The sequence below is a fragment of the Cetorhinus maximus genome, chromosome 16 (assembly GCF_964194155.1).
Source record: "Cetorhinus maximus chromosome 16, sCetMax3.hap1.1, whole genome shotgun sequence".
NCBI lineage: Eukaryota > Metazoa > Chordata > Chondrichthyes > Lamniformes > Cetorhinidae > Cetorhinus > Cetorhinus maximus.
Window position 1 is genome coordinate 19,457,963 of NC_135894.1, and position 135,879 is coordinate 19,593,841.

The 135,879-nt window shown below is 47.2% G+C and overlaps 1 protein-coding gene across 2 annotated transcripts; it reads right to left on the reverse strand.

Moving 5' to 3' along the window:
* Window positions 1–49,626: 49,626 nt before the first annotated feature.
* Window positions 49,627–110,853, reverse strand: LOC144691926 (cysteinyl leukotriene receptor 1-like). Of its 2 annotated transcripts, none has more exons than XM_078560496.1 (2): window positions 110,775–110,853; window positions 49,627–51,661 (listed from the first exon to the last, which is right to left on the reverse strand). In XM_078560496.1, the coding sequence occupies exons 1-2, from the start codon at window positions 110,847–110,849 to the stop codon at window positions 50,666–50,668; spliced, it is 1,071 nt and encodes a 356-aa protein (XP_078416622.1). In that variant the 5' UTR covers window positions 110,850–110,853; the 3' UTR covers window positions 49,627–50,665. The 2 variants fall into 2 exon arrangements, with proteins under 2 accessions (XP_078416622.1, XP_078416623.1); XM_078560497.1 differs by lacking the exon at window positions 110,775–110,853 and adding an exon at window positions 76,975–77,208.
* Between the last annotated feature and the right edge of the window lie 25,026 nt (window positions 110,854–135,879).

A 135,879-nucleotide genomic window follows, 5' to 3' on the forward strand; every position in this document is an offset into this window, starting at 1 on the left:
GCTATCTTTTGAAACCATTTGAAACTATTGTAATTGCCCAAGTTTCTGTCACGAACCTTTTGCTATATCTATGTGTGTAAAGAGGTGTTAGTCAGAGACTGGTTCGCTCTGTTGTATGCGACTAGGCTCTCCGTGATATCATGACTTTAATAAAGACTTCCTAGACAAACCTCCAGGTTCTGAGTGTTCACTCCGTTTTTCCGCGACAGGTAGCTGGGAAATCCTCGTTCTTCTTTAACAGTACTTTGTTGGTTTGGATGCCCCTTTGGCTTCATCATTGGATTGGTGATGTCTTGGAGAACTTGTGAGATGCACAAACCTATAGTTATCAGTGAAGTGGTGTGAAGCAGTCGTTGGAAAACTGTGGACCATTATTGGAGACAACCTGGTCCGGAATGCCATGTGTTGCAAAGATTTTGTTTAAAGCTTGAATGACTGCCTCAGTGGTCGTAGTGTAAAGACGTTTGACCTCAATCCACCTGAAGAAGTAATCAATGACAATGAGGAAGGATTTTCCATTAAGCGTATTTAGATCCATCCCCAGACATTCCCATGGTCTGGATGGGAATTGAGTTGAGATAAGGGGTTCCCTTTACTCTGGCCTGTGCACTGTGCAAACCTGGCACTGAGAAATCATTTCCTCTTTAGGTCTCGAAATCCTCGGCCACCACACAGAAGACTGAACCCGTGCTCTGCATTTCGTGATACCCCCATGGTCCTGGTGTATTCTTTCCAAGACCTCTGGTCGGAGTGAGACCAGAATCACCAGTCTCTTGTCGTATACCGACAAATCATCCACCATAGTAAAGTGCTTCCTTTGCTCAAAGTAGGTTTTCATCACCTTACCACTGGACGCTGCTGTGGCCAACCTTGTGTACAGTGTTGGTGAACGCGGATGCATTCCTCACCCTGCATTTACGTGTGAAGCATTTCTTGCAGCTTTTTTGAGCTTGCCATCAATTGTGCTGCAACTAACTGAGACATGGCTCAATCTCATTCATGAGGTTGACACCCAGTTGTGTAGAATGGTCAACGGTGGCTCTGGACAATATGTCCGCTGTCGTTTGCAGCTTGACCTGGGCAAATCCCGTTTCATAGGTGAAGTGCATTAATCTCAGCTGGAATCTCTGGATTCTTGGGGGCATTCTGGCGAATTCCTTTTCATCAACTAAGGAAACTAGGTCTGCCTCTATGGCGACCTTTAAGTCAATGATACAATTTGAGAATTTATCACAAGCCCGGGTGACTGTGAGAGCCTCTTTCTCTACAACCACGTACCTCCTCTCAGTGTCAAATAATGCCTGAGATGCATAATAACCCGGTCTGCAACACCCATCTGGTTGTTCTTGTAAAAGAAACTGCCCCCAGGCCTGTAGATGAGCTGTCGGCTCCAATTATGGTTGGTTTTGACGGGTCATAATGACCCGGTGAAAGCAGCATTTCCTTAATTTTGTGAAATGCCTGCTCCTGATGTGCATCCCAACACAGTGCTTGGACTTTCTTTAGTAGCTCTCTGAAGGGTCCAGTAACTAGTGCTAGTTTAGGCAGGAATTTCGGCAGCTGATTAACCATTCCAAGGGATCGTTGAAGATCTGGGATGGAAGTAGGGATTGGGAATTTGCTAATGGCTGTTGTATTTTACTGGTAAGCCATTGCTAACTAACAATGTGCCCTACGACATGACTAGACATTTTTGAGAGACTTTTTATTAAGTGTCAGGTCTTCTTCTTGCAGGCTCTTTAAAAACGCTTTAAATCTCAGGTCATATTCTTTGGCGGATTCACCATGGACTAAAATGTCATCCATATTACTCCTTTGGGATCCTGTAAAATGTTAGACATGGTTCTTTGGAAAATTTCCAGTGCTGACATTATACCAAATGGTAAACGATTAAAACAAAATCTCCCAAATGGAGAAATGAAGATCATTAGTAATTTTGACTTCTCATTCAAAGGCACCTGCCAAAAGTTGCTGTTGGCATCCAATTTTGTGAACATGGCACCATTGGGCAGTTTCACCAAGCTTTCATGCACCAAGGACATTGGATGAATTTCCCTCAATATGGCCTTATTGAGTTGAGTTGAGTCTGTACAAATGCAAAGGGATCCATTGGGTTTAGGAGGTGGAACCATTCCGGAGCACCACTCTATAGGCTCAGTGACAGGAGAGACGACTCCCATCCTGGTCATCTCTACCAGCTGCAGGAGGACCTGTTTCATTAGTGGGTGTGGTAGCTTCCTAGGTGTGAAAAGAGACACAGGTTTAACATCTCTTTGCAAAGTAATGCTCTATTCGCTCTTAAGTCTTCCCAAATCAGTAAATAATTTCGGCAAGCCTTTTCTGAAGTCACACCTAGACTCTTGCTGATTGGCTTTTTCCATTTTCCTGATAAGATTGAGGTTTACAAAAGTTCTCCTTCTTAAAAGAGAGAATTCCTGATTCTGTAGAACGTACATTGGCCGGGATTTTCCCTGAAATGCGCAAAGTCCATTAGCTGGTGGTAAGAACGAAGTTCCACCCGCCAGCCGCAATGGCGGCTTTTCGCGGTGAACTGACCGCATCGCAGTCGATTAATTATTCATCCACGGGGAACATGCTGTTCCAGCGGTGGGAGGCATCTGGTTCACCCTCCCTGCTGTGACCTTAGTGCTCCCTAACTCTGGGCACCATATTTAAACGGCGTCCCTGCACAGGGTTCACACTCTCTGCAGCAGCGCCAGTGAAGACATGCCTCCCAAAGGCAGAAAGCATGCTGCACCCAAACTCAGTGACGCCTCACTGGAGCACATGTTGAACGCAGTTGAGGCCTGCTCTGGCCACAGGCCTTCCACCAAGGTGACCAATCCAGCTTGGGAGGCGGTCACAGCAATGGTCAGTGCAAATGCCCTGCAGGACAGGTCGGCCACCCAGTGCAGGAAAAAGATGAATGATCCCCTCTGTTTTGCCAAGGTAAGTCAACCATCTCATCGCTTTCAACTCACACACTCATAAGCCCCTCGCACATTCACAAGGACTTCACTCGCTGCCATCTCAGGGGACATCACCACTCACTCTCACACATCCTTGCATCTCCACCTGGCCTCATCTCCTCTGGAGTTTGCATTCCTAATCCTGTCCAGGGCTCCATCTTCCACCCACACATGCCAGGCATCCTTATTATCTGCCCTTGTGTGTGTCTTGCTCACACACTCTGCCTCTGTCATCATGCAGGACAAGATGGCTCACAGTGAGGAGAGGTCCCAGACCAGCGGAGGGGTGGGGGGCAGAGTTCCCTAGATCAGGGTTCTCACAGACTTCGGGAACAGAGCCATAGAGCTGGCCACAGAGGACGTAGACCGTGCCTGTGCTGATGGTCAAGTTGGCGGTGCACACCCAAGTGAGGATCCTGCACTAGAACATTCATCAGATAACCATACTGGGAGTAATTCTCCTGTTCCAGAGTTACCTGTAATGCACTAATTGTCTCTTTCTTTCGTAGGCACCTTGGGAAGCTGCCAAGGGCATCCACGAGCCAGGCCCTCAACTCCAGCTCCGACGATACCTCAGATGAGGAACTTGGACAGCACCTTTGAAGTCCCATCACAGCTCTCACCCACAGCCTCCACCAGCTCAGAGGCACACACCTTGGTGGGACCCAGTTCAAGAGTAGCCTTGGGGTCAAAATCTGGCAAGCACAGCGCACAGAATGCGGAGACAGGGACATCTGAGGTTACTGGCACTCGGAGGACTGATGGAGGCTACAGTTCTGCTGAGTCCGAGTCCGATGATGAACCTCTGGACTTGGTCCTAAATCAGTTGCTGGAGCTGCAGCGACAACATCAGGACTGGGATGTCCGCTGCACTCCTCAGATTGCAAGGCATGATGGAGGAGTCTCTCTGCCTGCAGACTGAGGTGATAGTGCTGGCTTGCCAACACACCGAGGTCAACACTGGTAGGTTAGCGGTCGCTGTTGAGACCTTGGACCAGGACATTAGTCCTGCACTGCTGCAGGAGCTGCACTCCATCGCTGTAGCCATTGGTGGCATCTATCAGTGTCAATGGAAGAGGGCTGCAGGGCACCTCGATCTCACTCCAGCTGCTCCTTCTCCTCAAGGAGTCAGCCAGGGGCCCTCCACCACCCATACGGAGGAGGACCAGCAGCTGAACACCCCAGGGCCATCCACCCAGGTGACTCCGGGAGCGTCCAGCTGATCCAAATCCCGTTTTCCTGTGACCCCATCTTCTCTGGCTCCACAGGCCGAGGAGAGTGCACCCAGCCCACAGCAGGACACCCAAAGCAGGCTGGGTCCCATCACGTCTCGGCCTTCCAGACGATGCCTGCCAAGACCATCACAGACAACAGGGAGTAGTCAGTCAGCAGGCTGCCTCCACCTCCGCTGTGGGTGTCGGGAGAGCACCAAGACAGAACGGCAGGGTTAAGAAAGTGTAGAGGATGTATTGCTCAACATTGGCACGGGTGTTAACCACATGTATATAATATTCACAAATGTAAATAGACTTGCAATCATTTCACATCTTCTCTTGTCTATGCCTCCTTCTTATGAGGAGCAGCGTTACTGTCAATCACATGTGATACCTTGGTTTCTGCACCCACTTATGGTAACTGTCTGTATCCTGGACCCCTCTTTTGTGCAGTGTGCTACCATCTCACCACAGTGAGTGTCCCTTTCAAAGTAATGCTCCATATCAGTAATACCTGCATCTTCATGTTAAGTGTGCTTATGGAATGAACCTTGTTCCCATGCCTCGTCGGGTCCCATCATTTGCATTCTTGGCTCTGAAGGATTGAGGCAGGGGTGTGCCTCTATCTTGTCTGCATTCTTGACAGGTGAAGGTGTGATGTTTAAGCAGAGATGTGCTAATGCACGGAGAAGGCTTATGTACCATCCAACTCCATCTGCCTGCTGTCTCTCAGCAGGGTTATAATGATATGAGCCTATACACACAGCTTGTGTGCACTGCCCTCAGCCAAACAGATTTCCGACCTTCTCAGTGTCAGTCTGCTGAGCTCAGCAAAAAATGGGAGCATCTTGCCACCTCAAGGTGACAAAACAATGGCACGTTTGTGTGCAGGTGCTGAGATGTCCAACTTTAAGTGCTTCTCACCCTGTAGTTGTGACTATTGAAGGAGAAGAGTGCAGTCGCAAAGTTGGTAGACAGCGGTGTGCGTCACATTGCCTTTACATTCCAAGGGGTTACTGATGCTACTTCCAAATGGTGATTTCTGGAGGCCAAAACAGCCTTTAAGCATGCTCTGAGTCACACATTCTTCCAGACAAGGTGGAGGGGAGCAAAGGGATAGGAGTGAATATGTGCTGAAGCAGAACAGTGCTCCTGATTAGCAATGGCACATGCGCTTGAAAGCTTCATGCTGCCTCATCATGTTGAATTTCGCTAGGGCCAGGGCTGGCCAAGAGGGCACACTGTTTGTGTGTAAGAGGAGGCATCTCAATATCAGGCAGCCAAGTGTCTGACCTCGCCATACTCAGGTTCTCCGCCTCCATAGTAGGGTTAGGAGAAATGCAGCTCAGTATCCCTAACTTTAACCGCTGGATATCACTGTCATTTCGGGGAATGTATCACAGTCAGCTGAGTCATCTCTAAGGGCAGTCACAGCAGCGGTATTTCATCGGCTGCCTTGTCCCAAGTGTCATGTTTCTGTGTCACCATCGATGTAACACATCATGCATGGCTGCATTGGTTCTGATGGATCTCCATGAGGAGCCTTGCCAGACTGAAGGCACACAGGCACTAGGCCATTGAGGGTCATGCAAGTGCCCCTGTGTCTTGTAGGGTGCTTTTGAAAAAAATTATTCATTCATGGGATGTGGGCTTCGCTGGCTGGGCCAGCATTTATTGCCCATCCCTAATTGCCCTTGAGAAGGTGGTGGTGAGCTGCCTACTTGAACCGCTGCAGTCCATGTGGTGTAGGTACACCCACAGTGCTGTTAGGAAGGGAGTTCCAGGATTTTGACCCAGCGACAGTGAAGGAACGCCGATATATTTCCAAGCCAGGATGGTGAGTGGCTTGGAGGGGAAATACCAGGTGGTGGTGTTCCCATGTATCTGCTGCCCTTGTCCTTCTAGATGGTAGTGGTCGTGGGTTTGGAAGGTGCCGCCTAAAGAGCCTTGGTGAGTTGCTGCAGTGCACTTTGTGGATGGTACACACTGCTGCCACTGTTAGTCAGTGGTGGAGGGAGTGAATGTTTGAGGATGTGGTGCCAATCAAGCGGGCTGCTTTGTCCTGGATGGCCTGAGTGTTGTGGAAGCTGCACTCATCCAGTCAAGGGATTCTGGATGGACATGCGAAGAGGCAGCACTTTCTGATGCCTGATGTGGAATGCCCTCCTTTAGGTAACACCTCATCCTAGCAGGGACACTTGCCTTCGAGGCTTCCTCATCCTTCACAGCATGAGGGCTATGTGAGCATTCTGTGCAATGGTGCACTGTCATCTGGGTGTTCGTGGGTGAAATGAGGGGAGTAGCTATGCTAGTGGTTGTGCTGGCCCATGATGAAGGAGAGTTGTCCAGGAGGATCCTCAGTGCATGCTGTCATCCTCCTCCTGAAATTTGCTGGCAATGAGGGCCTCATGAGCACGCTTACCTCGCTTGGCCCTTGCAATGGCCTCTTCGCCTACGTCCTTAGCTTCTAAGACCTCATCAGCATCATGCCCTTTGAGGTCCTCCTCATCAGAGGAGACGTGCAGCTCCTCCAAATTATCATCTGCCAAGCCCTCCCCTCATTGTAGTGCCAGGTTATGTAGCGTACAGCAAGCTTCGATGATCCGTGAGATCCCCTGGGGAGTGTGCAGGAGCACTCCGCCAGATCTGTCCAGGCATCGGAATTGCATTTTCAGGATCCCTATGGTGTCTTCCACCAATGTCCCGGTTGTGGCATGAGCCTCCTTGTACCTTCTCTCTGCAGGAGTCTGAGGCCGCAGCACGGGTGTCATTAGCCACATCCTTTGTGAGTAGCCCTTGTCCCTGAGGAGCCAACCCTGTATCCCGTGTGGTCCCTCGAAGATGTCTGGGATTTGAGACCTACTCAAGATGTATAAGTCACGGACGCTACCTGGGAATCTGGAGCACACCTGCATGATAATTCTGTTATGGTTGCACACCAGCTGCACATAGAGCGAGTGGTAGCCTTTCCGGTTGGTGTGCTGGACCACCTATCGCCAGGAAGCTTTTATAGCCACATAAGTGCAGCCGCATCCTGCACCTGTGGGAAACTGAAATGCTCTGCAAAGCCCAGTGCTCTTGCGTCCTGGCTTCCCTGATCTCTGTCGAAGTGGAAAAAAATTGTGGGTCTTTGCGATACAAAGTGCGCAAACTCACCTCGGGGTCAGGAGCGAAGAGAGGTTGCCAGCTGCATGTCAGTTAAATCCTGTTGTGAAACACGTTGTTCTAATTGCACTCTGACATGGGCTCTTAATCCAGTGGGAAGGGATGATTCTGGTGAATAGGCATCATAATGAGATGCTGATTTATGCTAATGAAGTTCGTGACGTTCGGAGGCAGGAAACGCAGCCTGCCATTGACTGCTGAAGGGCACAATCGTTCCCCCATTTTACGTTGTCGTAAAAGCGGTTTAGGGCCTTCTCGCAAGATTTAGCTCTTGCGCCTGCCATGACACGCACCGTGATCAGGAGAAGAACATCCCGGCCAATGTTTCCAATATCTGCTTACGCTTTGTAGTAATTATGGTTTTATTTATTGTGCAATGTACCTCTAAGAATAATACTTGTTAAGGAAGGTCGCATGATCTGTAGTAACCAATAGGAGAATAGCGTGGGCTACCTCAGGAGTCAGAGTAGAGTTGGAGTTGAAAGCACACGTGTAGTTGCTGTTGAGTATATTGTAAATAAACTTAATGTTTCCACCCAAGAAGTGCCTGCTGATCAACTCTATCATTAATAGTACAACTTGACCGTCCTACAACAAACTGGCGATGAGGATAAAACAGGATTGAACAGAAGAAATCAAGTTAAAAAGAAATCGGCACTGTACCTCACCCAGTGATTGTAAGTAGCAAGCTCCGTTAGAATTAAAGAAGTTATCCCCTCTCAAAATACCACAATTTGGGAGAATTGATCCTTTTGAACCTACAGTTTGATTCGAAGTTTGATGGCACCCAATGCCCCAGATTCTAAGAATTCCGATGAATTGGTGGACCTCATGAAGGGTAATTTTCAACCAAAGCCCTCAGTCATGATGCAGAGGTTCAAGTTTAATTCGCGAAATAGAGACCTGGGTGAGATAATTGCACACTATGTGGCAAATTTGAAGCAGCTAACGGAACATTGTGAGTTCAGTACGACTCTGAACAACATGTTCAGAGATGGTTTAGTGTGTGGTGTGAAAGGGGACACTATTCAGTAAAGATTATTGTCCGAAGTGAATCTGGATTTCAAGAAGGTGCTAGAGATAGCGCTGGCCATGGAAAGCGCAGTAACAGATTCAACAGCAATACAGGGTGCACAAAATGGCGCCGTCCTCCACATTGGGTGGGAAACCTTAACCGAAAGAGGCAACAAAAAGCGAGAATCTGCCAAGAGGCGGGAAACAACCCCTGCCAGCCAATAAATAAAGAAAAATAACCTAGCAGTGAAATTGAAGAATAATTTTAATTGCGATGGAAACAATCAGTCTTTTAGCAATTGGCAGCTTAAAAAAATCGAATGCTACTATTGTCATGGAAATGGACATATGGTGAGGCAGTGCAAGGAAAGATTCAGGCAGGCTTGTAAACAAAAGAAGAAGCCCAATGAAACCTACAATGTAGAAGAGCCTGAAACAACAAATTCAGAAGTTTCATCGTTGTTTAATCTGAAAGTTGGAAAGACAGAACCAATATTTGTCACAGTGAAAGTAAATGACAAAACTGTTAGAATGGAAGTGGACATGGGAGCTTCTACTTGGGGAACATACCTTCAGATATTGGAATAATGGTGAAGATCATTTAAATTTAGAAGAAACAGATGCCAAACTCAAAACATATACAGGTGAAGACATTCAAGTAAAAGGCATAAGCAGAGTAACTGTCCATTATGGAAGCCAATCGGCAAAGCTACCCTTGATGGTGGTGAAGGGCCAAGGCTCCTGGGGTGAAATTGGTTAAAGGAGATTAAGTTAGAATGGGCTGAAATTTTCCAGTTGAGAGCAAGTGGGCTGGCAGAGTTACTTAGAAAGTACACCACTGTCTTCAAGGACAAACTGGGGAAAATCCAGGGCCTGCAGGCCAAGATTCACATGGACCTGGAAGCAACCCCTCACTTTATGAAGTTGAGACCGGTGCCATATGCCCTGTGAGAAAAAGTCAACATTGAACTGAATGGACTATAGAAACTGGGCGTTATACAACCTGTTCAGTTCTCAGAATGGGCAGCACTCATAGGCCCCATCCTTAAACCTGACCAAAGCATCTGAATTTGCGGAGACTACAAATTGACAGTTAATAAAAAAGCTAAGCTAGACAGGCACCCCATTCTAAAAATCGAAGGCCTGTATGCCAAGCTGGCAGGAGGGATAACATACACAAAGCTTGACATGAGTCATGCTTATCAACAATTACAGTTGGATAATGCCTCCCAGAAATTTGTCACAATTAATACCCACAAAGGGTTGTACCAATTTACATGATTACCTTTCAGTGTCTCCTCCGCTTGTGCCATCTCTCAGAGAACAATGGAAAGCTTACTGCAGGGACTGCCCAGGTTGTAGCCTATTTAGATGATGTATTGGTGACAGGATTCACTGAAAAAGAGCATTTGGTAAACTTAGAAAAAGTCTTAAAACATTTCTTGCAAGCTGGAGTGTGTCTAAAAAAAGAAAAATGCGTGTTCCAAGTGAGGGAGGTAATCTATTTGGGTCACTGGGTAGATTCACAGAGTCTCCAACAAAAAGCTAAAAGCTACTGCGGATGCTGGAAATCCAAAACAAAAACAGATTTACCTGGATGCTGCCAGACCTGCTGAGTTTTTCCAGGTAATTCTGTTTTTGTCACAGAGCCTCCAACCGGTTGAGGAGAAAGTGAGAGCCATAAGAGAGGCACCTGCGTCAAAGAACGCCTCAGAGCTCAAATCATTCCTCAGAATGATCAACTATTATGGGTGGCTCTTACCCAATTTGTCTACAGTGCTGGCCCCCCGCATTCTCTACTCAAAAAGAACCAATGTTGGACTTGGGAGACGCCCCAGAAAGAAGCTTTCATGAAGGTAGAACAATTGTTGCACTCATCCAATCTATTAGTGCATTATGACAAGACGAAAGAATTGGTGCTGACATGAGACGCATCTCACTATGGAGCTGGAGCAGTGCTCTCTCATTGGATGGATGATGGCACAGAACAGCCAATAGGTTACATATCAGGAATGCTCATCACAGAGGAAAAGGGATACTCACAGATAGAAAAAGAAGACCTGTCCATCATCTTTGGTGTCAAGAAATTTCACCAGTACGTACACGGCCACCATTTTACAATTGTTTCAAACCACAAACCATTGCTAGGATTGTTTAGTGAGGACAAGGCTATAACACCCATAGCCTCAGCAAGAATACAATGATGGGCCTTAATTCTGGCAGCATACGAATATACTTTCGTACATAGGCCTGGCAATCAAATCACAAATGCCGACACCCTTAGTTGTTTGTCTTTACAAGAAATGAATGGAGAACGTCCCAGTTCCACAGGAATTTGTTTCACTGTTAAATTTCTTAGATTCCTGGCCAGTATGTGATCAGAGACTGGACAAGCTGGGACCCAGTCCTATCTCAAGCATGAGAACAAGTGCTACATGGTTGGTTACAGGAGCCCGTATCTGATTAAATAAAATCGTACTTCAACAGGAGACATGAAATAACCAGTCAGGATGGCGTCTTATTGTGGGGAGCACAAGTGATAGTTCCTCCAAAGGGAAGGGAGCCACTTTTAATTGAACTACACAGTGCCCATCCAGGAATTTCCCGAATGAAGACCATAGCATGCAGCTATCTATGGAGGCCTGGGATGAATGGTGAAATAGAGAGTTTAGTAAAGCACTGTGTGCAATGTCAGCAACTGCAAAAGTTTCCAGTAACAGTTCCATTACACCCATGAAAGGAGCTAGGTAGACCCTGGATACGGTTACACATTGACAATGTTAGAACTTTCCTGGGAACAATGTTTCTGCTCATTGTCGATGCCCATTCAAAATGGTTGGACGTATATGAGGTGAAGTCACCAACGTCGGCTGCTACAATTGAGAAACTATGTCAAAGTTTTGCCATTCACGGACTATCAGAAGTAGTTGTTTCTAATAACTGCATAGCATTTACGAGTGTTGAGTTTCAATGGTTTATCAGCCTCAATGGTATCACTCATGTGAAAACTGCAACTTACCAGCCTTCCTCAAACAGACTGGCTGAAACGGCAGTTCAAACGTTCAAGGCAGGTATGAAAAAGCTAACTGGTGAGGCCTTGGCAACCAAAATAGCACGCTTCCTTTTCATTACAGAACTACCCCTCACACAACAACAGGTGTCATACCTAAGGAATTATTGTTGAAACACCGTCTCAGGGTGAGATTGAGCTTAATAATGCTGAATTTAGAAGGGAAGGTGGAAAGGAGTCAGGGAAGCCAGAAAACTAGACACGACTGGCATAGTTGCGAGAGGAAATTTACTGTAGGAGAGCCGGAAAACGTGAAAAACTTCGGGGAAGGGTCAAAGTGGTTACCAGGCCAAATACACTGGACCTCTATCTTACCATGTAGAGGCGGAAGGCAGATCATCTGTAAACATGTGGACGAGAGAGACAAATCGCCAAGATTTGTTTCCACCAGTGATCATGACCGAGTCTGTGCTTCCTGTTGAGGATACTCAGCCCAGGACAGACATGTCTGATGTTCCTGTAAGAGTTGAGGATACAGAACTGCAAGTGCCCACCAAAGCAACTGATGTTGAGGCAACTCTGGGAAAGGAGATTCCTGACAAAGAGTCTGAAGTTGTGGAGCTGCAACGTTCCACACGTACCAGGAAACCACCTGAAAGACTGAACTTATAAATTCCTTACCCAGTGTAAATATTATGTTGTCTTGAAAAATATGTACCTGTAAATATTATATGTATAGCCGAGTTAAAGGGGGAGGGATGTAGAAATTATGGTGGTATTTAGTGTGTAATGTATCTTTAAGAATAATACGTGTTAAGGAAGATCACATGATCTGTAGTAACCCAATAGGAGAGTAGTGTGGGCTACCTCAGGAGTCAGTGTAGAGATAGAGTTGGAGTTGAAAGCTCACGTGTAGTTGCTGCTGAGTATATTGTAAATAAACTTAATTTTTCCACCCAAGAAGTATCTGCTAATCAACTCTATCATTAATAGTACAACTCAGCCACCTTACAACACCCTTGCACTTGAGTGTTGCCTGTAACTTTCCCTTGACTTTTAGTTCGATCCATCCTGGGCCATATAGCCGGGTTTCTGTTGGCTACAGGCAACATGTTGGTAACCACAGTTCGTTTCCTGATAAAACCTTTACACTTGTTCCAGTATCTAGTTTAAAATTGGTAATATGTTAGTTGATATATATATCTGCATTCCAGAATGCATGATTGGGGTAAGAAATTAGGGCCTTTAAAAGCTGGCCTTTTCTGCATAGCATAGAACTCTCATTAGCTAACACAGCATTGACTATCTCTCGCTGGAAAGGCGATTTCTAAACAGGCAACAATGCTAAACAGTCCATGGACATGGCAAGGTCACTTGGCTCAGGCTGACACATTGACATTTTAAGTTGGTAGGGTGGCATCTTGCACACCCACTTAGCTATGCACAGAGATAAAAACAAAAAACTACTGCGGATGCTGGAAATCCAAAACAAAAACAGAATTACCTGGAAAGGGTCATGAGGACTCGACACATCAACTCTTTTCTTCTCCGCCAATGCTGCCAGACCTGCTGAGTTTTTCCAGGTAATTCTGTTTTTGTTTCACTTAGCTATGCAAGTGTTTAGAAAGGGCCAGCATGACAGAAACCAAAAAGCTGACCTTGGGTAAGGTGACGAGCTGGGGAGGAGGTAATCACCCAGACATTTCGGGTACCTGCCCTGTATTTATTGGTCAGAAGGGTTTGAATAGTTGATTGACACTGGGTAAGCTACTAGCCCCCAGAAAAAAGTGTATTAACAAGTGCTGGGGAACAGGGGGCCGTCCTGGTGAGGTGGCAGTGCTCATTGGGTAGCCACCTTCATCAGGTGGAAGAGGAGGAGGAAGAAGACTAAGGGAAGAGTTTCCTAATGCTTCAAATAGAGAGCAGAATGCTGCTATCACAAGCTACTGAGACCAACAAACTCTTGCTGACCGTCCGTTCGTCTGCTGGGATCAGTAAACCACTCTCAACTATTGTGGGTTGTATACATTTTCTGTCTAATTAATTAAAGCATCGTACATAAACTGTTGCTTCTTAATAAACTATCTCAAAATTGCTTATGAATAGTTGACTGCCTATCTTAGGTATTTGTGGCCCCGAATCCAAAAATCTTGCAGATTGATGTCAGAAGTGGGATCCACAGAAGTCAAGGTCTCATTGGCTTGAAATTTGAGAAGCAACAGTCTTAGGTTGTAGTTAAATACATGGAGTAGTTATTAAGTGAAGCCAGGAGTCACAAAGGCATTAGCATCTGCTGGGGAATGAATGATAGTGAGTTTCACTGAGAAAACAAGTGAGCCTGGAGTGAGAGAGATACTGGGAGGTGTAAAAGAGTGCAATAGAGATGACAAGGCCTTCTAAAGAGGTTCAGAATGGAACCAGTGAGTTGGAGAAAAGCTGGAATAAGTGAGCCTATAGTGCACACGGGTGTGCTTTACAGCTGAATAAAAAAGTACAAGGATTTAAAGGTACTGGTAGATAAGTTGCAAAAGGGAAGTGATGCACGGTGTCCTGAACAATCAGTATCGCTGGGAATAGGAGGCACATGGTGGAGTGTGTTACACAAAGTAAAAGCTGCCGCTACACCAAACAGTGAAACAAAATATTGACTTACAGTCAGAAAATACCAGATTAAGTAAGGAATTAGAAGATGCAGGGGAGGCTTTGAGGAAGTTAATTAGGCCACAAAGTGTTGCCTCCCCTGAAACAGACCAGTCCCAGTGCTTAGCTAAAATCAAACGGCTCCAGACACAGAGCGACTGTGGCTGCTGTCTCCTGAACCAGGACAGGTGATCCTGAGCTTTGCTGGGATAATACAGTTGAAAGCACTTCCCCTTCTCTTCTGCCTCTCCTCTGTGATAAACGAGTGCTGGTATGCGGGGTTGGCCAAGCCATGGTAAGGACAGAGATGGAAGGGAATGGAACCAGTGGGATAGAACCACCCACTGTGGCCAGAGAAGAGGTCGCATCCTTACACCTTCCCCCTGGTGAGGATAAAGCCCTAAGGAAAGAGAACATTGATTATCACGAGGTCCAAGTTAGCATCAAACAGGTTCCCACCGAAAGCCCGAGTGTATTCGCAAGATCTGACCCCTCCACAGTCATCATCCACAATCCTTACCCTGACCCTATGAAGGAGGACCTTGACCCAGCTGAGAGTATACCTCATATTCGAGTCAAGTCATTGTTAGAGCAGGGTGTTGTTTGCACACATCAAAGATTTTTAAAAATCAATTTGAGGAAGAAGCTAAAAAGTTTGGAAACAATTGGCATTTGCTTAAAATGCTGTGAGTTTCTGTGCTGAGAAAATAATTTTTTTTTAAAAAAGCAGAGTTTTAAATGTATTTGTACAGCTGCAAGAAGGCATGTTTGTTCCCAGAATATAAACATTAGCCTGAAGACTTTGGGCAGAGTTTTGCCCTTGGCATGCAGGCTTGGCAGGGGGTGGGCAGGGACGGTTGGGAAGCTGACTGCCACCTGCAATCGGGCACACAAGGCAATTTAAGGCCTGCCCAGCAGGAAATGCGAGTGGCAGTGCTGAGCGCAGCCTGTGTGGAGGGACGGTGAGCGTGCCGTGCGCAATCTCCATACATGCGGGCGACTGCGCACTGTATAACCTCCCTGAGGCACAGAGCTGCCTCAGGGAGATGAAGATATATGAAAAAAAGTAAAAAAATAAAAATATAATGAAACATGTCCCTTCGGGAGCGCGCCCACCCGCTGAGCTAAAAATTTTACCCTTGAAGATGTTTGGCAGCAATCCAATTTGAAGTTTTCAACACTTTTGCACCAGAGTGAACAAAGAGCTGCTAAAATTCAAATTAAAGAAGGCATATGGGATACTTGCCTTTATTAGCCGAGGCATAGAATATAAGAGCAGGAAGGTTATGCTGGAACTGTATAAAACACTGGTTAGGCCACAGCTGGAGTATTGCGTGCAGTTCTGGAACCTGCATTATAGGAAGGATGTGATTGCACTAGAGAGAGTGCAGAGGAGATTTACCAGGATGTTGCCTGGGCTGGAGAGTTTTAGTTATGAGGAGAGATTGGATAGACTGGGGTTATTTTCCTTGCAGCAGAGGAGATTGAGGGGGGACATGATTGAGGTGTATAAAACTATGAGGGGCATAGATAGGGTAGACAGGAAGGAACTTTTCCCCTTGGTGGAGGGACCAGGGGGCACAGATTTAAGGTAAGGGGCAGGAGGTTTACAGCGGATGTGAGGATGAATTTTTTCACCCAGACGGTGGTGGGAATCTGGAACTCACTGCCTGAAAGGGTGGTAGAGGCAGAAACCCTCATAACATTTAAGAAGTACTTGGATGTGCACTTGCGATGCCATACAAGGCTGGAAAATTGGATTGGAATAAATAGGTCCTTGTTTGACTGGTGCAGACTCAATGGGCCGAAGGGCCTTTTTCTGTGCTGTAGACCTCTGTGACTTGATGAGTTCAAAGGCACGGTTACTATTTCTTTCAAATTTGGTTAAGTAGCAAACATCAGAACTTGAAAATTGTTTTAAAGGAGAAAAAGATAAACACAAAAGATATTGGGTGAGAAACATACAAAATGCTAAAAGGTTTAACAATTGGAATTTAATCTAATATTTGGGTTAATTTGAAGCAAAGTTAACAAAAGTATTTAATAAAACAAGTTTAAAATGGAATAAAAACAGAAAATGCTGGAAAAATTCAGCAGCATCTGTGGAGAGAGAAACAGAGTTAGCTTTAGGAGAGTCATACAGACGTGAAACATTAACTCTGGCCAGAAATTTCCCCCTGTCGGAGGCGGGGGGGGTGGTGGTTGTGCAGGGTTGGGGGTTGCTGGTGCAAACCCGGTCGGCGCCCCCATTTAATGTGGGCGGGCCAACTAAGGCCTGCCCATCATGACACTCGCCCAGAAGCGCTGAGCGCTCCCTGTGCGGGCGGGGAGGGGGAATTCCCTAAGAGGTTCCCTGACCTCTCACACGCATGTGCTCGAAAGAGTGCAGAGATCTCCCCAAGGCATGGAGGTGCCTCAGGGAGATTTGTTTCGGTGCTAAAGTATTAAATAAAGGCTTTTAACACTTTTAAAACATGTCCCCTCACGTGACACATGTCAAAGAATAAAAGTATAATTTTATTAGATTTTAAAACACTTCATGAAACCACATCCCGCCCGTGGATGAGGTTCCATGAAAAACACGAGGGCCGCCTGGGCTCTTCGCCTGCCCCCCGCCAACCTTAAGGCTGGACGGGCAGCTCATTACATTGAATTAATTAGGCTTTAAATGGCCTTAATAGGCCTTTGACAGTTTGGTGGGTTCGCAGCCGAGTCGACTGTGTGCCCGCCGAACTGAAAATCTAAATGACGTGCGGTGACATCGGGGACGCCCGCCTGACATCACCGCCCGTCATTTTACGCGTCGGCGAGCAGGCCCCGCCCCCCGCTCGCCAATGGGAAAATTCTTCCCTCTGTTCCTCTCTCCACAGAAGCTGCCAAACCTGCTGGGTTCGTCCAGCATTTTCAGTTTTTATTTCAGATTTCCAGCATCCGCAGTAGTTTTTTCTTTGATTATAGGGAAATTTAACCAGATGTTCAAGGGGAAAAACAAATTCCAACTTTCAAAGGAAAGGTTACTGGACAAACAGTCTAGGTGGTTTCTCGGTATCAAAAAAAAGTTCGCTTTCGGAAGAAATCAATTGAACACCAACAAAACCTATCAGTGCAACAACATTATTATTTGAATTTAGGATCGTTTTAAAATGAAAAATGTCAGGCACTATCTAGCGGGATCCTTTTGAGAAAATAAATGTTTGAGGGAAAGAACAAACAAGCAAACTATGTTAATACCCAGAATCAAGTGAGAATGTTTAATTCCTGTTTTAAAGATATTATGAAGCTATGTTATTGGACTGTAAAGTTTCTCCGGGGCTCATGAATGAGATAAGATGGTAACTATTGCATGTGTAAAACTGTATGAGGAAGTGATTGAGGGTAGGAGATAGAGTTAAGGAAAAAGGGCACAACACCAAATGGGAATTGGAATAACTCACCTTGGGTGTAGTTCAATGAGATATATCAATTTGGTATTGGTGTATATTCGAGTGAAAGGAAAGTGTAGATGAGATGGATAAGGTGACAGTTTTCTCTTGGAGATATTTGTGCCTTTGCCTACAAATGTTTTAAGAGAATTGATTGTGATAACCTAGCCGCCACCTGAGAAATTGGGACCACACAGAGGGAGATAAGCAAAGATGTTGAGGCAGAGACCCCCTTTGATCTTTTGAGATTACCTGAAAGTCAGGAGGAATTATTAAATGGTGCATCCTTTTAAGGACAGTGAAATCCTGGTTGATGAAGTTGATTGACATAGCATGATCCCTGTGGACCTGATAAACCTTCAACAAATGCAAAACAAGAATTTGTGGGAAAGGGCAGGGAGATCACCACAAAGCGTGATGAAGTGACATGTGGCAGAAGCAACACTGCCCACATAGAACATTCGGGGAAAAAAATCACTGAAGACCACATCCAACAGATAGGAAAATGTGTGAAGTAACTAACACACGGAAGTGCATGATGAAGCTGCACTGAGGAATGGATCCCAGAAATACTCAGCTACTGAACAGCTTGACATGACATGAATTGGTTAATATGGCCTGAAGAATAAGAAAACATTTTTGAACGGTCGAGCACTGACACATACTCCATAGAGAAACTGACTTTAAGGCCAAGGTTGTTCCCTTGTAGGGTGGGCTCAGTGGAGGCGGGCAGGAGCAGTCAGGGAGCCGAATCACATGAGCAGGGACAGGTTAGAGAAATTAGAATGAATTTAAAAATTTTTTATTTAATGACGGGTCGAAACCTCACCCTGCCCGCAGATGAGATTTCGCAGAACTTTCAATGAATTCTTTAGTGGCATTTCCTTTTGGTACTGCACCAGGATCTGTCAGCATTGCTCGAGAGTGAGAAGCCAAATCAAGGAAAGCCAATGTATTGAAGATAATCCCATTAATGATACTGTACGACAGGTTTTTCGCCTGCCCGCCAACCGAATGGTTGGATGGGCAGCGGAAAAATGTAATTCAATTACATTGTTAATAGATCTTAATAGGCCATTGAACTGTCGGCAGGCCCGCTGCCAACTCCCGCGGGCACCCGCCGACCCAAGTGTCGCACGAGGGCGCGATGATGTCGGGATGCTAGCCCGACATCATCGCGCATCATCTAACGCTCCAGCAGGTCAGCCATGCGCCCGCCTGCTCAGTGAAAACTCCTGCCCTAAGAGATACTTAAAATGGTAACGGTCACAGGAATTAAATGGTCAAAGTAAAAGGAATTTTGGGTTGGGATGATTGAAGGCTAAGGAGAAATAACACTTAAAAATAATTATCCACAAGATTGGTACAGATGAAGAGAGAGCTGGAGAATCTTTTAAGTCCATGCATTATCTATTTCATTCATTGTATGTACTTATATGCTAATAGCCCAGAAATCAACAGCACTGCTGCAAAAGATTATGGAATATCATCGAGTGAAGTCTTCTTCAGGTGGGGAGTGTTAAACCAAGTCAAGCATAATTAAATAATTCCAGTAGCTTTACTATGTGATCAACGATATGTAATCAAGAGATTAGGGGAAGGGTTTGTATGTTAGAAATAACCACGTTAGCTAAAAATTAGTTGTGAGAAGTCAATAAGGATATTTCATTCTCAACGTGGGGGGGTTGTAAGAAATTAGGATCTTTAAAAAGCTGACCTTTTCTGCATAGGGTAGAACTCTCATTCCAAGGAAATGCACAAAGACCCTTTACATCCCGAAGGCAGATCTCCGGCCAATGGAGACGAAATGTCTGCGAGGACAAAGGGGGCCTGAAACCGCTGCAACTTATTAATGGATACAGCATTAACCATCACAAGGATCCAAACCAGGAATATACGTCCTTCACCCAAACCAGGAGGAAGAGGTGGCCAGAATTTTACCTTCGGTGTGCGGGCACACGCCTGACAGGTCGGAATGTGAAATGACGTGTGGTGACGTCGGGCGTGCGTCCCGATATCACCGTGCACCCTCACAATATTTCACTAGGCAGGCTTGCGATGAGCATGGATGCATGCCCGCAACTAACTAACAGGCTAGTTAAGGCCCTTGAGGCAGCAATTGATTTCAATTTTTTGCAGCCCGTGCAATTTTCAGGGCATCACATGGGTGCAACGGGCAGGCGGGTAGGAGACATTTTCAAAAACCTCATCCACGGGCGGAATAAGAGGGATGAGTGGGCTCACTATTGCGAGTTGTTAGTACATTAGATTATAACTTACTGCTATTTGCTTGTGTGAACAGGACAACTTCATTTCGCTTCAGAGCTGCTTTTACAGAAATAACTGGAATCCGGAAGAGTCATAACACTTGGGGCCTTTCAGGTATCAGACCTTCCCTTACCCTGGGAATGGGGATTGTGGTCTCTGTTAGAGGCACCTCCTCTGAGGTGTAAGAGAGGGCCAGAAAGGGGAGGAGGCCACGAGTCCCTATTCAGCCTCCAGGGTAGCGACCTGTGGGAGGACAGGCGCAGGCACAAGGGGCGCAGGGCCAACAGGAAGTCCAAGGTGGAAGGGGCCACAGAAGACACCACTATCCTGCTGCCAGGGTTTACAGGCGGTGAAGCAGCCACCTCAATATATCTGAGGTGCAATGCCGAAGGAGGCTCCATCTCTCAAGGGAGTCAGTGACCTCCATCTGTCAGATGATCGGCCCTGAGATCAGCTCCGACTGTGTGGGTGGACACTCCATGCCAGTGGCTCTGAAGGTCACAGTGGCCTTCAACTTCTAGGCCTTCAGCTCTTTCCAGGGGTCAGTGGGTGATCTTTGTGGAGTCTCCCAGTCAGCTGTCTACAGTTGTGTTAAGCTGGTGGCAGACGCTCTGTTCAGACGTGTATTGACTTTCATTCACTACCGCTGGGACAAGGCCAGCCAGACTGAGCGAGCCAGAGGCTTCGTGGCCATTGCTGGCTTCCCCTGTGTCCAGGGTGCTATAGACTGTACACATGTGGCCATCAAGACGCCAGCAGGTCAGCCCGGTGCCTTCGTCAACAGGAAGGGCTTCCACTCCATGAACGTGCAGATAGTGTGTGATCACAGGATGCAGATTCTGCAAGTTTGTGCAAGGTACCCAGGCAGCTCCCACAACGCCTACATCCTCAGACACTCCCAGGTGCCGGGGCTCTTCAGTGCTCCAGCCCGGCTGGATGGATGGCTGCTGGGTGACAAGGGCTATCCTCTCAGAAGGTGGCTCATGACGCCTCTCCGCCATCCAAGAACAGAAGCTGAGCAGCGCTACAATAGGAGCCACGGCACCACAAGGGCTGTGGTGGAGAGAGCCATCGGTCTTCTCAAGATGAACTTTCGATGCCTGAACCGCTCAGGGGGCGCACTCCAGTACCCCCAGCTCGTGTGTCACTGATAGTGGTTACATGCTGCACTCTCCACAATCTGGCGCTGGAAAGGGAGGACACACTGGAGGAGGAAGATGTTGACACAGCTGCTCTGGCAGCAGACAATGAGTCCAATAGTGAGTCTGAGGACAAGTACGCTCAGGAGAACGCTGAGCGGATAGACGCTGACCTGGGCAACCCGCAGGGAGGCAGGGACACCTGGGATGCTTTGGTCCAACACTCCTTCAGCTAGCCTACCAAAGATGAACCACCACCACATGCCAGGGCTGCAGGCTCCATACTCGATACCTGACCGGGATATTTGCTTGGTGAACAACATGCACTATGTCCCATTTCAATAAAGCTCAATGACAAACACGTCACTCATAACATATGGGTTCCCCTTCACCTGTAGAACCAATGAAGAACCCAGAGGCTTGTTGAATACAAACATATTTAATGCTGTGGTGCCTGGCACACATAAAACAAATTAAAGTGAAAGGTGTTCTCTGTCACACCAAATAGTATTTAACATAAAAGTGGGGGATAAAATTATCACCAGTGATCAGGCCATGTTGTGATTAAGGTGATTTACATTTTTGTTTGCGGTGCTATGTCTAGGTGCTCCCCCCTCTCTGGCACCAGCATTGGAGACAGCCAGCTCACCCTGCTGTCCTGTTGGCCTCGCTGACCTTGGCGGGCGTCCTCTAGCCCATGGAGCCTGTGCTGGCCCTGCCTGGAAGGGAGCGGCCAGTGGCACGGCTGGCATCTCCCCAGTCGCCGCAGCCTCATCAGATGCCACAGTCACTGGCAGAGGGGTGGAGGAGCTGCTGCCCTCATCTGGAGCGCCCTGAGAGGAGCCAGCAGAGACAACAAGCAGCTCTTGCACCAACGTGAGGTCACTTTGGACCTCCCTGCTCACCATTGATGGATGGGCACCTAGCTGGGATATTGGGTGCCCAATCCATCTCCCACACTGGCACTGACCAGCTGAGGTCAATGCCAGTGTGTGGGCTTGCAGGTCCGAGCGCATCCTTAGGAAGCCCTGATTGTTCTCCTGGAGCAGCCTCTCCATGAGAGTCGCCACTCTCTCTATGGAGGAGGCAGTGCGCTCGGCCATGAGGGTCATTGCATTGCTCGTGCTCCGCATGGACTCCTCCACAACAGAGACCATGGCACGCATTCCCTCATGTATCTCCGCCAGATCCTCCCGCACACCCTGCTGGACTTCCAGCATCTGCTGTCTCAGAGACAACTCCAGAGGCCCATCATCAGCCATCGACTGAGCATGTTCCTGGTCCCCAGCAGTCCTCCAACTGCCGGCACCCTGGGCACTCTCTGCCTCCGTCTGCACCTCATGAGAGTGTGAAGTGCCCTCACCAATGTGCACGGAGATACTATACACCAATCTAATGCCCACCGAGGTGCTGGTATCTGCGCTGGTGCCTGCTTGGCAGAGAGGGAGTGACGCAGGTGCATTGTGATGGTTGCTGTCCTCTGGGGTCAGTGGTGGGCCCTCAGGCTCCTCTCCCCAATGGGCTGCTGGTGAGGCTGAAAGGAAGAACAAGGACATGTCATTAGTTGAAGTCATTACACTGTTACTGTGCAGGCCTGGCACCCGGATTGGGGGGCCCTCGTCTTTCCATTATCAATGGGGATTCCGTGTTTGAGGCTCACATCAATATAGAGATAACAGTGGAATGGTTGCTGTGACAGACATTCTGACCTCAGTGCACTGCACTCTTATCTCCCTCTGGCACCCCAACCTCACCGCGGCCGCTTGACCGAGGTGCCTGGTGCCTCTCCAGCTCCAGGGCTTCCTGCTCATATCTAGTTAGGATTAGAAGGTGGGACGGTCCTCCACCAGTCCGCAACACCTCTGCATTGTTATGGGATGTCTTCTCCTGAAAGGACAGAAGAGCATTGATTAGTCCACCCTGTACCTGCAGCGCCATTGCAGCCTGGCCAATCCCACCTGAGGAACACCTCACAGGGCTCAGCCAATCTGTGACCCTGGAGCCACAAGACACTTGGTCCAAGCAGCCAGGGGTCACCCCATTGGCCAGATGCTGCCTCATTGACATTTGCCACTCATTCACACTCTAAGGCCTCTGAGGTCCGGGGAGTGGTGGTGGTGGGGAGCTCCTAACTGCTGTGCTAAGTGACCCATGCCAACATGGTACTCACCCTTCCCGATCGCAGGAGGTCTTTGAAGCACTTACGGCACTGCACCCACATACGCCTCACCACTTCATGGTTGACGCTGGATGCCACCTCCTCCCAGGCATTTTTGGTGAGGTGAGGGGGCCTCTTCTTCATGTCCCTGGGGACAAGGATCTCTCTGCGCTGCTGCCACCTCCTCTAGGAAGGCCGAGATTCTCATTGGAAAAATGTGGAGCTGACTGCCTCCCGCCTGCCGTGTTCAGCGCTCACGAACTCCATGATGAGGTGCGTCTGCTTCATTGGCAGCCCTTGCATGGTTACTGCAGCCGCTTTTCAATCGGCCATTGGACCCGGCGGGCATTGAGCTCCCACCCTGCCCGCCCCTTCTCCCTGTTGCCACTGTCGCGTCTTACGCTGGGCGGGCCCTTAATTGACCCGCCTGCGTAAAATGCCGGCGTGGAGCCGATTACGGGCGGAGGTTGGCTTCCCGATTGCACCCGTCCCCGCCCGCTCCCACCGAGCCCCTCCCACCGAGCCCCTCCCACCGAGCCCCTCCCACCGAGCCCCTCCCACCGAGCCCCTCCCACTGAACCCCTCCCACTGAACCCCTCCCACCGAGCCCCTCCCACCGAGCCCCTCCCACTGAACCCCTCCCACTGAGCCCCTCCCACCGAGCCCCTCCCACCGAGCCCCTCCCACCGAGCCCCTATAGAGGGCACAGTAACATTGATGGGAGGCATCTGTATTCAGTAAGCTGGTAAATTCAGAGTCATGGTGGGGGTGGCATTGAATGGTCTCTTGGGGTGGGTCTCTGAAAGTGAGGGCACAGGTGCCCTAAAGAAAGGGAGGGGTGAGATCAGCAAATGGCATGTGGCTATTAACATTGAAGGGAAAGGGAAGAACAGGGATATCCACATGCACAACAACCGGGTCAAGCGTAAATGTGGGGGGCTGAATATTCACAGGAAGGAGGGGAATTAGGAGTTGGTGATTGTGGAGGGGGATGAGAGGAAGTTGGTGGGTGATGGGGGAAGTTGGAAGGTACTGGTGGCACTCACAAAAGTTAGCATCATCTTCACCTTTAGACAGTTAAGTCTGCCCGATGTCCAAAAAAAAGCTTAAAAGCTCCAAAAGCCCGAATTCCAATTTTGAACTCCTTTATAATTTTACCTATCACAAATTTCTCAAATGCAGCAGATACCCACCCCAACTCTCCCCAGGAAATCATTTACGTGCATGAAGAAAACGCCTGCTAGTTTCTCTTCATAGTACCAATGAAACCTTGCTGGGTTTGTTTCTAGCTGAATCCTGCCAGTTTTTAGTAGGGTGGACCTAATTGAAAAATGCAGGGCCCTGGATTCATTGTTTAGCCTAAACACACTTGTTTAGCCCCCATAGTTTCCCCTCTATACCTCCAGCTTCTTTTGGAGGCTTTAAGAATACATCTCAGAGTTTGGACAGAATTTTGTGCTTGCTGAGTGGGTGCACGGCAGACATGAACGATCTCAAAATGGGGCATGATGAAGTCAGGAGGGGATCCCAAGGTCATTGCGTTGCCTCTCGATATTTCAGTCAGCAGGCGAGCGTGGAACCGTGCCCACCAACAGCTAAAGGGTCAATTAAGCCCATTTAAAGAGCAATTTTCGGTGATTTTGAGTGGCCCGGGCGCTTTTACGTTCAGTGCACAGGCCACTTAGCTATGCGGCCTTCATGTTTTTCATGCATTCTGTATCCAGGGCAGGATAAAATACCCACGGGATCTTGGTAAGGTGAGTAGTTAGGAGTTTTGCTGTGAGTTGGTTTAGAGATAGTTTCTGGCATTTGTGTTCTGGGGAACTCTCTGGTTTTGAAGCATTTGCAGGGGCTTTCTGCCAAGAGGGTCCTTCAGTGCAGAAACCGGGCAGCCATCTGTACAACAATGGGGATTGTTCTGCTGGAGGGACCTCCTCAAAGAAGGTGGAGAGGGCCAGAAGGGAGAGGAGGACAGTTGCTCGTGGGCACTGTCACAGAGTCAGACCTATGGACCCGAGAGGCTCAGCCAGAAGGAGTGCAGGGCCAGCAGGAAGTGCAAGGCAGAAGGGTCTGGTGGAGGCACCCTTACCCAGCAGGCAGAGTGTATGGAGTGCTCATGCTACCTTGATATGTCGGAGGTTCAGTGCCGAAGGAGGCTCTGCCTCTCCAGGGAGATTGTCAACTCTATCTGCAACATGATCAGCCCCGAAATTGCCCCCAACTGTGTAGGTGGTCACCCTATGCCAGGGGCTCTGAAGGTGACAGTTGTCCTGAACTTATACACCTCAGGTTCTTTCCAGGCGTCAGTGGGAGATCTGTGTGGTGTCTCCCAGTCGACTGCCCACAGTTGCATCAAGCTGGTCACTGAGGCACTGTTCCGAAGGGTCAGTACCTTCATTCACTTCAGGATCGACGAGGCCAGTGAGGCAGAGCGAGCCAGAGGCTTCGCTGCCATAGCTGCATTTCCCCAGATCCAACTGCACACATGAGCCCATAAAGGCCCCAACAGGGGAGCCGGGTGCCTTTGTAAATAGACAGGGCTTCCATTCTCTCAATGTCCAGGTTGTGTGTGATCACAAGAGTCAGATACTGAAGGGTGAAAACTATCCAGGAAGCTGCCATGATGCCTACATCCTCCGTCACTCCCAGGTGCCAAGTCTGCTCATTGCTCCTGCTTGTTTGAGTGGCTGGCTCCTGGGGGTCAAAGGCTATCTGCTGAAAAGGTGCTGATGACACCACTGAGACCCCCAAGTACTGCAGCCAAGGAGAGCTCCAACCGCAGTCATGTCTCCACAAGGGCAGAGGACCACAGGCCGACTCGAGATGTAGTTTCGCTGCCGGGAATGCTCAGGACGGTCACTTCAATATCCTCCTGAGTGCATTTCCCTTATTGTTGTGCGCTGCACACTGCACAATCTTGCTCTCTCAAGGGGGGATCCTATTGGAGGATGAAGACAGTGATCCTGCTCCACAGAGGACGAATCAAGTGCTGAGTCTGAGGAGGAGCCTGAAGACTCCCAGGGTGAAGAGCAAGATCCCGATGTGAGGATGCGTAAGGGAGGTAGGGGGACCAGAGGACCTTCAGTTAGGAATCCAAAGCAAGGAATCAAGGTGATGGTAAGGGAAACGCTACCTCACTGATCATTACTGATGAGGCACTCCTGACACTTGAGTCCTGACTTCTGAACACAACTCCCAGGTCTCTACCCTATCAGTTGCATGATGCACTCTAAGGCCTTCTTGAACCGTTGCAGTCCATGTGGTGTAGGTACATTCACAGTGCTGTTAGGAACAGAGTTCCAGGATTTTGACCCAGTGACAGTGAAGGTTTGGCAATATAGTTACAAGTCAGGGTGGTGAGTGGTTTGGAGGGGAGTTTCCAGGTGGTGATGCTCCCATGCATCTGCTGCTCTTGTCCTTCTAGATGGTAGCAGTCGTGGGTTTGGAAGGTGCTGTCTAAGGAGCCTTGGTGAATTCCTGCAGTGCATCTTGTAGATGGTACACACTGCTGCTACTGTGCGTCAGTGGAGGGAGTGAATGTTTGTGGATGTGGTGCCAATCAAGTGGGCTGCTTTGCCCTGAATGGTGTCAAGCTTCTTGAGTGTTGTGGAAGCTGCTCTCATCCAGTCAAGTGGGGAGTATTTCATCACATTCCTGACTTGTGCCTTGTAGATGGTGGACAGGCTTTGGGGAGTCAGGGGGTGAGTTACTCGTTGCAGGATTCCTAGCCTCTGACCTGCTCTTGTAGCCACAGTGTTTATATGGTTAGAATTTTTTGAGGAAGTAACAAGGAGGATTGATGAGGGTAGTGCAGTGGATGTTGTCCACATGGATATCAGTAAGGCATTTGACAAGGTTCCACATGGCAGACTGGTCAGAAAAGTAAAAGCCCATGGGATACAGGGGAAGGTGGCAGGTTGGATCCAAAATTGGCTCAGTGACAGCAAACAAAGGGCAATGGTTGATGAACCAAAAACAAAAAATGCTGGAAAAACTCAGCAGGTCTGACAACCTCTGTGGAGAGAAAGACAGAGTTAACGTTTCGAGTCCGCATGAGTCATAATGACCCGTATGACTGGTAATGGTTGATGGATGTTTTTGTGAATGGAAAACGGTTTCCAGGACACAAAAATTGGACGTAGAGTTGATAGTGAAGATGAAACTGTTGACTCCAGAATGATAGCAATGGTTTGGTTGAGTGGGTGGAGAAGTGGCAAATAGAAGTCAATCTGGAAAAGTGTGAGGTGGTGCATTTGGGGAGGGCAAACATTGCAAGGGAATACTCAATAAATGGGAAGCTATTGAGAGGGGTTGAGGAAGTGAAAGACCTTGGAGTGTATGTCCACAGGCCCATGAAGGTGACAGGGCAGGTGGATTAAATAGTAAAGAAAGCATATGGAATGCTTTCCTTTGTTGGACAAGGTATTGAATACAAAAGCAGGGATGTAATGCTGGAACTATATAAAATGCTGGTTAAGCCACAGCTGGAATTTTGTGTACAGTTCTGGTCGCCACATTACAGGAAGGACATAATTGGTCTGGAGAGAGTACAGAGGAGATTTGCAAGAATGTTGCCAGGGTTTGAAAATTGCAGTTATGAGGAGTGATTGGATAGACTTGGGTTGTTTTCTTTAGAACAGAGGAGGCTAAGGGGTGATCTAATTGAGGTGCACAAAATTATGAGGGGTCTAGATAGGGTAGACAGGAAAGATCTGTTTCCCCACGCTAAGGAGTCAATTACCAGGGGCATAGATTTAAGGTGATTGGTAGAAGGATTAGAGGGAACATGAGGAAAAGCTTTTTCACCCAGAGGGTGGTGCACATCTGGAATACACTGCCTAAGTTGGTGGCTGAGGCTGAAACGCTCAACTCATTTAAAAGGTACCTGGATCTGCACCTGAAGTGCTGGAACCTGCAAGGCTATGGACCAGGTGCTGGAAAGTGGGATTAAAATGAGCAGCTAGATTCTTTATTCTCTTTATGGACGGTGCAGATATGATGGGCTGAATGACCTCTTTTGCATTGTAACTTTACTATGCTTCTATGGTTCCAGTTCAGTTTCTGGTCAATGGTGACTGCTAGGATGTTGATAGTGGGGGATTCAAGATGGTAATGCCACTGAATGTCAAGGGGTGATGGCTAGATTCTCCCTTGTTGCAGATGGTCATTGCCTGGCACTTGTGTGGCATGAATGTTACTTGCCACTTCTTAGCCCAAGCCTTGATATTGTCCAGGTCTTGCTGCATTTGGACATGGGCTGCTTCAGTATCTGAGGAGTCACGAATGGTTCTCATCAGAGAACACCCCCACTTCTGACCTTGTGATGGAAGGAAGGTCATTGATGAAGCAGCTGAAGATGGTTGGGCCGAAGACGCTACCCTGAGGAATTCCTGCAGTGATGTCCTGGGGCTGAGATAACTGACCTCCAACAACCACAACCATCTTCCTTTGTGCTAAATATGACTCTAACCAGCAGAGAGTTTTCCCCCTGATTCCCATTGACTCCAGTTTTGCTAGGGCTCCTTGATGCCACATTCAGTCAGATGCTGCCTTGATGTCAAGGGCAGACTCTCTCACTTCACCTTTGGAGTTCAGCTCTTTTGTCCATGTTTGAACCAAGGCTGTAATGAGGTCAGGAACTGAGTGATCCTGGTGGAACCCGAACTGAGTGTCAGAGTAGGTTATTGCTGAGCAGATGCTGCTTGATAGCACTGTTGATGTTCCCCTCCATCACTTTACTGATGATCGAAAGTAGACTGATGGGCATTAATTGACCAGGTTAGATTTGTCCTGCTTTTTGTGTACAGGACATACCTGGGCAATTTTCCACATTGCTTGGTAGATGTCAGTGTTGTAGTTGTACTGGAACAGCTTGTCTAGGGGTGCGGGAAGTCCTGAAGCATAAGTCTGCAGTACTATTGCCGAACTATTGTTAGGGCACATATTCTTTGCAGTATCCAGTACCTTCAGCCATTGCTTGATATCACGTGGAGTGAATCAAATTGGCTGATGTTGGTGACCTCTGGAGGAGGCCGAGATGGATCATCCACTCGACACTTTTAGCTGAAGGTTTTTGCGAATGCTTCAGCCTTATCTTTTGCACTGCTGTGCTGGGCTCCTCCATCATTGAGGATGGGAATATTCATCCTCCAGTGAGTTGTTTAATTGTCCACCACCATTCATAACTGGATGTGGGAGGACTGCAGAGCTTAGATCTGATCCGTTGGTTGTGGGAGCGCTTAGCTCTGTCTATCACTTGCTGCATATGCTGTTTGGCATGCATATTTGTCAAGTCCTGTGTTATAGCTTCACCAGGTTGACAGCTCATTTTTAGGTATGCCTGGTGACTTTGTGGGGCTGACAGGGCTGAGTTTGCCGTTGTCGTTTCCGGTGCCTAGCTGGATGCCGAGTGGTCCATCCGGTTTCATTCCCTTTAGACCTTGTAGTGGTTTGATACAACTGAGTGGTTTACTAGGCCATTTCAGAGGGCAGTTAAGAGTCAACCATATTGATGTGAGTCTGGAGTCACATGTAGACCAGACCAGGTAAAGATGGCAGATTTCCTTCCCTAAAGGACATTTGTGAACCAGATGGGTTTTTACAACAATGGTTTCAGGGTCATCATTAGACTTTTAATTTCAGGTTTTTATTGAATTTAAATTCCCCCATCCATGGTGGGATTCAAACCTGGATCCCTACAGCATTACCCTAGGTCTCTGGATTAATAGTCCAGTGACATTACCACTGAGCATCACCTCTATCTATCCACGGTTCTGACTGGAATCAGTACTGACCCTGGCAGAGGGCAGGAGGCCATTGAACCTTTTCCTAAACTGGATCCAGGTTCTGCGAATGACATCATGGCCGCTGACCAGGCTTGCCACCTGTGTCCAGGCCTCCTTCGTCGTGTGAGGTGGCCTCATCTTACTGGCCCGTGACAGCAGGATGTCGCGCCGATCACTAACTGCTTCCAGCAAAACACTAAGGAATTCATTGGACAAACAGGGGGTGGGGGGGGGCAGGCTGGCTCTGGGCATGTCCATCATGCCTGGCATGAGCTCTGGGTACCCATGACATCCTGCAGGCAGTAGCAGCATTCTCAATCAAGTGAAGTGTCAAAAAATACGCGTTTCACAGCAGCTCCCTGAGGCTCTGAGCACAAACCCCCAGCCTTCAGGAAGCTCCGTTTAAATCTCCCGCCCGCACTCTTTCTGGTCCCAGCTCCCACCCTCTTCCTGCCCCCACCGGCAGCGCTGAGCCTCTCCCAGAGTGTGTTTCATGCTGGCCGGCAGGTAATTGGCCAGCCAGCGTGAAATAGCTGTTGGGAGCTGATGGCAGATGGGAGCTGATTTCTCCGCACATTTCCACCTATGGGACAACACTGGCTGCCCTTTGTCTGGCACCTCCACGCAAACGCCAAACTCTCTCCAATTGCCATGTTTGTTTTGTTTTGCTTCTTTTGCCAATTTGCCATCTAACTTGTTAATAGTCACCCGAGCTTCTCTATCATAGGGGCTCTTACGTCTTGTATTACTCCTTGCCTGTTCTTTTGGTCCTTGCTCTTGTTAATCTATGTCTCCTGCTAGATTTCCTGTCCCTATCTGAACTACTGCTATTCGATCTGCCCCTTCTGTGACTGGACTTCCTTTCACAAGTTCCTGATCTTTTCTTTGGGCTGTGATCACGAGTAGGCTCACTGTCTGAACTTACATTACGTTTCCTGGCTTCCCACGTTTTTACTTCCTTCTGTCAATCCATAGATCTGATATTCTGCCCTTTGTCTTGTACATTCGGTCAGTTCTTGTATTTCCCTTTGGCCTTTCCTGCCTTTCCTACTATGGTGGCTTCCTCCACCCTGGCATTTATGCCATCCTAGTTCCAACTTTTGGTCATTTTGATCTTTTTGATAAACGGCTCTATCCTGATCTTCAATATCGCTTGGTCTACTCTCAGTTAGCCTGTTATCTGCCACAACTTGTTGTTTGTACAGGTTGAGCACCTGTGCATGCAAAGTGCACGGTGCATCTTCAGTTGCCACCATCTGTTCAGGTTCTGTCAATGTGTAATCAGTGCCAGTAAGTTGTGTGGAATGTACTCTAACAGTTTGGTTACCATGTTGTAAGATTATCGTTTTGCCATCAGTGCCTATAACTTTTCCTGGGCCTCTCCATTCTTTTTGCCGTCTCTTTTATAACACAGCACGTCCCCCAGCTTAAAACTCATTTCTGACGGCCTGATTCAATGCCTCAAAGTTCTCCTGCGTTTTTCTGAAACCTGCAACTCAATATGTGCTCTCCTCCCTGCATGCATGGCATTCAAAAGCTCTGCAAAAATGGAACAAATTGTCATCCCCTCCAAAGCCAGGGGTTGGTCCCACATTATTGAAGGGATCTTCGGATTCCCGCCATAAACTAATTGACAGGGGCTGTAGCCCCTAACCATCCGGAGTGTGTTTTTTGCATGTACTGCCCATGCTAGAGCAGTTGTCAATTTACAATTCAGTTGGTCAGCTAAAACTTTTCAGAGCATTTTGTCAAGCAAGGTGTGATTTCTCTTCCGTTACTAAATGGGCTTTCAGCTGCTCTATGCATTGAAACAATATTCAAATTTTCACACATACTCCTGAATTCACCGTTGTCAAATTTGCCTCCATTGTCCTTTAAGAAGTTAACTGCTGCTCCCAGCCCCGTTCCTGTCCATCTTTCCATTATTTTAATCGATAATTACTATTTTGTCTTTACTATCAATTACCATTGACAAACTAAATCTAGCCACTATGTCTACAAAATGCAGGAGAAAAATATTTTTTTCTTTATTCCATACTTCGAGGTCCATCGCTATAGTTTCATTAAAGTCTCTCACCAATGGGAGACTTACGACTGGCGATGGTGTTCTCATACTTAATTTATAAATATCTTTTTTCACTAATACTCTTCACGAGTCTACTGTGTTCCTCATCCAGTACCCCTGGATCTTTTAAGCTTCAACCTTCTTCCCCAGAGGAATGTGCAAATTGTCAATGTAGTTTGGTAATAATTTGCTTCTTCTCCTTTAAATCCCTATCCCCAGCTGCCTTTGATGCCTCTTTAACATTCTGTCCAGAGATGATAGGCCTTAAAGGATTATAATAATGCCCTGATTGTATAAATTCCTAATCTACAGATCTACCAAAAACAATGGCTTTATCATGATAAATATCCAGCTTCATTTGGGTCTTTTTCATTGATGGCTTACTTAACAGTAAAGGTATTTCACTCGACGCCACATCAATGCTGATAAAGTGATTTACCTCTGCTCTTTTACAAGGAATTACTATTCTTTTTAGTGATTTCAACATGTTGCCGTCACCAAACCTGAAACCAGTCGAACTGTCACATTCTCTGACTTTACTTAGGGTCTTCCTTACTTAAAGAATCCATGTTACAACTTAGCCAGTCCACTCCACATACCGTGGATGCACATCCACTATCTAGAACTGCATATTTGTACGAATCTGCGACTAGGATACTCATTACCGGACTGAAGCTTCTGGTGACCAATACGATTCCTTCTGATTGGTCGGTATTGTCCTCCTTGCCTTCTGTACTTTCCATGTGTTGTCTCAAAAACCCTGTTTTTCATTTTTGGGCAATTCAACACATAATGATACTTAGAGTCGCATCTGTAGCACCTGTTGGCCGCCCCTTGGTTATTCCTGGGGTTCATCCTCTTTACGTAGTTGCCCAACTCCCACTGCCTGTTATAGCTCCCAAAAGGGTCTCCATCCTCATGCTTTATGTTTGTAATTCCATTTTCATACAGACATTTGGGCCCTATATTTGGCAATCGCGAAATGCTGTTAACATGGCATCCTCCACCTGTGGTGTCACTGCTGAAGAGCTCATTTGTGCCATAAAAGCAGCTGGAAATGAATACTTTCCCAAATATAATATAAAAAATAATTTTTTAAGGCTTCGGACTATTGATCCAAGGGCAGATCTCTCTCTAACTCCAGTTTAAACCAAAAGCCTATCCGTGTTTGATTATCCTAGCACAGTCCAATAATTTAAAGGCAAGTACAGATTTAGGAATTTCCAAGTGGACTTGCTGCAGTCTTTTATATAGTCAGTTAAACGCCATGATGTATTCTTCTATGGGCGAGTCATCCATCCACTTTTCTAAATTTATCAAAGCCTGACCAAGCCTCACGTAACCTGTGTTGATATATCCACTTCATTTTTCCATCGATCATAGGGATCTATTTCATAAAACACTGGTGGAAAATCATATACTGCCACCTTAAATCAAAACCCTGGTTCAAAATCCTGGAACTCCCTCCCTAACAGCACTGTGGGTGTACCTACAGCACATGGACCGCAGCGATTCAAGAAGGCAGCTCACCACCACCTTCTCAAGGGCAATTAGGGATGGGCAATAAATGCTGGCCTAGCCAGCGAAGCCTACATCCCATGAATAAATTTTACAAAATTTTACCTAGTTTCAGTCATCTTTCCTCAGAGGCTCTCCAAGTACAGTCTTCTCCCAAACAAAAACTCCGATTCTAACCTTCTGTCTGGAAGTAAATCTCAGTCTCCAATCTTCACTTTCAGGCAACCATTCTCTGCTACCAATGTCAGATTGTGGTAAAGTGGAGTACCATGTACCTTTAAGAGAATGCAAGTGGATTAACCATGTGACCGTACTGACCAATCACTGTACAGCACAGGCTACTGGTTAACTAAGTCTAGAGCTGGAGGTGGTTGTGGGAGCACGCAAGGATTTAGTGCTCTGCCTTCTGTTGCAATAAACAATCACAGTTTGTTCTTTTGGCAGTCTCTCTCTGTTATTGATAGCGAGCATCAACTAACAAGTGTATATGAAGGTGTGCAATTCGAGTTTACTCGACTAGTGAACTCATAGACTCAAGATATAAAACTGGCTCTGAGGATGAAAATCGCAAAAAATAGTACCCTGAGTGAGAATCCACAAGATGGGTGAGCAAAACATTAGAAAGAGAACCTGTGCTTATGTTGTAAAGTAGACGGCAATCAGAGCAGGAAGCAATGCTGCAATTTTAAATTTGAAAAAAAAGAGAAAAGAAAACACTCTTACAGAATCATGATCGCGGGGATCCTGCCCAAACTAGAAAAGAGCACTCAATCCAGCACTGAAAAGCTCACAGCCGCAGAGACGAGTTTAAAAAAAAAACGATGACTGCTCTTAAAGCGGCAATACATTTAAAGAGGTACATGCAAGAAAAATGGCTATGGACAAAAAATGTAACTCAAAAAGGTAACTCTGAGGAAGGCAAAACACGAACTGATCGATGGCAGTCAAGAAAGCTGCAGTAAACCAAACACCTGAATTCATCATTAACTGGGAAGCCAGCGGAAGCGCAGTCCCCTTGCAGTTGTTCACAATGCCGCAGCTCGGGCGTCAATCCATTCGACCCCATCTCAGATGGCTGGTCTCAGTATGTCGAATGCCGAGCGTTCTTTTTTACCGCTAACAACATCGTGGGGGCGGAGAAGAAGAGGGTGATTCTTTTGTCCTCATGCGAGAGCAAAACATACGAGTTGATCCGCAGCCTCACATCAACTAACACCCCTGACTTGAAGACTTTCGACAAGTTAATAGAAGTTGTACAAAACCACCTGAGGCCACAGCCCATAGTCACTATGCAGCACTTCAAGTTCAATTCAAGAAATAGGCTTGCAGCCTAGACAATAGCTGACTATGCTGCCATTTTGAAGGCATTAACTAAACATTGCGAATTCGGAACATCCATTATTGATATGCTGAGAGACTGACTGATATGCGGGATTGGAGATGATACTATTCAAAGGCGTTTGCTAGCCTCAGCTAATCTAGACTTCAGTAAGGCATTAGAATTAGCCACAGCCATGGAGAGTGCTGCTAGAAATTTGGAAGCTATAAGAGACACACAAAATGGCGCCGTCCATCTGGTAGTGCGGGAAAGACCGGCAACAAAATGTGTGAACATATCAGACCCTACAGAAAGGCGGGAAATGCCCCCTATGTACAGATCAGTAAAAATCGGCAGTGCCACAGTGAAATCCACAAAATGAATGAGAGAAATGCATCCAGGCATCCAGTGGGCGATCGATAATTCGAACAAGTCGAATGCTTTTTCTGCACTGCTATGGTCACATAATGCGGCCCTGTAGGGATAGGCTGAGACAGCATTTTAAAGACAAAGGGAGAAATTGTGAAAAATGTCTCATGGAAGAACCAGAAGGAATAGAATCGGACATCCATTCATTGTATAACCTGAAAGTGGGAAGAACTGATCCAATCAAATAGTCATTATAGTCAATGGACAACCCAGTAAGATGGAAGTTGATACTGGAGTGTCGATGTCCATTGTTGGAGAACATACATTCAGATACTTGAATAAAGGAACCCATCCTTTAAGATTGGAAGTTTTGGACACTAAACTGAGAACATACATGGGTGAAGAAGTAAGACTGAAAGGGTTATGTCAAGTCTCGATGATGTATGGAGATCAATCTGAAAGGTTGCTCTTGATAGTGTTGCTGGAAACGGCCACAGCTTTAATAGGCCGCAACTGGCTCGAAAAGATTAAATTGAAATGGGCCGAAATTTTTCAAGTTACAACAAAAGACTTACAGGAATTTTTACAAAGGTACGCTTCAGTTTTCAATGAGGAGTTAGGAAGGACTCGAGGGCTACAGGCCAGAATCCGTGTCGACCCAAACGCAATCCCCAGATTTATAAGAGCCAGACCAGCCCCTTATGCTCTAGAGGACAAGGTTGAAACTGAACTGAACAGACTGGAAAAACTGGGCATCCTACAGGCTGTGCAATTTTCTGAGTGGGTGGCACCCGTCATACCTGTACTGAAGCCGGACCAAAGCGTGTGTTTATGTGGTGACTATATGCTAACTATCAATGAGGTGGCCAAACTTAATAGACAGCCGATAGCCAAGATTGAAGAATTGTATTCAAAGTTGGCAGGGGGCACCACATATTCGAAATTAGACATGAACCATGCCTACCAGCGGGTAGAGTTGGAAAAGGACTCCAGGGATTTCGTCACCATTAATACGCACCGAGGATTGTATCAATACACACGTCTACCCTTTGGGGTCTCCTCGACATGTGCGATTTTCCAAAGAACAATGAAAAACTTGCTCCAAGGATTGCCCCATGGTATCGTTTACTTGGATGACGCATTGGTCACTGGACTGACCGACGATGAACACTTAGCAAATCTAGAAGACGTGCTCAAACATTTTGCACAAGCGGGGGTACGTTTAAAATGAGAGAAGTGTCTGTTCCAAGCTAAGGAGGTCGTTTACTTGGGCCACAAGGTTGATGCACGGGGCCTGCATCCTGTGGAAGAAAAAAACCTAGGCCATTCGCGAGGCACCTGCCCCCAGAAGTACCACAGAACTTAAGGTCTTCTTAGGCATGGTAAACTACTACGGCCGATTCCTCCCAAACCTCTCGACTGTGCTGGCCCCATTGTACGGCCTGCTTAAGAAGAACCAGAAATGGAGTTGGCACCAGGATGCCTTCCTGAAAGTGAAGCGATTGTTAAGATTGTCGGCCTTGTTGGTCCACTTTGACCCCAAGAAGGAATTAATTTTAACAAGAGACACGTCCCCTTATGGATTAGGGGCTGTCCTTTCACATCAGATGGCGAATGGCTCTGAATGACCCGTCAGTTACACATCTCGCACACTGAGTGTCGCAGAGTGACGATATTCCCAGATTGAAAAGGAGGGCTTATCTGTTATGTTCGGTGTCTGGAAGCTTCATCAATATCTCCACGGTTGCCATTTCCACAAGCCTCTCCTGGTATTATTTGGAGAAGATAAAGCGATACCCCTTATTGCATGGACTCGCATCAAGAGATGGGCACTAATATTTGCCGGTTACGAATGCACTTCTGGTCACCACTCGGGTAGTCAAGTGGCACATGCCAACACACTAAGCCGCCTTCCCCTGCCAGCTAACACTGCGGAGGCTCCTATTCCCCAGGAACAGTCTTAGTGCTAAATTTTCTGGATTCCTCCCCTGTTCAGACCAGACAAATCCATGAGTGGACAAGCCAGGACCCGCTATTGTCTAACGCCTGGGAGCAGGTCTTGAATGGTTGGTCAGGTGGATCTAAATCTGAGGAGATGAAATCATATTCTGATCGCGAATATGAACTCTCCTGCCGGGATGGCATATTACTCTGGGGAGCTAGGGTTATTGTGCCCCCGAGGGGGCGAAGGTCGTTATTAACCGAGCTACATAGCGTTCACCCGGGCACTAGCAGAATGAAGATGCTCGGTTACAAACTATTTGTGGTGGCCAGGCATGGAGTTGGATATAGAAACCCTGGTCAAAAGCTGTCCTCAATGCCAGCAGGTGCAAAAGCTCCCTCTCTTATCTCCGTTGCACCCATGTGAATGGCTAGGGGGGCCATGGGTGCGTCTCCATGTCGATTACGTGGGACCCTTCTTGGGCACAATGTTCCTTTTACTGATTGACTCCCACTCCAAATGGATGGCCATCTATGAAGTCCAGTTGCCCACGTTGGCTGCCACCATAGGCAGTTTGCGGCAGAGTTTGGCAGTGCATGGGTTGCCGGAGGTCCTCGTGTCTGATAACAGGACCGCTTTTTACCAACAGGAGTTCCACAGGTTCATGGCCCTTAACGGCATTACCCATATCAAAACCTCACCCTACCACCCAGCATCGAACGGCATGGCTGAGCAGGCAGTCCAAACCTTTCAATCCAGGATGAAAAAGATGGAAGGGGATTCCATCGGCATGAGATTGTCCCGGTTCTTGTTCGCATACCAGACCACGCCACACACAACGACCGGCATTGCCCCTGCAGAACTACTATGAAGAGACGTCTCCGCACCCACTTGACCCTCATCCGGCTAAATTTAGAGGGGAGGGTGGAAAAAAGCCAAGAGGTGCAGAAGACCAGTAATGATGGTCATGGTCACGAAAGACCTTTCACGGTGGGAGATGCGGTCCTTGTGAAGAACTTTGGAGATGGGCCCAATTGGCTGTTAGGCAAGGTGAGTGCAGTAGCTGGACCCCGCTCTTATAATGTATCTGTAAATGGCTGAATAATTACATGACACGAGGATCATCTCTGCAAAAGAACACCAATCCCACAAGAAAAAATGCAATCTTCATCTATGCTTGAGCCTGTGCCGCATGTCACAGGTCACAGATCAGAGGACAGGTCACACGATTTGGAAGCACCAGGGGGCATGTGGGACCTGAGGGGTTCGGGGAGCAAACCTGCCAATTTCCACTGAGGAACCTAGTGGACAACAGTCCCCTGAAAAGGAGGTCTCGGAAAAACCAGCCGAGGTTGTTAAACTGTGATGTTCAACAAGTTTGAGAAAGCCTCCTAAGAGTCTTGATTTGTAAATAGATATTAGTCTAAATAGTTCACATGTTATTAAGTTTGTCAACTGTATTTTTTAAGTAAAGGGGGAGGGATGTGGTAAAGTGGAGTACCATGTACCTTTAAGAGAATGCAAATGGTTGTGTGACAGTGCTGACAAATCACTGTACAGTGCAGACTACTGGTTAACTAAGTCCAGAGCTGGAGATGGTTGTGGGAGCTCACAAAGATGTAGTGCTCTGCCTTCTGTTGCAATAAACAATCAGTTTGCTCTTATGCCAGCCTCTCTCCATTATTGATAGTGAGCATCAACTAACAAGTTTATATGAAGGTGTGCAATTCGAGTTTACTCGATTAGTGAACTCATAGACTCAAGACATAAAACAGATGAACTAGGATGCTTTGGTGGAGACTGTATTGCTTGCTACAGAGTTCACTTCTCCACAGTGACACAATTCCCTTTAGTGCTGGTTAACTCTTCTTCATATACACGTCTGAGTATCATTAACTAATCAATACCCAACACCTCCTCATCTTATTACCTTCAACTACTAGGCATCTAACATCCATTAACAGAATCTATTGGTAACTAACAAAAGGGGAGGGGCCTCAATGTGTGTGCGGGAGGAGTTCTCAACTACAATTTTGGGCCGATTGAAGGGGAACCCTAAAAAGCATGTGCTGAAGACATGGTGAACAAGGTTCAGCTGAGTATTGTTTTCTTGGGTCAAATGCCCATTGAAAGAGTATACCACATTCACTCATGGCGTACATTCATTAGGCAATCCATTAAGATCTTGGGCTACATATGAGTTGGTCTGATTGGGCAATTCTCCCAGACAGAGGCATGTAAAAAGGGGAGGAGGATCAAAGACTAAAGGGCCACGGCTGCTGGACAGAAGCTACATGCACACTACAAGCCTCAACATTCTCATTTTAATAGTCATGGCTTGCAGGGTATAATGTTTACAGTCAGGACATTAGTACAAGGCTAGACTAGTGTCTAGGTTAATGGAGACACAGTGACAATAAGTTGACTGAGGGTTACAGCACAGATACAAGGAGGAATGGAGAATGCACGCCATAGGCAATGCTGCCTTCTTGATAGTTTTGATGTGAATGAGGAGAAGAAGGGCTCATTGCTGATTGGCACAGCTCAAGGAAGGCTGTCGCCCTGAGGAACAAGAGCCAGTGGGGCCCCAGGAAAACCCAGATGCAGACCAGGAGGGACTAAATCCACGAAGACTTTTGTCACGACCAAGGGTCTACAGAAGATGCTGATTATACATGGAGATGAGTGAAAGACAGTGCCAGAGATGCCTTTGCTTGTCAAGAGAAGTAATAGCTCATATTTGCCACATACTCCATGAGTATTTCATGCTGTGCAGACTGGGAGGGCATCCTATGATGGTTGCACTTAAGGCTACTGCCACTCTCAACATTTTTGCCAGCAGATCCTTCCAGGCTCCACTGGGGATCTCTGTGGAATCTCACAATCAGTGACACACATTTGCGATAAGGGAGGGAACTGATGCCCTTTTCAATAAAGCTTACCATTACGTCCAGTTCCGCACGAATGAAGTAAACCAGGATGCCAGAGCTGTGGGATTAGCAATGATCTCAGGCTTCCCACAAGTGCAGGGTGCCATTGACTGCACACATGTGGCCTTGAGAGCTCCCTGGCAACAGCCTCTCAGATTCATTAATAGGAAAATATTTCATTCTCTCAACGTCCAGCTTATCTGTGATCACAGAAAGCAGATCCTGTATGTTTGCGCCAGGTACTCAGGGAGCTCGCATGACTCTGACATCTTGACTCACTCGCAGGTGCAGAGATCTTTGAGGGCCCTCGGCGAATAGATGGTTGGCTCCTCGCTAATAAGGGGTACTCCCAAAGACATGGCTAATGACGCCCATTTGTTGTCCACAAAGTGCATCTGAGGAGAGATACAGTGCTGCACATTCAGCCACAAGGTCCTTAGTGGAGCAGACCATTGGCCTTTTAAAGATGCATTTCAGATGTTTGGACCAATCAAGCGAGGCTCTCCAATACTCAGCACAGAAAGTGACCCATATCATTGTTGTTTGCTGCACCTACATAAGGGGAGTACATTGCCAGAAAGAGACATGGAGGAGCTACACGTCTCTTCAGATGAGGAGGGCATTAAAGATGATGAATTTGCAGAGGATGAGGATTCAGACTGGCCACATGATGCTGCCATGTGAACGATGTGGAAGAGGTGCCCATGACCTCATAGCTACAAGATTCCAGGAGGATACGAGTTGATATGAGCACAGTACTCCTCACGTTTCGATGCAGGGGAGACAATAAGACCTTTATTGTCATCTTCAATATCTTACAAAAGGACGTCAATCTGAAAATGATAACGGAGGAAGCATACGTTGTCTTGAACCCTAAGGATGGGGGCATCCTTGGATGGCGCAGTGGGCTAGGGAGCATGTGGCCACTGTGTAATAGGATAAGTACTCCACTAGTGCACATCCTTAAGCAATTACACATAGTGCAGTCCTTTCAACCAGAGAGCTCAAAACTCAGTGACCATGACAGCCGTCAAGAGGCAGAAACACTATTGCACACATCAAAGCACCTATGAAAGTGTGGCAGGAGCTTAGCAACGAGGCTCCAGGAGGAAAAACATCTGTCACTGGTTATCGCTTGACTGTCTGAAGACAGAGTCATATCCAGACAGCCACATCTCTCCAACTCCAGCTCCCATGCATGATTAATGCAGAGGCCGCATCTTGATACTGAGCCCCAAGATGCCATCGGACATAAGGATGCAGAGATCTGCAACATGACAGCATGGGCGCAAACCTGCGAGCTATGTCAGAATTGTACTCACACAGAGTGGCTCAGCAGGACCATCGTGTGATTATTGTCAATCACTCATGAAACTGCACGCTTCGGGAATCTGCCAAGTTAAAGTCCTGCATTAGCATCTGGGAGAAACATGGCCCAGTCAGTTTTGATACAGCAGTCAATGATAACTTACTCCCTTCATAGGTACTGATGAGCAATCTAAAGATATGCCATTACATTGCTTTCATACCATTACAGTCCTAAAGATCGTCAATCTCACAAAGGTCAATCTTTGCTATGAACCCTAAAACATTGCACGGTCATGTAATGAAATCCCATATGAACTGGCACCCTGTTACCTCAAAGAGGGGTTTCATCAAGCAACGCCAGGCAACCTCAGAAGCAAAGTAACATCTTCACAGGTTATTGGACAGCTTCATCAGGTTGAGCACACACCTCTGACATCGCACACTCCTTCACGTCTAGCAGACGTTTAAAATGTCACTGAGCAGAACCAACTTACATCGTTCAGTGTCATGCATGGGGAGAGTGGGAGCTAATAAAGTAGTGATGTTGAGCCTTAAAAGCAGAGACAAAATAACACTGCAGAGAGGCATGGAAGGTTATGGTGCTCCATGAAGATTAATATTTTTATCAAAGCCTCACAGTCATAAAATAAAGGTCATTGCAAAGTGCTCTTGGGTGAAAAGACTCCAACAAGGGTCACGATAAATATAATAACATACACAAACGACACATTTCAGTGCGGCAGCATCAGGATAATCATTAACCTTCCATGAACAATTCTCATGAGGTCACATAAGGTGAGCCTCACTTACAAGGGTTACAAGTGTATTGTCCAGCCATCATTTCCATACAGGAACTGCCTTTGTTCACATCACTTACGTTGAACTAAATGCGATTGACTGTTATGAGATTGAGTGATGCTTCCTGGAACTGAGGGACGAGATGGGAGTGCAGGGTGGGGGTTATTCATGGTAAAAAAACACTGGAGCGAACACTGGATATTACACCACATCCATGAGCCATTCAATACCTGAGACTTGGGGCGGAATCATCCCAGATTTGCACTAAGTGCAATATTGGGGGAGGGCACGGGGGAAATGATGTTTTACCTGCCCGCCGCGATAGTTGGTTTTCACGCCATATTGTCCCAAACCCACCGCATTATTTATGCATTCCCAGGAAACACGCTGTTTCAATGGCGGGCGGGCTCTGATTCGCCCACCCACTATCACCTCGCCACTTCATCATGCCGGGCGGCATATTTAAGGACCAGCTGTACGCACACATCTCAGGCCACGGCTACTGCAGGGAAGATGTCCACGAAAGGCAAAAAGACTGCAGTCCCCAGGTTTAGCGACACATCACTGGAACGCCTTTTGGATGCCATGGCAGCCTGTTGCGATGTCCTCTACCCCCACTCTGGCCGCAGGATGGGCAGCGGCATGACCAACCAGAGACACCTGAGGGCTCCAATGCTTCTGACTGACAGTGAAGATCTATGTTGTTCAATCATTCCATTTTGTTGCTCAGAAGCCATTTGATCTTTCTACACTGTGCGATTACTGATAAAATATTACACCCTTTGAATGAAATAATAATATTGAATAATGCAGGAGAATGTCTTCTACTTCTTCTACAAAATGGAAAAGATCTTGTGCAGTTTATGTGGGTTGCAACTATTGAATATTTCCCCAAATATTAATTTACTGTCACTGTGCCCATATGGTACAATGTTAAGAACATGTTAATGAGGACTGAAGCAGCCATCAAAATCAGAGTTATCATCCGTGGTGTTATCAATAACTAATGGGAGATTTTCCTGTCAAATTAACAATATTGCACAGTGCTGTTAAAGTAAAATTTGCACTCTGGTTTGTTTAATAGTTGTGGTGGGATCTCCTATAGGGAGCACACAAACTATCACCACATTATATCATTGCCACTCTTAATGTTAATCGCCATGCTGCACATATATGTCAGACGATATTTATAACCAGATGCCAACAATGGGCATTATCATTTTACTAGGATCTTTTTGTGATTGTTTGGTGAATTGATTGGTGAATCTTGAAAGAGTGAAAAATATCATGCATGATAAGGGGGAGGATCAAAGGGAGGAGGGAATAACGAGCTCAGAAACAGGAGAAGCACCACGATGTATATTTTCTCTCCCTGGCCCTGCTCCCTTATCTTGAATAGTTTTTTTTTTATTATTGTTTATTCATGGGATATGAGCATCACTGGCAAAGCCTGTATTTATTGCCCATCCCTACTTGCCCTTGATTGTAGAATAATATTAGCAACTCTTTAATCCTTCGGTATGGCTCCTGTATGAGGACTGAGAGATTGTGACCAATGCCTATGCTGTTTCTAGCTTTGCTGCTATCCGCAACCTCGGATGTGTTCCATCTTAACCAGGTGACTTACCTACTTGCAGTAACGTTAATCTTTTCAGTATACCTTCCCTATTACTATCCTGTCCAGAACTTCCCTCTCCCCTTTTAGTGGAAACTCCACACCATCTGCTTCCTTTGTGAAGACATGATTTAATACTTTAGCCATGTCCTTTCCCTCTACTGAGATTTTCTTTGCGTCCTTAATACGCCCAACATTTTCCTTGTGACTATAGTAAAAGAATCAATTCTGAAAAATATGTAACTCAAGTTAGCTAAGTTACTGGGTCCTGTTGGTTTAAACCCTAGGCAGTTGAAAGATGTCAGAGAATAGAAAACAAAGGCTCTGGCCACAACTTTTCAATGAACAAATTGTGCCATTGAAGCGGAGAGTAGCTGATGTAACACCTTTCTTCAATAGAGAAGAAACGGATAAGCAACAGTAGATCAGACAGTTGAATGGCAGCACTGGACAAATACTTAGGAGATAAAATTAGTGAACATTAGAAATGTGTGAATTAATAAAGAACAGTCAGCTTGAATATATGAAAAATAATCATGGTTGACAAATTTCAAGGGGATGTTTTAAAGAGCTTGGGTTGGATAATAAAGGGAAGGCAGTAACTGCAATATATATGATGTTTCAGAAAGCTAAACTCCAGGTGTACAGTATGAGGAAATGTAAGGGCATACCATTGAAACAGCATGTTTCCCGGGAATGCCTCATTAATGAGATGGGATTGGGATGATACGGTGTGAAAAGCCGCCACTGCGGCCAGCAGGTAAAACGTCCTTTTTCCCACTCATTATGGCACTTAGTGCAAATCTGGGACGATTCTGCCCAGTGACTTTTTTTGAAGGAAGATGTACTTACAGTATTTGTTTCTAAAGTGGAGGAAGGGATTGGATAAAGTTTGGCCAGAAAGGTAATGTAGGAATGGTAGAAATGCGACGTATGGCTGTAAGATTTGATGGTAAGAAGTTAGGTTGGATCATCATGAGCAGATCCTTGCTCAATTCATCCAAGCCCTCTGTCTGGTGACTCATCCTTCAAGACCCACACAATCTCCCATTTTGTGGAAACATCCATCTTTCCCCTTCCAACTGCACTTCTTTCAACATCTGTATTTAGTATTCAAGGAATGGGCCTTGAATGCACAACGTTCTGACTCAGAGGCAAGAGTACTACCAAAGAAGCTAAAGCTGGTGGCTTTGTGGGGAGATGGCGGTGTAGTGGTTATGTCACTGGGCTAGTAACCCAGAAGTCCAGGTTAATGTTCTGGCGTTCAGATCCCACCATGACAGCTAGTTTAGTTTAATTTAAATTCAATTAATAATCTGGCATTGAAAAGCTAGTTTCAGTAATAGTGACCATGAAACTATCATTGATTGTTGTAAAGACCCATCTAGATCACTTTCCTGCTGGTCTGACATACATGTGACTCCAGACCTGCAGCAAAAAAAAAGTGTACGAAATTATGAGGGGAATAGATAGAGTGGACAGGATAAAATTGTTTCCCTTGGTGGAGAATTCTAGAACCATAGATTGAAGATAAGTGGCAGAAGGTGTAGGGGGGACATGAGGAAGAACTTTTTTACGCAGAAGGTAGTGGGTGTCTGAAATTCGCTGCCCAAGTTGGTGGTAGAGGCAGAAACTTTAAACCCTTTTAAAAAGTACCTGGATCTGCACCTTAAGGGCTGTGAGCTGCAGGGCTATGGGCCGGGTGCAGGAAGGTGGGGTTAGAAAGGGCACCTGGGTGTCCTCGGGCTGGCATGGACAAGATGGGCCAAATGGCCTCCTTCTGTGCTGTAACTTTTCTATGGTTCTATGGTATAGAAAGTAGATTGGATAGAACACAAAAGGCTTAGGGTAAATAGATATTGCTTGGACTGGAGAAGTGTTAGAAGTGGTGTCTTTTTTTATTCGTCTGTGGAATGTGGGCATTACTGGCTGGGCCAATATTTATTCCCATCCCCTAATTGCCCTTGAGTAGGTGGTGGTGAGCTGCCTTCTTGCCCCGCTGCAGTCCATGTGGTGTAGATACACCACACTGCCGCTAGGGAGGGAGTTCCAGGGTTTTGACCCAGCGACAGTGAAGGAACGGCAATATATATCCAACTCAGGATGGTGTATGGCTTGGAGGGGAACTTCCAAGTGGTGGTGTTTCCATCTATCTGCTGCCCTTGTCCTTCTATATGGTAGCGGTCGTGTGTTTGAAAGATGCCGTCTAAGGAGGCTTGGTGATTTTCTGCAGTGCATCTTGTAGATGGTACACACAGCTGCCACTTGCACCAGTGATGAATGGAGCGAATGTTTGTGGATGAGGTTCCCATCAAGTTGGCTGCTTTGCCCTGTATAGGCTCAAGCTTCTTGAGTGTTGTGGGTGCTGCACTCATCCAGGCAAGTGGGGAGTATTCCATCACACTGTTGACTTGTGCCTTGTAGATGGTGGACAGGCTTTGAGGAGTCAGGAGGTGAGTCACTCACGTAAGATTCATAGCCTCTGACCTGCTCTTGTAGCCACAGTATTTATATGGCTAGTCCAGTTCAGTTTCTGGTTAATGGTAACTTCCAGGAGGTTGATAGTGGGGGATTCAGTGATGGTAATGCCATTGAATGTCATGGGGTGGTGGTTAGATTCTTTCTTGTTGGAGATGGCCATTGCCTGGCACTTATGTGGCATGAATGGTACTTGCTACTTGTCAGCCCAAGCCTGGATATTGCCAGGTCTTGTTGCATTTGGACATGGACTGCTTCAGTATGTGAGTCATTATGAATGGTGCTGAACATTGTGCAATCATTAGTGAACATTCCCACTTCCGACCTTATGTTGGAAGGAAGGTCCTTGATGAAGCAGCTGAAGATGGTTGGGCCAAGGACACTCCCCTGAGGAACTCCTGCAATGATCTCATGGAACTGAGATGTTTGACTTCCAACAACCACAACCATCTTCCTTTGTGCTAGGTATGACTCCAATTTGCGGAGCGTTTTCCCCCGATTCCCATTGACTCCAGTTTTGCTCGGACTCCTTGATGCCACACTCGGTCAAATGCAGCCTTGATGTCAAGGGCAGTCACTCTCACTCACCTCTGGAGTTCAGCTCTTTTGTCCATGTTTGAACCAAGGCTGTAATGATGTCAGGAGCTGAGTGGCTCTGGTGGAATCCAAACTGGGCGTCAGTGAGCAGGTCAAAATATTGGACCATTTTAGCCTATCTCAATCGCATTTCGTGATTTGTCAGCATTACCTTAATAAAGGTAAGAACCAAGTCTAAACTACGGGGAATTATAGATGAATGGTGCTTGGATCAACTTAGGTTGTAGTTCCCGATTTCTAAGCAACTTCTGCAATATATTTATAAGACAAAATCAATCTGGGAACAAAGGTAGGTAAATGGAGTTGAAGTACAGATTTGCCGAATCTTAGGCTGGGATTTTCCGGCCTTGTCATGGCGAGACTTGCTGCTGGAGATTTGGCGGCCAAGCCAAAAGTCTATTGACCTTTGATGGGACTGGATGATGCCGGTAATGGGAGAGGCTGGAAAATCCTGCTCTTAGTTGAATGGTTCATACACAGAGAGCTAGGGGGTCAGACTTCACTCAGTGGTAGCACTTCTTCATCAGAGCCACAAGGTCCTCTCTGGAAATAAATATATAATTTAGGGTGACACCTCAGTGGTGCTGTCTTTTGGATGAGATATTAAACTGAGGCCATGTCCACCCCTCTGATAAATGTTAAAGATCCCATGGCACTATTTAAAGAAGATCAGAGGAGTTGACTTGGCCAATATTTTCCCCTCAACTAACATCAGAGAAAGCAAACAGATCATTTAAAGATGTCGTTGATCTAGTTGTTTGAGGAATCTTTTTGTGCAGAAGTTGGCTGCTATATTTCCTTATATTACACTCCTAAAGCTACCCCATTGGCTGTGAAGTGTTTAAGGTCTTTCGGCGCTCATACAAGATTCTATCTACAGGCACTTCAACTGTGTAGACACCTGTGAAACTAAATAAGATGTGTGTATATTTGTGAATAATTTGAAGTTCTTCTGTTTCCTTTACAATATTCTCATAATTTTTCCACAAAGAAATGACTTACACTCGTGCATAATTTAAACAGCCTTGGCAAATTTCTTGTAGTCTGCTGAAGCGCTAATTTCATGTGTGTAAATAAAGGGCCTGGTTGTTGGCAGGTTGTTTCACCATATGGGTAGCACTTATCACCCAACATATCTACAATGACATTTTGTACAATGGGCGTCACTGGCTTTAGATAGGTCCGCTTAAGCCACTAGTGGAGCCTTTTGTCCAGTTCTGATCAACGAACCTGAGGAAGAATGTGAATGTCCTTGAGAGGGTGTGGAGGAAGTTTACCAGGATGGTTCCAGGAATGAGGGAATTTCACTACAAGGTTAGATTGGAGAAGCTGGGCTTGTTCTCTGCAGAGCAAAGGAGGTTGAGGGGAGATCTGATAGAGGTGTACAAGATTGTGACAGGTTTAGATAGGGAGGACAAGGAAAAACATTGTCTGATGGCACAAGGACAAGAGGATATTGATTTAAGGTTTTGAACAACAGCTATAGGGCAGGGGAGAATATGAAGAGGAGCTTTATTACGCTGTGAATGGTAATGACCTGCAACTCACTGCCTATGAAGAGAAGATGATCAATGATTTCAAAGAGAAATTGGATAGGCACTTGAGAGAAATAAGCTTGCAGGGCTACAGGGATGGAGCAGTGAAATGGAACTGATTGGATTGTTCCACAGAAAGCCAGTGTGGACCTGATAGGTGGATTGGCCTCCTTTTGTGCTATCTTAACCTCATGACTCTCTCTCTATGGTAGTCCCTCGAAGCAAGGAGGACGTTTGCCACGGAAGCCTCATGGCCCTATGGGTACCTTTGCAATATTTGTTCCCCCCACAGCCTAGAAAGAAATGTAGTACAACCACCAATATGCTGACTGAGATTGGCTCAATCACAGAGTAGGGATTCAACTGGTGTTTCCCTGGTGTTTACTTTCAGCATTACACCACAGTTCAGATTTTTAAAATCCAATTCTCATGCTTTATAATATTCTCGCTGAAACATTTTAGACTTTCTAACGTGGACATTTAATACCTTTTTTTAAAAAAGACCAGAAGGATGTATTTGAAACCGCGATTACTTGGTAAAAGAAACACTGAATTATCAACTTCAGCAAAATCAGAATGCTACAAAATTAGGTCATTGATATGTTCTGAAAAGGATCATGGATCTTGCTGACTATTTACTGGCAGAGTTGAGTTTTGCTGAGACAACAAGATAGTTCTTGGTAAGCCGCAATGTCTGAAGAACTAATAAGAAACAAGATTCACAGTTGCAAACTTAGGTAACAAGGTATGAAGAACTGATAAATTCTTAAGTGTTGTGTTGAAAATAACTTAAAATGGTATTGTGATCAACAACAAAAACTTACGTTTATATCATGCCTTTAACATATGAAACCTCCCAAGGCGCTTTACAGAAATATTATCAAATGAAATTTGACACTGAGTCTAATAAGAAGATATTAGGGCAGATGATCAAAAGCTTGGTCAAAGAGATAGGTTTTAAAGAATGTCTTAAAGGATGAAAAGAGGTAGCAGGGCATTGAGAGATTAAATTGCAGAGTTTATGATCCAAGCAGTTGAAGGCACAGCCAGCAATGGTGGAGCGATTGCAATTGCTAATGCAGAAATGGTCAGGGTTGGAAGAACATAGACATCTCACAGGGCTGTAGGGCTGGAAGATTCAAACAGCAGGTTTGAAAGGAAATATACAGAGCAGCCCATTCTGCAAGGGTTTGAAGGAAAACCACATACAATGTTGGAACAAGTGTTATGACATGGCAGGTGATGTGTGTCAGGCGGTCCCATGAGGGAAACTTGGCTCCGTAGTTGTAACGGTTTTGCAATTTGTATTTATTATGGGAAGACTGAGCAATGAAATCAGAAGTAATGAGTCCACTAAGACCTTTAGAGCTTTAAAGTTTGAAATTAAAGTATTTATTAACAAAAGAAAAGATGTCAAACATATACATAAGATTCTAGTTACTGGAATTATAGTAAACACTAAAATTCCTACCTAACCTGACTCCCAAATGCACCCCCTTGTAAGGCAACAGTCCAAAATAGATTTTAAAGTTAAAAAGACAGGCCAGCACAGTTATTACCTTTAAGGGCTGAATGCAGCAGACTCATGCAAACATGGCTAGAGGCTTTTCTGAGGCTATTTCACAAGCTTCTGCTAGATGTCACAGGGCCTCTCCACACAGCTTTTCATTCTCCTTTATACACATTTTTTTCTCCTTAAACTGTAACTTTCTTTGTTCCATATGTCTTTGAAAATGTACTTCCCAATAATATAAAAATTTTCATGGTGCTAATATTGTCAGTAACCTTTGGGAAAAATAAACACACTGCCTGGCCTAGCTTATCTGGCTAGGTGTAAACATCCTACTATCTCTTTGAAATTCAAACTGCCCCGATTTATCTAAAGATGCAAATTCTCCTCATACCTTACATTCTAAGACTTCAGCCATGCTCATGTATTGAGCATTTCAAACCCTCTCTACCTAACTTCTTTTGATACTCTCAAACGTCCAGATTAGCTGTCTCCAATTCAATTAAATCACTCACACACACACAGAAAATATCCAAACTCCACTATTAACCTACTTTTACAATAAATCACAATGATATTATGAAAATGATTATACTTTTATAACACAAGACGATATAAGAAAGGAGTCTTCTTATCCTGCAAAGACAAAAAGGAGCTGGATAATCTTTTAGTATGGGATTGTACGCAATAGAAAAAAGGTTGCATTAGGGTCTATTACTTTCTGTGAGGTGACAACTTCCATGTCTGTAAGTCAAGTTAAATTATTTAATGTTGGAAGATAAATACAATGTCACACTTGATCTTCAACCTTTTGTATCTGAACAAGAGTAGAAATCCTGCACTCCCAACAGTCTTAAATGATAATAATTGGATGTGCAAAAAAAATTGCAGGAGGGGATCAGTTTTGATGCATCAGGGCAGAACAGCCTTTGAATGTGTCCTTGACTGTGCTTCTCAGCTTGTCCCTGAAGCTCTCTGCTGCAAAGTAATAGAAAACAGGGTCCAAACAGGGATTCACTGCTGCATGACACAGGGTAACCACTGCGCTTTTCTGAACAAAACAGCTGACTTGTAATAGCTTTTCCTTGTTCTGGATTTCGGCAAGGTAGACAGTTCGTGGAACATGATAGACCAGAAATCCAGTTATAAATATAACCATTACAACAATAACCCTGACAATAGCTTTTCTTCTGGAGCTATTTTGCTTGTGATGATTTGCCTCTGAAGTTAGCAAGGTCTTAATGACAAGTATGTAGCAGGCATTGAAAATAAAGAAGGGAATAATGAAACCCAATACCAGGGAAAATAAATTCATGGTAAATATGATAGTTCCAGCATGTTTAGAATCGTCATTGAATTCAAAGCATCGTGTTTCCTTATTTTCAAGTGCCAGAAAAGGAATGGCTGCTATTCCAACAAACACCCATATTGCGAAGCATATGATTTGCACATTTTTGACACTTATATACTTCAAACATTTAATTGGATGCACCATAGCGAAGTAGCGCAATATGCTCATCAGAGTCAGAAAGTAGATGCTGCAGTACATGTTGAGGTACAGGGCATAAGTCAGGAATATGCACAAGGGAGATGGAAGGTTCCAAATACGTTTTGAATAATAGTGTACCCGCCAGGGCAAAGTGCACACAAAGAGCAGATCCGATATCGCCAGGTTCACCATAACAATGCTGAATGCAGTCTTTTCCTTGTATAACTTCAGGAGTACATATAAACAGAATAGGTTCTCAATAAATCCAAAAATAAATACAATGATATATGTTGGTACATAGATGCTAGCTTTGAAGTTGTCAATGTTCTCACATGATGAATTATTCTCCACGTTGCTCGTGTTATTCATTCTCTGCTTTGAGAAAATCTGGGCACATGGGCGTTTCTGTAGAAGGAAACCATTAATTTTAGTGATGACGAATGGACAAGAGGTTAAACAGGTTTACATATTGCTTCGGTTTAATGCCGTGAATGCAACATGCTTTGAGTGCTCACACTGCCTGGGCCCAGAGCTTCTGATCTCTGGAAGGTTGTACCAAAATGTGCTGGGGGTCTCCTCCAAAGTCCCCATGCACTGACAACATGGGAATTGCCCGGCAAGTTTGGACTTCCAATAGGCAATTACCCGATGCTTGGAACCCTCTGAAACTGTTAAAGTCTGAGATTTCGGATGATTCCGACTTACTTCGCAGAATAGTTACCCAGGAGAAGTTAGAAGGATTAAAAACAGTTTTAACTCCCCCACCTGCCTACCCACCCACTCGACTTCCCCCTGAATCCCCGACTACCCCTGACACCCTGGCTACCCCCACAACCCCTGACTAAACCCCTGACCCACCGACTAGGCTCTGACCATCCAACTAATTCCCTGGCCCCCCGATTACCTCACAGCAGACCACCCCCACCCGACTATCCCCTGATCCCCACTGACTAACCCCCAACCACACAACTACTCCCCCGAACCCTGACTAAAACCCACCTGACCACGCCCCCCCAACCGATCCCCCCAACCATCCCCGACCACCCGACTACACCCCCACCCGACTACTCCTCCGTCAACCCCAAACTTGCCCCAACCCACCCTAACCCTTCACCCACCCGCCTGCAACCCTACCCCCTCACCCACTTACCTTACACACTTACCTTCTCTCTGTCGCTCTCAAAGTGGTTTTTGGGTCATTTAAACTGAATATGGCAGTTAATACTGTAAAAAGTGGGTATGGCTTGGCTTTCCCCAATGTTCCTGCGCTACACAGGAGGACTCAACATTCCATATTTCTGAGGAGGCCCCGTTTGGAAGTCCTGGCAAGAAATGTGGAACCCTGATGCAACGGGTGCTGCTTTGGGCTGCATTAGAGTGCTTCAGTTAGAGTTTGGTGAGAGAGCGACTTTTAAGGGTTAATTTGTATCTAAAGTCTAATCTTTCTTTAAGTTAGCGACTAACTAAAAGTTGCTGTTTGATTTGGGAGAAGGTAAGTTTTAGTCCAGCTTTAAAACAGGGTTTATACAGGCTCTGCAGCTGCAACTAATTAATTAGTTAACTGGCTTAAACAGGTTTTCAGAAGCTGGATTCAGACAGCATAAAAGCAAACCATCTGCAATGCTACTTTTTTCTTCACTGGAGTGCAGCTTTGGGTTGTATTGGAGGGCTTCAGTTGGAGTTTGGTGAGAGAGGGAGTTCGCTGAAGAGGGAAGGAGGTGATCCTTTCATTTTCTACCTTTCCTCATTAAGAAGACCAGCGGCCTTGATAAGTAGGACCTGAGTATTTCTTCTGTCCTTAATATTCTCTAAGCTAGAGGAATGAAAAGGAAAGGGAGGAATTTAAGGGTAAGTCCTGGCAGGGCAGCATGGCCAAGTGGAATGCTCCTCCTGTGCAATGTGGGAAGTCAGGGACACTTTCAGTGTCCAGGGTGACCATGTGTGAAAGAAGTGTCTCCAGCTGCAGCTACTTGAAATCTGTGTTTTGGAGCTGGAGCTATGGCTGGAGTCACTGTGGAGCATCTACAAGGATGAGATCTTCATGGATAGCACGTGAGGTGGTCACACCTCAGATAAAGCGTGCACAGGCAGAAAGGAAATGGGTGGCCACCAGACAGAGTAAAAGCATCAGACAGGTAGTGCAGGAGACCACTGGGTCCATCTCCTTCTCTAACGTTTTCCGTTTTGGATACTGCGGGGGAAATGGTTTCTCAGGGGAATGCAGCAAGAGCCAAGTCTGTGGCACCATGAGTGACTCAGCTGCATGGGGAGGTGGGGGGAGGGGAGACAAAAGAGTGGGAGAAAATAGCGATGGGGGATTCTATCATAAGGGGAACAGATAGATGGTTCTGCGGCTGCAGAAGTGACACCATGATGGTATGTTGCCTCCCTGGTGCCAGGGTCAAGGATGTCACTGAGCAGCAGCAGGACATTCTGAAGGGGAGGCTGAACAGCCAGAGGTCATGGTCCATATCGGTACCAACAACATAGGTAAAAAGAGGGATGAGATCCTGAAAGCAGAATATAGGGAGCTAGGAAATAAATTAAAAAGCAGGGCCTCAAAAGGTAGTAATCTCAGGATTACTCCCAGTGCCATGTGCTAGCGAGATTAGGAATAGGAGAATAGGCCAGATGAATGCATGGCTGGAGAGATGGTGTAGGAGGGAAGGATTTAGATTCCTGAGGCATTGGGACTGATTCTGGGTAAGATGGGACCTGTACAAGTTGGACGGGCAGTACCCCAGCATAGGGTAATATCCTTGCAGGGGTATTTGCTAGTACTGTGGGAGAGGGTTTAAACTCGATTGGCAGGGGGATGGGAACCTGAGCCATGGGAGACACAAGAGAGGGAAACAAAGATAGGAATGAAAGACAGAAAAGTAGACAGCAAAAGTGGAAGGCTAAGACCATAAGACATAGGAGCAGAAATTAGGCCATTCGGCCCATCGAGTCTGCTCTGCCATTCAATCATGGCTGATAAGTTTCTCAACCCCATTCTCCCGCCTTCTCCCCGCAACCTTTGATCCCCTTTGATCCAGAGGAAACAAGAGCTAGCAGCAAATAGGGCCGCAGTACAAACAAAATGTGTAAAAATGTTAAAAAGACAAGTCTAAAGACACTGTATCTGAATGCATGGAGCACGCAATAAGGTAGATGAATTAACAGCGCAAATAGATGTAAACGGGTATGATATGATTGCGATTACAGATACATGGTTGCAGGGTGACCAAGGTTGGGAACTGAATATCCAGGGGGTACTCAAAAAGGAAAAGGAGGTGGGGTGGCGTTGTTAGCTAAGGATGAAATCAGTGTGTTAGTGAGAGAGGATATTGGCTCAGAAAATCAAAATGTAGAATCAGTCTGGGTGGAGTGAAGGAGCAACAAGGGGCGGAACACATTAGTGGGAGTTGTCTATAGGCCTCCAATAGTAGTGAAAACATAGAGGGATGGCATTAAACAGGAAATTAGAGATGCATCTGTAACAAGGGTGCTACAGTAATCATGGGTGACTTTAATCTACATATAGACTGGGCAAACCAAATTAGCAATAATACTGTGGCGGACGAATTCCTGGAGTGTGTACGAGATGGTTTTTTAGACCAGTATGTCGAGGAACCGACTAGGGAACAGGTTATCCTAGATTTAGTGCAATGAGAAGGGGTTAATTAATAATCTTGTAGTGCGGGATCCTTAGGGAACAGTGACTATAACATGCTAGAATTCTTCATTAGGGCGGAAAGTGAAGTAGTCTGATCTGAAACTAGGGTCCTAAATCTAAACAAAGGAAACAACAAAGGTATGAGGCATGAATTGGCTAAGATAGATTGGGGAACTTCATTAAAAGGCATGGTGGTGGATAAGCAATTGCTAATCTTTGAGAAACTAAAGTGTGCATTGCAACAGTTATATATTCCTTTCTGGCACAAAATAACAACAGGAAAAGTGGCCCAACCATGGCTAACAAAAGAAATTAAAGGATAGTATTAGATCCAAAGAGAAGCCGTACAAAGTTGCTAGAAAAAGCAGCAAGCCTGAGGATTAGGAGCAGTTTAGAATTCAGCAAAGGAGGAGCAAGAGATTAATTAAGAGGGGAAAAATAGAGTATGAGAGCAAATTTACAAGGAACATAAATTTGGACTGTTAAAGCTTCTATATGTATGTATAAAGAAAAGGTTAGTGAAGACAAATGTAGGTCCCTTACAGTCCACAACATGAGAATTTATAATGCAGAACAAGGAAATGGCAGAGCAATTAAACAACTACTTTAGTCCTGTCTTCACAGAAGAAGACATTAATAACTTCCCAGAAATACTAGGTAACCAAGGGTAGGATTTTCCTTTTGTCAGGTGGGCTCGGGAGCAGCCACAAAACGGCCTACGGTCGGGCCTCGGCTGCGATTTCCCACTAGCGGACCACTTAAGGCCTGCCTAGTGTGAAATGCAGCTCCACATTGGCCGGAAAGGACCGTGCGGAGGCGGGACCCTGTCGGCCGCCAGGTCTAATGGCGACCCGGCGGCCGGTTTAAAAGTGGACCAGGCAGCCCCTGGAAGTCTGCCATAGAAGACATTCCCTGAGCCGGCACGATGGACCTGAGTGGAGCTGGACACATCAGGCAGGAGGGCAGATTGGGTGGGCAATCGGCCCCCTGCTTCCCCGAGAGCCTCACTGTCCTCCTGGAGGAGATGGCTGCCAGGAGGGACACCCTTGTCCCCAGCGATAGGAGGAGGAAGCCACCACACCTCACCTAGGGGGCATGGGAGGAGGTGGCAGTGCTGGTCAACAGCCGTGACGTGGTGCGGCGCTCCTGGGTGCAGTGCCAGAAGCGCTTCAATGACCTGCTGTGCTCAGGAAGGGTGAGTACCGTGTTGGCATGGGTCAGTGTGCACATGTGTTAAAGTCTGGCTGTCTCCCTGTGGACCTCAGGGGTGCTAGAGTCTGAGTGCCAACTGTCAGTCTCACCGGAGCTGGCCAAGGGGGTGAGCCCTGGCTGCTTGGACTGAGTGCCTGTGGCTCGAGGGCTACAACTCAGATATGCCCTGTGAGGTGTTCCTCAGCTGGGGTTGGCCAGGCTGCAATGGTTCTGCAGGTAGAGAGTGGACTAATCAATGCTCCTCTGTCCTTTCAGGAGAAGACGACCCACAATAGTATAGAAAGTCGCAGACTAGCGGAGGCCCCGCTAGCCTCCTAATCCTTTTGGGGTATGAGCTAGATGCCCTGAAGCTTGAGAGCCAGCAAGCCCCATGTGCAACTGGGCGTGGAGAGGCGGGGGTGAGGGACGAAGGTAAGAGTGCAGTACACAGAGGTGAGAGTTTCGGATTATGCAACCATTCTAATGTAGTCTCTTCATTGATGTGAGCCTCGAATCTGGAGTCCCCATTGATCATTGGAAGACGAGGGCACCATGATGCAGATCTCCGTTGTCTCACCAGGGTGCCTGGCATGCAGTATGATGACTTTAACTAATCACATGTCCTTCTTGTCCCTTTTAGGTTTGCCAGCAGGTGTTCGAACTCCGGACCCCAAAGGGCCAGTCCTGACACTGGAGGGCCACCAGGTGTTATTTGTACCTGCGTCATACCTGCTCTCTGAAGCAGGCACCAGCACAGATACCAGCACCTCGGTGGGCATTAGAGCGGCGGCTAGTATCTCAGTGCACATTGGTGAGGGCACTTCACAATCGTTTAAGGTGGAGGTGGAGGCTGAGAGTGCCCAGGATGACGGCAGTCGGAGGACTGCTGGAGACCAGGAAGATGTTCAGTCGAAGGCTGATGATGAACCTCTGGAGTTGTCCACAGGCAAGATGCTGGATGTCCAGCGGGATGTGCGGGAGGATTTGGTGGAGATCCATGAGGGTATGTATGCCATGGTCTCCGTGATGGAGGAGTCCATGCGGAGCTGGAGTACTGTGTTGACCGTCATGGCCGAGCGCACTGCCTCCGCCATTGTGAGAGTGGCGACTCTCGTGGAGAGGCAGCTCCAGGGACAGAATGATAGTTTCCTGGGACCTGTAAGCCCTCACACAGGCAATGACCTCAGGTGGCCAATGTCAGTGTGGGAGATGGCTGAGACACCCAGTATTCCAGATAGGTGCCCGTCCATCAATGGTGAGCAGGGAGGTCCATGCGACCTCACGTTGGTGCACGAGCTGCCTGTCATCTCTGTGGGCTCCTCTCAGGGCACTCCGGATGATGGCAGCAGCTCCTCTGCCCCTCTGCCAATGACCGTGGCATCTGATGAGACTGCAGTGACTGGGGAGATGCCAGCTGTGGCACTGGCCGCTCCCTCCCAGGCGGGGCCAGCACAGGCTCCACTGGCCAGAGGACGACCGCCAAGGTCATCAAGGCCAACAAGACAGCAGAGTCAGCAGGCTGCCTCCAATGCTGGTGTCAGCGAATGGGGGGCACCTAGACATAGCACCCGCAAACATAAGTTAAAGGCACCATGAGCTGAAGAGGGACAGGTCACAGGTGATTTTATGTACATTTTTGTTAACTTTATGTATACTGGTCTGATGTTGAATACCAGAAACGTTTCCGTTAAGGTTATTGAACTGGCAGAATGACATAAATTGTGTTTTTGTCTTCATGGCCTAAGTATGCTTCACCTTTTTATTTCATTGGTGTGGGGAATGCCAGTATGTAATGCTGGATGTAGGTAGCTCTGAACTTTATTTCACAGGCACTGAGTATTCTTTGTGTTCAAATTAAAGGGTCCTTTCAGACACCTGGGATGGAGGCGGCAACCCTGGCATACGGTTGGTAGCTCAGCTGAAGGAGCGTTGGATCAAGGCGTCCCTGGTGTCCCTGCCTTCCTGCAGGTTACCGAGGTCTGGCTCTAAGCCCTCAGCATTTCCACACCGTGCTCATCTTTGGACTCACTACTGGACTCATCATCTGTGGTCTGTGCAACTGCCTCAAGATCCTTTCCCTCCAGTGGGCTGCCCCCTTGCCAATGCCAGATTGCGGAGAGCATAGCATGCAACCATGATCAGTGACACCCGTTCTGGGGGGTATTGGAGTGCTCCCCCTGAATGGTCCAGGCATCAGAAGTGCATCCCAAGAAGACCTATGGTCTCCTCTACCACCCTTGTGGAGTCATGACTTGTATTATAACACTGCTCTGCCTCTGTTCTTTGATGGCAGAGAGGCGTCATGAGCCATCTTTTGAGGGGATAGCCCTTGTCACACAGCAGACATCCATCCAGTCGGGCTGGAGCACTGAAGAGCCTCAACACCTGGGAGTGTCTGAGGATGTAGGCATTGTGGGAGCTGCCTGGGTACCTTGCACAGACTTGTAGAATCTGCATCCTGTGCTCACACACTATCTGCACGTTCATGGAGTGGAAGCCCTTCCTGTTGACGAAGGCACCGGGCTCACCTGCTGGTACCTTGATGGCCACATGTGTACAGTCTATAGCACCCTGGATACAGGGAATACAAGCAATCGCTGCAAAGCCTCTGGTTCGCTCAGCCTGGCTGGCCTCATCCGTATGGTAAAGAATGAAGGTCAGTACCCGCCTGAACAGAGCTTCTGTTACCAGCTTGGCGCAACTGTGGACAGCTGATTGGGAGACTCCACACAGATCCCCCACTGAGCCCTGGAAAGAGCCTGAGGCATAGAGGTTGAGGGCCACTGTGTCCACCCAAACAGTCAGAGCTGATCTCAGGCCCAACCATCTGGCAAATGGAGGTCACGCTCTCCCTTGTGAGTCAGAGCTTCCTTCAGCATTGCACTTCAGACATATTGAGGTAGCTGTATCGCCGCCTGTAAACCCTGGAAACAGGATAGTGGCATCTTCTGCGGCCCCTTCCGCCTTGGACCATCTGCTGGCCCTGCGCCATTTGTGCCTGCGCCTCTCCTCTCACAGGTCCCTCCCTGGAAGCTGCATAAGGACAGGTGGCCTGCTTTCCCTTCTGCCCCTCTCTTACTCCTCCGGGGAGGTGCCTCCAGCCGAGACCACAATCCCCATTACCAGGGTAAGGGAAGGCTGTCTGATACCTGGAAGGGTCCACACGGTCTGAATCCTCTGGGGGCCTGGCAGATGGCAATGAGTCCTGAAATGAAGCCTGGAAATGCTAAAAATGAAGCCCCAAACAGAGATAAAGCTGTCAAGTACCAATAAGTAACCAGCAGCAAACGATCTCCAAAACTCCTGACTACTTACGCTGGCAATGATGCTGACCCTTTTTATCCTGGCCTTGGATGAGGTTTGTGAAAATGTCGGCTGCCTGCCTGCCTGTTTTGCCTATGCGATGAGCAGAAAATTGCATGGGCAAGGTAAAATCACAGTCAATTGGGCTGTTAAGGGCCTTAAGTGGCTGCTTAATTAATGGCGGGCACCACTCTGGCACCCGCACGTGCCCACCGGGCGAAATATCGCGCAAGTGCACGTTGACGTCGGGATGCTCACCCGACATCACCGTGCACTATTTAATCCCGTTGAGATCGGGCACACGCCCGACCACGGGATGAAAAGCTCTGTCCCAAGGGTTTAGTGAGAAGGAGGAATTGAAGGAAATTAGTATTACTAAAACAACAGTGCTGGAGAAATTAATGGGACTGAAAGCCAATAAATCCCCAGGGCCCAATAATCTACATCCCAGGGTACTAAAGGAGGTGGCCGTGGAAATAATGGATGTGTTGGTTGTCATCTTCCAAAATTCTGTAGATTCTGGAACAGGTCCCAGCAGATTGGAAGGTGGCAAGTGTAACCCCACTATTTAAAAACGGAGGGAGGTAAAGAACTAACCAGTTACAGACTGGTTAGCCTAACATCAGTAGTAGGGAAAAAGATGTGATAACAGGACACTTAGAAAATATCAACGGGATTAGACAAAGTCAACATGGATTTATGAAAGGGTATGTTTGGCAAACCGATTGGAGTTTTTTGAGGATGTAACTAGTAGAATGGATATGGGAGAACCAGTGGATGTGTGTATTTGGATTTTCAGAAAGCTTTTGATAAAAGTCCCACATAAAAGGTTAGTGTGTAAAACTAAAGCACATGGGATTGGGGGTAATATATTGGCATGGATTGAGAATTGGTTAGCAGACAGGAAACAGAGTAGGAATAAATGGATCTTTTTTGGAGTGGCAGGTGGTAACTAGTGGGGCGCCGCAGGGATCAGTGCTTGGGCCCCAGCCATTCACAATATATATCAATGATTTGGATGAGGGAACCAAATGTAATATTTCCAAGATTGCTGATGACACAAAACTTGGTGGGAATGTGGGCAGTGAGGAGGGTGTTAAGAGGCTTCCAGGTGATTTAGACAGGTTGAGTGACTGGGCAAATACATGGCAGATGCAGTATAATGTGGATAAGTGTGAAGTTATCCACTTTGGTAGGAAAAAGAGAATATCAGAATATTATTTAAATGGTGATTGATTGGGAAATGTTGATGTACAAAGGGACCTGGGTGTCCTTCTACATTAATGACTGAAAGCAAGCATGCAGGTGCAGCAAGCAGTTAAGAAGGCAATTGGTATGTTGGCCTTCATTGCTAGAGGACTTGAGTACAGGAGCAAGGATGTGTTACTGCAGCTGTACAGGGCCTTGGTGAGACCACACCTGGGGCAGAATTTTACGGCCCTGTTTTGGCGGGGACGGGGCTGTAAAATGCAGCGGGTCGTTATAAATGCCATTGACGACGGCGAGAACAAAAAATCCCGCTGTCGTAAAATTCTGCCCCTGGTGTATTGTGTGCAGTTTTGGTCTCTGTTATGGACTAGATTTTCCAGGCAGGTTTCTCATTAGAAACATCAAACTTCATTTAAAGGCTGCAGCAGCAGTTACATGCTTCCATCGAGCTCCACAACTAGAAGAAGAATTCCCACTCTTGGGTCCCCCGTGCTTAGAGCTTATTCGTTTGTACTGTTATGTGAAACTATACAGTACAATAAGTCTTAAAGCTACAGTCACTACATTCCTTAAAGCTAAAATTACTATGTTCTTCCCCTTTTAAATTTATTTGTACAATTTGTATTTACAAGTACATCTACATTCATGACATTAAAAATGTATACACGGATCATGGAATTATAAGTTCAGTCTCTCAGGTGGTTTCCTGATATGGGTGGAATGTCGTAGCTCTATGACTTTCGAATCTCTTGCAGGATCCACATTATCTGGAACAGCAGCAACATCAGGTACCTCTTTAGAAACAGGCAGTTCAGTGTTATCGGCTCCGACAGAGATGGATATCTGAACTTGGCTGAACAATTTCAACTGGGACCACAGGTTCTACAATGTTTACAGGTGGGACATCATTTTGTTGGGGTAGATCCCTTCTTCTCAAATGATCTACGTGTTTGGGGGTGATCCAGCCCCCCACTTCTATGTGGCATGACAAGGATCCGGTCACAGAAACAGGTAACCAACTTGATCCACCACCAAAGTTTTGTATGTATGCTGCTTCACCAACAGTAAATTCTTGCTCTTGACTATGAAAATCATGAGTTGCTTTGATTCCCTTGACTTTTATCTACCTTCCCTTCCAAATTGGGAAGTACCAGGCTTAATCTCGTTGCTTCTTAAGTAACTCTTAAGGTGTTAAACCCCTGTAGTAGTGTGGGGGGCTGTTCTATAGTGAAACAGGAAACACAAAAGTTTAGTCTCCAATGATCCTTCTGATAATTTTTTCATCCCAGCTGTAAAAGCTTGTACTGCTCGCTCAGCTAATCCGTTAGATGGCGGATGATGCGGTGCTGATTTTACATGTTTGATACCAAACACAAGTCTTTGAAACTCAGTGCTAGTAAACGCAGTACCATTGTCTGAGATGATTACTTCTGGCAATCCATGTATAGAAAAATTGGCGTAACTTTTTTAAAGTTGCACCTGATGTTGGCGACCTAACCTCATAAATGTCTAGCCATTTGGAATGTGTGTCAATTATTAGCAGAAACATGGTGCCCAGAAAAGGACCGACGTAATCTATGTGCAGTCTCACCCAGAGCCTACCAGGCCATTCCCACGGGTGTAGTGGGGCCGCAGCAGGCAAGTTTTGTAGTTGTCGGCATTGTATACAGTGTTTAACCACCTTCTCAATATCTTGTTCATGCCAGGTTACCAAATGTAACTTCGCACAATCATCTTCATTCTTGAGACTCCCGGATGTGCGCTGTGCAACTCTAAGAGCGGTTCCTTTCCTTGTGAAGGAACGATGACCCATAATAGGATACCATGCTGACTGCTCAATTCATTCCTTCGAGTGAAGAATGGCTTCAATTCATTAGGGACTGGTTCCTGGGGCCACCCTTTTGAAACTTGGTTTCTCACTCTGGACAAGACTGGATCCCGATTCATACTGTTTCTTATCTGCCTTGCACAGACTGGTGAGGAATCCAGGAAATTCATTGCTAATATGATCTCTTGGGAAATTGGAGAATGCTCATTGCTCTCCTGTAGAGGAAGGTGACTTAGGGCATCTGAGTTGGCTATGTGCATCCCTGATTCATGCACTGAAGTGTATTCATATGCTGATAAAATTAGAGCCCATCTTTGAATGTGTGCAGAAGCTATGGGATGGATAGCTTTTTCTTCACTGAACAGTCCCAAGAGCAGTTTGTGGTCAGGCAGTATTGTAGAGTGTCAGCCATGTACGCATTGATGGAATTTTTAAATTCCGAAAATAATTGGTAATCCTCCTTTCTCTATTTGCGAATATCCTTTCTTGGCCATGGGAAGGGTCTTGGACACATAGTCTATTGGCCTTTCTGAACCTTCATCCATCTTGTGTGATAGTACTGCTCCCACGCCATAGGGAGATGCGTCGCAGGTTGGTACCAGTTCCTGTGTCAGGTTGTAGCGTACTAACAAGTTTGAAGAGTGCAAAAGTTGTTTAACTTTCGTGAAGGGTTCTTCTTGGTGTGACTTCCAAACCCAGCGCTGGTTTTTCTTTAATAATGTGTAGAGGAGCTAGGGCCGTTGATAAGTTGGGTAGGAATCGAACATAATAATTGACCATACCTAAGAATGACTTGAGCTTAGAGATATTTTTAGGTGAAGGTGCCTCCTTAATAGCTTTAGCTTTGTCTTCTACCGGGTGTAACCTTCAGGCATCCACCCGGTGGCTCAAGTAAACAACTTCACTTGACTGAAAGGTACAATTTTATTTTTTTAAGCGCACCCCTGCTTCCGAAAATCATTTCAAGGCTTCCTCCAAGTCAGTCAAGCGTTCAGCTTCCGTGAACCCCGTTATTAGGATGTCATCCAGGTAGACGACGACTTGAGGTAGTCCTTGTAGCAAACTCTCCATCGTCCTCTGGAAAATTGCACAGGTTGAAGAAACACTGAAGGATAGACATGTGTATTGATACAACCCTTTGTAGGTGCTTATGGTCACAAACTCTCTGGAAGTATCATCCAGTTCCAGCTACTGATACGCATGACTCATACCTAGTATAAGTTGTTCCTTCTGCTAATTTAGCATAGAGATCCTCAATAATGTGGATACGGTACTTGTCCAACTTGACAGCTTTGTTTACTGTTAGTTTATGGTCCCCACAGATCCGGATGATCTGATCCGGTTTTAAGACAGGGACTATAAGTGCTGCCCACTTTGAGAATTGAACCAGCTGTATGACCCCCAGCCTCTCTAAACAGTTCAATTCGGTGTCAACCTTCTCACTCAGAGCATAGGGCAATGGCCTTGCTTTAAAGAAACGAGGAGTTGCTTCCGAGTCAATGTAGATCTTAGCCTGGAGGCCTATGATTCTCCCCAATTCGTCTCGAAAAACCTTGTCATGTTTCTTTAGCAGCTCTGGCAGTCTTCCTACTTGTAGCTGGAAAATTTCAGACCAATTTAGTCTTTCAACCAATCACGACCTGGAAGGCTTGGTCCTTCACCTTCTACTGCCAACACTGGAAGTTGTGCTGTTTGGCGCTTATAATAAACAAGCACAATGGTAATCCCCGTCACTTGGATAGCTTCGCCAGTATAAGTTATCAACTTGGCTGAAGTCTGCTCCAAATTCAATTGTTGAGTGCCCTTGTTTAAATATTTGAAGGTGGGACAGTGGTTGAAGCTCCAGTGTTCACTTCCAACATTAAAAGTTTTCCATTTACCTGCAGAATAACAGTGATTGGCTCTGTCTTCCCGACATTTACGTTAAATAGAGAGCAAATATCAGATTTGGTGGTTGCTGGTTCTTCCACATTATGTACTTCGATTAACTTAGTTTGCTGCCTGGGAGTCTGTCTCAATCCTGCTTTACAATACTTCAGTATGTGCCCTCTTTTATGGCAAAAATAGCACTCCATCTCTTTAAAACGGCAAGTTTCAGGAGTACGATTGCTTCCACATCGGCAACAATTCATTTTCTGATTTGCTGCTGAGCTGTTTCCTGTATATTTTTAAAAAAATTTCGGGTGGCAGGGACTGTCTCCCGCTTTGTGGCAGACTCCTTGTTTTCGCACCATGTCCAGCTGTCTATTCCCACCCCAACTGGAAAATGGCACCATTTTGTGCACCTTGTATAGCCTGAGAGTCCCATTCGGCACTTTCCATTGCAAGCGCTATTTCACACGCTTTTTTTAAACTGAGGTTTACTTCAGCTAATAATCGTCATTGAATGGCATCATCTTGTACACTGCAGACCAAACAACCTCTGAGCATATTGTCTAGGATCTCCCAGAAATCACGGCGTTCAGTTACTTGTTTCAATTTCGCCACAAATGTTGCAGCAGTCTCCCGGGGGCTCTTATTCTCGAATTAAATCTGAACCCCCGCATGGTGGCTGGGGGTTTGGATTGAAGGTGTCTATTAACAAGGTCTGCCAATTCAGCCAAGGCCTTCTAATCGGGGGCGTTTGGGGCCATCAAACTTTGGATTAAATTATAGGCTTTACTCCCACAAACGCTTAGGAGAATTGCTCTCCTGTTTTCCTCCTCCGTTATTTTGTTTGCTTAGAAATAGAACCCAAGGTGTTATGCTTAGTGACATCAATCCTTTGTGGATGGTTCAAAAAATGTGGCATATCTGGTGAGTATATTTTCCTTTTCTACTGTTTAAGCAAGATACTCGCAGTCACTGGGTGAGGGACAACACCGGACCCGATTTATCCTTGTTGTCAGTTTGTTATGGACTTGACTTTCCAAACAGTTTTCTCATTAGAAACATCGGACTTTAATTGTAGCAGCAGTTACATGCTTCCATCAAGCTCCAGAACGAGAAGAAGAACTCCCACTCTAAGGTTCCCTGCACTTAGAGCTGATTTGTTCACACTGTCATGTGATACTATACAATACAATAAGTCTTAAAGCTACATTCACTACATCCCTTAAAACTGCAATTACTACAGTCTCCTTACCTAAGAAAGGATATACTTGCCATAGAGGGAGTACAATGAATGTTCACCAGACGGATTCCTGGGATGGCAGGATTGTCATGTGAGGACAGATTGGGCTTACTAGGCTTGTATTCACTGGAGTTTAGAAGAATGAGAGGGGATCTCATTGGAAAGCACGCAATTTTGACAGGGATGGACAGACTGGATGCAGGGATGTTGTTTCCTCTGGCTCGGGGATCTAGAACAAAAGGTCAGTCTCAGGATACGGGGTAGACCATTTAGGAATGAGATGACGAGAAACTTCTTCACTCAGAGGGTGATGAACCTGTGGAATTCTCAACCACAGAAGACTGTGGGGGACAAGTCACGAATATATTTAAGAAGGAAATAAGTAGATTTCTGGACTCTAAAGGCATCAATGAGTATAGGGAGAGAGCGGGAGTATGGCATTGAGATAGAGGATCTGCCAGGATCATACTGAATGGTGGAGCAGGCTCAAAGGGACGAATGACCTACTCCTGCTCCTATTTTCTATGTTTCTAAGGTAGGTACATAGGAGCAGAGTGGCAATCCAATGGCGATTGCCACTCCTCAGGATATTCCTCCCAATGTTTGTTATGTTTATGCAAAATAAAAAGTACACAGTTCTATTAATAGCTTTTAGGTTTTGTAAGCTCAGCCCTTCTCCATTGAAGAACAGGAGTGAGAGGATAGGTTTCCAATTATGACTTGTTCTGTGAGTCACCAGTATCCACGTCCCTCTCCAGAACATTTGCTCACTTGTGAACAAGACCCTTGATACCTATCGTATTAGCGTGCATGATTGGCAGAAACTTGGCTCGTGGGTGAGGTTTTGTCCCCCAACAACCTGCCGGCAGTTTTTTTTGTGAGGGGCCTTGACAGCTATCACATCCAAACAGTATTTTTATTGTGGATCTGATAGAATTAACAATCACCTTAATTTCCAATAATCTTGTTCACAGTATTTTTTTAGGATATGACAGCAGAGAAAGGAGCAGTTTGGCCCATTTTGGCAAAAATTTTGTCCACATAATTACCCAATTTAACTACATATTCCTGCTCACTTCCCATATCCATCAATGTTCCTCTTTTTTTCAAACTCATTTCTCATATCCGTTAATATTTCTGTTTGTTCACCAGCTATCTTAATTTCTTTTTACATGAATTTAGAGGCTCTGGGAGAGACTTTCGCCACAATGGAGAGACTTCTCCTTCATGGCAAAAATAGCAGATGTGCCTGCAAATCAAATTCCCACCCCTGAATATGCCGCTTTGCATTTTCGCTGGGGAGGGGGATTAGGGGAAGGGTGCGTTTCACCCATGCATGGCTTATGGAGCCACCTGGCTAGTTAAATCATCAATTGCCTCCACTGAAGTGAGATTATGGTAGGCCAGGAGTGTGAAACTTGACCTGTGCAGATAAGACCAGGTCTGAGGCCCAGAATTTCGCTCCTGGGTTAGTTGCGCAGAGATGGGAGTATTCCTGGCTCTGCGAAACTGACCTCTTAAAAACGGCTGCCTGAGTTTCCGATTTTTGGTCTGGGGATGTGGGCTACAATAGGAGTCAGGGTGGGTAATCTGGGAAGAAGTAAGGAAGCTGCAGGGAATGGCGGTGAGCAGGGTGGAAGGCCTTACCTTGGAGCTCTGGCTCTGTGTCCAAAAATGAAGATAAAAGAATAAAACATGAAACATCCCTCCAACCCTCACCCATCACCTCCCCACACCCCCCATACACTCCCCATACCCATCAATGCCAAACCATGCTGCCTTATGCACCCCACCAACCCTCTTGACCCTTTATATCCCCTATGCCAACCCATGCCCCCCACACATCATCCTTTGCTTTTACACCTACCATGCCAACTCACCTGTTATCCACCATGGGCAGACCTCAGGACCCATGCAGAGATGAGATAAAATAATGTTGCATAAAATAAAGTTCTAAGTGCCTATTGCCGACTTCACTAAATTGGAAAAAACTTTCATTCATAAAAAGCCTATTTACTACATTCCTTGAACTAAATAAAGCCTTATAACAACAAATATCTCATCTAAGTGCATAATCCCTTGTAAAAACAAGCATTGGACTTTATAGTCCCATATCAAAGAGTCTATAACCACTTGTAGCTGTCAATCAAATTGTGAAATAGTAGGCACAGTACTGTGGGAATGGATCGTTGTAAAATCAGTCATGCAGCACTAATCCAGTAATGGAAGTACTCAGGTTTATGCCAACAGATAGAGTGAAGTAGCAAGCAACCATTTTTAAAAATACTCCAAAGGTTTTTTTTTCAAAGATTTTAAGGTTTAGAAATTTATCTTATCAAACTTTATCTCATTTCCACATGATCCCGAGGTCTGCCCATGATGAATAATGTGAGTTGGCACGGTAGATGCGAGGGCAAATGGTGGTGGGTGGGCATCAGATGGCATGAATTGGCTCTATAAAGAGCCAAGGGGGAGGGTGGAGGGAATTAGGTTGGCATAGGGGCTATAAAAGGCCATGGGTGGAGGAGCATACCTTGGCATGAGGGGCATGAGAGGCCATGGGGTCATTTAGGGTGGATGGACCTTGGCATGGGGCATGAGGGGCCATAGGGAATGGGTGGGGGGTGCATGAGGGGATGGGTTGACATGGATGGAGCATGGAGAGTGTGTTGGGGAAGTGAGAGGGGTGAGGGCTGAGGGGTTGTTTCAAGCTTGTAAAAAAAATTTACACATTGTACCAAAGCCGCAAGACAGGCCTTCCGCCCAGCCCACCTCCACACCTGGCAGCCGCCTCACTCCTTCCCAGGTCACCTGTACCCATTCCACTACAGCCTGTCCCCACCCCGGCCCACCCCTCACCCCGGACCAAAATTCATGGAGCTGGGAATTCTCCCATTTCTGCGCACCTGACCTAGGAACAAAAATTGGGGCCTCTGTTTCTCGTTGAAATTTGGGCTAAAGGAGTGAAAATTAAACAACACATAGGAGGGAAGAGAAAAGGAGGTTGAGATAGTAAATGTGGTACCGCCACAATCTGTAACCTCAACAACTGGCATTTTCCAAACTCTACCATTAGTATCAAGCAAGGGACCAACACTCAATGAGGAGTTTGAGAAAGCATGCCAAGCGCAGCACCACCCATACCTAACTAATGAGGTACCAACCTGGAGAAGCTACAAGACAGAGGGCCTTGTTTGGCATGTGGGGACACCTCCCTCAATGGCCTCCTTTCCATATCGAGCGACCCCCCCTCCCCCTTCCCCCCGAACAAGGTCTGGCCCCTACGGGTGCACCCTCTACCCAGCCTCTCCGTGAAAACCCACCCCTCTCTCTCTCCCCACTTCCCCGGGCCTCACCTCCCCACCCGGCCATGAGGCTTCCGGCACTTACATGGTCCTGAACCTAGAACTTAGAGTCTGAGGGCTGCTTGTACTGCGCTGCTGTAGCTGCAGAGCTACTGGTCAATCAGTTTGGCTTGCAGCTCTCCAGAGGCAGGACTTCCTCCTGAGTGAGGGGCAGGAGTCCCATCTTGAGCCAATTAACGTTCCACGGAGTGTTGAATGGCTGTGGAGCAGCCGGTCCTGGTGGAGATTCTATGAGTGGCAAAACGGGAAACTCTGGCATTCAAAAAGTCTTGTCCTGGATGCAGAAAATACTATTGCCGGAATCTTAACAGTCCTCTGAGGCGGCTTTGATGGCAGGACCGAGGGGGCAGTAGAAGAGAAGCGCATTGGACCAGTGGGCCGTCTGGTCCTCTGCTCTGTCAGAGATGGACTGGAAATGGCCGAGGCTATCAACCTGGCACTGGTGGGTAGGCAGTTTGAATAACCAAGTGCCCGTTTTTTGGGCAGATGGAGAAACGCTCTGGGATCATCCTGGTGGCAGACAGACCCCATGTTGAGGCCAAAGTCCAACAGATGCCAGGAGGCTGCCTACTGGCTGCTGGCCAGGGGCTTCTGAGGCCTTCTACTCTCCCGCACCCCACCCACCCCCAAACTGACCTCACGGAGCCACAGGGATCAGTGGACCACACCTGTAGCCGCACGCCATTCTTTGGAAAGGTTTGCCATTTTTAGCAGGCCTCCTCATGTAGGATCATTCTGGTGATTTGTGGGATTGGGACCCGACCAGAGATTATTTTAATGAGTAAAATGCAGCCCTATTGGCCCAAACAATGTCCTGGATGTAGTGCTGAAGACTTCAGCACTTCAGAACTAGTCATTCTACCAGTTCAGCTGTTCCTGCACAGACACAACATAGGCATCTACACAACAATGTGGAACTTTATCCTGGAGCAAGTGTAATCCAGCCAAGTATCACCCCATCAGTCTATCTCAATCATCAGCAGAATAATGGAAGGTTTCATAGGCAGTGCTATCAGCTGGCTGTAAAATTATTAGGTTACTAACAAGAATACTAATTGCTAAAATCTAACTTTATTATTAAAAACTAATGCCTAACTTTGTAGGTTACCAACACTTGGCTTTATTAGACATCCTTCTTCTTAGATTAGTAAAGTGGGAAAATTAGAAGTAAGGCACAGTATAGAAAAGATGCCAAGGTAGAGGAATTCTGGGAGTTATAAAGAACTTATTGGCAGCAATAATGAGCAAGACCTTGAAGGCTGTCTGTGAGAATCTCTCTACCAGATAAGGAACCACGGCATGTAAAAGCATTGAGATCCAGTATTACAAAGGATGTTGCTTATGTAAATATGTAAGGGTATCAACAGCCACATAAACTGTTCCTGGTTGGTCAAAGAAGGTGTCCTCACACACAGGGCTGAAAATGATTGGGTGAGGGAAGGGTCAATTGGATAACAACCAGAGTGCTTTAAGTTCGCCTTCTTCGTGATAATGAGAAAGACGAACCAGAGACAAAATCAAAACAAGACAAGAGACAAGGAAGAGAGAGGGGGAGAGAGAGAGCAAGAGAGAGAGAGAGCGGGGGGAGGGGGAGAGAGAGAGTGAGAGAGAGAGTGGGGGGGAGAGAGAGAGTGAGAGGGGGGAAAAACAGAGTGAGAGAGAGTGGGGGGGAGAGAGAGAGAGAGAGAGGAGAGAGAGAGAGAGAGAGAAAAAGAGGCTCAAAGACCAAAATACCAAAGCTGTGGGAGAAACTATTTTGTGTGCTCTGCCATCCAGATCTTGATGTGGGACTGTATTTCAGGTTAAACTGTAAACACATAAAAATAGTTTTTCTGAGAACTTAAGAAACTTGCCCTGGCTTGGCCTCAGTAAAGTCAATTCACAACAAAGCTTCACTGCCAAGGCCTTAAAGGAATGTAAAGACCTCCAAAACTTTACCCTGTCACCCATAAGACAGGGCTCGGTGCATTATGAGCACTTTTTGAGAGATGGACAGCATCTCCAGTTTATGAGTCTGGCTAGCTCATGTCTCAGGAGGGGAACCCCTTGAGGCGGGGTGGGGGGGAGTGTGGAGACATTGACAGGCCCAATGGTGATTAAAGGCACTTACATAAGAATAAGAATACACGAGAATAGATAAAGAATAGACAAAATGTTGTCTAAAAATGTTAAACAGCTCTTCGAGCAGAAACTAGATTTTATCCAAGATAAGAGAAGCCAGAAGTTAAAAATTGAGAGGCTAAGAGACCTTCTGGTTTACAGCTCTCAATGTTGCCATCAGAAACATGATGAGACTATTAACTAGAAAGATGAGGAGATAGAGTGACTCAACCAGCGGTTTCGAAGTTTGGAGTTGTGCAAAAAGCGTACGACTGCTTTGTTGATGCAGCAGCATGTCTCTAACCTGAATGCTAGTGCAGCCATGACTGAAGATCAAGAATCTAGAAACCGAGAGGAAAATGAATGGTTAAAAACAAGCTCGTGTACCAAGACAAGCTGCTGTGAGGACTTCAAAAAACCAGAAAAAACTTAGGGGTTGAAAGCATCAATTAGGTTTTCAGGTTCTGTGCTGAGATTGTGCAGGAGGGAAACAGTTAGGAGAAAAAGGGATGAGTTAAAAATCCAATAGCAATAGTAAAAACTGCTGTGAGAAAGGAATAAAGTTTATTTCTGATATAAGGGAATGATTAATAGACCTTGTTTTCATTATTTCTGGGAGAATGTTGGAAAGCTTCCAAATGAAGGAATGCCTGCCCTTATCTCTCTTTTCTGTAGAACCATGTCGCCTGGCCTTCAATGTTCAAAGTGTAAGTTTGTGACTTGTTCTATCTAAACTTGTGTAAATATTTTTGTGGGAAACTTGGGTCATGCTTTGGTTGTGACCGAGTTGAAACTGGGTGCTACTTGTGCATGGGAACTGGGAATGTAACGCAGATTTTGGCTCCCTGAATTCATAACCCATTGTAGGAATCAATATCTCAAAGTTGCATGAAAATAGGAACGTGACTGTTGGCCCAGGTTCTTGCCACGATGGACAGCTGAGAAAAATCAAGGAAATGGGTGAATTTTCGGAGTCCCGCACGTGCACGAAAGAGCGCACAGATCTCCCTGAGTCTAAGTGCTGCCTCAGGGAGATCAGCTCCGTTTTGAAACTTTTAATGAAGGAGATTAAAAATTTTTCCCTGCCATGTCCCCTCGTGTGACACTGTCACATGAGTTGGGACGTGTCCATAACTTTTATTCTAACCTTCCATTAAAATTTAAAAACCCTCAGGAAGCCTCATTCCCACCAGTTGATGAGGTTTCATGTTTTCTCACAAGCCCACCTGGGCTCCCGGCCTGCTCGCCAACCTTAAGGTTGGACGGGCAGGTCCATTAATAAGCTGAATTGGTTTTTTAATGGCCTTAATAGACCGTTGACAGGTTGGCGGGTGCACAGCCAAGTCGGCTGCCGACCTGAAAATGTAAATCTTGCAGGGTGACATCAGGAGTTCCACCCAACGTCACCCCGCGTCATTTCACATGTTGGCATGTGCGTGTGTGTCCCCCCCCACCCCGGCACGCCAACAGAAAAATTCTGCCCCCGGAACATAGCTTAGAACAGGTAAGAGGAGATCTGAACTTGTTGGATTTCTTTGGTTAGCCCTTTGGAAAGGTAAGGTGCTCCTTTGGGATGGTTAAAAGTGAACACAATGATGCAATTTTTACACACAAACTCATTAGAACTGTCAAGCAGAACTGTCCAGCTGCCAAGGATCTGTCAAAGAGCTGTCTAGCTGTCAAGGAACTCTTAGCTGTCAGAGAACTGCCCAGCTGTCAATGAACTGTTGAAGAGCTGGCCAGCTGACAAAGCTGTCCAGGAATTGTCAATGCTGTCAAGGAACTGTCCAAGGATACTAGGTGAGTTGGCATGGAGGGGTAAGAGAAAAGGGTGGTGGGTAGGGGCATTGGTTGGTATAAGTTGGCACTAATTTGGCATAGAGTTATGGGGTAATGGGAGTGAGTAGAGGGGCATGGGTTGACATAAGTGGTATGGGGCAATGGGGTTGGATAGGGGCATGGGTTGACATAGGGGCTGTAAGCAACCATAAGAGGTGTGGATTGGTATATGTTGGCATGGATGGTGCATAGCAAGTGTCTGGGAGGTGGTGAAAGGTGAGGGTGGAGGGATTTTATTTGTTTTATTATTATTTTTGATTTATTTACACACAGTACCAAAGCACGGAGGCAGGTTTTGCGCCCAGCCCATCTCTGCACCCACCAGCCTCCGTGCTCGTTCCTAAACTACCCACCATGACTCCTATTTCAGCTCATCCCTGCTGACCGAAAATCTGAACTGCAGGTGGACATTTTAAGGTTGCGTTTGCCAAGCGAGCCTGACCTGGGGACGAATATCTGGGCCTCTGAATCTTCCAATTTAAGATCGTGCAGTCGGAATTAGAAAAATGTGAAAATTAGATTACATTTTAACTAAAAATTGCCGATCCATGTGTTACTCTTGTTTCCATTTAGTTTTGCAACTGTGGAAACGGCTTTATTGTATATGATAAGCTCCTGCCTTCAAAATGTTTTGCAGAAATCTAATTTGAACTGTTCAAATCATTTTGCCTGTTTTAAAGGAGAAAACAGGAAAGATATGGGAAAGATTCCGTTCCTTTTCTACAGTTAGCCTGTAAGTCTGCACTGTTGTTTTTATTTAAGAAGCTGGTGTCCCTTTTCTGTCTTAGAATGTTGGAGGTTTTATTTAACTGTGAAAGCTAATGTTTCCTTTAGCTTTTTCTGTCCATAGTTTTCACAGTCATTTGAAATGGTGCCTAAGAAATGACATCGAATGACGTAAATTATCTTCTTAGAGCATGTATTATTATGCTGTGTTTATTTAATGTGTTATTTGAATTAAATTGGGAGTATTAAGGTTTACTACTTGTTAACCTGTGCAAACTAGGGGTTCATTGAGAGGCCACAAGTGAAACTAGTTATAGTGCCAAGGTGTAAATGGGAGTCTTCTGGATAAAAAGACGCACACATATATAAACATTGGCTCTTTAAAGATTTTAGTGAATTTTATGTGAATTTGGAATTGATTCTGGGTAATTCATTATCCTGGTTGTACCAGGAAAAGTAAATTCTGAAAAAAAAACTCTTGAAAAATGCGACAAGGTTTTGAAACAATTGGAATTTAATCTTAAATTTGAGCAAAGTTAAAAAAAATGGAGTTTGGCTTTCTTATTTGGAGAGTTTTAAAAAAAGTGAAGTGATGCAATTAAGTACATTTCAAAATGTTTTGCTCCACTCGTTGGAAAAACAATCGGAGAAGTTAATCTTTTCTGCTGACAGCTGTTTTTTAAAATTAACTACATAACTTTCAAATTGCTAAGTGAACATTACTAAATTTGGAGTTTCCAAATTTACAGATATGATTGGACATATTAATGGAATGGGCTCTTAACCAGAGCCACACTGGATTTTGTTTATCTGTTATTTAACAAGGCCACATCTGTTCTGATACTGCAGCAATGGACCCAGGAGCCTTTCAGTTCAAAACTAATTTACAGACACCAATTTTGCACTAGAGGCTTTGTCGATCAGAGGCTTGGCTTTAACTTTTCAGGCCATTTGCTACCATTTGTTATCATCCAGATTCCCAGAATTGTTATGGCGCAGAGGAGGCCGCAGGTCCATTATGTCTGCATTAGCTCTCTGAATGAGCAGCTCACCTAGTGCCATTCCCTGCCTTCTCTCCATAATCCTGCACATTCATCCTTTTCAGATATTCCCTTTTGAATAGCTCAGTTGAACCTGCCTCCACCACACTCAGGCAGCGCATTCTAAACCCTAACCACTCGCTGCAGGAAAAGGCTTTTCCTTATATCACTTTTACTTCTTTTACTAATTACTTTAAATCTGTGCCCTCTTGTTCTCAATCCTTCCGCTAATGGGAACACTTTCTCCCTATCTACTCTGTCCAGATCCCTCGTGATTTTGAATACCTCTATCAAATCTCCTCTCAGCCTTCTTTTCTCTAAGGAAAACAGTCCTAACTTCTCCAATCTATCTTCATAACTAAAGTTCCTCATCCATGGAACCATTCTCGTGAGTCTTTTCTGCACCTTCTCTAATGCCTTGACATCCCTCCTAAAACGTGGTGCCCAGAACTGGACGCAATACTCCAGCTGAGGCTGACCTAGTGTCCTGTACAAGTTCACCATAACCTCCTTGGTCTTGTACTCTATGCCCTTATTAATAAAGCCCAGGATACTGTATGCCTCATTAACCGCGCTCTCAACCTGTCCGACCACCTTCAATGATTTATGCACATATACACGGAGGTCCTTCTGCTCCTGCATCCCTTTAGTGTTGTACCCTTTTTTTATATTGTCTCTCCATATTCTTCCTACCAAAATGAATCACTTCACATTTCTCTGCATTGAACTTCATCTGCTACCAGTCCGCCATTCCACCAACTTGCCTACATCCTTTTGAAGTTCCACACTATCCTCCTCACAGTTCACAATGCTTCCAAGTTTTTCATCATCTGAAATTGTGTCCTCCACACCATGGTCTCGGCCATTAATATGCATCAGGAAAAGAAAGGGTACCAACACTGACCCCTGGGAACCCCACTACAAACCTCCCTCCAGCATGATAAACATCGATTAACCACTACTCTTTGTTTCCTGTCATTCAGTCAATTCCGTATCCGTGTTGCTACCGTCCCTTTTATTCCATGAGCTTTAACTTTGCTCACAAGTCTGTTGTGTGGCACTGTGTCAAATGCCTTTTGGAAGTACATGTACACCACATCTCCATCATTGCCCTCATCAACCCTCTCTGTTACCGCTTCAAAAAACTCCAGCAAGTTTGTTCAACATGATTTTCCCTTAAGAAATCCATGCTGGCATTCCTTAATTAACCCACATTTTTCCATGTGACTATTAATTTTGCCCCCAGTTATTCTTTCCAGAAGTTTCGCCACCACCAATGTTAAACTGACTGGCCTGCAGCTGCTGGGCTTATCTTTACACCCTTTTTTGAACAAGGATGTAATGTTTGCAATTCTCCAATCTACTGGCACCACCCCTGAGTCTAAGGAAGACTGAAAAATTATGGCCAGTGGCTACGCAATTTCCTCTCTCACTTCCCTCAGTATCCTTGGATGCATCTCATCCAGTCCCCAATGCCTTATCAACTTTAAGTACAGATATCCTACCCAATACTTTCTCCTTTTCAATTTTAAAACCATCTAGTATCTAAATAACTTCCTCTGTTACCATGGCTTGGGTAGCATCCTCTTCCTTGGTAAAGAAAAATGCAAAGTATTCATTTAGTACCTCAGCTATGCCCTCTGCCCCCATGTGTAAAACCACTTTTTGTCCCTAATTGGCCCTACTTCTACTTTTATCACCCTTTTGCTATTTAAATGTCTATAGAAGACTTTAGGATTCCCTTTTATGCTATCTGACAGTCTCTTTTCATATTCCATTTTTGTTTCTCTTATTTGCTTATTCACATCCTTTTCTCTTCTTTATCTTAATGTCTATCTCCTTTGTCATCCAGGGAGCTCTGCATTTGTTTGCCCTACCTCCTCCTTTCGAAGGAATGTGCCCTGACTGGGCCTAAATTACCTCTTCTTTGAAGGTAGCACATTGCTCAGCTACCATTTTTTCTGCCAACCTTTGACTCCAATTTATTTAGCCCAGGTCCATTCTGGGGATCATCCTGGAGTACTCACATAGCACAGGATGTGCACTCTCGAGATTGGAGCAGCACTGCCATTCCTCTATTCAGTAACCTTACTACTGGTAATAAACCTTATCAGTATTGATAAAGCTTCACCAATACTAATAAGACTTATTACTATTAATATACCTTATTAATATTGATAAACCCTACTAATACTTAGTACATCTTACCAGTGGTAATAAACCTTACTCAAGAATAAAAGATATGAATCACCATTTACTTTTTTATTACTTATTATTAGTAGTTAATATTTTAAATATTTTTAATAATCTCACTTTTGTAGACTCAGTCCTAAGCAGCAATACTCACCGGCCAAACACCTTACGACTTTTCTGTGGTGTCGCTGTTCACTTTTTTTCAAATCAGGGCGCTCTTGGACTTCTCACTGCCTCTCTCCTGAAGCTAAGTGCTGTAGGCCTTGCTCCTCGTGCTGTATTTAACTGCTCCCCAGCTGTGGAGATCCAACACGTCTGCCTCTCCCTGTCTCTCTACAGAGGTAGGTGCTTACCTTCCAAGACAAAGTGTTTGAAAATGGGAGATGTGAAAGTTACCTCTAAACATTGCAATCACTTCTGTCTCTGAAGAAAAAGCACTACTTAAAAGCACCAAGACTGGGCATAATTGATTCTGAAACTGAAATTGATAAAAGAAATTATTGTGCTGCTAATTCAAGTACTGAAAGAGAAATTTACCTGAAGTTTAAGGGGATTATCACACCACCAAATGGGAAATAGAATAACTTACCTTGTTCAATGGAATATGTCAATCTGGTATTAATGTGCATTCTAGTGAAAGCAAAGTGCAAATGAAGCTAGTAAACTGATAGCATCGTCTTGGAGATGTTTGTGTCCTTGCCTATGAACTTTTTAAGATAACCAAATTTGATAGTCTGGCCTCCAGATTGGGATCATGCAGGGGGGGGATAAGCAAAGATCTTGAGACAGAGATCTCCTTTTGTCTTTTGATAAAGTTGCCTGAAAGTAAGAATGTATAACATGATATTGGGATACCGGCGCAACGGTGCAGATATGACTTGTTACATGTGAAGCTGCTAGCATGCAGAAGCATATTGTAAAACGCACTGAAGAATGGATCTCAGACATTCACAACTACTTGACAAACAACAGGGTAGGAAATGGTTAATGTGACCACTATAATGAGACAACATTTTATATCATCAAGATACTCACACATACTTCATAGAGAAACTTACTTTAAAATAATCAGGATAGAATTAAATGCACTGGTAATTGTCAAAATGAGTAAAATTAAAGTAAGAGGGATAATATTTGGGTTGGGACAATTGAAGCCTAGGGAGAAGTAATACTTAATAAGAATTATTCACAGGATGGATACGAGTGAAAGGAGAGCTGGAGATTATTTTAAACCCATACATAATCTGTTGCTTTAATTGTATGTATGTATATGCTAATGACATAGAAGTAGCAGCACCCCTGCAAAAAGATAAGGGATATCATTGAGTAATGTAATCTATGGGTGGGAGTGCCAATCTTGACATCTGTAAGGAATGCCTATGTTAACCAGAGATGAATTGTGAGGGGTCAATAAGGTTATCTTCCCTTCAACTGGAGAATTGTAAGGTTATTTGGTTACAAACAAGAATATTAATTGTTAAAATCTAACTTAATTATGAGAAACTAACACCTAATCTTGTTGTTTCCTGACATCTGACTTGATTAGACACCCTTCTTTGTAGAATTGTAAAGTTGGAAAACTTAGAAGTAGGGCACAATATAGAAAGGATGCCAAAGTTTATATCAAGCTATAAAGAAATTATTGGCAGCAAAAAGAACAAGAAGCTATTAGAAGCTATTATTAAAGAAGTTATAGCAGGGCACTTGGATAAGCTCAAGATCATCAGGCAGAGTCAACATGGTTTTGTGAAAGGGAAATTGAGTTAACCAACTTATTGGAGTTCCTTGAGGAAGTAACATGTGCTGTGGATATAGGGGAACCAGTGGATGTACTGTACTTAGATTTCCAGGAGGCATTTGATAAAGTGACACATCAGAGGTTATTGCAGAAAATAAAATCTCATGGTATAGGGGATAATATATTGGCATGGATAGAAGATTGGCTGACTAACAGGAAGCAGAGTAGGCATAAATGGGTCTTTTTCAGATTGGCAAGATGTAACGAATGGCATGGCACAGGGATCAGTGCTGAGACCTCAACTGTTTACAATTATATAAATGACTTGGATGAAGGGATGGTTGCCAAATTTGCTGATGACACAAAGATAGGTAGGAAAGTAAGTTGCGAGGAGGACATAAGAAGGTTGCAAACAGATATAGACAGGTTGAGTGAGTGGGAAAAGACCTGATGGAATATAATGTGGGAAAATGTGAAATTGTCCATTTTGGCAAGAAGAAGAATAAAATAGAAGCATATTATCTAAATGGTGAGGGATTGCAGAACTCTGAGGTGCAGAGGGATCTGGGTGTCCTAATGCATGAATCACAAAAGGCTAGTATGCAAGTAATTAGGAAAGCAAATAGAATGTTATCATTTATTGCAAGGGGAATTGAATATAATAGTAGGGAGGTTATGCTTCAGTTGTACAGGGCACTAATGAAATCACATATGGAGTACTGTGTACAGTATTAGTCACCTTATTTGAGGAAGGATGTAAATGCGTTAGAAGCAGTTCAGAGAAGGTTTACCAGACTAATACCTGGAATGGGTGGGTTGTCTTATGAAGAAAGGTTGGACAGACTAGGATTGTATCTGCTGGAGTTTAGAAAAGTAAGAGGCGGCTTAATTGAAACATTTAAGATTCTGAAGGGTCTTGACAGGGTGAACATGGAGAGAATTTTTCCTAATGTGGAAGAATCTAGAACTAGGGATCACTGTTTAAAAATAAGGGGTGGCCCATTTAAAACAGATGAGGCAAAATTTTTTCACTCAGAGGGTCGTGAGTCTTTGGAACTCTCTCCAAGAAAAGGTGGTGGAAGCAGAGTCTTTAAATATTTTTAAGTAAGGGGTGGATAGATTCTTGGTAAGAAAGGGGGTGATAGGTTATCGGGGGTAGGTAGGATGCAGATTTGAGGTTACTATCAGATCAGCCATGATCTTATTAAATGCTGGAGCAGGCTCGAGGGGCCGAATGGCCTACTCCTGCTCCTTGGTTCTATATTTGAATGTAAGAACAAGACCTTGAAGGTTGTGGAAAATTACTTGTGTGAGGATGGAATGTAGATTTTGCTCTCTCTCTATCAGATAAGGAACCATGGCATATAAAAACATTGAGATACAGTGTTACATACAAAGAACATTAATTATGTAAATATATAAGTTAGCAACAGCCACATAAACTATTCCTGGTTGGTCAAAGAAGGTGTCCTCACGCACAGGCTGAAGATGATTGGGGTGAGAGAGGGTTACAACCAGATTAAAAGAGACCTTGAATTCGTCTTCTTTGTGGCAGAGAGAAAGACCACTCAGAGACAAGATCAAAACAAGACAAGTCAAGGGGGAGAGAGAGTGTGAGTGAGTGAGAGAGGCTCAAAGATCAAAGAACAAAGCCATGAGAGAAGCCACTTTGTGTGCCCTGCCAAGTGGATCTTGACACGGGAGTATATCCTGCATTAAACTGTAAATCATTGCCCAAGGTTATTAACATAGTTTTTCTGAGAACTTAATAAACTCATCCTTACTTTGTCTAAATAAAGTCGATGTACAATAAAGCTTTACTACCAAGGCTGTTCCTGCCCAAAACCTTACATGGCAGGCATTTAACAATAACTTGCTCATCAATGCTCAGTTGTGTATCTGCTCAGCTCCAGACTTGTTCCAAATATAGACAAAAGACTGGAATTCCAGAAGAGAGTTCAATGTGACTGCCTGTTATGACACAACAGATGGTAAATGTTGAATTGTTCAAATCCCAAAGGGAAACTTGAAACAACTGCCAAAACTTGTTTTGCAATTTGTATAAATTTTGAGAATCGTGTCTTGAATTCAGTAGTAATTCAATAAGATCACCAAGTCTTTTAGGTTTTTACAAAACTAGATTAGACATCAAGATAAATGAATTTTAAGCACACACGTATGCCTATAAATTACCACTATAATAACTTCTAAATCCCCTAATTAATTTAACTCCCAGCTACGCTTTCATTGAGGCAACTCTAAGACACATAGGGCAGCATTTTCCCCTGTCGGGTGGGGGTTGTGTGGGAGCGGGTGCGGGCGGACGGGTTCCCGATCGGCGCCCCCTGCCAGGGGCGTGCCGCCATTTTACGTTGGCGGGCCAATGAAGGCCTGCCCAGCGTGACGTCCGCTCAGAAGCGCTGTGCGGTCCCTGTGCGGGCAGGGGGTGGGGGTGGATTCCCTGAGCTGGGAGTGCACTCTTTTGCGCATGTGCATGAAAGAGCGCACATATCTCCCTGAGGCAAAGTGCCATCTCAGGGAGCTCGGTTGAAATTATAAAATTTTTTTTAAAGGTTAGAAAAAATTTTCCTGACATGTCCCCTCATGTGACACTGTCACATGAGCTGGGACATGTCCATTACATATATTTAAAAATATCCTGAAAATCTTTAACCCCTCATGAAACCTCATTCCGCCCATGGATGAGGTTTCATGATTTTTCTGAAGGCCGCTTGGGCTCTTTGCCTGCCCGCCAACTTTAAGGTTGGATGGGCAGGTCCATTAATCATTTCAATTACTTTTTTAATGGCCTCAATAGCCCGTTGACAGGCCTATTGACTAGGCATTGTGTGCCCGCCGAACTGAAAACGATGCATAATATGACGCGGGGAAACGTTGGGACACACGCCCGACCTCACCCCGCGTCATATTATGCATCGGCCAGCGGTCCCTCCCCTGGTCGCCAACCGGAAAAAGCTGCCCATAGATTTTAAAAGACCCAGGCAAAGAAACATGATGCCCTGAACCAATCGAATTCAGGGATGAATAATGAAAGTGTGTTTTCTTAACTTCAGTCCGTAGAGGCAGTAATTTGGTATGTATAGGCTGACGGCAGTTCACACTTGTTGAATCTTAGACTGCCTTTCCTCACACACAGCCCCTTTGAATTTCCTCCCTGAATGCAAATTCCCATTGTTTCTATGTCTTTGGACTTCACATCTCTAATCAGAAAAATTTCTTATAGTACTAAGTTTACCAGTAATCTTTGGGAAAACTAAACACATTGTTTCTTAACTTTACCTGGCTAGTTGACACATTTCACTCCTCCTTTGAAAACAATCCAGTCTGGTTTATTTAAAAACGCAAATATCCTTTTATAACTTACATTCTAAACTTCCACTCATGTTTACCTATTTAGCATTTCAAACCTAAATTCCCTTCTGTTACATCAAAGCCTTCAGACCAGCTGCCTTTAATCCAATTAAGTCGCACACAAACACACACACACACAGACCTCACACACATCCCACTATTACTCCATTTTACAATAAATTCCAATAACATTATGGAAATTTTTCTATGTTCCTGACACTGCCCTTGATATAAAGCAAACATTTGCCGGAGTGTGACAACAAGAAGCTTGAGGAGCTTGACCTTCCTTCCATCATAAGGTCAGAAGTGGGGATGTTCACTGATGTTTGCACAATCTTCAGCACCATTTGCGACTCCTCAGATACTGAAGAAGTCTATGTCCAAATGCAGCAAGATCTGGACAATATCCAGGCTTGAGCTGACAAGTAGTAAGTAACATTCGTGCCACACAAGTGTCAGGCAATGAGCATCTCCAACAAGAGAGAATCCAGCCATCGCCACTGGATGTTGAATGGCATTGCCATCACTGAATCTCCCAATATTATCATCCTGGGGGTTACCATTGACCAGAAACTTAACTGGACTAGCCATATAAATACTGTGACTACAAGGGCAGGTCAGAGGCTGGGAATTGTACAATGACAAGACGCGAGGAGAGCGGAGACACAGGATAAAGGAGCGCGAGGAGAGCGGAGACAGAGGATAGAAGAGCGCGAGGAGAGCGGAGACACAGGATAAAAGAGCGCGAGGAGAGCGGAGACAGAGGATAGAAGAGCATCAGGAGAGCGGAGACAGAGGATAAAAGATCGCGAGGAGAGCGGAGACAGAGGATAAAAGAGCGCGAGGAGAGTGGAGGCACAAGATAAAAGAGCGCGAGCAGAGCGGAGACAGAGTTTAAAAGAGCGCGAGGAGAGAGGCGGAGACACAGGATAAAAGAGCGCGAGGAGAGAGGTGGAGACACAGGATAAAAGAGCACGAGGAGAGCGGCGGAGACACAGGATAAAAGAGCCCGAGGAGAGCGGCGGAGACACAGGATAAAAGAGCGCGAGGAGAGAGGAGACACAGGATAAAAGAGCGCGAGGAGAGCAGAGACACAGGATAAAAGAGCGCGAGGAGAGAGGAGACACAGGATAAAAGAGCGCGAGGAGAGCGGCAGAGACACAGGATAAAAGAGCGTGAGGAGAGTGGAGACACAGGATAAAAGAGCGCGAGGAGAGCGGAGACACAGGATAAAAGAGCGCGAGGAGAGCGGAGACACAGAATAAAAGAGCGCGAGGAGAGCGGAGACACAGGATAAAAGAGCGCGAGGAGAGCGGAGACACAGGATAAAAGAGCGCGAGGAGAGCGGAGACACAGGATAAAAGAGCGCGAGGAGAGCGGAGACACAGGATAAAAGAGCGCGAGGAGAGCGGAGACACAGGATAAAAGAGCGCGAGGAGAGTGGTGGAGACACAGGATAAAAGAGCGTGAGGAGAGTGGCGGAGACACAGGATAAAAGAGCACGAGGAAGGCGGCGGAGACACAGGATAAAAGAGCGCGAGGAGAGAGGCGGAGACACAGGATAAAAGAGCGCGAGGAGAGTGGTGGAGACACAGGATAAAAGAGCGCGAGGAGATGGAGACACAGGATAAAAGAGCGCGAGGAGAGTGGTGGAGACACAGGATAAAGGAGCGTGAGGAGAGTGGCGGAGACACAGGATAAAAGAGCACGAGGAAGGCGGCGGAGACACAGGATAAAAGAGCGCGAGGAGAGAGGCGGAGACACAGGATAAAAGAGCGCGAGGAGAGTGGTGGAGACACAGGATAAAAGAGCGCGAGGAGAGTGGAGACACAGGATAAAAGAGCGCGAGGAGAGTGGTGGAGACACAGGATAAAGGAGCGTGAGGAGAGTGGCGGAGACACAGGATAAAAGAGCACGAGGAAGGCGGCGGAGACACAGGATAAAAGAGCGCGAGGAGAGAGGCGGAGACACAGGATAAAAGAACGCGAGGAGAGTGGTGGAGACACAGGATAAAAGAGCGCGAGGAGAGTGGTGGAGACACAGGATAAAGGAGCGCGAGGAGAGCGGCAGAGACACAGGATAAAAGAGCGCGAGGAGAGCGGGGAGACACAGGATAAAAGAGCGCGAGGAGAGCGGAGACAAAGGATAGAAGAGCGTCAGGAGAGCGGAGACACAGGATAAAAGGGCGCGAGGAGAGTGGTGGAGACACAGGATAAAAGAACGCGAGGAGAGCGGAGACAAAGGATAGAAGAGCGTCAGGAGAGCGGAGACACAGGATAAAAGAGCGCGAGGAGAGCGGAGACACAGGATAAAAGAGCACGAGGAGAGCAGAGACACAGGATAAAAGAGCGCGAGGAGAGCGGAGACACAGGATAAAAGAGCGCGAGGAGAGCGGCGGAGACACAGGATAAAGGAGCACGAGGAGAGCAGCGGAGACACAGGATAAAAGAGCATGAGGAGCGCGGAGACATAGGATAAAGGAGTGCGTGGAGAGCGGAGGAGAGACAGGATAAAGGAGCACGAGGAGAGTGGCGGTGACACAGGATAAAAGAGCGCGAGGAGCGCGGAGACACAGGATAAATAAGCAAGAGGAGAGCGGCGGAGAGACAGGATAAAAGAGCGCGAGGAGAGCGGAGACACAGGATAAAAGATCGCGAGGAGAGCGGAGACACAGGATAAAAGAGCGGGAGGAGAGCGGAGACACAGGATAAAAGAGCGCAAGGAGAGCGGAGATACAGGATAAAGGAGGGCGAGGAGAGCAGAGACACAGGGTAAAAGAGCGTGAGGAGAACGGAGACAGAGGGTAAAAGAGCATGAGGAGAGTGGCGGAGACACAGGATATAAGAGCGCAAGGAGTGCGGAGACACAAGATAAAATAGCGGGAGGGGAGCGGAGACACAGGATAAAGGGCCGCAAGGAGAGCGGAGACACAGGATAAAAGAGCGCGAGGAGAGCGGACACACAAGATAAAAGAGCGCGAGGAGAGTGGCAGAGACATAGGATAAAAGAGCGCGAGGAGAGCGGAGACATAGGATAAAAGAGCGCGAGGAGAGCGGACACACAAGATAAAAGAGCGCGAGGAGAGTGGCAGAGACATAGGATAAAAGAGCGCGAGGAGAGCGGCAGAGACACAGGATCAAGGAGCGAGGAGAGTGGACACACAGGATAAAGGAGCGCGAAGAGAGCTGAGACACAGGATAAAGGAGCGCGAGGAGAGCGGAGACACAGGGTAAAAGACCGCAAGGACAGCAGAGACACAGGATGAAAGAGCACGAGGAGAGCGGAGACACAGGGTAAAAGAGCACGAGGAGAGCGGAGACTCAGGGTAAAAGAGCGCGAGGAGAGCGGAGACACAGTGTAAAAGAGCGCGAGGAGAGCGGGGAGACACAGGATAAAAGAGCGCGAGGAGAGCGGGGAGACACAGGATAAAAGAGCGCGAGGAGAGCGGCGGAGACACAGGATAAAAGAACGCGAGGAGAGCGGGGAGACACAGGATAAAAGAGCGCGAGGAGAGTGGAGAAACAGGATAAAAGAGCGCGAGGAGAGCGGAGACACAGGATAAAGGAGCGCGAGGAGAGCGGAGACACAGGATAAAGGAGTGCGAGGAGAGCAGAGACACAGGGTAAAAGAGCGTGAGGAGAACGGAGACAGAGGGTAAAAGAGCATGAGGAGAGTGGCGGAGACACAGGATATAAGAGCGCAAGGAGTGCGGAGACACAAGATAAAATAGCGGGAGGGGAGCGGAGACACAGGATAAAGGGCCGCAAGGAGAGCGGAGACACAGGATAAAAGAACGCGAGGAGAGCGGACGCACAAGATAAAAGAGCGCGAGGAGAGTGGCAGAGACATAGGATAAAAGAGCGCGAGGAGAGCGGAGACATAGGATAAAAGAGCGCGAGGAGAGCGGACACACAAGATAAAAGAGCGCGAGGAGAGTGGCAGAGACATAGGATAAAAGAGCGCGAGGAGAGCGGCAGAGACACAGGATCAAGGAGCGAGGAGAGTGGACACACAGGATAAAGGAGCGCGAAGAGAGCTGAGACACAGGATAAAGGAGCGCGAGGAGAGCAGAGACACAGGGTAAAAGACCGCAAGGACAGCAGAGACACAGGATGAAAGAGCACGAGGAGAGCGGAGACACAGGGTAAAAGAGCACGAGGAGAGCGGAGACACAGTGTAAAAGAGCGCGAGGAGAGCGGGGAGACACAGGATAAAAGAGCGCGAGGAGAGCGGGGAGACACAGGATAAAAGAGCGCGAGGAGAGCGGCGGAGACACAGGATAAAAGAACGCGCGGAGAGCGGGGAGACACAGGATAAAAGAGCGCGAGGAGAGTGGAGAAACAGGATAAAAGAGCGCGAGGAGAGCGGAGACACAGGATAAAGGAGCGCGAGGAGAGCGGAGACACAGGATAAAGGAGCACGAGGAGAGCGGAGACACAGGATAAAGGAGCACGAGGAGAGCGGAGACACAGGATAAAGGAGCACGAGGAGAGTGGAGACACAGGATAAAGGAGCACGAGGAGAGCGGTGGAGACACAGGATAAAAGAGCGCGAGGAGAGTGGGGACACAGGATAAAAGAGCGCGAGCAGAGCGGAGACACAGAATAAAAGAGCGCGAGGAGAGCGGTGGAGACACAGGATAAAAGAGCGCGAGGAGAGTGGAGACACAGGATAAAAGAGCGTGAGCAGAGCGGAGACAGAGGATAAAAGAACGCGAGGAGAGCGGCGGAGACACAGGATAAAAGAGCGCGAGGAGAGTGGAGACACAGGATAAAAGAATGCGAGGAGAGCGGAGACACAGGATAAAAAAGCGCGAGGACAGCGGAGACACAGGATAAAAGAGCGTGAGGAGAGCGGAGACACAGGATAAAAGAGTGCGAGGAGAGCGGAGACACAGGATAAAAGAGCGCGAGGAGAGCAGAGACACAGGATAAAAGAGCGCGAGGAGAGTGGCGGAGACACAGGATAAAAGAGCGTGAGGAGAGCGGCGGAGACGCAGGATAAAAGAGCGCGAGGAGAGTGGCGGAGACACAGGATAAAAGAGCATGAGGAGCGTGGAGACAAGAGATAAAGGAGCGCGAGGAGAGCAGCGGAGAGACAGGATAAAGAAGCGAGAGGAGAGCGGCGGAGAGACAGGAAAAAGAGCGCGAGGAGAGCGGAGACACAGGATAAAAGAGCGCGAGGGCAGTGGCGGAGACAGAGGATAAAAGAGCGCGAGTAGAGTGGAGACACAGGATAAAAGAGTGCGAGGTGAGCGGAGACACAGGATAAAAGAGCGCGAGGAGAGCGGCGGAGACACAGGATAAAAGAGCGCGAAGAGAGCGGCGGAGACACAGGATAAAAGAGCGCGAGGTGAGCGGAGACACAGGATAAAAGAGCGCGAGGTGAGCGGAGACACAGGATAAAAGAGCGCGAGGAGAGCGGAGACACAGGATAAAAGAGCGCGAGGTGAGCGGAGACACAGGATAAAAGAGCGTGAGGTGAACGGAGACACAGGATAAAAGAGCGCGAGGAGAGCGGAGACACAGGATAAAAGAGCGCGAGGAGAGCGGAGACACAGGATAAAAGAGCGCGAGGAGAGCGGGGACACAGGATAAAAGAGCGCGAGGTGAGCGGAGACACAGGATAAAAGAGCGCAAGGAGAGCGGAGACACAGGATAAAAGAGCATGAGGAGAGCGCAGACACAGGATAAAAGAGCGCGAGGAGAGCGGAGACACAGGATACAAGAGCGCGAGGTTAGCGGAGACACAGGATAAAAGAGCGCGAGGAGAGCGGAGACACAGGATGAAAGAGCGTGCGGAGAGCAGAGGCACAGGGTAAAAGAGCACGAGGAGAGCAGAGACAAAGGATAGAAGAGCGTCAGGAGAGCGGAGACACAGGATAAAAGAGCGCGAGGAGAGCGGAGACAGAGGATAAAAGAGCGCGAGGAGAGTGGAGACACAGGATAAAAGAGCGCGATGAGAGCGGAGACACAGGATAAAAGAGCGCGAGGAGAGCAGAGACACAGGATAAAAGAGCGCGAGGAGAGTGGTGGAGACACAGGATAAAAGAACGCGAGGAGAGCGGAGACAGAGGATAGAAGAGCGCGAGGAGAGCGGAGACACAGGATAAAAGAGCGCGAGGAATGCGGCGGAGACACAGGATAAAAGAGCGCGAGGAGAGCGGAGACACAGGATAAAAGAGCACGAGGAGAGCGCAGACACAGGATAAAGTAGCACGAGGAGAGCGGCGGAGACACAGGATAAAAGAGCGCGAGGAGAGCGGGGGAGACACAGGATAAAGGAGCACGAGGAGAGCGGCTGAGACACAGGATAAGGGAGCATGAGGAGAGTGGCGGAGACAGAGGATAAAAGAGCGCGAGGAGAGCGGAGAGACAGGATAAAAGAGCGCGAGGAGAGCGGAGACACAGGATAAAAGAGCGCGAGGAGAGCGGAGACACAGGATAAAAGAGCGCGAGGAGAGCGGAGACACAGGATAAAAGAGCGCGAGGAGAGAGGCGGAGACACAGGATAAAAGAGCGCGAGGAGAGTGGTGGAGACACAGGATAAAAGAGCGCGAGGAGAGTGGAGACACAGGATAAAAGAGCGCGAGGAGAGTGGTGGAGACACAGGATAAAGGAGCGTGAGGAGAGTGGCGGAGACACAGGATAAAAGAGCACGAGGAAGGCGGCGGAGACACAGGATAAAAGAGCGCGAGGAGAGAGGCGGAGACACAGGATAAAAGAGCGCGAGGAGAGTGGTGGAGACACAGGATAAAAGAGCGCGAGGAGAGTGGAGACACAGGATAAAAGAGCGCGAGGAGAGTGGTGGAGACACAGGATAAAGGAGCGTGAGGAGAGTGGCGGAGACACAGGATAAAAGAGCACGAGGAAGGCGGCGGAGACACAGGATAAAAGAGCGCGAGGAGAGAGGCGGAGACACAGGATAAAAGAACGCGAGGAGAGTGGTGGAGACACAGGATAAAAGAGCGCGAGGAGAGTGGTGGAGACACAGGATAAAGGAGCGCGAGGAGAGCGGCAGAGACACAGGATAAAAGAGCGCGAGGAGAGCGGGGAGACACAGGATAAAAGAGCGCGAGGAGAGCGGAGACAAAGGATAGAAGAGCGTCAGGAGAGCGGAGACACAGGATAAAAGGGCGCGAGGAGAGTGGTGGAGACACAGGATAAAAGAACGCGAGGAGAGCGGAGACAAAGGATAGAAGAGCGTCAGGAGAGCGGAGACACAGGATAAAAGAGCGCGAGGAGAGCGGAGACACAGGATAAAAGAGCACGAGGAGAGCAGAGACACAGGATAAAAGAGCGCGAGGAGAGCGGAGACACAGGATAAAAGAGCGCGAGGAGAGCGGCGGAGACACAGGATAAAGGAGCACGAGGAGAGCAGCGGAGACACAGGATAAAAGAGCATGAGGAGCGCGGAGACATAGGATAAAGGAGTGCGTGGAGAGCGGAGGAGAGACAGGATAAAGGAGCACGAGGAGAGTGGCGGTGACACAGGATAAAAGAGCGCGAGGAGCGCGGAGACACAGGATAAATAAGCAAGAGGAGAGCGGCGGAGAGACAGGATAAAAGAGCGCGAGGAGAGCGGAGACACAGGATAAAAGATCGCGAGGAGAGCGGAGACACAGGATAAAAGAGCGGGAGGAGAGCGGAGACACAGGATAAAAGAGCGCAAGGAGAGCGGAGATACAGGATAAAGGAGGGCGAGGAGAGCAGAGACACAGGGTAAAAGAGCGTGAGGAGAACGGAGACAGAGGGTAAAAGAGCATGAGGAGAGTGGCGGAGACACAGGATATAAGAGCGCAAGGAGTGCGGAGACACAAGATAAAATAGCGGGAGGGGAGCGGAGACACAGGATAAAGGGCCGCAAGGAGAGCGGAGACACAGGATAAAAGAGCGCGAGGAGAGCGGACACACAAGATAAAAGAGCGCGAGGAGAGTGGCAGAGACATAGGATAAAAGAGCGCGAGGAGAGCGGAGACATAGGATAAAAGAGCGCGAGGAGAGCGGAGACACAAGATAAAAGAGCGCGAGGAGAGTGGCAGAGACATAGGATAAAAGAGCGCGAGGAGAGCGGCAGAGACACAGGATCAAGGAGCGAGGAGAGTGGACACACAGGATAAAGGAGCGTGAAGAGAGCTGAGACACAGGATAAAGGAGCGCGAGGAGAGCGGAGACACAGGGTAAAAGACCGCAAGGACAGCAGAGACACAGGATGAAAGAGCACGAGGAGAGCGGAGACACAGGGTAAAAGAGCACGAGGAGAGCGGAGACTCAGGGTAAAAGAGCGCGAGGAGAGCGGAGACACAGTGTAAAAGAGCGCGAGGAGAGCGGGGAGACACAGGATAAAAGAGCGCGAGGAGAGCGGGGAGACACAGGATAAAAGAGCGCGAGGAGAGCGGCGGAGACACAGGATAAAAGAACGCGAGGAGAGCGGGGAGACACAGGATAAAAGAGCGCGAGGAGAGTGGAGAAACAGGATAAAAGAGCGCGAGGAGAGCGGAGACACAGGATAAAGGAGCGCGAGGAGAGCGGAGACACAGGATAAAGGAGTGCGAGGAGAGCAGAGACACAGGGTAAAAGAGCGTGAGGAGAACGGAGACAGAGGGTAAAAGAGCATGAGGAGAGTGGCGGAGACACAGGATATAAGAGCGCAAGGAGTGCGGAGACACAAGATAAAATAGCGGGAGGGGAGCGGAGACACAGGATAAAGGGCCGCAAGGAGAGCGGAGACACAGGATAAAAGAACGCGAGGAGAGCGGACGCACAAGATAAAAGAGCGCGAGGAGAGTGGCAGAGACATAGGATAAAAGAGCGCGAGGAGAGCGGAGACATAGGATAAAAGAGCGCGAGGAGAGCGGACACACAAGATAAAAGAGCGCGAGGAGAGTGGCAGAGACATAGGATAAAAGAGCGCGAGGAGAGCGGCAGAGACACAGGATCAAGGAGCGAGGAGAGTGGACACACAGGATAAAGGAGCGCGAAGAGAGCTGAGACACAGGATAAAGGAGCGCGAGGAGAGCGGAGACACAGGGTAAAAGACCGCAAGGACAGCAGAGACACAGGATGAAAGAGCACGAGGAGAGCGGAACACAGGGTAAAAGAGCACGAGGAGAGCGGAGACACAGTGTAAAAGAGCGCGAGGAGAGCGGGGAGACACAGGAGAAAAGAGCGCGAGGAGAGCGGGGAGACACAGGATAAAAGAGCGCGAGGAGAGCGGCGGAGACACAGGATAAAAGAACGCGCGGAGAGCGGGGAGACACAGGATAAAAGAGCGCGAGGAGAGTGGAGAAACAGGATAAAAGAGCGCGAGGAGAGCGGAGACACAGGATAAAGGAGCGCGAGGAGAGCGGAGACACAGGATAAAGGAGCACGAGGAGAGCGGAGACACAGGATAAAGGAGCACGAGGAGAGCGGAGACACAGGATAAAGGAGCACGAGGAGAGTGGAGACACAGGATAAAAGAGCGCGAGGAGAGTGGGGACACAGGATAAAAGAGCGCGAGCAGAGCGGAGACACAGAATAAAAGAGCGTGAGCAGAGCGGAGACAGAGGATAAAAGAACGCGAGGAGAGCGGCGGAGACACAGGATAAAAGAGCGCGAGGAGAGTGGAGACACAGGATAAAAGAATGCGAGGAGAGCGGAGACACAGGATAAAAAAGCGCGAGGACAGCGGAGACACAGGATAAAAGAGCGTGAGGAGAGCGGAGACACAGGATAAAAGAGTGCGAGGAGAGCGGAGACACAGGATAAAAGAGCGTGAGGAGAGCGGCGGAGACGCAGGATAAAAGAGCGCGAGGAGAGTGGCGGAGACACAGGATAAAAGAGCATGAGGAGCGTGGAGACAAGAGATAAAAGAGCGTGAGGAGAGCGGCGGAGACGCAGGATAAAAGAGCGCGAGGAGAGTGGCGGAGACACAGGATAAAAGAGCATGAGGAGCGTGGAGACAAGAGATAAAGGAGCGCGAGGAGAGCAGCGGAGAGACAGGATAAAGAAGCGAGAGGAGAGCGGCGGAGAGACAGGAAAAAGAGCGCGAGGAGAGCGGAGACACAGGATAAAAGAGCGCGAGGGCAGTGGCGGAGACAGAGGATAAAAGAGCGTGAGTAGAGTGGAGACACAGGATAAAAGAGCGCGAGGAGAGCGGCGGAGACACAGGATAAAAGAGCGCGAGGAGAGTGGAGACACAGGATAAAAGAGTGCGAGGAGAGCGGAGACACAGGATAAAAAAGCGCGAGGACAGCGGAGACACAGGATAAAAGAGCGTGAGGAGAGCGGAGACACAGGATAAAAGAGTGCGAGGAGAGCGGAGACACAGGATAAAAGAGCGCGAGGAGAGCAGAGACACAGGATAAAAGAGCGCGAGGAGAGTGGCGGAGACACAGGATAAAAGAGCGTGAGGAGAGCGGCGGAGACGCAGGATAAAAGAGCGCGAGGAGAGTGGCGGAGACACAGGATAAAAGAGCATGAGGAGCGTGGAGACAAGAGATAAAGGAGCGTGAGGAGAGCAGCGGAGAGACAGGATAAAGAAGCGAGAGGAGAGCGGCGGAGAGACAGGAAAAAGAGCGCGAGGAGAGCGGAGACACAGGATAAAAGAGCGCGAGGGCAGTGGCGGAGACAGAGGATAAAAGAGCGCGAGTAGAGTGGAGACACAGGATAAAAGAGTGCGAGGTGAGCGGAGACACAGGATAAAAGAGCGCGAGGAGAGCGGCGGAGACACAGGATAAAAGAGCGCGAAGAGAGCGGCGGAGACACAGGATAAAAGAGCGCGAGGTGAGCGGAGACACAGGATAAAAGAGCGCGAGGTGAGCGGAGACACAGGATAAAAGAGCGCGAGGAGAGCGGAGACACAGGATAAAAGAGCGCGAGGTGAGCGGAGACACAGGATAAAAGAACGTGAGGTGAACGGAGACACAGGATAAAAGAGCGCGAGGAGAGCGGAGACACAGGATAAAAGAGCGCGAGGAGAGCGGAGACACAGGATAAAAGAGCGCGAGGAGAGCGGGGACACAGGATAACAGAGCGTGAGGAGAGCTGGGGAGACACAGGATAAAAGAGCGCGAGGTGTGCGGAGACACGGGATAAGAGAGCGCAAGGAGAGCTGGGGAGACACAGGATAAAAGAGCACGAAGAGAGCGGAGACACAGGATAACAGAGCGTGAGGGAGCGGAGACACAGGATGATAGAGCACGAAGAGAGCGACGACAGAGGATATAAGAGTGCAAGGACAGCGGAGACAAAGGATAAAAGAGCACGAGGAGAGCGGAGACACAGGATAAAGGAACGCGAGGAGAGCGGAGACACAGGATAAAAGAGCGCGAGGAGAGTGGTGGAGACACAGGATAATAGAGCACGAGGAGAGCGGAGACACAGGATAAAAGAGCGTGAGGAGAGTGGAGACACAGGATAAAAGAGCGCGAGGAGAGTGGCGGAGACAAAGGATAAAAGAACGCGAGGAGAGTGGCGGAGACACAGGATAAAAGAGCGTGAGGAGAGTGGAGACACAGGATAAAAGAGCGCGAGGAGAGTTGCGGAGACACAGGATAAATGAGCGCGAGGAGAGGTGGAGACCACAGGATAAAGAGTGCGAGGAGAGTGGAGACACAGGATAAAAGAGTGCGAGGAGAGCGGCAGAGACAGAGGATCAAGGTGCGAGGAGAGTGGACACACAGGATAAAGGAGCGCGAGGAGAGCGGCGACACAGGTTAAAGGAGCGCGAGGAGAGAGGAGACACAGGGAAAAGGAGCGCGAGTAGAGCGGAGACACAGGACAAAAGAGCGCGAGGTGTGCGGAGACACAGGATAAAAGAGCGCAAGGAGAGCTGGGGAGACACAGGATAAAAGAGCACGAAGAGAGCGGAGACACAGGATAACAGAGCGTGAGGAGAGCTGGGGAGACACAGGATAAAAGAGCGCGAGGTGTGCGGAGACACGGGATAAGAGAGCGCAAGGAGAGCTGGGGAGACACAGGATAAAAGAGCACGAAGAGAGCGGAGACACAGGATAACAGAGCGTGAGGAGAGCGGAGACACAGGATGATAGAGCACGAAGAGAGCGACGACAGAGGATATAAGAGTGCGAGGACAGCGGAGACAAAGGATAAAAGAGCACGAGGAGAGCGGAGACACAGGATAAAGGAACGCGAGGAGAGCAGAGACACAGGATAAAAGAGCGCGAGGAGAGCAGAGACACAGGATAAAAGAGCGCGAGGAGAGTGGCGGAGACACAGGATAAAAGAGCGTGAGGAGAGCGGCGGAGACGCAGGATAAAAGAGCGCGAGGAGAGTGGCGGAGACACAGGATAAAAGAGCATGAGGAGCGTGGAGACAAGAGATAAAGGAGCGCGAGGAGAGCAGCGGAGAGACAGGATAAAGAAGCGAGAGGAGAGCGGCGGAGAGACAGGAAAAAGAGCGCGAGGAGAGCGGAGACACAGGATAAAAGAGCGCGAGGGCAGTGGCGGAGACAGAGGATAAAAGAGCGCGAGTAGAGTGGAGACACAGGATAAAAGAGTGCGAGGTGAGCGGAGACACAGGATAAAAGAGCGCGAGGAGAGCGGCGGAGACACAGGATAAAAGAGCGCAAAGAGAGCGGCGGAGACACAGGATAAAAGAGCGCGAGGTGAGCGGAGACACAGGATAAAAGAGCGCGAGGTGAGCGGAGACACAGGATAAAAGAGCGCGAGGAGAGCGGAGACACAGGATAAAAGAGCGCGAGGTGAGCGGAGACACAGGATAAAAGAGCGTGAGGTGAACGGAGACACAGGATAAAAGAGCGCGAGGAGAGCGGAGACACAGGATAAAAGAGCGCGAGGAGAGCGGAGACACAGGATAAAAGAGCGCGAGGAGAGCGGGGACACAGGATAAAAGAGCGCGAGGTGAGCGGAGACACAGGATAAAAGAGCGCAAGGAGAGCGGAGACACAGGATAAAAGAGCATGAGGAGAGCGCAGACACAGGATAAAAGAGCGCGAGGAGAGCGGAGACACAGGATACAAGAGCGCGAGGTTAGCGGAGACACAGGATAAAAGAGCGCGAGGAGAGCGGAGACACAGGATGAAAGAGCGTGCGGAGAGCAGAGGCACAGGGTAAAAGAGCACGAGGAGAGCAGAGACAAAGGATAGAAGAGCGTCAGGAGAGCGGAGACACAGGATAAAAGAGCAAGAGGAGAGCGGAGACAGAGGATAAAAGAGCGCGAGGAGAGTGGAGACACAGGATAAAAGAGCGCGATGAGAGCGGAGACACAGGATAAAAGAGCGCGAGGAGAGCAGAGACACAGGATAAAAGAGCGCGAGGAGAGTGGTGGAGACACAGGATAAAAGAACGCGAGGAGAGCGGAGACAGAGGATAAAAGAGCGCGAGGAGAGCGGAGACACAGGATAAAAGAGCGCGAGGAATGCGGCGGAGACACAGGATAAAAGAGCGCGAGGAGAGCGGAGACACAGGATAAAAGAGCACGAGGAGAGCGCAGACACAGGATAAAGTAGCACGAGGAGAGCGGCGGAGACACAGGATAAAAGAGCGCGAGGAGAGCGGGGGAGACACAGGATAAAGGAGCACGAGGAGAGCGGCTGAGACACAGGATAAGGGAGCATGAGGAGAGTGGCGGAGACAGAGGATAAAAGAGCACGAGGAGAGCGGAGAGACAGGATAAAAGAGCGTGAGGAGAGCGGAGACACAGGATAAAAGAGCGCGAGGAGAGCGGAGACACAGGATAAAAGAGCGCGAGGAGAGCGGAGACACAGGATAAAAGAGCGCGAGGAGAGCGGCGGAGACACAGGATAAAAGAGCATGAGGAGCGCGGAGACATAGGATAAAGGAGTGCGATGAGAGCGGAGGAGAGACAGGATAAAGGAGCACGAGGAGAGTGGCGGTGACACAGGATAAAAGAGCGCGAGGAGCGCGGAGACACAGGATAAAAGAGCGCAAGGAGAGCGGAGATACAGGATAAAAGAGCGCGAGGAGAGCGGAGACACAGGATAAAGGAGTGCGAGGAGAGCAGAGACACAAGGTAAAAGAGCGTGAGGAGAGCGGAGACAGAGGGTAAAAGAGCATGAGGAGAGTGGCGGAGACACAGGATAAAAGAGCGCGAGGAGCGCGGAGACACAGGATAAATAAGCAAGAGGAGAGCGGCGGAGAGACAGGATAAATGAGCGCGAGGAGAGCGGAGACACAGGATAAAAGATCGCGAGGAGAGCGGAGACACAGGATAAAAGAGCGCGAGGAGAGCGGAGACACAGGATAAAAGAGCGCAAGGAGAGCGGAGATACAGGATAAAGGAGTGCGAGGAGAGCAGAGACACAAGATAAAAGAGCGCGAGGAGAGTGGCAGAGACATAGGATAAAAGAGCGCGAGGAGAGCGGAGACATAGGATAAAAGAGCGCGAGGAGAGCGGAGACACAGGATAAAGGAGCGCGAGGAGAGCGGAGACACAGGGTAAAAGACCGCAAGGACAGCAGAGACACAGGATGAAAGAGCACGAGGAGAGTGGAGACACAGGGTAAAAGAGCACGAGGAGAGCGGAGACTCAGGGTAAAAGAGCGCGAGGAGAGCGGAGACACAGTGTAAAAGAGCGCGAGGAGAGCGGGGAGACACAGGATAAAAGAGCGCGAGGAGAGCGGGGAGACACAGGATAAAAGAGCGCGAGGAGAGCGGCGGAGACACAGGATAAAAGAACGCGAGGAGAGCAGGGAGACACAGGATAAAAGAGCGCGAGGAGAGTGGAGAAACAGGATAAAAGAGCGCGAGGAGAGCGGAGACACAGGATAAAGGAGCGCGAGGAGAGCGGAGACACAGGATAAAGGAGTGCGAGGAGAGCAGAGACACAGGGTAAAAGAGCGTGAGGAGAACGGAGACAGAGGGTAAAAGAGCATGAGGAGAGTGGCGGAGACACAGGATATAAGAGCGCAAGGAGTGCGGAGACACAAGATAAAATAGCGGGAGGGGAGCGGAGACACAGGATAAAGGGCCGCAAGGAGAGCGGAGACACAGGATAAAAGAACGCGAGGAGAGCGGACACACAAGATAAAAGAGCGCGAGGAGAGTGGCAGAGACATAGGATAAAAGAGCGCGAGGAGAGCGGAGACATAGGATAAAAGAGCGCGAGGAGAGCGGACACACAAGATAAAAGAGCGCGAGGAGAGTGGCAGAGACATAGGATAAAAGAGCGCGAGGAGAGCGGCAGAGACACAGGATCAAGGAGCGAGGAGAGTGGACACACAGGATAAAGGAGCGCGAAGAGAGCTGAGACACAGGATAAAGGAGCGCGAGGAGAGCGGAGACACAGGGTAAAAGACCGCAAGGACAGCAGAGACACAGGATGAAAGAGCACGAGGAGAGCGGAGACACAGGGTAAAAGAGCACGAGGAGAGCGGAGACTCAGGGTAAAAGAGCGCGAGGAGAGCGGAGACACAGTGTAAAAGAGCGCGAGGAGAGCGGGGAGACACAGGATAAAAGAGCGCGAGGAGAGCGGGGAGACACAGGATAAAAGAGCGCGAGGAGAGCGGCGGAGACACAGGATAAAAGAACGCGCGGAGAGCGGGGAGACACAGGATAAAAGAGCGCGAGGAGAGTGGAGAAACAGGATAAAAGAGCGCGAGGAGAGCGGAGACACAGGATAAAGGAGCGCGAGGAGAGCGGAGACACAGGATAAAGGAGCGCAAGGAGAGCGGAGACACAGGATAAAGGAGCACGAGGAGAGCGGAGACACAGGATAAAGGAGCACGAGGAGAGTGGAGACACAGGATAAAGGAGCACGAGGAGAGCGGTGGAGACACAGGATAAAAGAACGCGAGGAGAGTGGGGACACAGGATAAAAGAGCGCGAGCAGAGCGGAGACACAGGATAAAAGAGCGCGAGGAGAGCGGTGGAGACACAGGATAAAAGAGTGCGAGGAGAGTGGAGACACAGGATAAAAGAGCGTGAGCAGAGCGGAGACAGAGGATAAAAGAACGCGAGGAGAGCGGCGGAGACACAGGATAAAAGAGCGCGAGGAGAGTGGAGACACAGGATAAAAGAGTGCGAGGAGAGCGGAGACACAGGATAAAAAAGCGCGAGGACAGCGGAGACACAGGATAAAAGAGCGTGAGGAGAGCGGAGACACAGGATAAAAGAGTGCGAGGAGAGCGGAGACACAGGATAAAAGAGCGCGAGGAGAGCAGAGACACAGGATAAAAGAGCGCGAGGAGAGTGGCGGAGACACAGGATAAAAGAGCGTGAGGAGAGCGGCGGAGACGCAGGATAAAAGAGCGCGAGGAGAGTGGCGGAGACACAGGATAAAAGAGCATGAGGAGCGTGGAGACAAGAGATAAAGGAGCGTGAGGAGAGCAGCGGAGAGACAGGATAAAGAAGCGAGAGGAGAGCGGCGGAGAGACAGGAAAAAGAGCGCGAGGAGAGCGGAGACACAGGATAAAAGAGCGCGAGGGCAGTGGCGGAGACAGAGGATAAAAGAGCGCGAGTAGAGTGGAGACACAGGATAAAAGAGTGCGAGGTGAGCGGAGACACAGGATAAAAGAGCGCGAGGAGAGCGGCGGAGACACAGGATAAAAGAGCGCGAAGAGAGCGGCGGAGACACAGGATAAAAGAGCGCGAGGTGAGCGGAGACACAGGATAAAAGAGCGCGAGTTGAGCGGAGACACAGGATAAAAGAGCGCGAGGAGAGCGGAGACACAGGATAAAAGAGCGCGAGGTGAGCGGAGACACAGGATAAAAGAGCGTGAGGTGAACGGAGACACAGGATAAAAGAGCGCGAGGAGAGCGGAGACACAGGATAAAAGAGCGCGAGGAGAGCGGAGACACAGGATAAAAGAGCGCGAGGAGAGCGGGGACACAGGATAAAAGAGCGCGAGGTGAGCGGAGACACAGGATAAAAGAGCGCGAGGAGAGCGGAGACACAGGATAAAAGAGCATGAGGAGAGCGCAGACACAGGATACAAGAGCGCGAGGAGAGCGGAGACACAGGATACAAGAGCGCGAGGTTAGCGGAGACACAGGATAAAAGAGCGCGAGGAGAGCGGAGACACAGGATGAAAGAGCGTGCGGATAGCAGAGGCACAGGGTAAAAGAGCACGAGGAGAGCAGAGACACAGGATAAAAGAGCGCGAGGAGAGCAGAGACACAGGATAAAGGAGCGCGAGGAGAGCAGAGACACAGGATGAAAGAACGCGAGTAGAGCGTAGACACAGGATAAAGGAGCGCGAGGAGAGCGGCGGAGACACAGGATAAAAGAGCGCGACGAGAGCGGAGACACGGGATAAAAGAGCGCGAGGAGAGCGGAGACACAGGATAAAGGAGCGCGAGGAGAGCAGAGACACAGGATGAAAGAGCGCGAGGAGAGCGGAGACACAGGGTAAAAGAGCGCGAGGAGAGCGGAGACACAGGGTAAAAGAGCGCGAGGAGAGCGGAGACACAGGGTAAAAGAGCACGAGGAGAGCGGCGGAGACACAGGATAAAAGACCGCGAGGAGAGCGGAGACACAGGATAAAAGAACGCGAGGAGAGCGGAGACAAAAGATAAAAGAGCACGAGGAGAGCGGCGGAGACACAGGATAAAAGAGCGCGACGAGAGCGGAGACACGGGATAAAAGAGTGCGAGTAAAGCGGAGACACAGGATAAAGGAGCGCGAGGAGAGCAGAGACACAGGATGAAAGAGCGCGAGGAGAGCGGAGACACAGGGTAAAAGAGCGCGAGGAGAGCGGAGGCATAGGATAAAAGAGCGCGAGGTTAGCGGAGACACAGGATAAAAGAGCGCGAGGAGAGCGGAGACACAGGGTAAAAGAACGCGAGGAGAGCGGAGACACAGGGTAAAAGAGCACGAGGAGAGGGGCGGAGACACAGGATAAAAGAGCGCGAGGAGAGCGGAGACACAGGATAAAAGAACGCGAGGAGAGCGGAGACAAAAGATAAAGGAGCGCGAGGAGAGTTGCGGAGACACAGGATAACGGAATGCGAGGCGAGTGGAGACACAGGATAAAAGAGCGCGAGGAGAGTGGCGGCGACACAGGATAAAAGAGCGCGAGGAGAGCGGAGACAGAAGATAATAGAGCATGAGGAGAGTGGCGGAGACACAGGATAAAAGAGTGTGAGGAGAGTGGAGACACAGGATAAAAGAGCGTGAGGAGATTGGCGGAGACACAGTATAAAAGAGCGCGAGGAGAGCGGAGACACAGGATAAAAGAGCGCGAGGAGAGCGGCGGAGACACAGGATAAAAGAGCGCGAGGAGAGCGGAGACACAGGATAAAAGAGCGCGAGGAGAGCGGAGACACAGGATAAAAGAGCGCGAGGAGAGCGGCGGAGACACAGGATAATAGAGCGCGAGGAGAGCTGCGGAGACACAGGATAATAGAGCGCGAGGAGAGCTGCGGAGACACAGGATAATAGAGCGCGAGGAGAGCGGAGACACAGGATAAAAGAGCGCGAGGAGAGCAGAGGCACAGGGTAAAAGAGCGCGAGGAGCGTGGCGGAGACACAGGTTAAAAGAGCGCGAGGAGAGTGGACACACAGGATAAAGGAGCGCGAGGAGAGCGGCGGAGACACAGGATAAAAGAGTACGACGAGAGCGGAGACACAGGATAAAAGAGCGCGAGGAGAGCGGAGACACAGGATAAAGGAGCGCGAGGAGAGCAGAGACACAGGATGAAAGAACGCGAGGAGAGCGGAGACACAGGGTAAAAGAGCGCGAGGAGAGCAGAGACACAGGGTAAAAGAGCGCGAGGAGAGCAGAGACACAGGGTAAAAGAGCGCGAGGAGAGCGGAGACACAGGGTAAAAGAGCGCGAGGAAAGTGGAGACACAGGATAAAAGAGCGCGAGGAGAGCGGCAGAGACAGAGGATCAAGGAGCGAGGAGAGTCGACACACAGGATAAAGGAGCGCGAGGAGAGCGGTGACACAGGTTAAAGGAGCGCGAGTAGAGCATAGACACAGGACAAAAGAGCGCGAGGTGTGCGGAGACACAGGATAAAAGAGCGCAAGGAGAGCTGGGGAGACACAGGATAAAAGAGCACGAAGAGAGCGGAGACACAGGATAACAGAGCGTGAGGAGAGCTGGGGAGACACAGGATAAAAGAGCGCGAGGTGTGCGGAGACACGGGATAAGAGAGCGCAAGGAGAGCTGGGGAGACACAGGATAAAAGAGCACGAAGAGAGCGGAGACACAGGATAACAGAGCGTGAGGAGAGCGGAGACACAGGATGATAGAGCACGAGGAGAGCGGCGGAGAAACAGGATAAAGGAGCGCGAGGAGAGTGGTGGAGACACAGGATAATAGAGCACGAGGAGAGCGGAGACACAGGATAAAAGAGCGCGAGGAGAGCAGAGACACAGGTTAAAAGAGCGCGAGGAGAGTGGAGACACAGGATAAAGGAGCGCGAGGAGAGTGGAGACACAGGATAAAGGAGCGTGAGGAGAGCGGCGGAGACACAGGATAAAAGAGTGCGACGAGAGCGGAGACACAGGATAAAAGAGCGCGAGGAGAGCAGAGACACAGGATAAAGGAGCGCGAGGAGAGCAGAGACACAGGATGAAAGACCGCGAGGAGAGCGGAGACACAGGGTAAAAGAGCGCGAGGAGAGCTGCGGAGACACAGGATAAATGAGCGTGAGGAGAGTGGCGGAGACACAGGATAAAAGAGCGTGAGGAGAGTGGAGACACGGGATAAAAGAGCGCGAGGAGAGTGGAGACACAGGATAAAAGAGTGCGAGGAGAGCGGCAGAGACAGAGGATCAAGGTGCGAGTAGAGCGGAGACACAGGACAAAAGAATGCGAGGTGTGCGGAGACACAGGATAAAAGAGCGCAAGGAGAGCTGGGGAGACACAGGATAAAAGAGCACGAAGAGAGCGGAGACACAGGATAACAGAGCGTGAGGAGAGCTGGGGAGACACAGGATAAAAGAGCGCGAGGTGTGCGGAGACACGGGATAAGAGAGCGCAAGGAGAGCTGGGGAGACACAGGATAAAAGAGCACGAAGAGAGCGGAGACACAGGATAACAGAGCGTGAGGGAGCGGAGACACAGGATGATAGAGCACGAAGAGAGCGACGACAGAGGATATAAGAGTGCAAGGACAGCGGAGACAAAGGATAAAAGAGCACGAGGAGAGCGGAGACACAGGATAAAGGAACGCGAGGAGAGCGGAGACACAGGATAAAAGAGCGCGAGGAGAGTGGTGGAGACACAGGATAATAGAGCACGAGGAGAGCGGAGACACAGGATAAAAGAGCGTGAGGAGAGTGGAGACACAGGATAAAAGAGCGCGAGGAGAGTGGCGGAGACAAAGGATAAAAGAACGCGAGGAGAGTGGCGGAGACACAGGATAAAAGAGCGTGAGGAGAGTGGAGACACAGGATAAAAGAGCGCGAGGAGAGTTGCGGAGACACAGGATAAATGAGCGCGAGGAGAGTGGAGACACAGGATAAAAGAGTGCGAGGAGAGTGGAGACACAGGATAAAAGAGTGCGAGGAGAGCGGCAGAGACAGAGGATCAAGGTGCGAGGAGAGTGGACACACAGGATAAAGGAGCGCGAGGAGAGCGGCGACACAGGTTAAAGGAGCGCGAGGAGAGAGGAGACACAGGGAAAAGGAGCGCGAGTAGAGCGGAGACACAGGACAAAAGAGCGCGAGGTGTGCGGAGACACAGGATAAAAGTGCGCAAGGAGAGCTGGGGAGACACAGGATAAAAGAGCACGAAGAGAGCGGAGACACAGGATAACAGAGCGTGAGGAGAGCTGGGGAGACACAGGATAAAAGAGCGCGAGGTGTGCGGAGACACGGGATAAGAGAGCGCAAGGAGAGCTGGGGAGACACAGGATAAAAGAGCACGAAGAGAGCGGAGACACAGGATAACAGAGCGTGAGGAGAGCGGAGACACAGGATGATAGAGCACGAAGAGAGCGACGACAGAGGATATAAGAGTGCGAGGACAGCGGAGACAAAGGATAAAAGAGCACGAGGAGAGCGGAGACACAGGATAAAGGAACGCGAGGAGAGCAGAGACACAGGATAAAAGTGCGCGAGCAGAGTGGTGGAGACACAGGATAATAGAGCACGAGGAGAGCGGAGACACAGGATAAAAGAGCGTGAGGAGAGTGGAGACACAGGATAAAAGAGCGCGAGGAGAACGGAGACACAGGGTAAAAGAGCACGAGGAGAGTGACGGAGACACAGGGTAAAAGAACGCGAGGAGAGCGGAGACACAGGGTAAAAGAGCACGAGGAGAGTGGCGGAGACACAGGATAAAAGAGCGCGAGGAGAGTGGAGACACAGGATAAAGGAGCGCGAGGAGAGTGGAGACACAGGATAAAAGAGCGCGAGGAGAGTGGAGACACAGGATAAAGGAGCGCGAGGTTAGCGGAGACACAGGATAAAAGAGCGCGAGGAGAGCGGAGACACAGGGTAAAAGAGCACGAGGAGAGTGGCAGAGACACAGGGTAAAAGAACGCGAGGAGAGCGGAGACACAGGGTAAAAGAGCACGAGGAGAGTGGCGGAGACACAGGATAAAAGAGCGCGAGGAGAGCGGAGACACAGGATAAAAGAACGCGAGGAGAGCGGAGACAAAAGATAAAGGAGCGCGAGGAGAGTTGCGGAGACACAGGATAAAGGAATGCGAGGCGAGTGGAGACACAGGATAAAAGAGCGCGAGGAGAGTGGCAGCGACACAGGATAAAAGAGCGCGAGGAGAGCGGAGACAGAGGATAAAAGAGCGCGAGGAGAGCGGAGACACAGGATAAATGAGCGCGAGGAGAGTGGCGGAGACACAGGATAAAAGAGCGCGAGGAGAGAGGAGACACAGGGAAAAAGAGCGCGAGGAGAGCGGAGACACAGGGAAAAAGATCAGGAGCAGAGTGGAGACACAGGATAAAAGAGCGCTTGGAGTGCGGGGGAGACACAGGATAAAAGAGAACGAAGAGAGCGGAGACACAGGATAAAAGAGCGTGAGGAGAGCGAGGACAGAGGATAAAAGAGAGCGAGGAGAGTGGGGACACAGGATAAAAGAGCACGAGGAGAGTGGCGGGGACACAGGATAAAAGACCGCGAGGAGAGTGGAGACACAGGATAAAAGAGCGCGAGGAGAGCGGAGACACAGGATAAAAGAGCGCGAGGAGAGCGGAGACACAGGATAAAGGAACGTGAGAAGAGCGGAGACACAGGATAAAGGAACACGAGGAGAGCGGCGGAGACACAGGATAAAAGAGCGCGAGGAAAGCGGCGGAGACACAGGATAAAAGAGCGCGAGGTGAGCGGAGACACAGGATAAAGGAACGCGAGGAGAGCGGAGACACAGGATAAAAGAGCACGAGGAGAGCGGAGACACAGGATAAAAGAGTGCGAGGAGAGCGGAGACACAGGATAAAGGAACGCGAGGAGAGCGGAGACACAGGATAAAAGAGCACGAGGAGAGCGGAGACACAGGATAAAAGAGCGCGAGGAGAGCGGAGACACAAGGTAAAAGAGCGCGAGGAGAGCGGAGGAGACACTGGATAAAAGTGCGCGAGGAGAGTGGAGACACAGGTTAAAAGAGCGCGAGGAGAGTGGAGACACAGGATAAAAGAGCGCGAGGAGAGTGGCGGAGACACAGGATAAAAGAGCGCGAGGAGAGCGGGGGAGATACATGATAAAAGAGCGCGAGGAGACAGGAGACACAGGATAAAAGAGCGCGAGGAGAGTGGCGGAGACACAGGATATGAGAGTGCGAGGAGAGCGGAGACACAGGATAAAAGAGCGCGAGGAGAGTGGAGACACAGGATAAAGGAGCGCGAGGAGAGCGGCGGAGACACAGGATAAAAGAGCGCGACGAGAGCGGAGACACGGGATAAAAGAGCGCGAGGAGAGTGGAGACACAGGATAAAGGAGCGCGAGGAGAGTGGAGACACAGGATAAAAGAGCGCGAGGAGAGTGGAGACACAGGATAAAGGAGCGCGAGGAGAGCGGCGGAGACACAGGATAAAAGAGCGCGACGAGAGCGGAGACACGGGATGAAAGAGCGCGAGGAGAGCGGAGACACAGGGTAAAAGAGCACGAGGAGAGCGGAGACACAGGGTAAAAGAGTGTGAGGAGAGCGGAGACACATGGTAAAAGAGCACGAGGAGAGCGGCGGAGACACAGGATAAAAGACCGCGAGGAGAGCGGAGACACAGGATAAAAGAACGCGAGGAGAGCGGAGACAAAAGATAAAAGAGCACGAGGAGAGCGGCGGAGACACAGGATAAAGGAGCGCGAGGAGAGCAGAGACACAGGATGAAAGAGCGCGAGGAGAGCGGAGACACAGGGTAAAAGAGCGCGAGGAGAGCGGAGGCACAGGATAAAAGAGCGCGAGGTTAGCGGAGACACAGGATAAAAGAGCGCGAGGAGAGCGGAGACACAGGGTAAAAGAACGCGAGGAGAGCGGAGACACAGGGTAAAAGAGCACGAGGAGAGGGGCGGAGACACAGGATAAAAGAGCGCGAGGAGAGCGGAGACACAGGGTAAAAGAACGCGAGGAGAGCGGAGACACAGGGTAAAAGAGCACGAGGAGAGGGGCGGAGACACAGGATAAAAGAGCGCGAGGAGAGCGGAGACACAGGATAAAAGAACGCGAGGAGAGCGGAGACAAAAGATAAAGGAGCGCGAGGAGAGCGGCGGAGACACATGATAAAGGAGCGCGAGGAGAGCAGAGACACAGGATGAAAGAGCGCGAGGAGAGCGGAGACACAGGGTAAAAGAGCACGAGGAGAGCGGAGACACAGGGTAAAAGAGTGTGAGGAGAGCGGAGACACATGGTAAAAGAGCACGAGGAGAGCGGCGGAGACACAGGATAAAAGACCGCGAGGAGAGCGGAGACACAGGATAAAAGAACGCGAGGAGAGCGGAGACAAAAGATAAAAGAGCACGAGGAGAGCGGCGGAGACACAGGATAAAGGAGCGCGAGGAGAGCAGAGACACAGGATGAAAGAGCGCGAGGAGAGCGGAGACACAGGGTAAAAGAGCGCGAGGAGAGCGGAGGCACAGGATAAAAGAGCGCGAGGTTAGCGGAGACACAGGATAAAAGAGCGCGAGGAGAGCGGAGACACAGGGTAAAAGAACGCGAGGAGAGCGGAGACACAGGGTAAAAGAGCACGAGGAGAGGGGCGGAGACACAGGATAAAAGAGCGCGAGGAGAGCGGAGACACAGGATAAAAGAACGCGAGGAGAGCGGAGACAAAAGATAAAGGAGCGCGAGGAGAGTTGCGGAGACACAGGATAAAGGAATGCGAGGCGAGTGGAGACACAGGATAAAAGAGCGCGAGGAGAGTGGCGGCGACACAGGATAAAAGAGCGCGAGGAGAGCGGAGACAGAAGATAATAGAGCACGAGGAGAGTGGCGGAGACACAGGATAAAAGAGTGTGAGGAGAGTGGAGACACAGGATAAAAGAGCGCGAGGAGATTGGCGGAGACACAGTATAAAAGAGCGCGAGGAGAGCGGAGACACAGGATAAAAGAGCGCGAGGAGAGCGGAGACACAGGATAAAAGAGTGCGAGGAGAGTTCCAGGGAGCAGAGTCGGAGGGTAGAGTTCCAGAGCGGTGAGTATAAAAACCTGACCTCGGGGATTCGCGGACCTCGGGTCTTAATTTTTTTTTAATAGTGGCATCACAGTTAATCTGTGACCTGATTAGCTGGTAGAGAATCCACACTGAATTTGGAACTAAAACATTGTTAAACTAATTAATCCAAATAAATTAATCACTTAATTAATAAGTAGAGGGTATCTAGACCAGAATCAGGGGATTACTGTTCTTAGAATTTAGCATTTATAGTAGAAATCTAGCCCTAGGGAATGTATAGTTAATCAGGAATCAATAAGCAGTTATTAGATTTAAATTAATTTATTAAATAGTTCTAGAAATGGCAGTTGCTGGAGTGAAGTGCTTCACCTGTGGGATGTGGGAAATCTGTGATGCTTCAAGTGTCCCAGACAACTACATCTGCAGGAAGTGTACCCAACTGCAGCTCCTCACAGACCCCATGGATCGGTTGGAGCAGCAGTTGGATGCACTTAGGAGCATTCAGGTGGCGGAAAGCATCATAGACAGGGGCTTTGCAGACGTGGTCACACCCAAGGTACAGACAGATAGATGGGTGACCGTTAGAAGGGGCAGGCAGTCAGTGCAGAAATCCCCTGTTGCTGTCCCCCTCTCTAACAGGTATACCGTTTTGGATACTGTTGGGGGGATGGCCTATCAGGGGAAAACAACAGCAGTAGCCAGAGCAGTGGCACCACGGCTGTCTCTATTGTTCAGCAGGGGAGGTCAAAGCACAGAAGAGCAATTGTCATAGGGGACTCTATAGTCAGGGGCTCAGATAGGCACTTCTGTGGTTGTGAAAGAGCCATCAGGATGGTATGTTGCCTCCCTGGTGCCAGGGTCCAGGATGTCTCTGATCGGTTACAGGACATTCTGAAGTGGGAGGGAGAACAGCCAGAGGTCATGGTGCACATTGGTACTAACGACATAGGCAGGAAGAGTGACGAGGTCCTGCAGCAGGAGTTTAGGGAGTTAGGCAGAAAGTTAAAAGACAGGTCCTCTAGGGTTGTAATCTCAGGATTACTCCCTGTGCCATGTGCCAGTGAGGCTAGAAATAGGAAGATAGTGCAGCTGAACACGTGGCTGAACAGATGGTGTAGGAGGGAGGGTTTCCGATATCTGGATCAGTGGGATCTCTTCCGGGGCAGGTGGGACCTGTACAAGAAGGATGGGTTGCATCTAAACTGGAGGGGCACCAATATCCTGGCTGCGAGGTTTGCTAGTGTCACTTGGGAGGGTTTAAACTAGTATGGCAGGGGGGTGGGAACCAGAGCAATAGGTCAGCAGGTGAAATAAATGACTGGGAACCAGTGAATATGGCCAGTAGGACTAAGAGGAAGGGCAGGCAGGGAGAAATTACTGAACACAGTGGGACTGGGGGTCTGAAATGCATTTGTTTCAATGCGAGAAGTATAACAGGCAAGGCAGATGAGCTTAGAGCTTGGATTAGTACTTGGGACTATGATGTTATTGCTATTACAGAGACTTGGTTGAAGGATGGACAGGATTGGCAGATAAACGTTCCAGGATTTAGATGTTTCAGGCAGGATAGAGAGGGATGTAGAAGGTGGGGGAGTTGCACTGCTGGTTAAGGGGAATATCACAGCTGTACGACAGGAGGACACCTCGGTGGGCTCATGCAGCGAGGCAATATGGGCAGAGCTCCGGAATAGGAAGGGTACAGTCACAATGTTGGGGGTTTACTATAGGCCTCCCAATTGCTGGCGGGAGATTGAGGAACAGTTATGTAGGCAGATTTTGGAAAGATGTAAAAGCAATAGGGTTGTTGTGGTGGGTGATTTTAACTTTTCCTATATTGACTGGGAATCACTTAGTGCTAGGGGTCTGGATGGTGCAGAATTTGTAAGGTACATCCAGGAGGGCTTCCTGAGACAATATGTAGATAGTCCAACTAGGGAAGGGGCAGTACTGGACCTGGTATTAGGGAATGAACCCGGCCAAGTGGTCGAAGTTTCAGTAGGAGAGCATTTCGGGAAAAGTGACCATAATTCAGTAAGTTTCAAGGTACTGGTGGATAAGGATAACAGGAGTCCTCGGATTCAGGTGCTTAATTGGGGGAAGGCTAATTATAACAATATTAGGCAGGAACTGAGGAATCTAGACTGGAGGTGGATGTTTGAGGGCAAATCAACAACTGACATGTGGGGGGCTTTCAAACGTCAGTTGGTAAGAATTCAGGACCGGCATGTTCCTGCTAGGATGAAGGATAAGCATGGCAAGTTTCAGGAACCTTGGATAACGAAGGATATTGTGAGATTAGTCAAAAAGAAAAGGGAAGCATTCGTAAGGACTAGAAGGCTGGGAACAGATGAAGCCCGTGGAGAATATAAAGAAAATAGGAAGAAACTTAAGCAAGGAGTCAGGAGGGCTAAAAGGAGTCATGAAAAGTCACTGGCAAGCAGGATTAAGGAAAATCCCAAGGCCTTTTATACATATGTAAAAAGCAAGAGGGTAACCAGGGAAAGGATAGGCCCACTCAGGGACAAAGGTGGGAATCTGTGTGTGGAGCCAGAAGAAATGGGAGAGATACTAAATGAATACTTCTCATCAGTATTCACCAAAGAGAAGGACTTAGCAGTCGATTTGTCTAGGGAAGAGTGTGTAGATAGCCTGGATCATGTTGAGATCAAAAAAGAGGAGGTGTTAGGCATCTTGAAGAATATTAAGGTGGATAAGTCCCCAGGGCCAGATGGGATCTACCCCAGAGTACTGAGGGAGGCAAGGGAGGAGACTGCTGGGGCCTTGACAGAAATCTTTGTATCCTTACTGGCTACGGGTTAGGTCCCAGAGGACTGGAGAATGGCCAATGTTGTTCCATTGTTTAAGAAGGGTATCAGGGATAATCCAGGAAATTACAGGCCGGTGAGCCTTACGTCAGTGGTAGGGAAATTGTTGGAGAAGATTCTTCGTGACAGGATTTACTACTATTTGGAAGCAAATGGGCGTATTAGTGAGAGGCAACATGGTTTTTGTGAAGGGGAGGTCGTGTCTCACTAACTTGATCGAGTTTTTCGAGGAAGTGACAAATATGATCGATGATGGAAGGGCAGTGGATGTTATTATATACATGGATTTCAGTAAGGCCTTTGACAAGGTCCCTCATGGAAGACTGGTACAGAAGGTTAAGTCGCATAGGATCAGAGGTGAGCTGGCAAGATGGATACAGAATTGGCTTGGTCATAGAAGACAGAGGGTAGCAGTGGAAGGGTGCTTTTCTGAATGGAGAGCTGTGACTAGTGGAGTTCCGCAGGGATCAGTGCTGGGACCTTTGCTGTTTGTAGAATATATAAATGATTTGGAGGAAAATGTAACTGGGCTAATTAGTAAGTTTGCAGACAACACTAAGGTTGGAGGAGTTGCAGATAGTGAAGAGGATTGTCAAAAGATACAACGGGATATAGATCGGTTGGAGACTTGGGTGGAGAAATAGCAGATGGAGTTTAATCCAGACAAATGCGAGGTAATGTATTTTGGAAGATCTAATAGGGGCAGGAATTATACAGTAAATGGCAGAACCCTTAAGTGCATTGACGGGCAGAGGGATCTGGGTGTACAGGTCCACAGGTCACTGAAAGTGGCAACGTAGGTGGATAAGGTAGTCAGGAAGGCATATGGCATGCTTGCCTTCATTGGCAGGGGTATTGAGTATAAAAGCTGGGAAGTCATGCTGCAGCTGTATAGAACCTTGGTTAGGCCACACTTGGAATATTGGTTGCAATTCTGGTTGCCACATTACCAGAAGGATATGGAGGCATTGGAGAGGGTGCAGAGGAGGTTTACCAGGATGCTGCCTGGTCTGGAGGTTATTAGCTATGAGGAAAGGTTGGAGAAACTCGGATTGTTCTCACTAGAGCGATGGAGATTGAGGGGCGACTTGATAGAAGTTTACAAAATTATAAGTGGCATGGACAGAGTAGATAGTCAGAAGCTTTTTCCCAGGGTGGAAGAGTCAATTACCAGGGGGCATAGATTTAAGGTGAGAGGAGAAAACTATAGAGGGGATGTGCGGGGCAAGTTTTTTACGCAGAGGGTAGTGAGTGTCTGGAATTCGCTGCCAGAGGAGGTGGTGGAAGCAGGTATGATAGTGGTGTTTAAGAGGCAGCTTGACAAATACATGAATAGGATGGGAATAGAGGGATACGGACCCCGGAAGTGCAAAATGTTTTAGTTGACGGGCAATATGATCGGCGCAGGCTTGGAGGGCCGAAGGGCCTGTTCCTGTGCTGTACTTTTCTTTTTTCTTTGTTCTTTGTTCTATACCTAGCAGTAAAGAGGATGGTTGTGGTTATTGGAGGCCAATTACCTCAACGCCAAGACACTGCTGCAGGGGTTCCTCAGGGTAGTGTCCCAGACCTTCAGCTGCTCCATCAATGACCATTCCCTCCATCATAAGGCAAGAAATGGGGCTGTTTACTGATGATTGCTGCACAGACTGAAGAAAATACACAAGCACATGTCGGTGGCGGGGGTGGGGGGTGATGGTGAGGGAAGCGGTCATGCACTTGGAAAATTTTCTCTCAAGTGAGCTTTCTTCCTCAGCTGAGACCGTTCAGCTGCAACTCCATTGACAGGCTTGGAGCTGGGCCTCTGAAGCTTTTCTGTCCACTTAAGCAACGCAAAAGCATGAAAGTGCCACCAAACACTCCAGAACTTTTCACCCCTCCGGCGCAGGCTGCAAATTAATGTGCGTTTTAGGGGGCAGCAAAACAACTGGTCAACTGGGCAAGTTATACAATCCCCTTGTGAAAGCTGGCCTTGGAGTAGTCACTGGTAGAGGTGCTCACAGCCCCTTGCAATGTCTTTATTAAGGTTTGGACCAATATCCATCATGGTTCAAGCTAACAGTGCAGCCTTGCAGTGCGGGTTAGGAGAATGCCTGTGCCCGAGCTGGGAGCACAGCCTGCAGTCCAGTGGGCAAAGCTGCTGCCAATTGGTCAAGTGGAGTGGGCGGAAGTGGATGGGGTGTTGGGCAGCCATGCAGCGTACTAAACTCTGGCCATCCAATGGAGGCCAGCACTCTACTTATGCGTGAAGGGGCCTTCAGACTTAACCAAGGGAGGTCCCATGTGTCCCTCTCTTTGATCCTGCAGGAGGAGAACATCAGGATTATGGAGCCTGGTGATTTAGTGGTCTGCTTTATGGCTTACAGAGAGCAGAGAAGAAGAAGAAGGAGCTGCCTGGCTCGGCAAAGGGAGGAGCACCTCCCTCAAGCAGGGCCAGCTGCGTATGGAGCTGAAGACCCACAGCAAGCCGTTTCTTGTAGTCGCCTCGCTAGGCCCGGGGCCTACAGGTGGCGCCTGTCATTCCTGCAGATGACTGAGACCCAGTGTTGCTGAAGATGGTGCATGTCTAGTGAACTGGTCAGTCACATATGCCACCTGCTGCGGGATTGGCACCACGGGGGACATGGAGGGCATTCACTGCCAGTGGCCGTGAAAGTGACTGCGGTGCTCAGTTTTTATGCCAGTGGCTCCTTCCAGGGCTCCACAGGTGACCTGTGCAGGATCTCACAAGCCTCCACACACAGGTGTATCCAGAAGGTCACAGATGACATCTTCGCAAAGGCACAGAACTTTGTGCATTTCACCCAGGATCAGGAAAACCAGGAAACAAGACCGCTGGGATTTGCCCAGATCTCAGGTTTCCCACAGGTACAGTGTGACATCGACTGCACTCAGGTGGTGCTTAGATGTCCATGGCAACAAGCAGTCAATGATATCAACTGCAAGGGTTTCCACTCACTGAATGTTCAGCTGGTCTGTGACCACCACAAACTCATCCTGCAGGCCTGCGCACGATTCCCAGGGAGCGTCCATGACTCTTACATCCTCAGCAGGTATCAGATCCCTGGCACCTTCCAGGGTCCACAGAGGCTGCAGGGTTGGCTCCTCAGGAACAAGGGCTACCCACAGAGGACGTGGCTGATGATGCCCGTGTAGTGGTCTCAGACTGCAGAAGAGCGACGGTATAGCGAGGCTCATGCCGTGATCCGGATTTTGGTGGAGCAAACGATAGGCATCTTGAAAATTAGGTTCCGGTGCCTCAACAAGTCAAGTGGAACGCTGCAATACAGTCCGCAGAGAGTGTAAGCACATTATCATAGCTTGCTGTGCACTACACAACCTGGCATTGCAATGGGAGGAGGACCTGGCTGAGGAGGAGATAGTAGAGCTGCAAGTTTCCTCTGATGAGGAGGATGTCGAAGGGGCTGCTGGCGAAGAGGCCATCACATTGGCCAGACAAGGCAGGCGGGAGGCCCTCATAGCCGCAAGATTCGTGGAGGATGATGACGAGATGCAGTGAGGACAGTCCTGACATCCCCAGCTAGCATCTGTGAATGTTTGACTCCTGTGTGGCTGATGGCAGCGCACACACCCTCCATGATAAGGGTCATGTCATGGAGACACAGCGGAGGCCCTAATAGTGACTAGATTCCAGGACGAAGATGTTTACATGCAGTGAGGACACTCCATAGCTCTTCACCTCGCCTCTGAGAATGTCTGACTCCTGTCTGGCTGAGGGCAGCTCGCTTGCACTCTGTGATCAGGGTCACATCATGGAGATGCAGCTGTGAAATTTCTTTGTGATTCTTTGTCAGCCTTAGATGGGGGCCAGCCCTACCTCAAAGTTGCTGAGAGCACACAGAGAGAATAATGAAACACTGTGACCCCTGCCCACAACCTTCTGGCAGCAATGAAAAGCACCATCTCTCATTCAGGAATCCGCCGCATGCTTGAGCTGCCTCAACACCACAAGTTCAGTTGTGACCGTGCACCACATTTTTGATGACGATCCTAATTCTCTTTATATTCTCTTTTGAGTGCCAATGAAAGAAAATAAATTGTCAAATAAACTAATGGTCAAATTAACAGCCTCTTAAAGGGACTCTGTAACAAAAAGACAAAACTTTAAATGAAACTTATCAAATTAAACTAAAATAATGTTGCTGAAGAAAAGAAACCTTCCTGTGGCAAAGGTTTTCATCTCGTACTCATCAGGACAATTTGCAAGAATACCAAATGCGAAGGAAATAACAATTTATACTGTATGTGAGAAGTGCTGATTGGTTGAAAAATGGACTCTGATTGATAGAGACATTGTCACAAGTGCAGTTGGGGCTGAGCACCACAGTTTTAAAGCTCTGGATGACTTTGTTGGCGAGCCTGACTCTCTTTTATATGTGCTCTAAGTCCTTGCATCACCTGTGCATCTTTAACAACATAATTAACCAACCACTAACCTGTGCAACAGGCTAACATGACTCAGCCTCTTCAATTGCATTGTTAACAAGCTTAAATGCTTGTTAATTACATTTTTAAAAATGGTGGGTGAGCTGCTGATTTGAGTGCCCACCCAATTTCCATATTATGGCAGACTGGCATGATGATGTATGTTTCTTAACCCCAATGTCATCAAGACAGGTTTTATGCATGTGTGGCACCCATTCAGTCTCAATTCTAGCATGTAAAAATCTAAAAGTCTACAATTAAAACATTTTTTTTTCATGGAATGTGAGCATTGCTGGCGAGGCCAGCATTTGTTGCCCATCCCTAATTGCCCTTGAGAAATTGGTGATGAGCTGCCTTCTTGAACCACTGCATTCCATGTGGTATAAGAACACCCACAGTACTCTTCGGGAGGGAGTTCCAGGATTTTGACCCAGTGACAGTGATGGAATGGTGATACATTTCCAAGTCAGGGTGGTGTATGTCTTGGAGGGGAACTTGCAGGTGGTGGTTTTTCCATGCATCTGCTGCCCTTGTTCTTCTAGATGGTAGAGTTTGCAAGGTGCTGTCAAAGGAGTCTTGGTGAGTTGCTGCAGTGCATCTTGTAGATAGTGCACACTGCTGCCGCTATGCATCGGTGGTGGAGGGAGTGAATGTTTGTGGAAGGAATGTCAATCAAGCGGACTGCTTTGTCCTGGATAGTTTCAAGCTTCTTGAGTGTTATTGGAGCTGCACTCATCCAGGCAAGTGGGGAGTATTCCATCACATTCCTGACTTGTGTGCCTTGTAGATAGGGGACAGGCTTTGGGGAGTCAGGAAATAAGTTACTTGCCACTGAATTCCCAGCCTCTAACTTGCTCTTGTAGCCACAGTATTTATACAGCTGTTCCAGTTCAGTTTCTGGTCAATAGTAACCCCAGGCTGTTGATATTGGAGGATTCAGTGATGATAATACCATTGAATGTCAAGGGGAGATGGTTAGATTCTCTCTTGTTGGAAATGGTTACTACCTGGCACTTGTGTGGCATGAATGTTATTTGCCCATAATCAGCCCAGGCCTGATTTTTGTCCAGGTCTTGCTGCATGTGGGCACGAACTGCTTCAGTATCTGAGGTGTCACGTGTAATCATCAGCGAACATTCCCACTTCTGCCCTTATGATGGAAGGAAGGTCATTGATGAAGCAGCTGAAGATGGTTGGGCCTAGGACACTACCCTGAGGAACTCCTGCAGTGATGTCCTGGAGCTGAGATGACTGAACATCAATAACCACAACAGTTTTCCTTTGTGCTAGGTATGACTCCAACCAGTGGAGAGTTTTCCCCCTAATTCCCATTGACTCCAGTTTTGCTAGGGCTCCTTGATGCCACACTCGGTCAAATGCTTTATTGATGTCAAGCATAGTCACTCTCACCTCAGCTTTGGAGTTCAGCTCTTTTGTCCATGTTTGGACCAAGGTTATAATGAGGTCAGGAGCTGAGTGGCCCTGGCGGAACCGAAACTGAACGTCGGTGAGTAGGTTATTGTTGAGTCAGTGCCACTTGATAGCACTGTTGATGACTCCTTCCATCACTTTGCTGATGATTGAGATTAGATTGATGGAGTGGTAATTGGCAATTGGTTGGATTTGTTCTGCTTTTTGTGTACAGGACATACCTGGGCAATTTTCCATATAGCCAGATAGATGCCAGTGTTGTAGCTGTACTGGAACAGCTTGGCTAGGGGTGCAACAAGTTCTGGAGCACAAGACTTCAGTATTATTGCTGGAACATTGTCAGAGCCTGTAGCATTTGCAACATCCAGTGCCTTCAAACATTTTTTGATATCATGTGGAATGAAACAAATTGGTTGACACTAGCATCTTTGATGCTGGGGACTTCAGGAGTGGGCCAAGATGGATCATCCATGGTTATAATCCATGTTGAAGTAAATGTTTGAGAAAGTGAAACCCTGTTCGGTAATTTCTTCACTTGGGGATAAATTTGGTTCTCCTGGTTTACAGATCTCCAGGGGAATTATAACAAATTAAAATGTGGGCGAAATTACCCTCCTAACATAGCTTGAAAGAATTCAGAAATATTTATGAAATAGATTAGCCTGAAGATTGCTTACTTTATATATATTGGCTTCATTAAATGATGGGTGAAGAAAGACAGTCCACATGCCTGGAAAGCTCACCTGGTTGTATTTAATGCACCCAAGTCTGAGAGGTGTTCAAGGTTTTGAAGAAAGCCCAGTGAATGGATACTTGAGGGATTTGACATAGCTGAAATGTACCCAGTCACTGATGATTTTTCTTTCCACTATATCCCACCTTCCTTCCCTGCATCAAATCTCAACTGGCCTGAGAATTTTTACAACATGGATATTTATAGGCAGTTGCTTCAATTTAAATAAAATTAAATGCTTGACCTTCTGTTTAGGGTCAAGGGGAATGGAAATAATGGATGGGACTGATTTCCAACAGCGACCTGACTTTACTTGGGATTATTCGAATGGTCTTTGTCATATACAAATGGGATTATAAAGCTGCCTCCCTTTCACAGTATGAGATTATTGACATGTTTAATTATTCATACGAGGCAGGCACTGCTGGTAAGGCCAGCATTTATTGCCTATCCCTAATTGCACATGAGAAGTTCGGGGTGGGGGGGTGGGGGGTGACCTGCCTTCCTGACAACTGAATGTCTTGCCAGGCCATTTCAAAGGGCAGTTAAAAGTCAACAGCATTGTCTTGTGGGAGAGGCCACATTGTGCAAGTTCCTAAGAAGATTAAATTGTTTCCTGCCATGGGTGCTTCCTGCCATAACTTGCTTTTTTGCAAAGGCTTGTAGCTGCAGAAGTTTGATTTGCAGAAGCTTGTGTATCATTACATGCAATTGCTTTGCATGTTTTTGTCAGACAGCAATAAATCCCTTTACCCATTAATCATATCCAAATGCACCAAATAAAATTAGACCTCTTTGCCTGTTGATCGTAACTCAATGCACCAAATGACATTAGACTTTGTTTACTTCTTAGCTGTAAAGTTTAGAACAAAACATTGTGGCTCCAAGACTGTTAGACTGTCTGACTGAGCGACGTTAAGTTAAAGGGCAGAAAGTAAGAACCGGGAAGGACCCCGTAATAGCAAGGGGTAAAAGAAAGGAGCACGAGCCCCCAAGAATTGAAGGGGGCTGCAGATGCAAGGGAAAGATGCAGAGATGGAAGACCCAGAAAGAGAGACGAAGGGCGGAACTGTCTGTACCTGTGTCATGGCAGCTGTGAGCCGACAATATGGTGGGGAGGCCAAAAATCAGTTTCACGCTGTCGCGAAAACAGTTTGCAATCTTCTGCTCCGCCCCTCAATGGCAGGCCGCATTTCCTGCTGCCGGACATCGGGAACTTCACTGTAATGGAATATCATTATAAGCCCAATCTGCCGGCATCATCCCCCCACCCCAAAGGCTGGATCATTCGAGCACAGCAGCAAGACTGCACACCGGTGTGTTTCACAACAGCATTTATAAGGCGTGCACCTGGCGGGCTGCACTTTGGGGGGGGAACTCGGAGGTGAGTGCACAGTAACGTTGTGCAGCATTCGCGAGGGACGCCTGTTGGACCTCGAGGTTAAGGCGCTGCTCATTCAGGCGAGGGCACCTGAAAGTCACTTTTCTCTGGGCTGGCTGACAGTGGCTGGCTGGTGCCGGAGCTAGGGCTGCACTGTGGCTGAGGCAGCTTGGGGTGGGGAAAAGGCAAAGGCAACATCCCAGTTAAGGTGAGTTGGGGGAGGTGGGGGCGCAAGGGCTGCACTCTGGTTGAGGGTAGTGCACAAGCACATGTGGGGGTTTTGGGGGGATGGAGACCAGTGGCGACACATTTAAGGAAACCTTGTATAAAGCGACTATTCCTCTGCAGCTGAGACAGTTCAGGCGTAGCCACATTGACATGCTTGGAGCCGGGTCTCTAGCTTCTCTGTCCACTCGAGCAAATCAGAGGCAGGGAAATGCCACCAAGTGCCCCAGAGCTTTCCACCCCTCGGGCGGCTGGGGCTCCCGCACATGCTGCTAAAGAGCTCCAGCGAACCATCACTGGTCAGTGCCTTTCATTCCTGCTGATGACCGGGAACCAGTGTCTCTGAAGACTCTGTATGTCTAGGGAACTGGTTGGTCACATCTGCCACGTGCTGCAGGATTTGACACCACAGGGACATGGAGGGCATCCACTGCCAGTGGCCATGAAAGTGATGCGGTGCTCAATTTCTACACCAGTGGCTCCTTTCAGGGCTCCACAGGTGACCTCTGTGGGCTATCGCAAGCCTCCGCCCACAAATGCATCCACGAGGTCACGGATGCCACCTTTGCAAAGGCACACAACTTTATGCAGTTTGCCCGGGATCAGAGAGCCAGGATGCACGAGCACTGGGATTTGCCCAGATCTCAGGTTTCCCACTGGTGCAGGTTGCCATTGATTGCTCTCATGTGGTGCTCAGATCTCCTTGGCAACAAGCGGTCAACTATATCAAACACAAGGGCTCTTACTCGCTGAATGTGCAGCTAGTGCGCGACCATCACAAACACATCCTGCAGGTCAGCACACGGTTTCCAGGGTGTGTGCAGGACTCCTACATTCTCAATTAGTCAAAGACCCCTGATGTCTTCCAGGGTCCACAGAAGCTGCAGGATTGGCTCCTCGGAGACAAGGGCTACCTGCAGGGAGTGTGACTGATGACACGTGTGCTGCAGCCCCAGGGTGCAGCAGAGAGAAGGTACTATGAGGCTCATGCTGCAACTCGTACCTTGGTGGAGCAAACCATCAGGATGTCGAAAATGTGGTTCCAGTGCCTGGACAGGTCTGGTGGAGCCCTGCAATACAGTCCGCAGAGGGAGTTATGCATCATCGTTGCCTGCTGCGCCTTTTACAACCTGGTGCTGCAATGGGGAAAGGAGCTGGTTGAGGAGGAGATGGAGGATCTGGATGGAGGATAATGGCAATGATGTGTTTGCACTGGCCAGATGCGGGAGGCATGCTCGGGAAGGCCCCATAGCTTCTAGATTCATGGAGAATGATGATGAGATGCAGTGAGGACAATCCTGACATTCTCACCTTGCATCTGCGAATGTTTGACTCCAGTCTGGCTGATGGCACTCACATCATAACAGGGAGCCATAGGCAAGCAGACATTCTTCGGAGTTTATTTACAATAGTGAACATTATGTATATGTAATTAGCACCCATGTCCAGACTGTGCAATATGTCTTGGTGCTCCCCCATACCCACAGCCTGCTGACTGCTAAGTCCTGTCTGTAATGACCTTGACAGCGTCTGCTGGAGGGCTGAGGCCTGCTGGTCCATGGCCTGCTTTCGGGGTCCTGCTGTGTCACAGTGGCATCCTCCTCGGCCTATGGACTTGGAGCTGCTAGGGTCACAGGAAGAGGAGATCGGATAGGCCGGGCACTCCCGGAATCACCTAGGTGGATGGCCCTCGGGTGTGCACCTGCTGCTCCTCCTCCCTATGGGTGCCTGAGGGCCCCTGGCTAGCTCCTTGAGGAGGAGGGGAATCTGCCCCACACCCCTCTTGCACTCACATTGTTGGAGGCCACCTATGCGGTCAACGATGGAGTTCTGCCCGCGGAGCAGTGCAGGAGCGATGTTCTGGACCAAGGTCTCCATGGAAGCCTCCAACCTACCAGTGTTGACCTCAGTGCGTTGCAATGCCGGCGCTTTCACCTCAGCCTGAAGGTGGGCAGGCTCTTCTATTGTGCCTTGCAATCTGAGGAGTGCAGCGGACATCCCTTCCTGTTATTCCCGAGCTTGCCTTTGTAACTGTGACATGACCGAGACATGACCAGAGGTTTGTCAACTTACTCAGACTCAGCAGACTCCTGGCCTCCAGCAGCCCCTTTAGTGTTGGAAAGCTGGGAAGTCCCCAGCGCCGCCTGCTGTGCATCAGACGCTGTAATGTTCTCACCAGATTGTGACCCCAAGGCTACTCTAAAGCTAGGCCTCTACATGATTAATATGATTGTTAAGCTGCAGGCTTGGGATATGGATATGCCATAGTGGGACTGACAGAGATCTGGCTCAAAAAAGAATGAATTGGAAGTGTAATATTCCTGGGTGCCATGTATTCTGTTAATTGCCAAATGTTGATCCTTGACACAGCGTACTTGTTTTTGCAAAGGTTAATTTTGCAGAAGTTGGTGTTGCAAAAGCCTGTGCATATTATGTGCAATTACTTTATATGTTTGCAGCAGGCAATATTAAACTCCAGTACTTGTTAACCTTATCTGAATGCATCAGATAACATTAGATCTCGCTGTCCGTTAATGTAGCTCAGTGCACCAAGAACTGTATCCCAAATTGGGGGGGGTGGGCGCTGCAGTTTCCTGTGCAGCAGTCCTGGGCTGGGAGCGCTGAGAGGTGTGCGCGTGGCTGCACTTTAAGCACTATGGCGCCCGGCGTGAGGAAGCAGTGAGGTGACGGCGTGGTGGGCTAATGACAGCCTGCCCGCCATCAAAACGGCATGTTTCACAGGAATGCATGATTAATGAGGTACAATTGGGACGACACGGTGTGAAAAGCTGCTCTGGCGGCCGCTGGGTAAAACGCTACCGCACTTACTGCAAATCTGGGACGATTTCGCCCAAGGGGGAGGGAACCACCGACACACCTCGCTGTTCAGTGCTAAACAGCTGCTATGAGTCCTGTTTCATGTTGTAAACTATTTCTTAAACAGATTAATATTTTAATCTGTGTCATTGTAATGGAGAGGGGAGGAGACATAAACTGAACCCCCCAATCCCCTTCACAAAAACAGAATTACCTGGAAAAACTCAGCAGGTCTGGCAGCATCGGCGGAGAAGAAATCAGTTAACGTTTCGAGCCTTCATGGCCCTTCGGCAGAACTGAGTATAGTTAGGAGAATGGAGAAATATAAACTGGTTTAAGGTGGGGGGGGGGGCGGGGGGGGGGAAGAGAGAAGTTGAGGGTGTGGTGATTGTGGAGATAAGCAGTGATAGGAGCAGATAATCAAAAGATGTCACAGACAAAAGGATCAAAGAGGTGTTGAAGGTGGTGATATTTGTCTAAGAAAAGTGCTAATTAAGAATGGAAGACAGGACACTCAAAGTACAGCTCTAGTGGGGGTGGGGTGGACAGACTAACAAGGTTTTAGTTTTAGATTTAAAAATAATGGAAATAGGTGGGGAAAGAAGAATCTATATAAATAACAGAATTACCTGGAAAAGCTTTTAGCTTTTTGTTTTTACCCCCAATCCCCTTCCCTTACCATCCGTAATTAGTGTGCTTTTGCAGAGGAAGATATCTGTGTTTCTCAGTCCCTGGATTGTGTGGTCAATTTAAAAATAACAGCAGCTTAGCTTTTGTTGGGTTTACATAAACAGGATTATTATTCACACATTCAACTCAAATGTCTAAATGCTATGTCAATCTTTCCCACACGCATGAGAAAGGTACAGTTAAAGAAAATAGTATACTTTTACAAGCCGTAAAGCGAAAGAATAGTTCATCGTTCAAGAGTTGTGGAAGAACAGTCACTGTGGGCCCAATAAAGAGAGGAGCCTTTTCCACCCCTTGAATTGTAGTTCAGATGGTTTCAAATGGTTAAAGTTGGATATCAGGATTATTGCAGGATTCCCTCAAAGAGATGAAAGCAGGTCACGAAATTAGGCACTTGTGGTTTTCGCAGCAGGAGGTCCAATTTCTTTACAGATGGACTTGGAGTTTTGGGATCAGGCTATGAGGCTCTTTTAAGATGAATAGCCCCCAGATTCTTAAAGGCAATGATGATGGCCTTTTGCTGCAGCTGCTGTGACTTTCAGTGTTTCCTACAGGCTGCTAGTTTGAATGAAAAGGGTCAGGCCAAAAGCATGACTGCCTCACCATGAGGCTGCTTCCAGGTCCCTTCCAAATATGGTCTTGGTATTACTTTGATTAGACACATCCTGGGCTATTATTTCCAGCAACAGCACCCCGCACCCCCCTACTTTGAGACAATTACACTTTTGTTTCATGAAAGGTACATTCAAGTCAGGGATGCAATTCTGGATGGTTTCAATATCTGGGTGTTGACATTTCTTAGTCTGAAATGGGTCCCATTAACTTTCTGAGGCAGAGAGATTTCGACAGAGGTGTGCCGTTTGGGCTTGTTTAGTAAAGGGGGGGATTTAATTAGGAACTTTCTGGAAGCTTAAGATAGTCAGTTGAAGTTGTAAAGATCACCTGACCCTGGGCTGCCATCTTATCAGTTCATCAGTGCCCATTTTAAATTAAAGACAGTTCCAGAAATTTCTATACAAACACAGAGTCAATATTTAAAGTTATGAATATGAGATGCCTTTACTAAGCATAAAACCATTGTGACCAATCGGTATTTCAATCCACTCAGAACGATACAATAGGGTTGTTGCACATTGCATCCATCATCTGAAAAAGGCTATCATTCATCAACTTGGTGTGACATTGAGCTCCAATGACGACGTGAAGACAATCCAGTGCGCAATGCAGCAGTGTAATGTGATGAATGTGACTAGAATTTACTGTGGGTTAATAATCATGGTATTCCCTTTGAGATGTTTAAGAAGGAAGTTGGGATCTAGCTATGTTGATTCAGAAGTAGTTTATATAAGGGGGTCAGAGAAGGCTGCTCCCATCAAGGCAGGGACTGTAAAAGGTTAACTTTTATTCTGTTAATTGCCAAATGTTGATTCTTGACACAGCTTATTTGTTTTTGCAAAGGTTTGTTTTGCATAAGTTGGTGTTACAAAAGCCTGTGTACATTATGTGCAATTGCTTTGTATATTTGCGCCAGGCAATATTAAACTCCAAAACTGTTTACAGTATTCTAAGTGTGGTCTAACTAGTGCCTTGAATAGTTTAAGCAAAACTTACTTTTTTTTTTACTTAGTTCTGTTGAAGAGTCATACGGACTCGAAACGTTAACTGTGCTCCTCTCCGCAGATGCTGCCAGACCTGCTGAGTTTTTCCAGGTATTTTTATTTTTGTTCCCTATTTTTAGACTCCATTCCCTTTAAAATAAAGACCAACATTCCATTTGCCTTCTTTATTGGGACTGATGCACAAAAATTCCCAAATCCCTCTGTGCTGCAGCTTTCTTCAGTCTTTCGCCATTTAAATTATATTCAGCTCCTCTTCTTCCTGCCAAAGTCCTCACATTTTCCCACATTATATTCCATCTGCCACATTTTTAACCGCTCACTTAACCTGTCTATATCCCTCTGTAGACTCCTTGTGTCAGCCTCTACACTTGCCTTCCCACCTATTTTTGTATCATCCGCAAATTTGGTGATAGTACATTCACTTCCCCCATCTAAGTCATTTATATTGTAAATAATTGAGGCCCCAAAACTGATCCCTGTGGCACTACACTAGTTTCACAGGCTTTCATCCCGAAAATGCCCCTTATCCTAACTCTCTGTCTTCTATTAGTTAGCCAATCCTCTAACCATGCTAATACACAACCCCCAAACACCATAGGCTGTTATCTTATTAAGTATCTTTATGTGTGGTACCTTATCGAATGCCTTTTAGAAATCCAAATATATTACATCTACTGGTTCCCCTTTATCAATCCTGCTTGTTACCTCCTCAAAGAATTCTAATAAATTTGTCAGGCATGATTTCCCATTCATGAAGACATGCTGACTCTGCTTGATTGATTATGTAATTCTAAATGTTCTGCTATTACATCCTTTATAATAGACTCTAACATTTTTCCAATGACAGATGTTAAGCTAACTGGTCTATAGTTACCTGTTTTTTGTCTCCCTCCCTTTTTGAATGAGGATGTTACATTGGCAGTTTTCCAATCGTCTGGGACTTTTCCAGAATCTAAGGATTCTTGGAAGATTACTACTACTGCATTCACTATCTCTGTAGCTATCTCTTTTAATATCCTAGGATGCAACCCATCAGGTCCAGGGGACTTATTGGTCTTTAGCCCCATTAGTTTCCCATAGTGTTAAAGGGTAGTATGACTCCTTTTTGATGCTGTAAACTATTGTTTAAGCACTGTAATATTTTGATCTCTGTCAGCTGTCAATAAATTGTATCTGTGACCAATTAGTGTTAAATCAAACCAATCAGAATCATGCCATGGGGTTGATCAACTTAATTTTATAGATTTGGTGAGCCAGGCACAGTAGCAGCAGCGTGTACTATACACAAGATGCACTGCAACAACTCACCAATGCTCCTTCGACAGCATCTTCCAAACTCACAACTCCATCACCATGAAGGGCAAGGGCAGTAGACACACGGGAACAACACCACCTGCAAGTTCTCCACCAAGATAGACTTCAAGCTAGATAGCCGTTACTGCACTGTCACTGGATCAAAATCCTGAAACTCCCTTCCTAACAGCACTTGTACGTACGCCTACACCAGATGAACTGCAGTGGTTCAAGAAGGCAGCTCACCATCTCCTTCTCAAGGGTAATTAACGATGAACAACAAATGTTGGCCTTGCCAGCAATGCCCACATCACAGAATAAGGAAAAGGCAGGTCATAGAGTCATTTACAGCACAGAGGAGGCCATTCAGCCTATCGAGTCTATGCCGACCCTCCGCCGAGGAATCCGGTCAATCCCCCTTCACCATTGGATCCCCATAGTCCTGCGATCTTATTTCCTTCAAATGCCCATCCAATTTCCTCTTGAAATCATTGATTGCTTCTACTTCCACCACCTACATGGGCAGTGAGTTCCAGGTCATTGTCACTTCCTGCATAAAAAGGTTGGGCCCGCCCCAATCTCTGGCGGGCACAGAGCTGATCGCCGCCAGTGAAGCGGGCCACACTGCCATTTTACGTGTGTGGGCCAATTAAGGCTATGCGCTCCCTGTGTGGGTGGGGGGAATCCCTAAAAGCGAGAGTGCGCACTTTTGCGCATGTGCATGAAAGAGCGCACATCTCCTTGAGGCTAAGTGCAGCCTCAGGGAGATCAGCGGGACTTTGAAAAATATTAAAAATAGACCAAAAAAATTCTCTTACATGTCCCCTTATGTGATGAGTTGGGACATGTTCATAATTTACAGAACATCTTTATTACAATTTTTAAAACCCTGCATGAAACCTCATCCTGCCGGTGGATGAGGTTTCACGTTTTCTCTATTCCCTGCCGGGGCTCCTGGCTGACCCACCAACCTTAAGGTTGGACAGGCAGGTCCTTTAATTGTTTAATTGATCCCGTCAATGGCCTCAATTGGCCATTGACAGGTCGGCGGGCCCGCAGCTGATTTTGCTGCGCTCCCGCCTTCCTGAAAATTTAAATGAGGCGGGGTGACGTCGGGAGTTCCACCCAATGTCATCCTGCATCATTTTACACATCGGCGTGCGGGCCCCTCCCCCTGCTCGCCGACGACAAAATTCTGCCCTGTAACCTTCCATTGCTGGAAACATTCTGGTAAATGCCCTCTGCACTGTCTCAAGGACCCTCAGATTCTATGTAAAGTGTGTTGACCAGAACTGGATACAATACTCTAATTGGGTCCCAAACAGAGTTTTATAAAGGTTCAGTACAGCTTTCCTGCTTTTGTATTCAATGCCTCTGTATGCAAAGACCAAGACTCTAGATGCTTTATTAACCATTCAAAAGATGGGCTTGGAGTTGCTGAGTTTATCCGTAGACCTTCTTTTGAACAAAGGTGTAATTTTTGTAATTCTCCAGTCCTCTGTCACCACACCTGTATCTAAGGAGGACTGGGAGATTTTCCAACTCCCTTCACTGAAAGAGTTAAGTAAACTACAAGCTAAATGTGTCTTTGAATGACATAAAACACAAGTCCTTTCATCAAGTGTGGTTTTACAGATAGCTTTAAAACAAAACAAAAACAGAATTACCTGGAAAAACTCAACAGGTCTGGCAGCATCGGCGGAGAAGAAAAGAGTTGACGTTTCGAGTCCTCGTGACCCTTCAACAGAACTCAGTTCTGCTGAAGGGTCACGAGGACTCGAAACGTCAACTCTTTTCTTCTCCGCCGATGCTGCCAGACCTGCTGAGTTTTTCCAGGTAATTCTGTTTTTGTTTTGGATTTCCAGCATCCGCAGTAGTTTTTTTTTGTTTTTATAGCTTTAAAACAAGTTAGTTTTGTATTCAATGGGCTGAGTCTTTAAAAATAAACAAGACCAAATTTAGATATTCAACAAATTTTCTTCCACTAAGCAAAGGAAAGTAACTACAATCTTACCTGCCCAAAAAAAGACTTTCAAACTGTACTGTCCTGCACTGTGAATCTCGGTGAAGTGGCACCACTCAGATGAGACCAGGCATTTAAAATCTCCTGCGGAAATGACTCAGTTGCTTCTGACCCCTTCAATAAATAGGGACCAAATTATCACGACCAACTTTATATAGCCTGCAACCTTCCTTTTCTGATTGTTTATGACATTTTTGCTGCAGATATGCTGCATAAATCTCTCGTCTGTTTTGCAGAATTGTGAAGAATGAAATTCAACACTCAGAATAACCACATTGAGTACAGGAAATGCATAATACGAAAATTTCTTGTGAGGAGTACTGTGCTAAGAGTTGGCTTGCAGTCCTCACATTCTGTGACACATTGGGGGGGGAATTGCCCCAGATTTGCACAAAATGCAGTAGCGGGCAGGAAAAAAGTCATTTTACCCGTTGGCTACATCGGTGGGTTTTAGTGCCGGATTGTCCCATTCCTGCCTCAATAATTATGCAGCCACAGGAAACACATTGTCTCGCTGGCTGGTGGCCTTGGATTTGCCCGTGTAAAGGAAAGATCATTTTTTCCCCCCCTAATATTACAGTGGGATACTTTAAAGCAGGCTTGTGGGGTTGTGTGTGCATGTTCGAGCGCGCGTGTGTATCCGATTTAATTAAACTAGAGATGGCCAGAATGCAAGGTTTAAATTATCAATGGGTTGAGGTGTTAAACAGGCATTTTTGAAATGGAGATGGAGTAAGCGAAGATGAGGCCCCAGCAGGTACAGCGGGAATGGAATTTAAGTTGGGAGGTTGTTTGATTTTCAAAGGGACCTGGTAAGATCTTTACAGCTGGCCAAATAAATAAGGCAAAGTTACAAAGTTTATTTTTTGCTGAAAGTGCTGGCCATAATGACAACATGAAAGATTTTTATATTCTGGGAAAAGTAACTTCTAATGAAATGGGATTTACAGATCAAAAGGGGGAAAATATATTTAAAGAGGGATGGAAAGCTGTGTCGGGTGTGACCATGTGAGATGAGTAAAACAGACTTTTGGAAAATAGCCTCTAGCCTCCCTGGAGAAGTTTGCTGTTCCAGTAACCGCCTTTGGGGTTCCACTGTCAAATGAGATGGAGAGAGAAGCTGTTGATTTTGGTGAGCAGGGCTTTTAATCAGATGCAGATGTATTAAAATGACATTCCTGATGTGTGACGGTGGGAAATGCAGTCTGCCATTGGTGGGTGGAATGGATGATCGCAAACTGGCCACACGATGGTGTGAAATTGATTTTTTGGCCTTCTTGCCATATTGTCGTCCCCCCCCACCGCCGCCTGCCATAAGGCCCGACACCAACAAGGCCGGAACATTCCGGCCCAATGATACTAAATACATTAATCTTACTCCAAGGTCAAATTTGGACAGGTACGAACATGAGAAAACTTATTTGCAATTGGCAATTTGGAAAAAAGTTCACAAAGCGATATGGGGCAGGATTTTTACCTCGTTGGGCGGGCGGGCCCGGGAGCGGTCGTGAGGCTGACCACTGCCCGTGATCGGACCCTGACATCGATTTCACGCTGGCTGGCCAATTAACGGCCAACCAGTGCGAAACGCGCGCTACAACACTCAGAACTGCCAGGGGTGGGGGGCAGGAAGAGGGCGAGTATGGAAGATTGCATATGCGCGTGACTGCGCACAATGAACGCTCGGTGCGACACAGAGCTGCCTCAGGGAGCTGAAGATTTTTAAAATCAAAAATAAAAAACTTACAAATGTTAAAAACATGTCCCCTCATGTGACACTCACATGAGCAGGGATATGTTATAAATGACATTTTAAAAATGTTTTAAAATGTTTAATTCCTGTGGGAAACCTTCCCCGCCCTGGACAAAGTTTCATAAAAGTCTCCAAAGGCCGCTTGGCCGATTTGCCTGCCTGACAACCCGTAAGGTTGGACGGGCGGCGAAAAATTGAATTTGTTTAGAACTTTAATGGCCTTAATAGGCCTGATAATTGTTGGTGGGCGTGCTGCTGACTCCCGCGCGTGCCCACCCATCGGATTATATTGCGCGAATGCGCGACAACGTTGGGTCGCTTGCCTGACATCATCACGTGTCATTTTACGCTCGAACTGGTCGGGCATGCGCCTGCCTGCTCAGTGAAACATTCAGCCCCATGGGCTATGGAACCAATATACAAGCGCTGTGACAAGTCGGAAATTAGCTTTTGATGCTTAAACTGCAACAAGATCTTGTATAACAGCTGGGTATTGAAATTGTGTTCACAGTTTCTAAAAACTGAATTTTGTCTTTTTCACCTGTCTCACCTCAGTTATGAGGACCTGTGTTAGGATGTATAATGAGATAGGTAAGGAACTACATTCACATTTGTAGTGGGTTAGGTGAAGAAATATGTTCAGGTTTATAGTGGGTTTCATGAGGAACTATGTTAGGGTTTATAGGGGTCATGTGAGGAAGTACATAGTAGGTCATGTGGGGTTTTAGATTTATAGTGAGGTAGGTAAGAAACAATATTTAGGTTTATAGTGGGTTAGGTGAGGAACTGTGTTAATGGCTGCATCTCAGATTCTGGAATGTGGTTGGGAGAAAGCTCAGATTTGGGAGTATTGTTTCTGTAATATGATTTGTTAATAAAAAAATATTATTATTATCAAATAGAGGAAACATTAATCTACATGATGTGATACCTGAATCAAGCACTGAACATTCAAATTAAATTCATGTCAGCTATGGCTCAGCTGGTAGCACACTCACCTCTGAACACAAGGTTCCAGGTTCAAGTGCCAAGGGCATGGGCACAAAACTCAAGGCTGACAATCTAGTAGAATACTGAGGGTGAATTGCACTATTGGAGCTGCCACCTGTTGGATGAGAGGTTAAACTGAGGCCCCACCTGCCTGCTTGGTTGGATGTAAAACTTCTCAAGGCACTATTTTGAAGAAGAGCATGGGAGTTATCCCTGGTATCTCGGTCAATCTTTATCCCTCAACGAACATCACAAAAAAACAGATTATCTGGTCATTATCATTTTGCTGTTTGCGGTGGTTTGCTGAGCACGAATTAGATATTGCGTTTCCTACACTAGAATAGTGACTACACTTCAAAAGTTCTGCATTGGCTGTAAAGTGCTTTTGAGACATCTGGTGGTCATGAAAGGCACTATATAAATCAGGGGCTCCTAACTATGGGCTGTGACCCCTATTGGAGTTGTAGGGCGAGTTTTTGGAGTTCCGAGCTACAAGAAAGCAATGGCCCCTGTGGAGCTCAGACTGAGCTTTGGCAGCTGCAAGGCTCCTTTAAATGTTATCCTTTTCTCTGTTGGTGGGTGTGGCTTAATCGTCTTTTCTCTGAGGCCCGATTGCTGTGACAACCACAGCCTGCAAAAAGGTGGGTCTTTGCTTTTTACAGGGCAAACCAGCCCTCTCCCTCCACCCACTCATCTACTCTCCAGCCTCCAAAACCATCGCTCTCTCTCTCCCTCCACTCACCTAACAACTCTAACCCTGCCCACCCCCACCCTCCCAGTTTTCACTCTGAGGTCACACAAAGTCTGAGGCATTAAAATGAGGCAACATTGGGAAAAAGTTTTAAAAGCACCGATATAAACGCAAGTCTTTCTTTATATGAATACATCCCAGAGAGTTGAAAGAGGTTGCTATGGAGATAGTGGATGCATTGGTGATCATCTTCCAAAATTCTACAGATTCTGGAATGGTTCCTGCAGATTGGAAGGTGGCAAATGTCACCCCACTATTTAAGAAGGGAGGGAGAGAGAAAACAGGGAATTACAGACCTGTTAGCCTTACATCAGTAGTAGGGAAAATGCTGGAATCTATTATAAAGGATGTGGTAAATGGACACTTAGATAATAATGATCTGATTGGGCGTAGTCAGCATGGATTTATGAATGGAAAATCATGCTTGATGAACCTGTTGGAGTTTTTGAGGATGTTACTAACAGAATTAATAAAGGGGAGTCGGTGGATGTAATATACATGGATTTTCAGAAGGCTTTTGAAAAAGTCCCTCACAGGAGGTTGGTTAACACAATTAACGCACATGGGATAAGAAGTAATATACTGGCATGGATTAAGGATTGGTTAACAGACAGAAAACAGAGAGTAGGAATAAATGGGTCATTCTCAGGTTGGCAGGCTGTGACTAGTGGGGTACTGCAAGGATCAGTACTTGGGCCCCAGCTGTTCACAATATATATCAATGATTTGGGTGTGAGAACCAAATGTAATGTTTCCAAAACAAAAATACCTGGAAAAACTCAGCAGGTCTGGCAGCATCTGTGGAGAGGGACACAGTTAACGTTTCAAGTCCAAATGACCCTTCAGCAGAAATAATATTATAATAACAGTAATATTTCCAAGTTCACAGATGACACAAAGCTAGGTGGAAATAAGTGTTGTGAGGAAGATGCAAATTAGCTTAAAGGGGATTTGGATAGACTTAGTGAGTGGGCAAGAACATGGCAGATGGAATATAATGTGGAAAAATGTGAGGTCATCCACTTTGGTAGGAGGAACAGATGCGCAGAGTATTTCTTAAATGATAAGAGATTAAAAAGTGTAAAAGTACAAAATAACCTGGTTGTCCTCATCAGTCAGTCACAGGAAGGTGCAGCAAGCTATTATGAAGTCTAGTGGTATGTTGGCCTTTATTGCAGGAGAGTTTGAGTACAGGAGTAGTGAAGCCTTGCTTCAATTGTATGGAAGCTTGGTTAGACCGCACCTGGAGTACTGTGTGCAGTTTTGGACCCCTTACCTTAGAATGGATATTATTGCCATAGAGGGAATGCCGCGAAAGTTCACCAGACTTGTTCCTAGGATGGGAAAACTGTCCTATGAAGAGACTGGAAACTGGGCCAGTATTCTCTAGAGTTTTGAAGAATGAGAGGTGATCTCATTTAAACCTACAAAGTACTTAAAGGAATAGACAGGGTAGATGCAGGTAAGATGTTTCGCCTGTTGGGGAATCTAGAACCAGGGGACACAATTTCAAACTAAGGGGGAAACTACTTAGGGCCGAGATGAGGAGAAATTTCTTTACTCAGAGCATTGTGAATCTTTGGAATTTTCTACCCCAGAGGGATGTAGAAGGTCAGTCATTGAGTGTGTTTAAAGTAGAGATTGACAGATTTCTAAATGCCAATGATGTAAAGGGATATAGGGATAGTGTGGGAGAAAGGCATTGAAGTGGATGATCAGTCATGATCATATTGAATGGAGGAACGGTCTCGATGGGCTGTATGGCCTACTCCTGCTCCCATGTTCCATTGTTCCCATGAAATTTATGCGTGCAATTCCAATTTTCATTAATTCTAATTGAGGCCTAATCCATAATATTAAAGCCAGGTCAATGCATAATCAATAAGGAAGCAGAGTGACTGATGCCTTGTAGGTCATGACATTTTGGAAAATAAACACATAGTGCCAGCCATTCATTAAAATTGCAATCTCCCATAATACGTTCTCTGGGCTTTTGCATGGCAAGATCTTGTCAGCCAACAATAGCGCACTTTACAGAGAATTTGGGACTTTTTTGAACTAGGCCTAACAAATCGGACTGAAAAAGTGTTTACAAGTGATGTAGTGTCTAATCCACAAAGTATCAGATGCAATATTGAATTCAATGTCGGGTTCAGAAAGCAAAATAAAGAGAGGGAATGAAATATTGGATTCAGAGAGATTAATAGTTTCAGGTGCAGCCTTTCATCTTTGAATTCCAGCATTTTTTTGTGCAAATACCTCCTAGGCAACACTACGTCTAATGTTTTGAGAAAACTCAAATCCACTTCCTCCACTCTACCCTCTCACCTTACTATTTACATCCTCAAAAACTCTTCAAAAATCCCTACAGGTCTACTTCCCACAAAACTTAATTCTGAATTATCTGTAACTTTCGAGACCCCAGTCACAATGCAACTGAAGTTGAGTGGATAGTTTTCACTCGGTAGCTGGAAGATTAGGTTTCCAGAGTAAACACTCACCCATTTACGGAGATGTAAATTTGTGCAAAATACTACAGCACTCCATAGTATTTATAAACCTCAGGATGCTACTTTTAGACTTTCCAGATGTTCACTATTTATTATAAACATTAGTAAGCATTAAGAAATAAAATAGCTTACCTTTTAAGCCCACGGCGTCTAGATTCTTCACAAATGCATGCAGCAGCTCTGCTCTTAGTTAAGCTGCTTACTCTTTCATCAAAATATTAAGTTCACAAGTACTCATGCTTACATATTTGAGGAAGAATGTTCTAGTATTTACACAAAACCCATATGGAACATGGGAAAGAAAAATGCACAACAGTAATGGTTCTTGAAGGCTACTTTGAATATTGTGCTCCAGCAAGGACTTAAAATACCTCATCTCAAATTACACCCTGAATTAAAGGAAGTTACACAACATCCCGATTGCTGTCTCACGAAGTGAACAGAAAGCAAAGACAAAATAAAAAGTACTTTTTAAATCTTTGACAATAATTATAACCTGAAGGACCAAGACTCCAAACTTGTTTTGGCTCCATATGACATGAAAAGAAATCCAAAACTTTATTCTTTGCCATGTTTAAAAAATGGACTTTCTGCTGAACCAAAAAAAAAATGGCTGCTACAAGTCACATGACCACAGAACTGGCCCTTTGTTCTGGGAGCTACCACCAGGAGTTACAAGAACAAAAGAATTGCTCTCTCAGCTTGTGGAACCTCACACCTCATACAGACCTCCTGTAAACAATGAAAGCAGAAGAAGTGCAGACGAACTGGCTCCTCAACCTGTGAACTATCACAAAAGAGAGAGATCAAAACTCATTATTCCTGCAGAGCTGTTAAAAGACTCATCTCATACCTGGGACTGTACAGGTTCATTTCAAAGGAAGGCCATTGAAGGGACAATGGAATTCTGGCCAGAAGCACAGAAATCGATTGTTAAACTGCAATTAACCATTAATGGACCATGTTACATGATCCAAGCCTCTGTCCTTTTAGACAGCTTTAACATTACATCTTTGACCCCACAGGCAGATTACTGTTTCAACATCAATTGGAAAGGACTCTAGCCATCCAGCGGAGAAAGTAGTTGGTTTCTGTCTTGCAACTCCTTGAAGCCTGCTTTATTTAAAAAGTCTCTGATCAATGCCTGCCAAGTGGTCTAAGCATAGAAAGCCCATTGTGCTTCAGCATTATTTGTTTCAAGGATTTTTGTGTTGTCGGCTCCAACCAGAAACGCATTGGGATCAAACTCCACCATGAAGGAAACACCCTCTGGGGCTTTGACTTCCTAGGCTCTGGAAATCACGTGAATTAATATTCATTTCTGTGGTTCTTGTACTGTTACTATCCATAGTCTGTTGTTGCTGGCAATGGAGACAGTGCTTAACCATGCTTTCAATGTCACTGTCTATGCCTGGCCACCAGGCACAGCTTAAGAAAGCAGCTTCATTTTTGATATGCCTGGATGCGTACTGTGAAACTCTGTCCAGAGTGATTCTCTCCCTTGCAAAGGGACAACCACTCTTGATCCCCATAACAAGATTCCATCTTGACAACTTAACTCTGTTACACAGGCATGGAATGGTCTTATCTCGTCAGACATTGGTGAATTCAACCATGCAAAACCCGGTCCAAGAAATTAAGCATAGCACAGCTTCTTGTGGCACTGGAGCATGTACAATGCTATCTGGTAACGGAATACGACTGAGTGCATCTGCATTTGCAGTATGCACACAAAGACAGTGTATAAAGGTATACTCATACGCCTCACTGAATAAACTCAATAATGGTTTCTGGTCCAGCACAATGGTGAAATGTCGCCCATGCAGGTACTGATGGAATTTCTTCACTCCAAATATCACTGATAAACCTTCCTTTTCTAGTTGTGAATAACCCTTCTTGGCTGCAGACATGGTTCTGGAGACATAGCCTATTGACCTTTCTGATCTGATTTCTGTCTTTTCTTCTTCTGTTCATGGCAGAGTTTTGTCTCATCCTTCATTTTGATTTCACACTCGGCCAAGTTTCTCTCAGGAGAAATATTAACTTGGTTCAGTTCGGTAGCTGTGTTACCCATGTCTTCGTTACCCACTCGTATCTTGGAAAGTTCCTCGACTTTTCCTTCCAATGCCTCTTTTGTTTCAATCGGCTGATTCCTCAGTTCTTCTCTCTCCTTGTTGTATCTTTTGGCTTTCTCCTGGAACATTGAACGTTGTTGAGTCTTCTCTGCCAACTGTTTCTTCAGTTTGGCGCTAAGTTCGGCTTCTTTTCTGTCAACTGTTTATTCAGTTTCTTCAGAGTGGCAGTAAGTTTGTTTTCTTTCCTTTCACGATTTCCAGCTCTGACCTCTGCATCCTGTGAAGCACTTTTGATTCTCTTAACTCATTCCAAAATACACTGTCATATTCCCGTATTAACTCAGGAACTCTTCCTGTTCTCACTTGAAATATTTCTGACCAGTTGAGCTTAATTTTTTGTAACCAATCGTGGCCAAGAAGACTAGGTGCTTCACCTGTTACTATGATCACTGGAAACTGGGTTGTCTGTTGCCTATAGGACACAGGTACTGTGGTGATGCCCTTTAGCTGTATTGACTCTCCAGCATATGTCTTCTGTTAAACCATGCCTTGTGCCAGATTCAGTGGCTGGGTACCCTCATTTACATATCTAAATGCATGTTCTCCCACCACTGTGGTTGAGGCTCCCGTGTCTACCGTCATGAATAGAGGCTTCCCATTCACTTGAAGGGCGACAGTTATTGGTTCAGTTTTTACTGCTTTGACATTGTATAGCGAATAGATATCAGTATCGGCAGCTTCTGGTTCTGTTATATTATGCACTTCAATCATTTTGGTCTGCTGTCTGATTGGCTGCCTCAATTTCGCCCTGTATTGCTTTTTTACGTGTCCTTTTTTGTGACAGTAATGGCATTCTGCCTCTTTAAATCTGCAGGCTGCCCCACATCGGTAACAGATTGATTTCTGAATTGCTGGTGAGATGCTTCCACTTTGCCTTTTCATTTTTCGAGCAGCAGAGACAGTCTCCCGCTTCGCAACATTCTCTCTGGTTTTCGCGCCACGCCCGGCATTAGGTTCCCACTCCAACTGAAGAACGGCACAATGTTGCACACTCTGCAAAGCCTGCGATTCCCTCTCAGCACTCTCCATAGCTATTTCCATGGCGTGCTTCAAATCGATGCTAACTTCTGCAAGCAAACGGGGCTGAATGATGTCATCGTGAACACCACAGACCAGCTGGTCCCGCAACATGTCTTTGAGTGTATCTCTGAAGTCACAGTGCTCAGTCAACTGCTTCAACTTTGCTATAAAAGTTGCAGTGGACTCACCCGGGGCCCCTGCTCTGGAGTTGAACTTAAATCTTTGCATAATTACCAATGGCTTTGGCTGAAAATGCGTCTTCACGAGGTCTACCAATTCATTAAAACATTTAGAATTGGGCACGTTCAGGGCTGTCAGACTATGGATGAGGTTATTTGTCTCACTACCACAGACGCTTAAAAGAATTACTTTCTGCTTCTCCTCCGCATTTATTTCATTTGCCGAAAAATCAAAACCTAAGCGCTCTAGGTACTGGCTCCAGTCTTCCGTGGACACGTCACAAAGGTCGATTCTGCCCAAAAGTGGCATGACTGGTGAGTATATTTTTATTTCTTTCCTTAAGAATTGATACACTTACATTCACGAGGTGAGGTGCCAGCGTTGGAGCTATTTTACCTTGGTCGCCAAATGTAATGAACTTGAGGTACCGGACAGGTTTCTTACTTGAAACAGATAACTTTATCACAGAGCTCTTTTAGAAGGCTTGAACCAGGTCCACAACCAGAAAGCTCCGCCCCGAAGATTACTCACACATCGGGCTCATTCGTCAACGCAATCACGTGACACCTAAAGGCAGTAGGAAAGGTTATACCTTCAATCACTACAAATATATTGACGCTTCACTAGT

Excerpts from the sequence above, each read along its gene's own strand:
- LOC144691926 (XM_078560496.1), bottom strand. The coding sequence starts at position 110,849 with ATGGTCATTGATGGAGCAGCTGAAGGTCTGGGACACTACCCTGAGGAA. Across the intron at positions 51,662-110,774 it reads AGCAGTGTCTTGGCGTTGAG|AAACGCCCATGTGCCCAGAT; the intron begins GTAATTGGCCTC and ends TTCCTTCTACAG.